The sequence below is a fragment of the Argiope bruennichi genome, chromosome X1 (genome assembly GCF_947563725.1).
Source record: "Argiope bruennichi chromosome X1, qqArgBrue1.1, whole genome shotgun sequence".
NCBI lineage: Eukaryota > Metazoa > Arthropoda > Arachnida > Araneae > Araneidae > Argiope > Argiope bruennichi.
In genome coordinates, this window is record NC_079162.1 from 101642494 (window position 1) to 101786672 (window position 144179).

At 28.7% G+C, this 144179-nt stretch overlaps 2 protein-coding genes and 1 long non-coding RNA gene across 3 annotated transcripts; 1 reads left to right on the top strand and 2 right to left on the bottom strand.

The window, feature by feature from the left end:
- The first annotated feature begins 8192 nt into the window (after nucleotides 1-8192).
- LOC129959335 (gonadotropin-releasing hormone receptor-like) lies at nucleotides 8193-68216 on the top strand. The gene is made up of 5 exons (XM_056072152.1): nucleotides 8193-8969; nucleotides 48884-49067; nucleotides 54502-54507; nucleotides 60762-61001; nucleotides 67726-68216. Exons 1-5 carry the CDS (start codon nucleotides 8193-8195, stop codon nucleotides 68214-68216), a joined length of 1698 nt encoding a protein of 565 aa, XP_055928127.1.
- A 1779-nt stretch (nucleotides 68217-69995) lies between these two features.
- On the bottom strand, nucleotides 69996-118853 carry LOC129958523 (ovochymase-1-like). The gene is made up of 18 exons (XM_056071053.1): nucleotides 118741-118853; nucleotides 115191-115242; nucleotides 111675-111793; nucleotides 107159-107292; nucleotides 105489-105714; nucleotides 103496-103623; nucleotides 102183-102307; nucleotides 92842-92889; nucleotides 92672-92754; nucleotides 90953-91053; nucleotides 88529-88788; nucleotides 84998-85134; nucleotides 81535-81751; nucleotides 78427-78506; nucleotides 76240-76331; nucleotides 71848-72116; nucleotides 71026-71159; nucleotides 69996-70209 (listed from the first exon to the last, which is right to left on the bottom strand). The coding sequence occupies exons 1-18, from the start codon at nucleotides 118804-118806 to the stop codon at nucleotides 70036-70038; spliced, it is 2445 nt and encodes an 814-aa protein (XP_055927028.1). The 5' UTR covers nucleotides 118807-118853; the 3' UTR covers nucleotides 69996-70035.
- Nucleotides 118854-127696: 8843 nt separating this feature from the next.
- Nucleotides 127697-136854, bottom strand: LOC129959487 (uncharacterized). The gene is made up of 2 exons (XR_008783444.1): nucleotides 136659-136854; nucleotides 127697-127878 (listed from the first exon to the last, which is right to left on the bottom strand). It is a non-coding gene; the product is annotated as an uncharacterized LOC129959487 (long non-coding RNA).
- Between the last annotated feature and the right edge of the window lie 7325 nt (nucleotides 136855-144179).

Below are 144179 nucleotides of genomic sequence, written 5' to 3' on the forward strand. Positions count from 1 at the left end.
TACTGCGCCTCAGTACCTAAAAAGAGAGTACAAAGTATACGCAAAGCGATTAAAATTTCTCTTTTCAATTATTGTAAAAAAAATTTTTCCTTTCTGGCACATCCTAAAAGATTCCTATGGGTTAATTCTATCCACACAGATTTATTTTAAAATTACTCCACTCTATTGAAGAGTAATTTATTGCTGATTTTGTATAAAATGCACTAAATGAATATATTTTTGTATACAATGTATTAAAATCTCTAGAATAAATTAATTTGAAATAGTATTCGAAGTTCCTTATGAATAAATTTATTTTATTTTCATCCATATGACGTCGGAGTCACGTGCCAAACATAATTGCGCATATCTCTAAACTTCTAACTAAATGCTGTTCCGTATTATGATTCCGCAGGAAAACATGAGAATTAAAATATTCTGAACCATTTTAGCAATAATTTTGGAAGCTTTATAGAAAAATATGTTTCATTTTGTAAACAGTTGGCTGTTATAATTATAAAACTAAAGGTGATTGTCGTAGGAAAATATTTTTCAAGCTCCATCTTTTACATAAGATCTCCCTTGTTATCGAAAACATGTACGAGTTTAAGGAAGATTCGAAAGATTAATTATTGACCAATCATCCAAAGTATAATTTTTTTTTTTTTTACTTTTCATTTTCTGCAAAAATTGAGAAGAGTGCCTAAAATTGTTTAAAAGTGTTCATATAGCTTAACAAAGTTCATATAGCTTATACAATCTGTGCTTAAGAGTATAAAATAGGCATTGCAAAAACATGAACATTGAAGTCGGCTTGAATGCTAAAAGGTAGGCCGCGGTGGCCTGGTGGTAAGGTCTTGGCTTGTGAGCCGTATGGTTTCAGGTTCGAGACCCGATTCCTCCGAAGAACCTTCGTATAAGGGGGTCTGTTGCGAGTTTAATCCGTCATGCCAAACGTCCTCCCGCTGGTGCGGTGTGGTGTGGAGAGGGGGGTGCCAGCTCAGGTGTCGTCCTCGTCATCTGACCGCGGTTCAAAATTACTAGGTCCGTCCCAAAATAGCCCTAGCGTTGCTTTACAACGGGACGTTAATATAATAAACTAATCTTGAATGCTGGAAAACAACAATTCTGTAAATTTTAAAATTGAATGCGCTTTATGAAAGCTAGAATTTCATTTTTATTTTTTAATGAATTATGAATTTGCCAAAATATGTTTTTTTACCGATTTCATTTTAAATATTATTTATAATCTTAATAATATCATGCCCTCTCTTAAACGATTAAAATGTGGGTTTTTTTCCCACGTGCAACATATGGAAAATAATCTTTTGAAATAAATAAATGATTTTGAAATAAATTCATCTCTTGAAATAAATAAATTTGTGAGCTGCAACATGATGCCTACAAATATTATTGCATTTAAATTTATATATGCCTGTAATTATGTACATGTTGTGGCCAAAGAATCCAGTTTTCGATTATAAAGTTTTAGTAGGTGGTGTACATATCAAATTTCTGTCATATACCTAGGATGGTAAATTCTATAATCTTGCTATTCTTCTAGGGAAAAAACTTTATGCTTTAAATAAAAAAAAAAAAAAGAAAGAAAGCTTTCAACTAAAAAAAAAAATTGTTTTTTATTTCAAGCAATCTGTGGAATGAGTTTTCCTCGAATTAAACACATGGTAATGCAAAAACGACAGGTTGTTTAGCTTTTTTCGTTTCAGACATATTAACGACCTGTTTTTAAAACAACACTACAGCTATTTTGGGACAAATCTCTTAATTTTGAACCGCTGTCAGATAACGAAGACAGCACCAGAGTTTTCCCCCTTTCCAAACTCCCACGCCACACCAGCAGGAGGACGTTTGGCCCCTATTGATTTACCGTGCGCCAGACCCGCTTACACAACGGCTCTTCGGTGGAATCGGGTCTCGAACATGAAGCCCTTCGGTTCTGAAGGTCACCCAGGTTCCCAGGCCACCGCGGCCTGTTAGGTTGTCTAGGAATTCCTTACGAATACTCATTTAAAAAGTTTGAGTAGATTATTAAAACTGCTTACAAATTAAAGTCTGACATCTTCCATCAAAATATCTTATTGTTTCTTACAAAAATTTGCATACAAGTGTAAAAGTCATTGTTCTATTATTATAACTTTTATAAACCTCATTTTCAATCGAAAAACTCTACTGGTTACCATGAGTTGAAATTAGAAGTTGTGTTTATGAAGATAATGAAAAAATTTCATTTTAAAATTATGAAATTTCTGGAGGATATTCTACAAAACAAGAATGGAAAAAAATTTATATCTGATATTTTTATGTTAAATTAAAAAATAAAATAATTGGGGAATCATTGGTCCTGCAATTAAATACATGGTAATGCGAAAACAATATGTTGTCTAGGAATTCCTTACAAATTCTTATTTAAAAAGATTGAATAGGTTTTATTAAAGCTGCTTACGAATTAAGGTCTGACATCTTCCTTCCATCAAAATATCTTGTTGGGTGTTACAAAAATTTTGCATACAAGTATAAAAGTCATTGCTCTATTAATGTAACTTTTATAAGCCTGATTTTCATTCGAAAAATACTATTAGTTACCATGTGTTGAAAATAGAATTTGTGTTTTTTGAAGATAATGAAAAAATTTCATTTTAAAATTATGAAATTTCTGGAGGATATTTTACAAAACAAGAATGAAAAAAAAAAAAAACAACAACAACAACATATATATGATATTATTATGTTAAATAAAAAAAAATCCTTTGGGAATTATTGGTCATGGATTTAAACACATGATAATGCAAAAACGATAGGTTGTCTAGGAATTCCTTACGAATACTTATTTAAAAAGTTTGAATAGGTTTTATTAAAGTTGTTTACGAATTAAGGTCTGACATCTTCCACTGAAATTTCTTGTTGGGTCTTACAAATATTTTTCATACTAGTGTAAAAGTCATTGCTCTATTATTGTAACTTTTATAAGCTTCATTTTCATTCGAAAAAGGGTTTGAAACTGGAAGTTATTTTGTAGAATATGGCGAAAACATTTCATTTATAAAGCCATGTTCGCATTTTCCTGTTTTACGTTTTTCTTGGATTGAAAATCGCAAATTTCCACTGATATACCTCAAAATTTCAGGAAGATATTCTGCAAAACCAGAATGAAAAAGTTTATATCTGATATTCTTATTAAAATGATTAAATTAAAAAATAATTATAATTTTCCATTTATGTGAAGAATTCAGAAGATATTAATTTGTTTACTTTCAGCATCAATTATTATCTTTATTTTGAAGAATAAGTAATTCGTTCTCTGTTTATTTTTTGTTGTTATTTGCAGCACTTTATAAGCCAGCTGACAGATCTGTCAGCGATTTAAGCCGGGGGAGCGTCTCTTGTTTTTTCAATAGCGCCAACTAGGACCAAGAGTACGACTTTGCTACTTCACGCGTTACATTTGCTTGCACAACCCGTTTTTACAGTGGGGCTCATTCATACACTTCACAGATAGAACAGAAGAACAAGCATGCCCGAACCGGTACTCGAACCCAGGAGGCCGGAAGATGCGCTACCTCTATGCCAGGAGGCTGTCGGTAGTTAATTGTATTTTCTATCATCCATTTTAAGAAATTATGGAATTTATGTTGATACAGGAATTGCATGGAAAGTTTGAGATTGGGTAAAAGAGGCAGTTTATCGAATCGTATTAATGAATTATTATTTTATTTTTTGTCATGACGGTTTCATTTGATGTTAAAATATAAATGTAACCTCCACAGTATTTATTCGCTTATAAAATTTTGAGTAAGTGTTTTAACAAACATTTAAAATAATGTAGCGCTTTAGCTCTAAGCAAATCATATATTTCAAGTAACACGGGAAACCAAAGGTACAACCAACTTATTTTAATAATGAAATTTGTGATTCTATTATTGAATCTGATAGCTATTATCAAAAGTAAATTATAGTATTCTGCCAGTGTAATTGCCTTTTATGAAGAAAAAATTACCATAATCTTATTTTAGGAATATTATACAGAATGCAAATTATCTTAATTTTGTTTTAGGAGTATTACCATGTATATGAAATCTATATTTTTTAATTACATTGCTGTACTTTTTGTGGCGTATGCAACAGTTCCATCAGCTGCTGTTAATACAAAACCATGGTGGAAAAAAGTTGCAGCGAAACAAGGGTAAACAGAAATATAATATTGGGATAAACAATAATTTGCTCGTTTAACTGAAAAAATAATGTTAATTTTGATTTAGCAAAAAATAGTTGGAACTTTTTTTTTTTTTTTTTACATTTTAGACCAATCGCTACGATTGTATATCCGACACTTCTTTGGGTGGGAACTAACTCTGCAGTTTTTATACATTTTAAAACACAATATGGTCATATCACTAAAATTACATATTATTTGGATTCCAGAGAAAATCTATGAATATAGTGATAAAAAACTTTAAATAAAAACCTACTGAATCAAAAATGTAACAGCAATAAGCACTTTTTAAAAAAAGCTCTAAATAACACATTTATTTTTTATTTAAATGATAATGTCGTTTCCGCGTTACCGCTGAAAAGGGGATGCAGTAGCTTCTGAGAGTGAGGACCCCTGAGCACCCGAGAGCTGAAGACTCACACGCTCGCTTTCACAACCCCTTTATTACAGGGGGGGAGGGGGGCTCTTTCATACACCTCACAGAGTGAATAACAATCATGCCCTAACCGGGACTCAATCGCGGGAAGTCCAGATCACGGGGAAGACGCGCTACTCCTACGCCATGACGCCGGCTCTATTTATTTTTTTTAGTAAATAATTGAAGTATAAAATCATTTCAGATTTTTCTTGATAATAGCTGTTCAGTAAATTCTTTCGATTGATTAGATTTAATTTAATTATAATAAAGATGTTGGGGATGAAATTTGTTCTTTTCAATCCTACGCATATTGCCAAAATCATCATTTTAATTGTAAGCATTAATTTTATTGATGTCTATAAAAATAATGCGCTCGAAAATTAATCGAAAATAAAAAGTGCGCATTTTAAATTATTGTGAAAATAATGAATTAATTTCATACTCTATTAATTTTATTTTTAAGCTGGATGTTTAAAAGAAGAATTTTCCATATTTTTACAGGATGTCTATATTAAAGTTCGTCTATTCAAAACTGATTGAAGCTGAAGTGTTTTGAGAATTAACTTACTTAAATTAATTAATTAATTAAGAATTAAAGACTAATTAATTATTAAGAATTAAATTACTTAACATACTCAAAAATTACCGAGTAAAAATAACTATGTTTTATTAAAGTAATTGTATTAATTAACATCAGAAATCTTATAGTGGAGTAAATAAAAGGAACCCTAAAGTTCTTTTAATGTTGCGCCTCCGCAAATTCCAATTCCAAACAGAAATTAATTCATTAGTAACTCTAAACCAAAGAATTATTTTTGTGTTTATGCTATCGAATAGTTTCTTACATATATTTTGAATGAATATATCTTAAGTAGGTGTAATCTCCAGAAGAAGGATTTAAGTAAATCACTGTATTTATTTGTTTTAATCTTTTCCTTGAAAGTCATACTGATGCTATACTTGTAAAAATTTGTATCTGATAGATTGGTAAAAATATTGTTCTACAAAACCGTTTAGATTCAAATTTCTCACAGAACTAATCTATATGCGCTCTAATTACCAATTTGATAATCTTACTCCCATATTTAATTTTACTTATTTTATATTATACTTTCCTTCCATGATCTTGGCTTCGTGCCTAAGGGTTGTGGATTCGACTCCATGCAAAATCCGCATTATTTACGGGTCTAATGTGTGGTTAATTCAGAGAGTGTCAAACGACCTACCTCTAAAGTAGTAAGAAAGTTTAGATATAGGGAAGCTCAGGTATCGTTCTTTTTACCTAAACATGATTCCGAGTTATAAAGTCCGTTCTAAAATACTTCCGGAGGAACTTCAAAAGGGACCCTTGATATAACTATATAAAACCGTTTAATTCCCTTTTATATGATGTCTATGTTTATTAGCACTGGTTCTCGAAAGAAAAGATAGAGCTCATGTTATAATGGCTTTAAAAAGTAGGATGAACTTCCCATTCTCTTCTAAGAATTCCTGTTCTATAAGGTTCATTTATTTAAAGATTTTATCCAATCATAATTTTAAGTTTAACATTTATTAAATTTATTATTTTAAGCAAATTAAATAGTAACTCTATTAAGTAGAATGGACAAGGGATATTTCTGGAAGCGCATCACAATTATTCAACTCCAGGACTGGAGAAATTAACCCTCTCCACATTGGATACCCGCGTTTTACGTGCAAAAATTTATTTGGAAAAAGGACGCCTACATATTCTACTTGCAACGTTATTTTTAGTATAAATCATATCATAAATTTTAAAAATCAAAGCATTCATTTTTTAAAAAATCTTTATCATTAATCATGTTCTCCCGCTGGTGTGGTTCGGAAGCTTGGAGAGGGGGTGCCTGCTCAGGTCGTTCTCGTCATCTAACCGCGGCTCAGAATTACGAGGTCCGTCCCGAAATAGAATTAGTGTTACTTTAAAACGGAACATTAATATAACTAAACTAAATAAACTAAACTTCACCAACAATCATGTTAGAATAAGTGTGAGAACATCCTCAAGGAATTATTTTTCAAGAACAGTCGGTTTTAATGGGTATACTTAGATTTTAATGCCATTTTTTATCTTCTAACATTTTCAATTTTTTCTACGAAGTGAATTCAGATATTCTATTTAACTTTTCTTTTTTAAATTAAAAATCTTTTTTAAATTCAAATGCACTAAAAGTTTTACATTAGCATAAAAATAAGTCGGCAGCAATTTACTATAACCAAATTATGAAAAAAATCAAAATCAGGTACCTAGATTTTTACTAGATTAAACATCTAAAGTGGATTCAAAGCTCAAATTCTATAACAAATTATCGATATTATTATTAGATTATTTAACATGTTAAATTAATGTTTAAAACATTTTAAATGAAATATTAGAAAAATAGTCTTTTTATTTAGAAGAGAAAAGGCTTTATGATTATATTAAATAATGCTGAACATTCAAAAGAAATAGCACTACTAACCTTCTTAAAAATGGTATGCAAGTAAAAAATACTAAGAGAAAAAAAATTAATACTTTGATAAAATTTATTTAAATTTTTTTAATAATTAATCAATTAAATTAATTTTTTCAAAACCTGTTTATGTTTTCTTTGTTTTCACAAACGTCATACATTATTTATGTCAACAAGAATTATTGATGACATGATATTGGATATTTCATTAAATTAGAAGTGTAAACATCCTTTTCGTAATTCTTTATATTAAGCAAAGAGTATTTACTATTCTCACTGTCCTTTGCAAATAAATAGCAGTTATTTCGGTTTATGGGGCTTCACCGAAAGGGGCTTCTTTTTTTCCAGATGTCGCTGCTAGTCTTTTAAGTGACGGCGCGCTCTGGAACTGAGCACCTGAAATTTTCCCGAAGACACGCGCTTCGGACTTGAGTCCTTTTACCACCGATGGTGCCGAACCAGCGGTTAACAGGCGAATTTGTTATAAATCGGATTTGTGTCCTAAATTGAAAAGATGTGATAAAACTTTACTGACATTCGATATGGAATTAATATCGTAGCTATCAATTGTGTTTCACGTTTGAATTAATCATACGATTAAAATTAGGTGAGAAACTCTCATTGAAAGATAAACTTTGTTATTGGAAGGTAGTTAGTTGAAGCACAGCTGTTGTTAGGAGATAGAAGCAGGATTTTTTCTCTGAACTTTAGAGAAATTTTTGTGTGAAAATACAGAATTGGAAGAACTATAAGTGAATTTTTAAAGCCGCTTATTTATTTAATAACTTGGACTAAAAGTTGCAGTTTATAAATGAAACTATAATTGAATTAAGAATTACTTTTCCATAATTAATCATCCGAAAAAAAATCTCAAAGAAACGGATAAATTTATCTGAAATGAAGCATTACATTTTTGCCAAGAATTAAAGTTTGGACTATTGATATTTCTAAATCTTCGAATCAGACTTTAGAGACTTTGCTTATTTTATGTCAAAATAGATTCTACACCGTTCTGGCTTAGAAAATCGGGAAACTTATAACAAGGCAGAAATAAAATTTTGTTTACTTTGTGAAATTTAACAATACAAGGAAAATGGCGAAAATTCTTTTGTTCATCTTGATTATCATTCTTGCCAACCTATTATCAGGGTTTCCTATCGGAAAAAATAAATCGGAAGAAAATTCTGATAGAAAAAATGTGAAAGAAAATAGCAGTGTATTCATCAAGAAATTTTTTCCCTACATAATATCGCGTTTCCTTTTAACCACCGGTGATATCGCTGAATATCCAGAATTGCCAGCTCCAGACGTATCTATCTTACCTGATATGGACACAAAAAATGGCAGCTCTTTAAAAACAAATGAATCCGACTGTGTTTCCCTTCTTGAGAATACAAGGGCAGGATCGAACCTAAGTTATGTGGCAGGCAATTGCACCCCTCCGCAACATGCTCCGCAGCTTGGAAAGATGGCTCTCATCAAAGGCACTGTACTTTCAGTGATTTCCTTCTTCTCTTTTACCGGCAATGTGATCACACTGGCATCCGTCATCCGCACAAAACAAACTGGAACTATTTACCTGTTGCTTGGTAACTTGGCATTCGCTGATTTATTGGTGACTTTTTTCTGCATCTTTTCTGAAGGAATGTGGTCGTTCTCCGTTGAATGGTACGGGGGTAATGTACTATGTAAAGTACTTAAGTTCATGCAAATGTTCTCACTATATTTGTCAACATTCATTCTGGTGATCATCGGATTTGACCGACTCTGGGCTGTAAGATATCCTATGCGGAGAGTAAATGGAAGAAAAAACGTAAGACGTGCGATCTGTGGAGCCTGGGTATTGAGTTCGCTATTTAGCATGCCGCAGGTAAGTCAATTCGCTTTTATATTAAAATTTAAAAAGTTGCGCAATAACTATGCTTTTTTTAAGTTCATATATAGCTGCTTCCAATAATTTTTTTATAAAGTCAAAGGGATTCGGTTTTTATTCCAATATCCATGCAATAGTTCACAATAGTACTTTAATAAACGAGATATTTAGTAAATATTACTTATATCTGTGTAACAGTTATCAATGATTTATCAGTGGAATTTTCTTGAAACTGTTGCAAAAGAGAATGACATGAATTTTCTTTTCAATGTATATGTGACAATAATTTTCCCTTTTTAATAAGCAAATTTAAAAATAAATGTTACTATTCACATTTTAAATTTTAAAATTATATCAGCTTACAATCGAGTTACGAATAAAATTTCATTGCTTTATATAATACCTGATTGCAGTTTTTCAAAGTAAAGAAGATCAGATAGTTAAGCATATATATGCAGTCGATAAGGTTTAAAGCTGATTCAGTTTATAATATTTTATCCATATTTTTTCCTTGTATTGTATTGCTTCGCCAGATATTTTTTCTTTTCCCATCTCATGCAAATTATCCATAAAAGGACTTCAAAATCAAAACGCTTCAGTTATAAATATAAAACATAAAATCTCTTTATTTGGCTAAAACTCTGTACGGTAACAATTTGTAACTAAACTTAAACTTCCTTTTCCTAAAAGATAAAAAAATTCTAATAAGAGATCCTTTAAGTTATAGTTTAACCAAACTTATTTCACATACATATAAATATGCTTTATTTTTTGCTGTTTTATCATTTTATTTATTATTAATATTATTTTCTTTTAAAATCACTCAAAGAGATATAATCAATCTATATTATGTAAATAGTTCAATCAAATGCCTTGTTATTTTTATTTTAATAATCTTTTCAAAATAAGTATTAAAATACAATCTATAATAATTTTTTATAACTTTGAAATGAAATCCAAACAAATTAAATCCTTCAAATGTTTTAATCAAAAAAGTTAAATTATGTCCGTAGGTTAAATTTTGACAATGATTTCTGTTGAATGAAACTCTAAAGCAAATTTTTCATACACGTTAATTAATTAATTTTTTTTTCACATTCGTAGGGAAAAAAAAACCGTTTCAAACAATACTTCTAAAAAGTGTTTGAATTACTTGCGTTGCTTGTTGTAACTAATTAAATTTTATCTTATATATATATATATCAATTTCTCATTATACCGATTGGTATATTGTAATCCTTTCGATGTCTGTCATTCAGTTAGAAATCATTGAATTATAAGACTTTTCACTTAAAAGTTTTTATTAATTTTTATTATCCATCTAAAATATTTTTTTACCCTTAATATTAAAAAAAAATTAAAAAATTCTTCAAAAGTAAGAAAGGATGAAACAACTTTTTAAAAATCTGTCCATTTCTAAACATTGCTTGTATTTCTTATTATATAATATGACGAACTATATTTTTTTAATTGCTATTTCAATTTTAGTTTCAATTTTTAACTAAGCATAAATAATTTTTTTGTTTTAAATATAAAAAAACCCTTTTAAGTGCCAATTAAATCAATAAAAACGTATAGTACATATATTATTTTATTGCTTTTATAAGAATATCCAATTGAGCCAGCACTAGGTAATAGTATTGGAATTTTGTCTTATTTCTTGACATTTAAACTCGAATTATATGAGAGATTACAGAACTGTAAGTAAATAGCCACAAGAAATAGAAATAGCACATGAATTCTATAGACGTAAAGGTAAGTGGCTATCACAGTCTAAAGCTTCAAATGCCTTGATAAGAAAATTTTGAAAAGCAGCAACAGTATAATCTATTTAATTAACATCAAATACGGCCAACATTCCTGGCTGATAACATTATAAAAAATGGACAGATATTAAGATTTTTTGGTTTCTTTATCTATTATCACTACATTTTTTTCATAGTATCATTAAAGTTTGAATAATTTGCTCAAAACTAAATTATTTCGTTTTAATTAGAAATTCCAGTAATTTCCAAAATTGCAATAAAAATATATGTAGCTTTGCTTCAGAGCCCTAAGTGATATAATTATAGTGATATTTTTCCAAAATTGCAATAAAAATATATGTAGTTTTGCTTCAGAGCCCCAAGTGATATAATTATAGTGAAATTTTGAGGGTGCTAAATTTTCAGTCTGTTTATTTCAAAGTAATAATAATGCTCAAACATTCGATTGTAATAAATATTTATCATAAACCAACTGAATTTTATTGTTATTTATTGAAGTAAAAAATTTACATGGAAACGATAAATTGTATTTCTTTTGAAAAATTTCAGATTAATATTTTTATGAGCATAAATATATTGTATTTTTAGAATATACTTTAAGTAGTTTAACATTTTATGAATCACCTCTTCAAAAAATAGTATTCACTGATTTAGTAATGTATTTTTAGTGTTCAATGTGAATATATTCTTTTTGAGAAAGCCATGTATAACATCTTCAAGGGAATATTTTTTTATTAACAGTAAATTCAATATTTCACTTTTGTAAAATATGTAATTTATTTTTTGAAAGTATTCTCATGTATTTTATTATTTAATGCTAGATAATTTTTATTTCTGTTTATGAAGGATTAAGTAAATTCTAGATAATTTTTCATGAAGGATAAGAAATCCTTCATCCTTGATTTCTGCTTATAAGCCATTAAGTCGTAATGAAATATATTTCTTGAAAGTTATTTTCATGATGCTCATTTTATTAAGATTTATTTTTTGAATTGGACATTTAAATTATATACTACCAAATTTTCTTTTTTTACTGCTTGTTTATGTTTTGTAGATTTATTATTCTCTATGTGTATGCAACTCAGATTAATTCTTTAAAATATTAAAGCAATTAAATTACTTCTTTTCAAAAAGCAATAAATAAAGCCTGGTAGAAATTAAAAAAAAAAAAGGAATTCTCACAAAATGTAGATCAAACTAAATTTCAATAAAATGCAACAAGTAACAAGTTTCAAGTAAGATCCTCGCACAATTAAAGGGAAATTTTAAAATTGTAGCAATAAAAAAAAAAATAGGCAACTGATTTCTTTTATTAAACCCTAACATCGTCATATCTATTAGTTGCTTTTCTGGTGTTCTTCTTATTCCTTCATTTTTTATTACTTCATGTTCATTTTGAGATGTCCTCTATTTTTTTGGCTTGTATTTCAATGAATGCCACCAACAGCTCGTTCCTTTCCGAAAAAGAAACCCGAAAATTTTGTGCTAGATATAATTTATTAAAAAAAAAGAGTTCCTTTTGCGATAATTTCTCAAAAGAGTCTGAGTAAAATATTTTGATCATAAAGATCTCACGGAAATCTACATAAGGATGGCAAAAGAATACATGTAAAAATAATCGGAAATGTCATCATTGTTATATACTAGCCTTTAGAGTTTGATATTATATGGCAGTGACATATGATATTGATAAATGATACGGCACTGCCAGCATGTGTTTCTGTTGTGCCAGAGATTGTTTGTCTCCCATGGTTAGGCTTTTCCTCGCTTTCTGTGGATCAAAAATTCAGATCAGTAATGATACGAGTTTGAATAGCTATTCGTTGATGACTTGTAATTTGAAGAATTGATTTATTATAGCTGATTTGCTGGTTGGTTTTTTTCTATGTATAGATGTTTTAAATAGATTTGTCTTTTTCTTATTCTTTCACATATGGAGATAACGTTACACGTGTGTATACCTTCATACCAATGTGCATCAATTAATGTCATGTAAATATGCTTTTTTCCCATCATGTATTGCTAGAGGCATTTTCAAATTTCTTGGAATTTTGGAAAAAAGATATTTTCATGTTCTTGGAAATGTGTTTCATATACGTTTTTAAAGTTCCTGTTAAAGAATACATCAGCTGCTTGTAAATCTGAAATTCTAGAATTAGAAAGGCATTCGGACTAGAATAATCCATTTACAAATTCCAAATTATTGTTTTCTTGGCGTTTTCTCTTGTGGCTTGAAATTTGGTTACAAAACTGCCTTTTTATTTTTATCACTAGCAATCTTGGGAGAACAACAATATTGCTGGTTTTGCTTCATTTCTAAGTTATAAATAGCATCTCTTAACATATTGACTGATCAGAACGACTCCAAATAAAAGAAAGTTTCAATTTATACAACAAAAATATTTGTCTTTTTTTAATAAAAATTGTTAGAAAATAATTGTGTTAAACCCCCTTTAATAAAATGTGTCAATGTCAAAGCAATGTCTGCATGTTATAATTTATAACATTTTGTTTTTTCAATGTAATATCTTTTTAAAATTTACCCTTTTTACTGCTGACTTAAAAAAACTTCAATTTCTTTCATTCTTTATAAAAAAAAAAAGGGAAAGCGACATAATAATGTCTTTAACAAGTAAAATTAAGTAGTTTTAATAAATCATGAATTCAAAACTTCATATCTTGAAAAAATTATTTTGAATATGAATTACATAAATTTGTATTCTTATTTTAATAGTATTATTGGCTGATTTAACTTAAATATGCTCTAGAATTTTCACAATACGTATGTTATATAACTACAATTAATCATTCAACTTACTATTTCAAAACTCAAAAAGAGACGGAAAAATAATAATTCCGAAATGAGTAAAATATTAATAAAAAATATTATAGAGGGCAAATTTATTTACGGACAAATGATGTAATATATTAAAAATTTTAGAAAAGGTCCTGATCGTGATCAAATGAAAGAAAAATATGCCATTCTATATCATCATTAATATAAACTCAATGAAAAAATAACCAGTACTCAAGTACAACGCAGTGTTTCTGAATATTAAAATTCTTACAAATTATCTTTTATTTCTAAGTACTCTATCAACATTTTTGCATATTATAAAATTTGAAAAGAAATTGAAAAAATTAAAATTAAAATAAAATATGAAAAATTAATATGAAGGGAGTAATGAAAAAAGGATTACATAAAAAAAAACAGTTAAAAGATTGAATAATCACTACTAAAACATCTTTACAATAAAAACAGAAAAATAATAACTTCACAAAAAATTTCTTAAGTCAATTGAATGCATGAATTTTGTGGATTGAATCTGAATTAATCCATTTTGCTTTTATTTCTGAAGATAAATATTTAATGATTAAACAATGGACAATCAACAAACTTCTGATAGCCGCAATTATTTTTCCGTAATGGTATCATTCAGTTCGAGAACAAAAAACAGTTTATTCCAAAATGGCATTCTTAAGATAAGTATTTTTATATATTAGAAGATGACAGTATTTATAGAAATATTAACAAAAATTATGTATGAAGGTGAAAAAGAATGGAGAGCAACAAAAATAAACACTAATTTATAGCCAAACCGAAACTGAAAATGCAAATTAATTGTGAATATCTATTTGTTGTATTGCGATTCATCATAGCTATTATTTAATATTATGATTTCGATATATCGATATTTTTAGGCAACTGGAATCAAAAATCGTTTTTTTTTCTCTAAATTGAAAATCGGCACAGCCCTAGGGACAAGTTGAAATATTAAAAAAACTGAAATATTAATAATAATATTTGGATGTGTCTATATTAAATGTTTGTTACGTTTCGAATTATATATTTCGTTCTACCCTAATTAAACTTTTGAAATCCTATCTGAACTTCATTTTTTCTTTAGATTCATTGCGCTGATAGCCTACTTTCAATTTTCTATTTTTTTGGAGTGTTAAAAATAATATAAAAATGAAATAACAAAAGCACTTTAAAGTCCTGAAATTTCTGTAATTTTGCACTAAAATGTACTTTTCTTTCACAAATAATGATAATTTTTTATCTATAAAAATCCCAAAAGAATAAAGAAAATATGTTAATCTGAAAAGTATTTATTAGCTATAATGGTTATAAATAATAAATGGGACCGTAAAGAAGATTTTACATTAATTTTAGTGTTAGAAACAATAAAAAAATAAATAACAAAAGCTCTGTTAACTTCGGTTTATATTTGAAAATTACAATGTTCTGTTTTATTTTAGTATTAAATAATCTAAGATAAATTTCACATTTTTTTTTCTCCTTTCTTTTCGTCTTGAACAAAAGAGATGGTAAATAAATTTCACTCAGTATATAAAAACTTGCAATTTGAAATGCCTGTAATTTTTGTAGTTTAGAAAGATCATCTCTAAAATAGCACTTTTTTATAAATGATGACAGTTTTTTCATCTATAAAAATCTGAAAAGAACCAAAAAAATATGTTAATCTGAAAAGTATTTACTAGCTATAATGGCTATAAATAATAAAATGGGCCGTTAGGGTGATTTTACATTTTTGTAGTGTTAAAAACAATAAAATATTAAATAAGAAACGCATTGTTTGTTATTTAATATACTTCGGTTTATATTTGAAAATTACAATCTTCTGTTTTATTGTATCATTAAATAATCTGAGAGATATCTCGCAATTTTTTTTCTTTTTCTTTTCGACTTGAACAAAAGAGAAGGTAAATGGATTTCACTCAGTCTATAAAAACTTGCAATTTAATATGCCCGCAATTTTTGTAGTTTAGTACGAACATCTCTGAAATATCCTTTTTAAAAAAATAATGACAGTTTTTTTATCTATAAAAATTCCCCCCGAAAGACCAGAAAATATGTTAATTTGAAAGGTATTTTTTAGCTATAATTGCTATAAATAATGAATTGGGACTTAAGGAAGATTTTACATCTGTATCTCTTACTCAAGAGCCTGAAAAAGGAAGAGATTCTATCCGAGTAGCTGTCCAATATTTATAATATTTGTATATTTGTATTGAATTTTACTGAATGAACTGAAATGTCCCATCTATCATAGAAATGGGAATGAAATACAAAAAATACTGATAAATAATCCAATTTTTCCAATTCAAGAACTTGTAAGGAAAGATTTTGTTACTTTTCTTCTTGTTTATGATATAGACACTCTTAATCAAAGTTAAAAAAAAATAAAATCGACAAATCGCGTTAAAAATAATAAAAAAATTCCCTCCCCTCCCGAAGGAAAATAACTCATATTTGACTATAGTTGTAAAAGTAAGTGTTAAAAAAGAATTTCTATCATTTAATTTACATATTCATATTTTGCATTTCAAATTGAATTTAACACTTTTATGGAATTAAAACATTTGAAGAATAAACTAACTTTTCTTTTGAACTTTAGCAATGTAAAAGACATGTGATAAAAATGTTGATGAAACAAAAACTTAATTAAAATTCTATTAACTTCATTTTAACGATGAAATTTATATAATAATTGTAAATTGAAGAGAAAAATTGTTCTATAGTTACATTCATATCGCTGGCAATATTCTTTTTTGCATTTTAAGATAAATGTAAAAAGGATTTTAGTATAATGTTTCCCGTAGTTATCACCAAGTAATTATAAAACCACTTAAAATATATCAAATCGTCCAATTTTTCCCAATTCAAGAATTAGTAAGGAAAAACACTTTGTTAATTTTTTTCTTGTTTATGATATAGACACTCCGAATTAGAGTTGAAAAAATTAAAATTGACAAATCAAGTTTAAAAAAATAACACAATTTCCCGCTGAAGAAAAATAACTCATATTTGACTACAATTGAAAAAGTCAGTGATAAAAAATAATCAGTATCATTTAATTTGACTAATCATATTTTGCAACTGAAACTGAATTAAACCCTTTTATGGAATTAAAATACTTGAAGAATAAACTAATTTTTCTTCTCAACTTTAACAGTGTAAAAGATATGTGATAAAAATGTTGATAAAGCAAAAAAAAAAAAAAAAAAAATTATGTTTGCTTCATTTTGACGCTGAAATAATTGGTAACAAAAATAGAAAAAAATGTTCTATAGTTCCATTCATATTGCTGGTAGTGTGATATATTTTTTTTAATTCTAAGATGAATGTAAAATTGACTTTAGTGTAATAATTTTTTCAGAAGTTATCGCTAGTTAATTATAATATTACTTAAAATATATCTACAATTGTAGTCAAAATTTCAAAAAAAAAATCTCTGAAGGTACATTCATTCTCTACGATTGTTTGGGCCAAATTTGATAGCACTGTATAAGAAATCAGCAGATAATATTCTCATCTTACGATTTACATTTTATAGTTTGGATGAAAAATATTTTGTTGCACCAAATTATTTTATGGCTTACCTTTCAAATTTCATTAGTTATGAGAGAATTTATAAAAGAGATTTCATTTTCAAATCAGCTAACTGAAGAATAACTGAACATCATAGTTTTATGTTATTTTAGCCTCATACAGAATGCTCTCTAAAGAAAAAATTACTCTATTTTTTTCTATTTGATAACAATAATAAGTTCCAAATATTGCTAAAAAACTGGCGCTTTCTTTCTCTCATTATTACTGACATCTAATTTTGTGGAAATTATTTCAAATATGTTTAATTCTCTTTAAAAAATAATGAAAGCTTCAATATACCAATAAAGCTTCAAATTTCTGCAATTTTTTATGCAATCCCATTGCTTTCAATTTTAATGGGTCTAAATCATTTCCCAGATGATATAAACTAATGGAGCAGTTTTGTTTTAATTTATTTTGAAAGAACTTTTAATTGATTTGAACTGTGAGATATCTTTTTTTTGTTGTTGTTGTTATGATAGGTATTCTTATTTTAAAATACTTCAGAGGTGAAAAAAATAGAAAAAAAATCCTTTTTCTATCGAGTATAGTTATCCGCAAATAAAATTTTATTTTTTAATTCTATTAAATTACTAAGTGCTCTGCTTTTTCCGTTATCTAATTAGATAGAAATGTTCGGTCCTACTGATTCATTTGAGAATTCATAGAATACTTAAGTTGATTATGTGTGACCTTTGTATCGAATTATGGCATTTTAAAATTATTTAATGAATGATTATAAGTTTGAAAAGTGACAATTTGATACTCCTATGACGTACTACCATCATGATTAAAGGGTTAATTAATGACATTTAAAAAACATTTAATACTAAAAAAGCTCAAGATTATTCGATCAGGATTGTTGTAAAGTCTATTCATTGTGTAAGAAAATGAATATAGTAAATGAACTTATTTATTGTAGCAAAAATCATTGAAGAGAAATGTGAAATTATTATTAATAGGCTATTTTTTTCCCATTTTAATCCGATTTTTGACGAATAAGAAAGTTTTAATATTATACACAATTATTGTCATTATGACAGAATCATTCATCATAACTATTGCCATCATATTCTATTCATTCTATTGATCTTATGATTGTCAGTGATGACAAGTGAACTTAAACAGTATGTAACAGAGTTTCAAATCCTCGATTAAGAACAGCGATTTAAGAGCAAATTCCATCAGATATTCATCGCATTTTTATCATTAAGGCAGGTTAAATTTATTGAAGGTCAGATGCCCTCCTGCTGATGTGGTTGAAAATTGAAAAAAAAAAAAAAAAAAAAAAAAAGGAAGGAAAGAAAGTGTTGATTGATGTATAGTTCTCGTCTTCTGACCACAGTTCAAAATTAAAATTTTCGTTCTCAATTTCTCTTATTTAAATGAGAAGCTAATAGATGATTCTAGACATTCAAAAGGAACCTTCGATTCTCTGTGCTAATACTATTTTGCTGATGAATTCCATGTTTCAAAAATCATGAATTCCTGTCATTCACGATTACTTTTCTCTTTAATGGAACAATATTTGAACTACATGCTTTAATGTAATAGTATTCGAACTGCATAATACGCAAAATTAACTTTAATATTAATTTCACAGTGAATTAATTGTATTTCTAGCAAAAGTTTTGCAATATGGGTATCAAAAATTACTGACAAATTTCACTGAACAGATTGCATCCTTTATTGAGGGATTGCTGAAGAATTCAAGCTACAATACGATGAATGTTTTGATGAGCCATTAGAGTTATTCTAATGTTAATTAATTAAAAGTATGATATTTATAGTTAAGAGAGAAATGGTAAAAATTTCAGCAGCTATATAAGAAATCAAGATTTCTGACTACAATTTAATAAAATTGAGGATAAGTACAATTTTCCGAGCGGTATTTAAATAAAAGAAAAAAATCGTTTTAAGCAAAAGTCGAATGCAATCATCCATATTTAATATTTTTTGGAAATCTATTAAGAACTTCAGCGCCAACAAAAACAAAATATTTGAGACCAATCGCTCTGGAGATTTGCCGTAATTGATGAATAACAAAGGATTATGGTAAAAGAGGGCTTTGGAAAGATCATGAATATCATACTTAAGAACAGCTTTGAAAAATTATCCGCCTGCGAAGCATTTAATAAAGTAATTGCATTTTGGAAAATATTAATCACTAAAGAGTAATTTGATTAATATCGCTTTATAGCACTCGTTGAAAATTAACGACTGATGATTCTTTCACAGCAAATATTTTTCTGGTTAATAAAGACTAATTTCAGTTAATCAATGCGCATATTTATGTAAATATCATTTGAAGTGAAATCGATATAAAGTTTTTGTTCTTGCATGCTTCGCAATTAATCAATTCTTTAATTTTAATTCCATGAAAATAAACTAATGCAGCAAGATATTTAAAATAGATTGAATGGCATGTTACTTAAATCTCGTAGCTGCACATAAGTTGGTAAGTAGAGACAATTATTTATAATTATTGAGGCATTTGATTACAATTGGAAATCCATCTCCAAAGAAAAAATGTGTATTTTTTTTAACGGAAATCTATTTCAACCAAAGCAATAGTATTTTGAACTTTTTCATCGTTATCTTAAAAGAAATGTAATTTTTTTTATTACATTTTACTGCATTTTTGTCATTGTTGTAGTCAAAAACATACTAAGATATATTAATAAATCGAACTGTCGTCATCATGATTTAAGATTATGACCTTCTATCTGTAGATATCTGAGCTTTGAAAGATATTTTCTATTTAAAAATCACGAGATACTTTTAATCTCAGCTACTATGCAAAGCTTGTGATTTCTTTTGTAAGCATCTGAATTACCTTTGAGTCAAAACTGCATATATACAGTAGTGATAAAAATAACAGGAATACATTTTATCTCTAAACAAATGAGCAGATAATTGCGAATTACCAAACGAAATATCTCTATTATATGGAGATAACCTAATAAATATAAGAAAGATTTTGATTTAGTTAAGTGAAACGCAATTTTTCTAAGATATGCATTTACTTTTATGGGATGGGCCCCATAATTCTGAATTACGGTCTGATGGTAAGAATTAGACTAATCAGCAAGTTTCCTCTAAGCTTCTAGCTATCATTGCGGCAGAGCATTTAATAGTTGTAGATTTAATGCATACTACTGCTCATTTTCAGATATGAAAACTTTTCTAAGATTTTCGAATGCGCCACTTGGCTTTGATTTCACCAAAACAAGGATGAAAAAAAAATGGAGTTATCTAATAAAGGAAATATAATATCTAATAAAGGAAATATAAGAAACTGTCTTTTTCTGACTGCGTGTCACCCCTCTGAAGAGTAAAATTGTCCGAAACTAGTAGTATAGGTATTCTGAAACGAATAGTTAGCAAGGCATCTAGGTTAGGCTTTAATGATTTCCAATCTCGAAATGGTGATTCAATGGTGACACAGGTGAGACTATATTACAATGACAATTTTCAATGTCTGTAGAGAAATATGTAAAATGATCATGAAAGTTCCATGACAGGTACTGAAATTCTTTTTTTGGAAAGTAATTCCGGCTTCATCTAGAAGGGTATGGTATAATAACATTTTTTTTCTGCAAAAATGATATTCAAGGATTATAGTATAAAAGCAATCAGATACTACGTTTCGAGAAATTTTTCATAAAGATGAAAAATTAATTTTCAACTGTATAATGTTAACATGTGTGTCTGTAAGGTGATAATACTCGTAAATTTAGTAAAATCTCGTAAAATTAGGAGTTTTTTGTGCTAAAAATGTAATTCATTTAAAAATAAATTCATTAAAGATAAAGTGAGAACTTAATGTGAATGACTTAGTTATTTGTCTTCAGTTTTGTTTTTTATTGGTTTATGATTTTCTATGGCGTTTTCCTAACGACTGGCCTGTTTCGAGACAGCCCATCCATTTGGATTTGGCTTGGATTGGGTTTGGATCTTATATATAAATTAAAGTGGTGTAGAATCTTGGAGAGTGAGGCGCTAAATCTGTTATCTTTCTCAACATCTCATACCTTCTCTAGATTGCAAGGTATTTTCCAAATAGCCCTTTAATCCCTTTGTAAGGTGGTAATTTAATTTAACACGACAATTAAAACACGACTGCTACATATTCATAATGTATGTAACTTCCATGTAACCATGTAATTCCATGTATGTTCCGAGACAAAAAAAAAAAAAAATATGGATAAAACTTAGAATTTCATACTGATCAGCTTCACAGAAAAAAAAAACTTTCATAAGATAAACGTAAATTATTATTAATTTTTTTCAATCGTCAAATTTATATTTTCACAGCATCCGACTTATTTTTGAGAAGGATTTATTTCTAATGTCTTGTTCTTGAATATTCATATAATTGTTTTGCATGAGATTGAAATTTTTGGTCATGGATATTGATTTTTGCTCTTTCCTCAATTTTTATATTGTATAGTTATTTGATTGATTTTCTAGAAATATATTAATAGCTCCCATTTTTAATGATATGTGTTTTTTATTATATATTTATAAGTTTTAAAATGAAAAACATTCCATTAGCAATGAGTAGTTTTTTAACCGTAAATTTTAAACTTGTAATCTGAAAATAATTTCAAAAATTGCATCTGTTTAGCATTAGAAATTTTTTATTAAATAACAGAGCTTAGTTTAATTCTTTATAACTGTCTTGTAAAGAAATTTGTTTCTTAATGTGTTTAACATTTCAGTAATTTGTTCTCTTTTTTTGTTTATCATTTTATTCACATTCTAAAATCTTAATTATTACTTGACACTTTGAATTTTGCAATAAGTTTGGTTTATGATTATATAATACTAGTTGCCTCAGGCGACTAGTTGGTACTCCCGGAATATTGATTATATTTATTTGCGGATCAATCCCTTAGATATAACTTTAAGTCCATGATGCCGCCAAAATATTTGACATCAAAGTAGTACTATTTTGATTATCTTACTTACGTTCTATTTATTTTTTACATGAATCTTTCTATAGTCCCATAATGTCATAGTGTTGATAAATACGTAATTGTGCTATTCATCTATCTTTTAAATTTCGCGATATCATGATTTCAATTTCCTATTTGTCTTGTGAACTACGCAGATGTAAAAAAATTTCTCTTCTTTAAATTTCAACAATGGAAAAAAAAAGCATGCGATTAAATATTTGGCAAAACAATGAAAACGATGTTATTTGCAGGGTAACTATGTAATTTATTGTGGAAAATCAGGCAAAAAATATTTTTAAAAAATTGACAGAATGCAGGAAGAATATCCAAAATTATTAAATTAATATCATTAAAAAGATATTTTATTTATATTTTCAAATAATATAAAATATACTTTTAATAATTAATATTTAACTTTAATTTTAACTTTAATTAATTTATACTTTTAATAATGAATTTAAAATTTTCGGAAGTTATCGGCGAAAAACGCCAAAATTCAGCTTAATTTTAATTAAAGTAATGTTTCATTAACTAAATGAAATTAAATAAAATTTCTCCGAGGCGCACATTTCCACCCTCCAAAGAATTCATGTATAAAATTTGATACCTGTTAGTCAAACCATTCTTATTCGCATATTGATACGGGACAGAGCACAAAAGTAAAACCTAAAATAGGAAGAAAACACAGCACTTCCCCAGATCATTCTCGTCTTCGGTTTCAGACCAACTCGCTCTTCACCCTCGCTCTCCTCCCTCACTCTCCGTCAGGAAAACGGGGTTGCTAGAAACGGTGAGGGGGGGGGTCGAAATTAGTGGGTTTTACAATATCATATGTTGTTATTCGAAAATTCTAGGGAGCAATCTTTGCTAACAGAAAAAAATAATTTCGATTTAATTAAAATAATTGATTTTCCTCTTAACACAGATCCAATAAATAAGATAATATTAATTATAATTATTTTAATTCGATTTAATTAAAATAATTGATTTTCCTCTCAACCTTTCTAGGGCCGTGGGAAGTATGCTTCCCATCAAATTTATCAATCTTTGTATGAAATTATTTAGTTTGGCATAAGTTCTGACAAATTTTTTTTTGTAAAACTGAAACTAAGATACTTCAGTTCTTTTTCTCACACAAAATGATGTGCCTTGATTTGTACTTAATTAGTAATTAACCAAATTAATTAATTATTCAAATTAAATTTATCGAATAAGCTAAATGAATCCCTTTTCTTATTCTAATTTCAAGCCTCAAAATATTTTAATTTAATATGACTAGAAAAAAATGGCCCTTTAAAGGGTTAACACAGATCTAATAAATAAGATAATATTTTAATAAGATTTATTTTAACAATTAATGAAATTACTTTTCAGAATTTGCTAGAATTTCGATTGTTGTCTGTTACGAGTAGATATTTGATTGTTATTTGTTAGATGCTTCAGCATTTGAACCCGAAATTATTGATTGCTCTGATGTTATAAAAGATTAAAAAAATACCAAATATTTAATGGAATTTACCTTTTTTGTAAAACTTACATATAAAATAAGTCTAATTATGAATTGTTATTTCCTTTGTAGAATAATCTTTATTTTGCAAATTTAATCAATGTAACTTAGACACAAATAATTTAACACTGAAGTTCTAGAAACTTCAAAATTTTTAATTTCATTTAAAAATAGTTTTTGGAGAGAATACGTTACTTAATGTGATTTGTAATTAAGAAGGCTTTACTTTTATACCTCATTATATCCAGAAATGTCATAGATTAATAAAAATGATTAATCTGGTTAAATAATATGTTGAATATCCTTGAAATATCCTTGAATTTTTCTGAAAAGAATGTGTAATTAAATAAAAAAACCGTTTGATTGTAAACACATGTGCTAATTTGTGGTTGTTTTCACCTTATAAAAATAATATAAAAAAGGCACACTTCCGTCTAATATTAAATTTTTCACCCTCTACAAATAAAAGCATAAAAGAATGATTTAAAATTCACAGTGTGATTTCTTAGAAGTGCCTCGAAAATTTCGGTTAAAAAAGAAAAAAAAAAGTGAAAAATTCAGGTATCACAGTATGCGGTTTAAAAACAAGAATTGCAAGAAAGCACGCGAGCAATTATGCATTTTTATAAGGCATCTCAAAAAAAAAAAAAAAAAAAAAAATCGAATTATTTTATTTTTGTTCTTTTATATATATTTTTTTTGTAATTCTAGAGATAATTTCTTATAATGAAAAACTACATATACTACATAAATAAAAATTATATAAATTTTATGAGAGACAGTAATTTTTTAAACCATTGCAATGCGTAAATAGATTTTTAGATTAAGCATTTAAAAAATTTCGTGTTTTTTTAAAAATTTAATGTTTAATGTGATTATGCGAAAACCTTTTATCTATTTAAATGAAGAAAACATTCATGCATAAAATGCATTCTAATAATAAAAAGGATTTAAAATTATTTAATTTTTCCCATTTAATAATAAAAGGATATAGAAAAATAAACAATATCAATGTTTATATGTCCTTTTTTTTTAAATTTAAAAACAGATTAAGCTAAGAAATCAATAAATCAATATTCCAATAATGGTTACTATTCAAGAAAAAATGTTTTAAGTTTAAACATCTATTCAATATAGTACATCTGTTTTTAAAAGCATAAGTTGAGGAAGGGAAAACATTTCGTATGAAACTCAGTTTAAAGGTACTGTTTGTTCTGTTTTTTTTTTCTTTTTTTTTTTTTCTCTATTGCACAGTATAAAGAAATTATATGTCATTTAAAATAACGTTTAATTTCTCAAAAAAAAAAAAATCTTCTGGTAAAAGATTTGCCGGTATCACCTTTTAGGAATAATTATGGTTGAGATTTACTAAATCTGTTTTACCTATTCCATTATATTTGATGTATCTCAATAAATCCTTCTAGAATAAAATTAATTATCAACTCGAGTTAAAACTTTAATTTATAAAAGTACTAATTGATTTTTTTCCAGTTATTGATACTTTGTAAACTTATAGTTGGTACAGTGTAACATGAAAGATAACGCGTTTCTTTTTAATTGTTGGAGAGTAGCCCATAGTGCGAGCCTTTTTTGCCGGAGTGATTAGTGAAAAATTATCATTAAAAACTGTTATTTTTTACCAATTTTATACATTAATAAGGAAAATGGCGCTCTTAGAGATAAAAACAAATCATCAATTCATTAAATAGACAAGAATTTACGCTTTGATTTATTTTAATTATTTATATAAATCATTTAGAAAACTAGATATTTATTTCCTATTTTATTAATTAACTTTTTTTGCTTCATTTTCATATCCTCACTTAATTGATAAGTATCTACAAAAAATTGACTAGGAAAGATATTTTGTGTTGTTCTTTTATAGAAATCTCATAATCTCATAATCTATTTCGAGAATGAAAGATTTAGAAAAAGAAATAATCAATGTTGAAAAATGATTAAAGGTAAAAAAATAAGAACTTATGTCTGGAAACTTCTGCAAATTCCAAAATATCAAATATATTTGGTCTTAAAACTTTAAAACTTTTATAAAGCTTTATATAACGGTAGAACTTAAGCTTTTATACAAAAAAACTTTACATAAAGGAGCACTTATGATATCTTTAGAAGTTTTCTACCAGAAAGCGCAACTTCTAAATTCTACTTCTTTAAAGTAATCTTTGCTGCTTATCAGTGCAATTTGTCCATTATAAACAAAGGGATTTTGAGCTAAAATACATGATCCACTCACATTAATGTGATCCCTTGTCAAAATCCACTATAAATACCTTTCGCAGAGCGGACAGCTGCGAGAAGCGCAGGAAGAGATCAATTGTTGAGGAGTTGTTTTCTCCATCCCACACATATTTAGTAATCTGAAATCAAATACTACTGAAATAGAGATTTAACAGAATTTCTCCTGGATTATCGTTAAAAGCCGTCTTCTCAGAAATTGAAAAACACAAAACAAAATAACTTGTTCGACTAATCGCATTTCTAAAAAGTTGTTTCGTCATTCCGAGAAAAGTATTAATATTTTTTTTCTAATTGTTTGAAAAAATTTAACTTTAACCTTGCTTAACCTTCAGGTATTTTGGGAATTTCTCAGAACATTATTTTCAATTTTTATTTAATTCTATTAAATCTTTCTCCAATCGATGAAATTCTTTTAATACATATAGAGATAAATGATAGAGATGAATATGTGTGTGTTTGCTCTCTACAGTAATACGAAATTTTTCAAGTGGGAAATAATTTCCCATCAACATATCTTCTGTTTATTGGACTTACCTAGATTTTCATATTTTGATTTTGAAATTAGGAAATGGAGAAATTTTTATCATTTTAGCAATAAACATTGATGTCATTTTATTAAATTAATTAGGGTACCATTTTTTGTAAGTTCCGATTAGTCCCCGTTTTAGTTCAGTTTTAAACTTTATTTAGTGTTACAAATGTTAAATTAAGGTGAACTGCTTATTTTAATTATTTGATTCAATTACGGTGGTGTAGCTTGGGTAGTTATTAAATGTATACTAAATAATACATGCAGCAAAATAAATAAAAATGGGGGAATGCTTCTTTAATATTTTTAAATGACAGAAGATATGGAAATAAGAAAATTACTTAGATATGACTGAATAAAAAATATTACTAGATATACTAAAAAATTTGAAAATACGAAAGATGGAAAAACAATTATCTGGATATTGTCTTTACGTATGCCACTGCTGTAGATGAATAACTTAAACAGAGTATTTATGTATATTTTTAGAGTTCAATTCATTTTCAAAAATCAAATTCTAAAGGGAAAACTGTACAGCAGACATTAAAGTTCTGAATAGAAAAGTTTCATAGCAATCAGTTTGAAATGTTGTTTTTTAGTTTTAATTAAAACACATACACGAGAGTTTTATTCCTCGATTTTTTTATGTACTTCTACAATCTGAGGCTTTTGCTTTTATCTTCGTCTAATTGAGAAAAAAAAAAGTCGAATAGTCGTTTAAGGAAAAACCTTTCCATAGAGCCAGATTAGACCCTCTAAGACAGGGATGGCGAACCAGTGGCACGCATGCCGTCGATAGCATGCGACACAATATTTTGGGCACGCCGCCGATCAAAACGGTTTGCATTTTATAGTTTACAAAACGGCTTGCATATGACTTCATTTGATAAACTGAATTTGTCCCAATTCAATTAAATGGAAATCGATGAATTTCAAATGCAACTGATGATTTCCAGTCTAGTTCAATGTGGATTCAAAAATTTATTGAAACCAGAAAAAAGTTGGAATTGATTGAAACAGGAAGGTTAACAAGCAACATAAGTAAAAATGCCGGTAACGAAATTTCGGAAACATGGAATTCGATTCAAACATTCAACTGTTTGAAGAAGCTGGCTCAATCTATTTTAAGCATATTTTCAACTATGCCTGCGAGTCATTTTCAGAGAGGAATAACATTAAAGACTCGCTTAGAAACCATTTGGCAGATGACTCCCATTCAGCATGCATTCTGAACATCGCACAATCCTAATATAAATTATTTGTTTTTTAATCTGCAACAATAGAAATCGCATTAATGTTACTTTAATTTGAATTATACATATAACTAAAATATTTACTACTCTACAGTGCAAAATGTATTTTTTGTAGTAAATAAAGAGTTTTGAGTTATTAGTATTTAGTTTTGTTATCTTCTCAATAATCACAGGCCAAAATTATTTGATGGCACGTCTATACGTCCTTAGACATTTCTTTAGAAAAAATGGCACGTTGATCCATAAAGGCTCGCCACCCCTGCTCTAAGACATGAAAGATATATTTGACCATGAAAGTTAAATATGTTTTTTTTTTTGCTTAATATCTAAATAAGCAACTTTAAGAAGTAAATTTTGACAGAAGTAACTTATATTAATATCTTAACTTAATGAATTTGTAACAACAAATAAATCCTCGGAATAATTAACGAAATTATTTGTTTAGTAATCTATTTAAATATTCCAAAATATTTCAGTTAAAAAATTTATTAAAAAGTTTACAGGAATATAAATCTTTTATCAAAAACAAATACCGGTTATCATAATCTAATCGATTTATTTAGTTAAAAGATATTAAATGTAATTTTGCATTAATAAATATTTAAGCTGTGTTTTTATATGAAAATTTTTTTAACAGAAACTACTTAGCACTTGTACAGAATTTTTATAGCTTTTATTAGTGGGACATAATTTTGAAAAATTATTTCCATATTTGAAACGTAGTTACTAAATAAATTTTTCGTAACAGATACAAGCCAAAAAATGTAACTTTTTCACTTTTTATGTTTATTTTATTTATTTATTATTTGTTTTTTCTGCACATATAATTTTCAGTTTGTTTAAAATTTAACTTCAGAGTGAAATAAATAAAATAATTCCCACGATATTCTAGCGTCTTTGACTTATTAACCCATTTTCCTGAAACTTACATGGCTAAATAAAACCTGTCAGTTGGAGGGATTGAATATTTAAGTTAACTAGCTGATAAATGTTTTGACTTTTAAACTGTCAAAGATAGTTCACTAGGTTAAATCTGACGCTCCTTTCAAGCGCAAAAAGAAGAAGAAAAAAAAAATCATTCCCTCCATTGCTCCGTTTACCTCAGCTTTCCGAGTTCGGATTAATTTTCTTCCAAAGAGTAGTAAAGAGCGCTTTGAGAAATATTTATTTAAAGACAGCGGAGCGAAATTGAATTTCCTTCTTTACAGAATTCGAATCAAGCGCTGATAAATTTGAGAGGTTTTATTTGCTATTAAAACTATTTCATATTTTAGTAAAGAAGTTGAAAAAAATAAAAACGCTTTTTTATCGTTGAAATTCATTTTTATCTATTAAAAAGCAGTATCATTCATCTCATGCAAATAAAATATTGTTTTTATTTTTAAATAATTCTAGTAGCTTTGTAAAGAAATCTGTGATTAATTCTTCACATTATTATTTACATTGTTTGTATAGTACTCCAAAAAAGTAACCGAACAATGTTCATTACTTATCAACTAATTATTTCATTTTGGAAACAAAATTCATTTCGTTTTAGAAAAAGGTTTCTTAAAAGAGTAGATAATTTTCATTTACGTTGAAAGACAGTTTTAAAGTTAGAGCGCAAATTCAAAGTCTCCACGTTAATTTAACTGGAGTACATATAATTTTTTCCTAAGAAATAGATTATGCATTATGAAGAATTAAAATTTAGGCTCCCAAAGATAAAAGAAAGTTACCATGGTTTCGACGTATCCATAATGATTAATTACAACAATTATAGTTTCATTCAACTCAAATGCATTTTTTCAAATTAAATCATATTTTATATTTTCGATTAATGATTAAATTTATAAATTAAAGCTTGTTTTGAAAACGTGTATTAAAGCTTATTATAAATTACTTATAAAAACGTAGTGGTAAATTGCAGCCATTTTCGCTCAGATATTCCCAAGATAAATAGTAGAATTATAAGTACATTCGTTCTCTTGAAAGAGATCTTCAAAATTCAACATACGGATCAGTTTAGCGAAAAATAAGTTAAATTTACAAAGAAAATAAAGAATAACATACTTTCGTATAAAACTTTATAATAACAGTTTGGTATTTGCATAAAATTTTTCTTTTACATTAATTATAATCTGATTAAAATGCGATCAGCCGATTTACTTTGGGGATTGGGACATTCTGAAATTAAAAAACCGCTGGAATTCCAAAAAATTGTTTTTTACAGAACATATAAAAAGAAATTGGCGGCTGAAAATGATAGCGTAGAAAATGCTGGGAAATTCTCGAATTCTGAACCAAAATAATGTTTTTATCACTAAATTCAGTACAGATGAATAAATCAATGATGAATCTAGTGATCAGTAGATGAATAAATCAGTGCAGGTGAATTTAACTTTCAAGAATAAATAAAAATACGAAAGAATTAAGTAAAATAATAAATCTATAGTTAAATCGAATACTGGTTTTTGAATTTGATACAGCGTTATTTTTTTAAAAAAAGAATTGGAATTTAATTTTCTGAATCTTTGTTTTTAATTTATTATTCTTTAAAGTAAAAATCCAATTTAACAATGAAATTTAAATTGAAATGTTATTCTAAAAATTTTCTGAATTGTTTATCATTTTTGTTTGATTAAAACTTTACGTAGAAAACTGTATTTTACAGAAGAGGAAATCTTCCTGAAATCGTTCAGATAACATTCTTCAACTACTCTAAAAACTGATTCTGATGAAATATTTTCATTTATTATTTTTTCAAAATGTTTTATTAGCTTTTCTAAAAATCTGAATAGTATGCAATAAAAAGATAGGATAAAATGAAAAATTATTGAGTTTTAACAATCTGGTTTTTTCATATCGACATTAACTTTAAAAATTTCAATCAATGAATATCGAAATTTAATTTTTTGATGATGGAACGAATATTAAGAGTTTTAATTAAAATTAATTATTTTTTGTTTTTTTTAATACTCTTTTCAAAATGAATTAAATATTGAATTTATTTTTAATAAATAATTATATATATATATATATATATATATATATATAAATTTTATATGAATAGAAATATTTAATAAATAGAATTTTAAATTAATATGTATATTTTTTCGATCAGTATGAAATTGTTTTTTTTTAATTCTCTTTTCAAAACGAAAATATTGGATTCATTTTTTAACAAATAATTTGGCTTATATGTTTTAGTGCTTATCTATCAAAAACTAGCTAAAAGGTCCACAGTAAAATTATTAAATCAACTTGTAAAAATATTATTTATATTAATATTCATTTTAATTTTTTTTATAAAATTAATTTTTTATATTAATAGAAATATTTAATAAATAGAATTTAAATATTAATATGTATATTTTTTCAATTAATATTAAAATTTGGTTTTTTCTTAATTCTCTTTTCAAAATGAAAATGTTGGATTAATTTTTTAGCAAATAATTTGGATTATATGTTTCGGTGCGCATCTTTTCAAAAATAGCTAAAAAATCAAATCTAAGATTATCAAATCAACTTTTAAAAGTATCATTTATATTAATATTAATTTATATTTTTTTCTGTTGATATTATTTTTATATCAATAGAAATATTTAATAAACAGAATATAAAATTAATATATATATATATATATATATATATATATATATATATAAATTTTTATATTAATAAATATATATATATATATATATATCGAAAGAATATACATATTAATTTAAAATTCTATTTATTAAATATTTCTATTAATATAAAATTTATATATATATATATATATATATATATATATATATATATAAACTTATAATATTTATAATATAACTTATAAACTTATAATATACTTATAAAATATAAAAAGTAAAGGAAAGATTGAATGACATATTTCTTAATGACATATAAGAATGACATATTTCTTACATTTATATAGTATACTGAGAAAACCATTAGAACTTTTTCCATTGTATGTTCCCAGTTACTTTGCAGAAAATTATCGAAAATTTCATTACTCAATATATAGAATCCACTGAGTGATAAAAGATGAATTTTGCTTTTTCAAAATGTAAAGATGATTTAAAATAAATAAAGAGACGGTTCCTTCCACAAATGCTACTTTTATACATTTAAAGGGCATACGTTACAAAAAGTAATGAGATATTTTGCTTGATGTTAACATTAATTCATCTCAAGAAATAAGAAGAGTTCAAATATTTTTTTTTTAAATAGACATAGCAGAAATGCATTTAAACTTTGCATGTTCGTTCCTAAATTGTGCTTAAAGTATGCGACGAATCTATCAACCTGACCTTTATTTTGCTATGTTTATTATTTTTCATATTCATACATGTATATTACTATACTTGTTAGATAATTGGCTATTGTTATACATATAAGATGCTCAATTGTAGCTAAAAAAATAAAACAAACGGAAATCTTAAAATAAGCCACTGATGGAAAATGTGTCCCACAAACAATCCGAAATAAACTTAATACAAAAAGAAATAATATTAATGAAACATTTAGTTATTAAAAAACAAACCCAAAAATAAATTGTGCTCATTTCGAGGTATTAGTATAAATCCTTAAACGAGTATTATGTTTTTCATTCTAGATTCGAAAGCTTTTATTCAAGTTTTATATATATATATGTATATATATATATATATATTGAGAAAATTTGAATTTTGAATTTTATGCCAAAAAATTCTTTTTATTCCACACACACACACCCAATTCAAAGGTTCTTCGGTCATAAGAGGTCAGTTTTGGGATGAGTCAGGCTTCTTACAGATAAAGTCTTTTGTCTGAATTCTGATTGGAGGTTCCCTTAATCAAGTCTTCAGACCGGTTTCATTTTTTTCTTTTTATGTTAACTATTTCGTTAATTGATACTGGTTTCATAGTTTCCCCCAGAGTAAAGAATCTGGAGTTAAAGTCTAATTAAGAAAAAATAATGAATACGAAAACCACAGAGTCCTTTTAATTCCCCTTCCCCGCCTAGAAAATGTTTTTGGGAATTAATTTCCTTCTATAAACTGCTGATTCACTTATTATTTCTTTCTTACATTTATTGCAACATTTTATATGCGCGGCATTTTGTGCATATTATGATGTTTAGAGTATATAATGGATGAATCACATTAGATAATTTTGGAATTTAATTGAAGATTAAAAGTGCTTCATTTGAAAGATTTAAAAAATGTATTTAATAAGAAATATAAAATGAAGAAAGTTAGTTCCATTTTTATTGAATCACTTTTATTATATCTTGTTGTGTGTGCTTGCAATCCAAAATAACTGTGGAAATATATGGAGGGTTTTAAAAATTTTCTAAAAACTTTTATGAAAATACAAAGAACAGTAAAAAAATTTAAACCTGATACATTTTGGGCTATCCAAAGAAACTATGCTTGAATTAAATTTGCAAATTACGTTAGATACTTTTTGAGATTTATTCGATGATTAAAAGTGATTCATTTGAAAAAATTAAAACAATATATTTAATACGAAGTGTAAAATGAAGAAAGTTATTTCCATTTTCATTGAATTACTTTTATTTTATTTTGTTGTGCTTACTCGACATATTCCAAAATAACAGTTGAAACACATGGAAGCTTTTTAAAATTATCTAAAAATTTATATAAAAATACAAAGAAATTTAAAGAAATTTAAATCTAATAAATTTTGGACTTTCCACTGAAAGTATGCTTGAAATAAATTTGCAATCAATTTCTAATTTTTAAGGAAGTAACTATACCATTATCAAATGAATCCAAAGTAATCAAAAAATCATCGACGATTTGTGTAAAACTATTATTCCGATTTTTCCATCATAATTGGTAGATTCCTGGTTAGAAATATCTAATTAGTCTATTCGATGAAATTATCCGGGAACTTAAATATAGATTTCTCAGGATTCCTCTTTCCCAAGAACTTTGACAATCCTAAAAGAGAACTGCGAATTTACTAAACAATCAGAATACCTCTAACCTCCTTCTTCCTGGAAGGGCTCTTAACTTCCTCAGAATAAATAAGTTTTCCATTGTTTGATCACAAAATAGGTATTAAATCCATTCTTTGGAGAATTTCGGAGTAGGATTCTTGAAATAAGCACTTCGCCTGAAGTTTAATTGGTCTTCCAGAGGAAATAAAATATGTAATATTTTGTTGAGAGAATCAATACTAATGCAACATAATTGTTCGTCATTACAAGTAAGCAGTGATACGTGATTTGTTTAATACGCAACTATTTGATAAAGACTACTTTTAATAACATTAAAATTTATTTATTGATTGTAAAAACCGCTAAATGAATAAAGTTTTTTTCAGAATATTGAAACTTATTTATTGAATTGTATTGAATTTTTGTATTTTTTTGATATTCTGAAAAAGTACTTTTGATGTTTATGAAATGTTGTCTAGCCTCGTCTTCTTTTTGGCCTTGCAATTTACGTGATATTTTTTAAAAAACTAGAAGAGGTGCCTGCCTAAATGGGCTATTCTGTTAACAATATCTTGGAATGATTATCACAGATTAATTAATGAACGTCGCAAAAGAGAATCTTTTGAAAATTGGCAGGGTTTAAGAAATAATAAAAATTAATTATTTTAATAAACTTTAGATGTAAATATAGTAACAGTAAAAATTTTACTTCCTTGCAATGGGTTCTTTTTTATCCATACATTTCATGAACATTCAAATCAGAAGTAATTACTAAAATCGGATTGGAACGAATAATGACCACTAACAGAAAAAAAATATAATAAAATAATAAAAAGTACAAATATTTGTTCATTAATCTTTGCTACAATCCAGTTTTAAATATGTAATGTAAAATATGTAAATAGAATATGAAGTTTACGATTTCATAACTAATTTTTATTTATACTTAACTTTATTCGTACATAGATAAATCAGTCAACATAAAAAAATACTTTTTTAATTGCTAAACATCAAAACAGAAATTGGGATTCCGTATCCAATAATGGCGCAGTCCTAAAGATCAGGCATATTTTTAACTCCGTCCAGCATTGCAAAATTTTCAGTTCAATTCAGTTATATCAGCTTCCCGTTTTAAAGCAACACTAGAGATATTTTGGTATGAATCTCGTAATTTTGAACCGCGGTCAAATGACGAGGATGACACCTGAGCTGGCACTACCCCCTCTCCAAACTTCCACACCACACTAGCGGGAATGTTACAGAAGTCTGTCGGCAGTATTATATAATAACTGATTTTTTGAAACTCCATATAAATAAAATACTAGCACTAAAAATGTTTAATTTTATTATCTGCACTTTTTTATTTTGCTTTTTACAAGTGGCCAATTTTTTAGGAGCATCTGATTAAATTTTTAATGATGAATGATTTGAAATTTTATATTTCGTCTAATTCAGCATAACTTTACTTATGCTTTCTTCCACTCATTTGTTAACCTGATATAACTCAGGTTAACTAATCATATTAACCTAATCTTTTAATATTTCGGAGCACAAGTCTTCAATTTCAAATCCGTTAATAAACAAGGCACAGAATCAAAAATTAGATAGATTTTTTCCAATATGGATTATTACCGACGGAAAAAATATATATACAGAAATTTCAAGTAAAAGTGTTTGCATTCATTTCTTTTGAGTAAGATTAGAGATAAGAAATATCTAAAAGCGATGGAAATTCTTAGATTTATAAGGTTTTACATTCATTCCTTAACCGGTATTGCAGAATGATTAACCAATATACATAGATACTTTTACTTCCCTTTTGAAAATGAAACTTCATAACATGTCTTATTCTCTGCATTTACTTAAGATGCAGTTGAATCTTAAAATGAGCAACAGATGTGATTGTTAACATTTTTAGTTTAGATAAATCACGAGATACTCCTTCTGGTAAAAAAAAATTCTCTTTAACATGTAACTTCTCTTTTGAAAATGAAACTTCATAGCATGTCTTATTCTCTGCATTCACTTAAGATGCAGTTGAATCTTAAAATGAGCAACAGATGCGATTGTTAACATTTTTAGTTTAGATAAATCACAAAATGCACGTTCTGATAAAAAAAAATTATTTCGTAGTGTTTGCCTTAAGCCAGGTAAATCCCTAGACAAAAGACTGAACTGTTAATATTAATACAAAAGAAAAAATTAAAAATTTATTACATTTCTTGATATCCTTATCTCATTTCTTAATATCCTTATCTCATTTCTTGATATCCTTATCTCATTTCTTGATATCCTTATTTTTACTAGTACCAAGCATAACAAGCAATTACATGAATGGTAGGTAGGTATTTTGAGATTTAGTGGCGCAAGAGCCAAATATGGCTATACTGCGCCAAACAAATGGTAAAAATTACATGAATGGATTGAAATAATAGAAAATTTCATCTACCATTTTCTGTTAAAGGAGTAACAATGTTTCTTTGAAGTTTTAGATATTCAGTTAAAAACGTAAAATATGATGATTTTTGTTTCGTTCCTTTATGTTTATGTGTTCTGCAATGTTTTTTGTTCCTAAAAAAGGAAACCTTTTAGAGTTCTAGATCCGTTGTTTTGTAGTAAGTTTGTAGCTACTTTGTTTAGGATTTCCAGTACAACCAATGGAATTCAAAACGGCATTTATGGAATGCTGAAAAATATTTCAACTGTTTTACATCTGGAGTTTTTAATGCGTCATTGAAAACCTGTGAAATTTTGGAGAAGCATTAACATCGCCATTTTTTCCTCGAAAATTTCTTTTATGTATCAGGAAAGAATTTTTTTCCAAATCCTTAGATTTAAACTGATAGCAAGATACATTCAAAACATTTTTTAGCAAAATTTATTCTAGTTTTTTTTTTCTCCTGAACAACTAACCTAACTATATAGTTTTGTCCATCTCTTTTTATCGCTTTCTATTAATTTCTAGAGCAATTTATTTTCTTTTTCTCCATAATTCCTCTCACAATTTAACCTTTCTTTCTGAAGTCTTCATTTCTTTTTTCTTCCTTGCACTTTCTCCATTTCTTCGGACTTCTTTTTTTCTTTATATATGAGCTTAGTACTTCTTTCAGTATGCTTTCTCACTTTTGTCCTCCATGTATTCACCAGACCTATTTGTTTTTATCTAGCTTTCTATCCTTCTCTTTCACCATTATGGGCTTCCTAAGTTCGTCTCGCTTACTTTCCTTTCACAAAAGAATGCGTCTCAATTATTAGATGATATTTATTTTATAAGGTGTTCCTAAAATAGACACACAGTTTGAACAACCATTGTATCAAGCATTGATTTGGTACTTCAATTTATTTATAAAATTTTCGAATTTTGAAATTTATCATAAGTCATTAAATTATTGACCTTTATTATATAATGGCTGCTAATAAAACCTAAATACGACATTGAAAATGATGCTATGCATGTCTACAATTTGTTAGCATTTTCATTCAAAAGATTTTATTTTTGTAAGTCTTGATGCATAATTAATAATAAAATGTTTCTATAAACACTCTGTTTCATAAATATCCGTAAAAAGAAATCCATTGGCGCAAGATCTGGTGAATGTGGCTAAAACTAAATGATATTTGTGTTTTTAAATCTGCCAACCTTATTTTTATAATAAAGACCCTCACAATGTGGTAGTAAAGCGGTGATATTCCGCCCTATTGTAAATACTTTATTAGCTTTCAAGCATGTCTTGAATCTGTGAAACATTATTTATTTATTAACTTTAGATAAATATAATGAGTCTCGGCATTGTCAAAAAAAGCCTAAATAGTCCATGAACGGACAATTTAAATTATATAGGAAACTCTGGATAAGTTCACAGGGCATTCTTTTTGTCAAAAAAATTATCCACCATCGAGTATCTGTAGTAATGTTAATTGATAGAAAATTATTATACGGAAAACCAATATTTTAATGTTAAAAATTGAATTAGAGAAAATGAAAAATTATTGCATCAGTTTATTAGAATTATGAAATGCCCAATTCCTGACAAAATTCTATATTAATTATAAAAAATATTAGAAAAACTATTATAAAATTCTATATATTTGCAATTAATATAAGTTAGAAACCCAGATGTGTATTACGAAATATATATGTAAAAGTTTTGGAAATTTGTATACATTTTTGGGATAGAATTGTAGAGATAACTGTAAAGAGTTAAAAAAATACGCATTTGGCTTGTTCGCTTCAAGTAAATTAAGATTCAGAATTTATCAATTATATTTTTCAAATGAAAGTTTCAATGCAGTAGCGAAATATCAACCCGTTCCTTGTTAATATAAATATTTGCCGCTTTCAGAAATCAGTTATTGTTAACGGTATTTATTATGTACTAATAACCTAGAAATTTCTTCTCTAAAAATAAATACAATACAGGCAAATTATTAACATGGCCTATTTTCAATAATAATTTCTATTAATTTCAACTTGGTTAGAATTAAAAAGTATGCTTTATTGATTTGCGATATTGATGGAAAAAATAATTCATTAGATTTCAAAGCCAGAACATACAATTAAACTTTTATTATTGCTTATTACATTTTTTTTGAAGTATTCAGCAAGAAATAATAAAATATATAGGAACTCTGTTATATAACTTTTTGTACCAAACTATTAATGTAAATTAAAAGATAATTAACGAATCTGTACCAACTAATTACTTTACAGGTACATCTGTACGCTTTTGATAATCATTCGGCTCATTGATTTACCATTGGTACACCGAAATCACAAACCGTTTCCGAAATTTTTGCCCGCTTTTATTTGAATGATTGATCATCATAATTTAAATTCATAAAAATCATGAATGTATCTTTTTGATACGCAATGTCGTAATATTGTTACATAGAATTTGATTATTATCATCTTAAAAATCTTTAAGACCATCTTTAATGAACACAGACACACACATTCGACTTTTTATATGCGAGGTCAACGGTTGTAGATATACTGCTGATATTTTAAATGATTGATTTCAGTTTAACTGAAATTTACTGATTTAACTGAAACTTTATTGATTTTCAGTTTAACTGAAAAAAAAAAAGCATTTCCTGAAAACCTCTAACTCTTCTTCAAAAACATTTAATTAATGTAGAGAAGTGGAAAACAACGTCTTTTAATGATTTCTTCTAAATTTCTATTCTTCTTTATTTGAAAACAGATATGACATCGAAATATTAAACCCCTTTTTAAAAGTTATAGTCTAGGAAGTTTTCATAATTATTTGTTTTCAATCTTTCATCACTCTTATATAGAACCTTTTGAAATATTAAACCATAATTTCCACTGATTTGTTCTGTTTTTATGGGAAATTTATTTCTTATTTTGTTTTGAGATTTTCTGAAAAATGAAGCATCCAAACTTTTGGTAATGACTTCTCTTTAATCGCCTATCTTTTTTTATTAAAATAAATAAATAAATATCCTAGAAATGTTAAGTATTTTGTATATATGTGTAATATATATAATCTCGGAATGTTTCTCCTTTTGTATTTGTATTTTTAAAAGACATTTTCTGTAAACTAAAAAACATTTGCTCCAATTCTATTTTTTAAATTAGTTGTATAATTTCCCTTTACTTAAAGTTATTTAAAACGTGCGAAATTTCATATGACCTCTGAAAATATAAAATTATAAATATTCAAATTGTGTTCCCAAGTAAATAGGGCATAAATTTACAAGATCTATACCAACATGTATCGTTAAAATTTATATGGAGAATATCATATATTTTTAAGAGACCATTTTCCTAATTTATATGTCAACATATCAGTGATTTTAAATATAGTTTATATAATTCAATAATTTGAATATACGTATTTGAATCATCAATTAATTTGAATGGTTTATTATTTACAAAAAAATATAAACTCTGCAAAATAAAATTGTTGTAAAGAAGCATTTGCTTTTGACGGATTATGCGTTACTCTCGCTTTTCTGTGAATGAAAATAGAATCACTCCCTCTGGTATAAATGATTTCATTTTTAACAAAATAATTTTAAGTTGTAATTTTAACAAATATTTTATAATTTTTATTTAAAATATTATATGAGCATTTATTTAAGGTATATTTAACTATGACTTTGCAAATTTTACAATTGCTCTATTTTCTTGAGAATGATCCTTAAATTTACAGTACTCTGCATTAAGCCCATATTTGATGGAAACGATGGTTCGCACACAGCTTACAATTGAAAATAGCTTCCAAATACATTCTGCGCGATCTTTTATAACAAGCGTGGGAGTATTATAAGCTAGTAATGTCATTTATCCAAAATATTGATATGGAAAACAATAAAAGCCTTTTTTCCTCCAGATGGAATAAAATATTCCATCGGCGTTTTGTGCTAATGTTTTTTTATACTTCGATAAAGATATTTAGAATAAACTGTTTGAATTTCGTGGATCTCTTTCCATTAATATCCTCTAAGCAATTGGACGGAAACGGTTGCACAAAAGGCTGCCACTTACTTCGCATCGCACAATTGGCCTCACACTAGTTCATTTCTTCCGAATGAATAGAGGTGAAAGATGTGTCATTCCGACTGGCACCGCGCTCCCTCCCTCCGAATGATGCGACCATTATGGATGCGAAATACCCACCCGATTGCGCTGTTCATTAGCTTTGGTGTGGACTTCCTCCTCCGACTTCATTTTCGCTCCTCCAAGTTCTTTCTTGTGGAAGGAAATGAGAGATCATCTGCTCCGCCTCAAATGAAATTTAGCATTTGCTCTTCAGGTAGCAAAATATTTATGTTACGGAAAAACAACAACAGGTGTTTGCATCGTCGGAAGCAGAGTGTATTTTTGAAAGGCGATCAATCTGCGCAAGAATCAGATATGTCTTTCGTTTTCAAAAAAAGTGGTTTTATTATTCTAAAGAAACGATATTTGAATAATGTAAATTTAATTTTTCAACTCTGCACTGCACTCATTTATTTTACCTCTTAATGAATCACTGAATTTTAATTTAAAGATTTTTTTTCCGATGAATTTGAGATAATGCGTCAAAATAATAATGCGTCATTTTATTTTCGAAAAAAAAATCTGTTTTTATTATTATTATTATATTTTACGCGCATGTTTTTCGTTTAACGTCGGCTACACTTCTTTAAAGAAAAAAATATTCGAAAATTATAAATTTGGATTTTTTTTACTCCTTGATGAACTACTTATTTATAACCTCTTCATGAGACATCACATACGATTCTGATTTTTTTTTTATTTCAATAAATTTAAGAGTCTAAAATAGGTCCAGTATTTGTATTAAAGCTATGAATTTTTATATTAACTGTTACGACAGACTTGTTTGTATCGTTAAATATCAAAAACTTTGTAATTTAAATCTTGAATGGAAAAAGTCACTGAAGGTGGAGTGGGAAAGTTTAATTTTTAAATCAAAACCTAAATGGTTATTTTTAAATTCAAAAATTAATAACGGAAATTTAATAATTCACAAAAGAGAAAAGAAGAGATGTTTGTAAAAATGCCTAAAATTGCCTCAAATGAATGAATTTATTTTTACAATTTAGTTAAAAAGTCAGAAATTTTAAAATAATTGTTACGAAAACTCTTTTATTAGATGTACAGATATTAAATACACATAAATATAACTCAAAGATCTTTTCATACAATATAGGATGAAAAATAAATTAAATGCTGTATAAAATTATTTCATTTTATACAGTTTACGCCTTTTGTCTTGCAAGGAGCTTAGTTGTGCATATTTACATTATTAACTAAACTAGAATGAGCAACTTCTTTAATTTGTCCTTCTTTATTTTTATGCACTTAGAAACACAATACGAAATTGTTTTTGAATGTTTTTATCCTCCATTGCTTTCAATAAATGATTCCTAAAATTGAATAATAATTTAAGGGAATGATTGATAACTCATAATTTCACATGAGTAAAATACTGAAATACCATGAGAGCTTTAAAATTAAAATTAATAAAAAAAATTGTAAAATAATTCAATTCTCAGTACATAAAAAAGGATTTTTATCCGTAGAAAATTTTTGCCTCTGCTTCCTGCATTAAATCAAAACGAAAATATATTCAAATATAAATGGAGACTACACAAAACATTGTAAAAAAACGCATTTGTGACGGAAACATTTAAAGCAAATTGTATCCTCTGCTCTACCGTAAAAGTGTTTTTGTGAAAGGAATGAATTTCGAAAATAGCATTTTTTCTCGGAGATTATTTAAATGATGTTTGAAATGCTACTATTTGTGCATCAGCAAAACAATATTGATAAAAGATATAATAGATTAGACGAGTTAAAGTGTTTTCGCAAACACTTTCTCACATATTCTCCATTACATTTTTTATGCCCTTTACTCCGCATAAAATTGTGGTTCTTGGGTAAGTCCGCAAATATCTGCAGGGTAGTGGTGAATGATAATCATGAAATATCGATCTTTGACAAGAATGTAACATTTTTATCGAACACCATAATTTGACATGGAACCTCAGTGGTAATCACAAGATAATGTATGAGATTTCACTGTTTTGAGTCATTGTTTTGATGAGTTATTCTGTTTACATGCATGCGAAAGTACAGACCGACAGATTGTTGAACCTTTGACAGATTTGAATCAAAATTCGAAAAGAATCTGTAATTTAGATACTAAAACTCTGCACCAAATTTTATTCATCTAGCTCTTTTTGTTTTAATCGAATCAGGGAGCTAGCCAAAATTCCCTCTTTACAAATATGAAGCAAAACAAGTTCGAATATATATATAAGGGAATCATAGGGATCTTTTAGAAGAATTTGTTTAAACTAGCAATATTTTATCCTTCACTCGGAGCGTGGGAACCGCTGTCTATAGCATTTTCAGAGACCTTTTGTTGCATTAATTAAAATGGAAAAGTGGAATGGGATCAGGAAATAAGAGAATATTTTAGAATAAAGTTAATATGGGCTAATTTAAGACTAAACTTTGGAAATTAATTAGAATTTTAATTATATATATATATATATATATATATATATATATATATATATATATATATATATATATATATATAAGCATCGTTTCTTAGAGAAAGTAGAAAGTCAAGAAAATTTAAAGAAAATTAAGAATGCACAATAATTTCTAATAATTTGTACTCTGAGAACTAATTTAAATTGTAAATTATTAACTTGCACTTTCATGGTATTTATATATCTGAAAGCCGGCGTCCTGGCACAAGGGTAGCGCGTCTTCCCCGTGATCTAGGAGTCCTTGGTTCGAAACCATGTTTCGGATGGCCGACCTAACAAAAAACAATAAAAAATGCTGTCATACATTTTCTGTTCGTCTTGATACTCTTTATAAAAATTCCATTATACACTAGGCAATTTATAAATAAGAATAATATACATTCAAATGAAAAAGAGTTCCAAGTTGTCCATTCGGTTACTTAACCCGAGTTGTTTATTGTGGATGGAAAATTATATTCTGTCAATATGAAACCACCCAAGAGAAAATATTTCAAGTGAGCAAAAGTGAAACATATTTTTAATCCGTTGATAAATATTCACGATGATAGTTTCAGAGCTTCAAGTTTACTTAATTACATCAGAAGAGAAGATTCAGGATACCATTTAAAGCATGTAATAATATAATTACTTTAGAAGATCTATCAGACATTTTTCCTTTAATCTCAGATTCAGAGCTCCTTTGTTCCTTGAAAAGTATGATGCAAATAAGCAAATATCAGATGAGATAATGCAATTAGTTTTTATTAGGCTTAATTAAGAGAATCTATGATATCCGTGATAAGAAATTATTCCACAGAAAATTCATCTTTAACATTGAAAGATGGAATTAATAAAGTATCGTAAAAATTTTCTAAATAATTAAACTCATTTGACAGCGAGCAATGGGTCATAAAAGAAAAAAAAACATATAATCTTAACAAAGAAAAAAAAAATACAGAAGCAAATCAATTAGCCCCGAAGAAATACCATTACTTGATTTGGAAAATATTTTTAGGATTTATTCTTTGTCAACTCTATAAAGTCGACAGTTAAGTTATTTTAATTAATCAGCTACAGGAGAATAAATCATTGTTTTGTTGCTTTTTCTTCGGATCGTATTATACAATATGCTTTAAAATAATGCATTTATGATTATTTAGTTCTATACTCAGCCATTCGAAAATTGGGAGGAAAAATATTCATTTCACTCATACTAATTATCATTTAGAGACAAATATAAATTGTTCAGAAATCTTAGGTGATACATAAAGATAAAATTCATTTTTGTAATCTACATATGTTGAATAAACCAAATAAATAATTAAATCGGAAAAAAGATGCTAGAAAAAACTGATAAATTTTTGTTCCTTCAAATAGCAACCGAAGTGCAAAAATCAGGCACTCATTTTTAAGTGAGCGTTAATTTAAGGTGGACCCAGTGGAATATTCTTCTTAAAACTTACTCATTACTTACTCTTTCTAAAACTTACTCATTATTCACTTCTAAAAGTTACCTTACTCATCATATCCTCCTAAAACTTACTCGTTAAGTCTTCTTAAAAGTAACTCTTACTCATCATACCCTCCTAAAACTTAACGAGTAAGTCTTCCTAAAACTTACTCATCAGTCACTTCATATTCTTCTATAAATTTACACATATTCTTCTTAAAACTTACTCAAAAACTTACTCACAAGAAAATGAAGTGTTTCCCTCTTCACCACCGAATAAAAATTGTAGAAATTGAGGCAAGGCCATGAATACTTAAAAATGAATACCAAAGGCCATGAATACCAAAATATAAAAATTATATACCTCATGGCATATAGAAGAAAAACTGAATAGACAGTTTGGTTGACTTTTTTTCAATTGATTGAAATTAAATTTTGATTCAGAACTTCAGAACTCCAATTTTAGTAACAGGTTTATATACTAACTTTCATTTGTTCAAGACATTGCGTTTTTGAATTAATCGTGTGCGTGTGTATCTGAATGCACAGAAGAACAGACGATCAAGCAATTGACAGTCTTGATTCGAAATCTGATATGCATCTACACTTCAGATGCTCAAATTCTATATAATTTTTTTTGTCTAATTCTTTGCGTTTTGTAATTGTTGTGTTCACTTACACTTGTATAATAAAACCTCTTCTAAATGATTTTGTAATGCAAAGTTGCAAATTTTGCGTGAAACTCACGTACCAAGTTTCATCTATCTAGCTCAAAGCGTTCATGAGTTCTGTTTTTCACAGGCGGAAAGTTGAAGATTTATCAAAATCTCAAGGTCGGATTTTCCGATGATTACAATGCTTTTCTCTTGGTATATTTCGCCTATGAGAAAGTAAAAGTAATCAAAAATCATATTCATTTTGATGATTTCAAATTTCTGTCTTCCAGTTTCTAATTTTAGTCCAGTGGCTTAGAGACAATAGCGCAAAAAGGGCCAAGTGTCCTGGGCGTCATAATCAAGAGTTTAAAACTGAGTAACAAATTTGTTACATTTTGGAAAAAAATAAATTCTTTTTCCTTAACCATTATTCTCTATATTCTTAAAAATGAAAAAAATATAAATTTTTTTTCACCTTCTAATGTCTTGAAGTATTCACTAAGTTTAGAAATTTCCAAAACTGAAATTACTAATTAAGTTCTCTATGTAAACTGAATCTCTGCCATTGGCAATCGAGTAATGAAAGTTCTAAGATATTTTTTTATTTATAAACAAAGTCAGATATATCACTATAATATAAACGAACATGCGAGTAGTATTTAATAATTTCAAATTTTCTCGATTCTATATCTAGAGTGAGTAAAAAAAATTCAGCATGACATCAAATTTGATATAAATAAAATCAAAGGGATGTATTTTTATTCGCAGAATATTTCCATTAGTCAGTAAAAAAGCAATTCTTGTTTTGAAAAAACTAATGGATTATTCAGAATTTTTATAAACTATAATTTTATAAACTATAATGTAAACTAACTATTTTATAAACTATAAATAAGGAGAATCAAAAATTTCGTTAAGAATAAAAGTAATAAGAGCAGATATTATTGACAATAAAAACATGGTAGGGACGAAAGATGACTCGAATAGAATAATGAAATTTTTATTAACTGGATATTTTGATTGTTTTTGATACTGTTTTGAATTTTTTTTTTTTTTTGAATCACAGAACAACGAAAAAAACAAACAAACTTGTCAGTTTTTTTGTCTTTCATGAAAAACATTAATCTGCTCTAAAAATTAATTATTCGCCGGAGATACAGCTCTCTCGAAATAACAATTTCAGATGGAAAAAGTTATTATAACTAAAAAAATAAATAATACATAGTTTAACGGCTCCGTACCGATTGGTGTTTACAATATATCAAAGCTCAAAGAGCTGAATTTGATTTGGAATAAGTCAGGCACGAGCCAGAAATCTGATATCATTGGAGAAATTAATACTGCATGGCCCTTGAAGAAGTACTAGCATATGCAACATATTTGATGTTGAATTGTTAATCAAACAATTATTTAATTTCCTTGAATTTCAGAAGAGACAAAAAGTATAAATTTCACATAAATTCGATTAGATTCACAGATTTCGATTTACTGAAGTTGTATTTCTATTTTTTTTATACATTTGAAATTGTACTTATATTTTTTTTCCTAAACTCGTTATCTTATATTTAATATAAAATAGCATTTTCCCATTCTTAACGAAATAAATTAAATCTCAGTAAAATTCTTTATTTCTAAGCATAAAATTGAAAAATTTTAATTAGTATTGGATTCTTTTTAAAAACTTTTGATTGCAATATAATATCGTATGTAATTTGATTGTAATATCGATTGCTGAATTATTTTCTTAGAATTAATTCTATGAAAAAAAAGACCCAAATTCTGTATAGCTTCTCAGAAATTCCTGGGAAAATTTAGGCCAGCTAAATCTTCAATTCAAAAATTAATTGAAAAGAATTCAAAATCAACAATCAGTTTAAATTTTATACTTCTAACTGCTGACTCTTATTTTATATTAAAAAAAAAATATTTTAAAAATATCCTCTTCGTGGAATTTCTGTCTTTTTCAATTCCCTGAATTTTCATTTTTAAAATCAAAGATTTATTCATTTATTTTTGTTTTAGTTTTATAAAAGATTTTATAAATTCTAGTTTTGACAGATACCTCTTCCTTTAAAGATACATTTCGGGATTTGAATTAATGCTTTTCTATATTTAAAATTTCTTTAAAAAATAAGTTTTGAATTTATCTTGGCACGAATATTCGGTTTTGCAAGTGATGGCTGTCCTGAATCACCCCATGCTTTTCTGCGTTTAGGATTGTCATGCAAGATCCACTTTTCATCACTCGCAATGATTAAAAAATTATTTCTTTTGTGCCGAGGAAACAAATTTGTGCGCAGATGTTTTGTTTTATTCTTGTCAGTTTATGAGGAATCTGTATTTTTCCAATTATAAACTTCCTTCTATATCTTTCCCATTATAAACTTCCTTCTGTATCTTTCCCATTATAAACTTCCTTCTATATCTTTCCCATTATAAACTTCCTTCTGTATCTTTCCCATTATAAACTTCCTTCTGTATCTTTCCCATTATAAACTTCCTTCTGTATCTTTCCCATTATAAACTTCCTTCTGTATCTTTCCCATTATAAACTTCCTTCTGTATCTTTCCCATTATAAACTTCCTTCTGTATCTTTCCCATTATAAACTTCCTTCTGTATCTTTCCCATTATAAACTTCCTTCTGTATCTTTCCCATTATAAACTTCCTTCTATATCTTTCCCAATATAAACTTCCTTCTGTATCTTTCCCATTATAAACTTCCTTCTGTATCTTTCCCATTATAAACTTCCTTCTGTATCTTTCCCATTATAAACAATCGAAGTGATATTGCTTTTTGAATAACTTCTAATTTTTCTGCTAGTTCCTCTGGAATTTGACATGGATTTTCCTCCAGAAAAACTTGAAATGCTATTTCAAGTTATTTTTTGTGGCACCTGGACATAAATCGGTTTTAAAACTAAAATTTCTATCATGAAATCTTGCAAACCACCTTTTTACTATTAAAATGACTCACGGAATGCTCACCTAAAGTTTAGAAGAGTTTTTCTGAGAAGCAGTTTTTTTTTTTTTTTTCATTTGAAAACAAAATAGAATTCAATGGCATAAATGTTGCTATCGACATTCTTTTCTTATGAAATTGATAAACACGAAATAACAGTTTGTAAATGATTGAGACTTATGTCAAGAAAACAGTAAAGATTTAGCCATACATAAAATGGAGGGCGAAATGGATACGTTGAAGTGTTTTTGAATCCAACCAACTTCAGAGTCCAGTTTCTACTTGCTCACCTATTATATGGCACTTATTATCAGCGCCTATTATCAGCAGAGCAGTAGACCAATGTCAAATTTTAAATTAAGTCGTTAACCCTCAGCGTTTTTAGAATAAAGCAGTATGCACTTAGTGTTTCCTATAGAAAGCACCAAAGGCTTTGCTGGGAAACGAGTTTGAGCCCCCCCCCCCCAGGATGCAAGGGTATGCACAAATCTTCTAATTAGACCGGACAGAGGGAAATTTAAATAAATATATTAGTCTAAGAAGTTATTTAATAAAAGTATGATTGCGCCATTTTCATGTGAAGTGCAACTTTTTCCACTTTTTTAAGGCTATTCAGACCCAAATCTTTGAGACCACCTCTTTATAACCATTGGTACAGTAGAAGGAGATCGAAGCCAGTTACATAAATAGATTGGGCTAGAGGGCAGACTGCTGAATACTATTTAAAAAAACTTCTCAGGTGAAAATCACAAAACTATTGCACAGAATCGTCAGAAATACTGCAATGTATGATTCTCTTCACTGTCTATTTGAAAATCTCTGATCTGATTATCCATAAATCAGATATATTGCACTATACTTTCAATTTTTGTAACCGTAATGGTTATTCAGCAATCCCATATGAATATTTTTAGAAGCCCAAATTCTTGACTTTTGGGTGTTTACTTATCCCTATAAGTAGAACTCCCTTCACCATTCGACTAGATAAGGACAGTCATAAACTACATCCAACTCTGTGAAATATCTACAGAATTATTTACAAATTTACTGATCTAATTCAATAATAATGTCAGTGTCTTTAAACTAATTTTGAGTTAACTGAACTAATTAAACTGATACCAGGGGCCATTTATTTATTTTCTAGAAATATGGGCCAATCATATTATTTTGTTTTACTTTAATTTTAAAGCAAAGGCATTTGTTAACAATTTTGTTCTTGTTTTTTTTCAGGGGTATATCTTCAGTGTTAGAAAAGGACCGTTTATCGAAGAATTCTATCAATGCGTCACTTATGGATTCTACACATCACTTAGGCAAGAACAAGTCTACACTATTTTCACTCTCGTAGTGATGTTTGCCGTACCTTTGATGAGTTTGATTGGAACCTACGCCGAAACCTTCTTCACCATTGCTAGTAAGTAAAAATCTTTACTGAGTTTTTCCGAATTTATTTTCGATTCATAAAGATTTGCCATGAAATGTACTCAATAATAAAAATATATGAAAAACATGCTGTCGCAGATCTTTAGTACACCAGTTTTATTAATTTCTGTAAAGCCTTGCTGTTAATGCATCTGAATTCCGATTTTGATAAGATAAGCGTAGTTGACTTTAAAAGAATTTTTGTGCAATATTTAAATTCAGTAAGCCTTCGTAGAGGAAAGAAAGAAGGCTTTGAATCCGTTTTGAGTCTAACTTTTGTCATTCAAAATTATTACTGAAATTTAGAATATATTCACGTTTGGAAAAGTATTTATAATTACCTGAAGGTCTTATGAATTGAAATAGAACATTCTCGATGAGAATACTATTTTTAAAATAATATCAAAAAGGTTAATTTACACCCAAAAATTTAATGTAGAATACGACAATGACCTCATAATTCATATACCTGACCAGTAAATCCCAATAGAAATTACCAGTTAAGAAATTAAGTGCCATTTAAAGAATGGAAAGTATTAAAAATATAAAAACATCAAGTTTTTCCAGAGCCTAAAAGTCCAGTTTGTCTTACTAATGCATTTACAAAGAAATACTGGCTTAACCAGTCCACGTTTATGATGAAATGAGTTTTGCTTAGAAGGATACTCTGCTCCAGTCTGATGAACCAGATATACCTAAAAAAATCACTTCTGATGAACATGTATGAAGACATGCTGAGAAATTATAAATATATTTGACTTTCTCTGAGCTTTTATAAGTTACTGACACTCAGACTCCAAAAATGGGCTATAAAAGATCTAATGGTTTTCAAGAGTTATTGTATTTGTTTCCTGTAAAATTATTCATATTTTGAGCTGACACATCTACATCAACTGCACAAATTTTTCTATGACTTAAAATTGTATTTTAGTTTTCCTCTTTTACAAATTTTTCATGACCAATTTCCTGAATTTCTTCACATTACTGTCTATTATAATAGGCTCGGATCAGTAATAATTTCTATGAACTCGAATTCATTGATTTTCCTTTATCCACTTTTCTGAATTTCATGCTTAGCATTTGGTATGGGTATACTTCGTTATAGCTATATTTTGGTTTGGAAATTTTTGCATAAATAATATCAGTAAAAGCCATGTTTCGAAATTGCGTTTGCACGGTTGAGGAAGCGTGAAAAATTTTATTTATTTATGAAAAATTTCTTTATACATCGCTATGTCAGATTAACCCACTGTTGTCGCTGCCTGGTTAAAACGAAAATAAACTCTAGAATTAAATTGGTGAAGGTTTCATAAAATAAGATTCTAAATGATTTCAAATATTCCATATCGATATCTGATAGGTAATAAAATGCAAATTCAATCTAAAACACTTATCTCGTAGTAAAAGAAAATCCATCAACTTTAAGTTATTTTCGAAAAGCAGCATTTTTTCACCTAATGCACAGATGAACCATCGCTTGACTGCTATTTTAGGTGTGCAGGAAAATTCATTTTCTTCTTATGACATAACCGCCTTCACACAAGTTTATTAAGGACCGTGGTCGCCTGGTGGTAAGGTTACGGCTTCGGAACCGGAAGGCTTCAGGTTCGCCACCCAATTCCACTGAAGAACCGTCATGTAAGTGGGCCTGGTGTGCAATAAATCGGCCTGGGCTAAACGTCCTCTCACTGGTGTGGTGTGGAAGCTTGGATAGGAGAGGGCCAGCTCAGATGTCGTCCTCGTCATCTGACGGCTGTTCAAAATTAAGTAGGTCCATCCCAAAATAGCCCTAGTGTTGCTTTAAAACACGGGATGTTAATATAACTAAACTGCCATTTAAAAAATTAACTGTGTACAGATTTAATAAAATTTCCAAAATTTCTACTTCCTTGTGTTTCTGTCACAGAGATGGCTGCGCAATTTAAAAGAGCCTTAAACAAAATGACGCGAGAGGTTTTGAAAGAACGCGACAGCTGACTTACTTCTACATTTGCAAAGAACATCAAGAGGAACTGATTTAGATATCGGCTTTCGAGACTACTTCAGCAAACGTTCAACATTAGAACTGACTGGATTGGAATTGACTGATTATTTCCATTTTAAGATAGATTTTTATGAAGCCACTGATCATAACCGAATAGAAACGGAGATTAAAAGACTTCGCTACAAAGACGTAAATTGTTTTCGATTCCATACTAAGCTAAACGAATATTTTTCACAGAAACACACAGATTATTAGGTAGTGAGAGCGGGTCCCACAAATTACGCAGATAAGGGGAACGGATTCATAAATGTTCTTTAAAAATGCGAGGTTCGAGAATTAGACTGATATAATTTGCTTAGTTTAGTTTAGTTATATTAACATCCCATTTGAAAGCAGCACTAGGGCTGTTTTGGGATGGACCTCGTAATCTTCAACCGTGGTCAGATGACGAGGATGACACCTGAGCTGGCACCCCCTCTCCGAAATTCTACACCACACTAGTAGAATGACGGTCGACCCCAACGGATTTAAAATGCACCGGACCCGCTTACACGACGGTTCTTCGGTGGAATCAGGCCTCGAACCTAAAACCCTCCGCTTCCGAAGCCTTCTGTCCCGCAATGGACTCTCCGATTTTTACTGTTACCACAAGATTCAATCAAGAGGGAGGGGTGATATCTCTCGTTTACAGGAAGGAACTTCCTCCCCCCCCCTTTTTTTTGCAATTTGATGACAATAGACAAAAGGAATAAGGAGACACTCATACGTTTTCTTAAATTTGTGTGTTTCGGAGAGCTGCTTACACTTATTACACTTGTTACTTATACTTATTACAAAATTACTTACACTTATCAGACATTAAACACTTATCTTAATTTCAAATGTATTCATTGTCCTCAATTCGATTGGATCTACATTGTTTTGTAGGCAAATAAAGTATATTCTTTGCTTGTTAATTCCCCATTAAAGTTTCAACAGTTTTTAATCTATTAGTATATATAAAAGTTCAGCGTTGTCATTAATGCTGGGCGGAGTTAAAAAATTCCAACTTTTTTTTTTGGCGTTTTGAACTCAAGTAGTGTTGTTTGTGAATGCGAATAAAGCTAAGCATGAATAAAAATTAGTTATGTGATCGTAAATCTTGCGTTTTATTCACATTTTCTTATGTTGGATTGTAGAAAAATCACTGAGATGAGGTTTGCAGTTCATATTGTACTTATTCTCCCATCATGGGACAGTCGGAAGTTATTTCTATTATTTTCCTTCAGCTATTTTCTTGTTTTGTATTTGGAAATATTTTTATTAGTAAATCACAAGGAGTTTTTGTCCATTTTCAAGGATTAGTTCCGATTCAAGTTTTGGTGAAGTTTTTTTAGTTCATAGAATCTTAAGTCTTTGTTTACTTTTGATGTTACTCGATATTTACCTCTAAAGTGCGTTAAAAATTATAACTTTCTTTTATTTCTAAAGCATTCTGCCAATTCACATGAGATTAAGAACTTGTGTAAGTTGATCTGCGACAGTCAGATTTTTTTGCAAGATGACAGCCAATATAACAGCATTTTCTAGTAAACAACAATTAGCTTTTCGTCAGTCAGTTTAATTTCTGGGTCTCAACAAAGTTAAAAGGTAGAAATCTTAAACTTTCAAAATGATTTTTTTTTGAAAAAAAAAAAGGATTCATCTGATGGAAATATGTTCTACGTAAATAAACATATTTCGTATTTTCTTTCATCACTGAATCGATTCGAAAGAATATTCTACATGAAAGAGAAATACAGAATTAAAAATATGTAGAAAACTTTTCTTCCTACATGTCTAATGAAATAAACGAAATGTAGAAATGCATATTTGTTTGAAATCAACAAAAGTAAATATTTTGCGAATAAAACAGGAAAATAAAATTTTTCGCTGAATGCATAGATCAGAATTTGCCTTTCCGGATTAATTCAATATTCGTTATATTGTATACATATTCGGCAGATATAAAGCATATAAAATGAATTTGGCAATTAACTAAATCTGAAATACTGACAACTAGTCACAGAAATGCATAATATGAGTTACTGATTTTGTAAGCATATGCAAAGACTAGCTGATTCTAAAAAGCATATAAAATGAATTTAGGAAAACCATTAATACAATGAACATCTTTTTCTTCCTAAGTGCTTTTTTAAATCCAGAGGATTTACTATTTTTTTTTTTTACAAAAATATTTATTTTATTAATTCTGGGCCCTACTAGAAATACACATTTGTTTGAAATCAACAAAGTTAAACATTTTGCGAAGGAAATATAAAAATAAAAATTTGAGCTGAATGTATGCACCAAAATACCCATTTGCGGATTAATACAAATTCTCTTCGATATAGTGTATGCATATTCGGCAGATATAAAGCTTAAAATGAATTTGGCTATTAAATAAATCTGAAACATCGATAATTAATCACAAAAACGCATAATTTGAATTAGTAACTTTGTAAGTATATGAAAAAACTAACTAATTTTATGAAGCATATAAAATGAATTTTGAAAAATCACTAAGACAACGAACATATTTTTCTTCCTAAGTGCATTTTTAATGCCAGATTATTTACTATTTTTTTACAAAAATATTTATATTATTAATTCTGAGCCCTCATAGAGAGTAGGGCGTTTTTTTTTTTTTTTTTAATTTTATTTAGAGAAAAAAGAAGATTGGTGACAAATTTTGAGCGTAAATTCAATAATGAATTTAATTTAATATTCGTATGATTATGAGGGCAAATACTGCTGTTATATTACTTTAGGAATGTACATTTATATTTTACTTTTCAGAATGTTATAATTTTCTATTACTTAATAAATCTTTTAAATTTAAATCTACAAATAATAATAAAATAGCCACAAAGAGTAAAACATTGCTGCAGATGAACCAGTTCGTTTTTTTACAGACTAAAAATTAAATTATGGTTAGATTTTAATCTAAAATAAAATTATGATTATATTTCTCATCATAAATCGATGAAAATATGATAATCGTAATGCTATATGTTTTTCCAAATTAATATATACTTTCCAATGATATATATACTATCAAATAATAACATTTATTAATTATGTTATATTATTAAATCCTGATATAACATTGAAATCTTGCTTTGTAGAAAATTGAACAGATCTTCTTCTTTGTAGAAAATTGAAATTTGCTTGAATATATTTCATTTAAGATGTATGATCTAATTCTTGCCTCTCGACATAATACTGCTTCATCAGATAAAAAAAAAATGTGTTATAGATATACTCCAAATATGCCTTTTCTATAGAAATAAATATTGTATTTTTTTAATGAAAATATCACATAAATAAAATGTTTATTAATTTAAATTTTGCTATTGATCTTAACGATGTTATTGGTATATAATTTCAATAAGCATCCAATAATTTTTTTTTTCTCTTTCAGAGTCCGGTAAGTTGAAAAATCCACTGAATTTTCTAAAAAGTTGTGCAAAAACTGTAAGTTACATGTTTGATTTTATAAATTGTTCCATATAAATAATTTATTTAAATATAAAACTGATCAAAATTTGGCGTATGGTAGCCAAAAAGTTTCAGAATTTCTCTCCTTCCTTTACGCAAAAGCTTTATATATCCTATACTTTTTAGATAGAGAACTCTGAAATGATGTAAGGAAATCGTGAAAATGAGGTATAAAAAAATTGCCATCACGTACTTGTCTTTGTACCATTAGTTTTATATAAAAAAAAAACTGTGAGTTACATGGATAATTTTATAAAGTGTTATTGTAAAAAGGTGTTATCTCAAAGGGAGTCTTACATTGCATTGGCGCACAAACTTACGAAATATTAATCTGTGGTGTGAATTTAGTATTTTTACTGAATCTATCGTGCGATCCTTGGCGAATTTTTTGGCAATTAATTCCTGACATACGGTTAATAGTATCTGAAAATGGAATTTGTATTTAAGACGTGTTTTCACTTTATCAAAGCAAAAATCTGATACAAAACTACATATATAATCTCAAAATCCCATACCAAATTTGATATATTTTGACCATTTTTTGTTTTGAACCATTGCGTTTACATGCTTCTGAAAGTACAGTCAATCCTTAAATGGATTTGACTCAAAATTCGACAGGCGTTTACACTATAGATATTAAATTTGTGAAGCTAATTTTATCTATCTAACTCTCTTTGTTTTGTGGTTATCGTATTAACATATATTCGGTTTGGTTTGGTTATATTAACGTCCCTTTTGAAGCAACACTAGGGCTATTTTGGGACCTCGTAATTATGAACAGTGGTCAGATGACGATGACGACACCTGAGCTGGCACCCCCCTCTCCACACCACACCAGCGGGAGGACGTTTGGTCATGACAGATTTAACGTGCAACAGACCCCCTTACACGATGGTTCTTCGGTAGAATCGGGTCACAAACCTGAAACCCTCCGCTCCCGAAGCCGAGACTTTACCATCAGGCCACCGCAGCCCCATATATTCGGACAGCAAGAGAAACAGACTTCCTCTAATCAGAATTTTCTCAAAATTTGATAAAAATCACGAAATTTGAGGTGCAGACGGTATACCAAATTTCATCCGTTTAGCTTAAAGCATTTTTGAGTTATCTTTGCCACAGGTGGACTGACAACAGACATTTTTGAAAAATGTGTTTATCGATCTCAGGGAGGAATTAAACATGGGGAATTGTGAAAATCTCGAGTTCGAATTTTTCGACGATTAAAATACTTTCTTTATACTTAGTATAGAGAGAGTATAAAAAAAAAACGAAAATATATTAACAATTGCGATACCTGGACCTCTACCCCAAAATAGCCATTGAAAAGAAGTGTCGTAAAACATATCAAGAGAGCTGAGGCGAATGAAAGAAAGTGGGTGAATGAAAGAAAAAAAAAAGAAAAGAATCCTGTTGACCGAGCGTCAAACAGGAGCAACCGAAAATTCACCTCCAGCTAAGTTCAGGGGCAGAAAGGATTGCTTTTCATCTTCCCCAGGTTCTTCATCATCCTGCGAATTTTCATTCAGTTGTTGTGAGTGGGAGGAATTTAATACTTCCCGAAGCAAACGATGTGCAGTCCATCCTACTGTGATTCGCTGTAATTTCTTCCCCAAATAAAATAACCAGGTTCTGTGAGCGGGTCTTTTTTATGTCAACTAAATTGATTTACCTCTAGGGAAACACATCTATAGATTTGTCGTAAAGATTTCATTACTGTAGCGTGGTCTCTTTGCCTGCTCATAGCATACTACCGCATAAGAAAGCCTTGGAATTATTATTTTTTACGCTGCAGTTATTATTTTTTAATATTTATTTTTATGATTATTTTTTGTAGCTAAACAATTTAATTTTCTTCGCAATCCCTCAAATTTATTTCTATCTAGCATTTTCTCACAGTTTATTATTTCACTTAATAGATTGAATAATGAACTTTCATTTCAGTGCGGCTCCGTATACAAGCTTAATCTAAACGGTGACTATAAAATAACTTTCCTGATTGGCGGCATCTACAACTAAAAACAAATGAACGAAATGAAACCATATTTCATATGCAGACTGTGAAAGGCATGGGAAGATTATTTCCGCAGAAAAAAAAAATTGGCACTAAAAGTTGATGTTGGAGAAATATTGACACTGCTATCACGTACGTTGATATCAAGAAATTTACATATGGAAATTTGCATTGTAAATGGTTTAGATTATGCAAAACCCCTAGTGCGTGCGTGACAGCAGCGGCATGCATTCCTTGTACAAAAGGAAGAGGATCTGTTACCTTAGTTTTAGTTATATTAACGCCTCGTTGTAAAGCAGCACTAGGGCTATTTTGGGACGGACCTAGTAATTTTGAACCGCGGTCAGATGAAGAGGACGAGACCTGAGCTGGCACCCCCCTTTCCACGCCACACCACACCAGCGGGAGGACGTTTGGCATAACATATTTAAAGTGCAACAGACCCTCTTACACGACGATTCTTCGGTGAAATCGGGTCTCGAACCTGAAACCTTACGTCTCACAAGCCGAGACCTTACCACCACACCACCACGGCCCCGAGGACCTGTTAGCAGTTGACTATTGCGGTGTTCTAAATATGGGCCCTACCTTACCTCAGCGTGCTTTACCGGTAAAACTATTCTATACTAGAGAGTGTAATGCAGTGGACACTGTAAGCAAACCTACAATCTTATGTACAGAACATAAGACTGGCTGTTATGAATATCGAAACTGACCATTTACACGCAGCAGTGGAGAACGTACACTGTATGCAACATACACCGTATACAATATTTTGTACACAGGAAAGGTCAGCATATTGAAAATGTTACATGGCGTCCAGGGGACCTTAATATTCATGAATAAAACATTTCCTGTGATTTCATGAATTCATTCATAATTGTACTTCCACAGCGCCAGTATTTACTCTATCGGCAACTTTTGGTATAATTTATTTTTCTGAGAAATTCATCTATGCCTTCCATAGTCTGCATATGAAATGTGGTTTTACTTCGTTCATTCGTTTTAGCTGCAGATGCTGCTAAACAGGGAAAGTTATTTTACTCTCGACGACACACTGCAGCTTGAGAGTGAAGGACTTTTATAGTTTCTGGGAGGCGGGGCTGGAAGCTTCTAGACCAATCAAGCGTAACTCGGTTCCTAATGGACGGATCGACAAAATTCTCGAAGTTTCGAGCATTATCCCTTTTGTCGCCAAAGTCGCCAAATTCGTCGCCAAGCTCTGAGATGACTGGCTTGGCATCCGGCAGTATCCAATACGGATGACTGTAAATCAGTCTTTCTTATGATGACACTATTCTTGCTGGGAAGCAAAATTACACGTTTGTAACAATATCATTTCACTCAAGTGTTCTCCGATGTTCTCACACATTTTCCATTAAATCAGCATTAAGATGAATCATAGTCAAAAATTCTTCTTTTTTTGTAATTTATTTAAAACTTCTCTTTACTACTTATTTTTCGGATAAATATTTCGGACAAAATATAAAAGTTGCATACAAGGGCTAGTGTTTTTATTTTTTTATATACGAATTACAGAGAAAGTATTGTAATAGTGGAAAAATTCGAACTCGAGATTTTGATGAATGCAACAAAAGTAGAATTCAAATATAATTTAATGGATAACATTAGTATGTCTTAATTCACACTACCTTTCTTCTCAAAGTTTTAAATAAATGTTGGTTTGCATAATTTTTTGAAATATGAAATTCCATCCTTTTTTTTAGATCATATAGTTCAAAAGCTCAGAAAAATGAATAAATTGTCATTTTATCAAAAATGAGCTTTGAAAATGTATAGACACTACATATATTTTGACACATTGTTTAATAAAACTCAGTACAACTAAGTTTTCATTTTAACTTAAACTGCTATGTGTAAGATACGATGCATGAATTTGGGAAAAAAATCTTTTAACACATCACTTAACCTAGAAATATCCAGAATTCAGATTTTTCATAAACAAATTCAAAGACGATTTCTAAAATCTGGCATAAAGTGAAATGAATAAAAGATTTGTTTACTATTGTCCTCTAGAGGCGTAGTTATACTACCCAAAAGACAAAAATGGAAGCAAAAGGGTTTTTTCCTCCTCCCTTGGATAAATTTCACATAATACTCAACATTCTCAAAGTAAATGTAGTAAACATTCTTGAAGTGAAATATGTAAAATTTGGTGGCAGAAATGAAATTTTTATGAGAAACAGGAAAATATTGAAAAACCTGGAAAGCAAACACTTCAAACCTCAAAGCAAAAAACATTCAAAATTTTAAAAAAATCATAAATGAATAAAAAGAAAACCTTTATAAAATTAGGAATATATTAAAACGTGTCAAATATTTGGGCACTATTTTCTTAGATAACTATTGTTGTTTATTCCAGGACGTAAATGTAAGCAAAACGGTTAATTTACTCGTTTTGCTAGTTCTGTCACAATAAATACTGACAATGAGTCTTAATAAGTAAGAAGGGCATTTTGTGATTGAGTAAACATAAAGCACATTTCTGTCTTACTGTTAAAGTCTTTAGTAGAAATATTCCGATGAAAGATTTTTGCCAAGACAGAGACTTAGGATTAAATTCTTCAAATATTTTTCTATGACAGTACTCTAGATCACTTGTTAGAATATAATTTCTAAACAAAGTGAGGGTTTTCTGGTTTCCATTTTTTATCTTTTGTTTATAAAGGGTATCCCAAAATTAACGAAAGATTGAAATTTGCCACCATTTGTGCAGTAAAGTGATGGCAATCCTATTAAAAAAACCATTTGACCATTAAAAAAACCATTTGATAGTTTCAAGCATATCTTAAAGAAATAAATTCACCAAACACTTAAACTCAAAATTTTTGAAGATAACAATATTTTCTTTTATATACTTTCCATATGAGGATATAACAGGAACAGCATAAAAAATATAACTTCAAAATATATATAAAAAAATTATCCTTCATTTTACATATCTCAGTGTCAACTGCGTATACTTATACAGGTTGATTATATATATAAAAAACTGTCCTGATATATGAGACAGTAATTATCATACCGTTCATAGGAACGGAATAAAATTTTGGTTCAAGGCATTTTGAAGTATGCGCTCAAGAATCATATGAAAAACAACAGTTAAGCTTTAATAGTTACTATTACAGTGACAAAATTTCAAAATTTTCAAATGGCAACACCAACTTTTTTTATTGGAATGTGTCCTCCACAGTAGAAAACATTAAACAGAGTTGGAATGGTATCTTTTGCATGAAAAGCAACAGCGCTAAACAGAATAAGATGAAAATAGAAAAAACTCTGATGTGTCTAACAGAGACTTGGAATTCAACACATTCATTTCGTCATGGTCCGGGCTTTGGATCTAGGTAGCATCTGCCACGTGTAAAGTGTCATCGTGGTTGAAAACGGTCAAGTAGAAGATTTGTGAAACACAATAAAATGTCCTTTTTCTTTTGCTTCACTGCCGTTATCGGTTATTTTTTCTTTTCTTCTTAGTCTGTCTAGCGCTGGTGATTTTCGTGACTATAGGTACCTTTCCAACGCTATTTATTTATTTTATTTTATTTATTTTGCTTTGGAGGACACATTGTAATTAAAAAAAGTTGGTGATGCCCTTTGAAAATTTCGAAATTGCATCACTGTAACCGTAACTGTTAGATCTTAATTGTTGTTTTTCATATGATTCTTGAGCGCATACCTCAAAATACTTTGAACCAAAATTTGATTCCGTTCATGTGAACGGTATGACAGTTACGATCTCATACATCGGGATAGTTACATTATAATCATCCTATATATTTAAAATATGTTGATACTGAGATGAGTTGTTTTAATGTGTGTAAGTTTGAAGTAATCAATGTCTCCTATATCACGTGGCACAATTTTGTTTATTATAGTTACTTTCTTCTTTTTACTGGTATATGTGTAAATGGACAGTTTCTCTTCAGCCTTATAAGGGCGCGGTAGTAAGAATTACTTTCTCTTCTTAAAATGTAGCTTAACCTCCCTTCAGTCAGGGTCGAACCAATTAGAAAGTTTTCAGTATATTTCATTGCTCCCCGACTTTGCTATAATCATAATTAAAAGCTAAATTTTCATCTGAAATTAGTATTGAAGATGGCATGGATTGTGCATTAGAGTGGAACCTAGAGCGAACTTTTGATTTTTAGTTTGGAATAGCGCGAAAAAGTTGCCTTTTGGTTTAAGAGAGCACACACAAGAAGAGACAGACCAACCAGATCCATCAAATAAACAAGAAGAGATAAAACTACCAGACTCTTCGAAGCTGAACGAAGATAAAGGCACTCAAATGTGTATCAAATTGCCCTCTGTAGCTTCCATTGCTGACCGTATCAGAAAATCAGATAGAGCTGCTGCAGCTATAGCTTGTGCTGCTTTACAGGATTTAGGTGTAATCACAGAAGAAGACAAAACAATGTAATAGACAGGATGGAAATTAGAAGAGCAAGATCAACAAATCGAAGAGTTCTCATTAAAGACAATTATTATAGATAACCGAAAATAGAAGATTGTTTTTTGATGGGAGAAAAGACATAACAATTGTTCAAGAAAAGAGAGGTAGTAAGTTGTATAAAAATGCTATTTCAGAAGTGCACGTTGCACCAATAGAGGAACCAAACTCAAAGGTTTTAGACCATGTAACACCTAAATCTGGCACCTGAAAAGACATAGCAGACAGTATACTGGAATTTCTTAAAGATCGAGAACACAACAAACAACTTTTGAACTTTACTGCTGTTGGGTGTGATGGAACCGTTGTAAACACTGGGTATAATAATGGTGTGATTTCTTTGATGGAAAAGGAAATAGGAAGATCTTTACAATGGTTAATCTGTTTGTTCCATTGCAATGAGTTACCATTTCGACATCTTTTTTGTCATTTAGATGGTAAAACGAAAGGACCCAATGAGTTTAAAGGCGAAATAGGTCAGCAGCTATGGAAAACTGTGCTAGTCTTCCTGTGGTTACCTTCTTGCCAATTGAAAATAACCTTCCTCTTCTGGAAGACAAAAATGATTTAAGTACAGATCAAACATATTAGTTGGATATGTGTATCTCTGTATCAAGTGGAAATCGCTCACTAGATTTATCTTTAAGAAACCCTGGAAAACTTGCTCACTCCATGTGGTTGACATTAGCCAATTGCTTGCTTCGATTGAATGTGGCAACTGAAAATAAAATTAAGTTTTTTGAGGCACCTTAAGATGTTATAGAATTGCAACCAAATTTTTAAAAAATGAACCTAAAAGGCCCCTTTTTCACTCTATTATCAAACTGAAATCGAAAAAAATAAATTTTATACGCCATTTTAAAATTTGTCAGTTTTTTCAATTTTTTTTTCAAATTTCAAGCTCTTTGCGGCATCTCAAGATATTGCAATATTGCAACCATATTTTCATTATTCTTATGAGCCTAAAAGGCAAGTTCTACCCTATTGTACATTCATAACAGAATAATTTTGTTGTATTTTGGACTAAATAAACTGGTTCTCATTGCTAAAATTTCGGTTGTAATTGGTTGAACTCTTTTTTTCTTTATATCTGCTTGCAATGTAATGGATAAAATATCTTTTCTAGACAAAATTTAATTTTTTTTTCGGCTATTTGGTATGGATTGCTTAGTTATTAGAATGCTTTTTTTATGCCGTTTTGCCGTTTATACATATATATATTTGCGTTTACAAAAAATAAATAGCACATCAGTTCTTCGAATACTTTTTATGCATCTCTTTATTTGTGGAACATGATGCAATTCGTACCCAAACATTAACAAAAGTGATTCACATTTTTTAAATATTTTTCAGCTTGAAAAAATTCAATTTAGATACTTATTCCAGAGTAAATAAGTTTTGGAAAATTGGCTGTCAACATAGAGGATAAATGGTATGATTACTCTGGACAATATATGTTTCTTAAAAGTCCATAAAGAAGAAGATATCACTAAAGATCCTAAATTTTTAGTTTTATATTTACCTAACCTAAAAAAATTGAGGTAACTTCATAACTCTATTTATCGCATTTTGTTGCTTTGTTCAATTTTCTTGAAAACGACAAATATAAAAAACGGGGGAATTAGAGATCAATGTAAAAGTAGAAATTTAAAATTTATAACTGAATATAAAAAATAGGGCCTATAATTGTTAAACAATAATATATTCCTTTTTTAAGTAGAACAGTTAGGCAACATTTCCCCCGATTTATAATTTCAGTTACAGCTATAAAAGATTAGTAATTCCATACAGAATTATCATTATCATCATGTTTCGTTGCATAACTGAATATTCTTGATTATAACTTATACAAACATTGTTTTTGAAGTCATAGTATTAATTTGAAATTTATTTTATATGAGAGAAAGATTATTAATGTAAACAGTGTGGGTTATTTATAAAATATTAATCAAACAGCTTTGTAAACTGTAATATTTAATCCTATTAAAGTTTGGATAGTAATTTTCCCTCGATTCTTTCTGAAAAGCAGTGTATTTTTATTCTTGTTAATCTGCAATGGTTAATAAACAAAGCTGCTATTTCGGAAATATAATTTTTTTAAAAAAATTACAATCGTTATTCGTCACTTTTTAGTTTGATTTTATACAAAAATTATTTTTGAAGTTACTTATTAGTTTCATATTGATTATGAGTAAGAAAAAAATCATAAAATTGAATTCGTCTGGATATTTTTTAAACATTAGCAAGCAAATTTATAAATTTATATATTTAATTCTATTAAGGTATTTGTTTCCGCGAATCTGTCCTAAAAGCTGAGTATTTTTATTCTTAACGATATGTTTCTATTCATAAATAAAACTACTATCTAGGAGGAAATATGGATTTAAAAATTCTTTAAAGTCGTTAATCGTTATTTATTATTGTTCAACAGTGGTTATAAAAACTCTTTTCTGATTTTGCTCTTAATCAGAATTATTCAAAAACTGTTAGATAAATAAGTACTTTAGAAATGAAGTTCTCGTTGGGAGCTTGGAGAAAATGATGGTGATTCAGGTATCGTCTTCGTCATCTCACCCCGGATCGAAATTATAAGGTGCATTCAAAAATTTTCCTCGTGTTGCTTCTAAACGGGATGTAAACGTAATTAAACTGAACTACTTTTTTTTGTTGAAACTTCCGCCTACGGGATTTGAGCCCTTTAACTTCTGCTTTACAGATCCGACATTTAGGCAGTAGCAAAGCGCCTTTCTATAAAAAAGAACCTCAAATTTTAAAATTAAAAGGACTCACATTTCAACAAGAACTCGAGAGCTAAGTACTGAACATCGATGCAATGAAGGGGGGGGGAGGATAGTTCCGCAGTTTCTCACCAGGTGGCACTGTATGCAGTTTCGTTCAATCGCGCATGGCTACTTTACTATACCTAGACAGCACTTTATAAAAATATATATCAAAAGCCGTTCCGAGTTAAGAAGGGGAAAGGGACTTTAGTGGGCATATTGTGTGTGTGTGTGTGTGTGTGTGTGTGTGTGTGTGTGTGTGTGTGTGTGTGTGTGTGTGTGTGTGTAACAGAATTATTTTGAATTCACGAGAATTTTTTGCTAAATATTTTCCTTATTCTTGCACTTCTCCGTTATTTAATTACTTTTAGAAACATATTATAAGCTATATCAATTTGGAAAAATTGAAGATTAAACAATTAAAATAAATTAAATTAACTAAAGTTATCTAAATACCGATTACCTAAGTTAAACCAATAAAACTTCTAAAGCTGTGTTATTTCGCTCAGTCTCGCATAATAATTTTTTGCTATACGAAATATCCTGCCAATGGTTTGCAATTAATAGAATCGTTTGTTAGTATTCTCTTTATATCTGCGATTTGCCGTGACTTCATTATGGAAGAAACATGCCACAAGCCACCAAAACGTGAGTAAAGTGAAGATAAAGATTTGAAATTTGGTCTCCGAAATATTTGCACGATTAAAGTTATGACTGAGAAAATCAAATATTGTGTACCCTAGTACTAACAGAAATATTTATTACATAAGAATGCTTAGGAATTGATTTCTTAGAATTATCAAACCAAAATGTAGTCGTATCATTTTCAATTTACGTTAAAGCGCTAATGCTGCATTAGTTTATTTTAATCTATGCATGAATTTAAATAATTGTTCAGAATATCCAAAATCCAATCTTAAAGTTTTTACGGGGCAAATTTTTCTGATCTTTAATGTACAATGTATTTTTTAAATAATCTGAAGTTTGTATTGTATAAAATCATTAAAAAATCGAAGAATCAGAAACCGTAAAACCCTGCTATACATGGACGCATCCATGTAGAGCACGACTTTACTTTCGAACAATTTCCTCTAATACGAACTGCTTTCACTATTGAACGCCGTATGCAATGAACACCTCCTTCCATCCTTTATATTCCTTTTCGATGTGCTGCATGTAGAGGGGGGTGGGGGTGCCAGCTCAGGTGTCGTCCTCGTCATCTGACCAAGGTTCAAAATTACGAGGTCCGTCCTAAAATAGCCCTAGTGTTGCTTCAAACGGGACTTTAATATAACTAAACTAAACTTTCTATGTGCTGCATTAGCTGCAGTCATTCTGACACAATCGCAAGTTAGGTCCACTTTTCATTGGGCAACTCAAATATAATTCATGTCTTTAATCCAAATGTAAGAATCGGTTTATACGTAAACAGTCATACTACCCCTTTTCCCAGCTTTTTGGATTAATTGGACATTTTCTCTCCCTAACATTTAAAAATGCTATAGAAAAAGATTCATTTTGAGTATCTGAGAAATTTCTTTGTCATTTAATAATATTTCACTTGTAAAAAAGGAATACTGACTTCTACTTCAACAATATACTCAGAGTGTCTCAGATACTTTCAATTTTTTTTTGTAATGATGCATTTATTTAATCTACTACTGTCATCCGGAGTCATTTTGAAAAAAATTTCTGGTCTCAAAAAGATTGGTTTGGTTGGATTTTTTAAGGCACAAAAGTCAAGATGTTGACTGTGCTCGCCAAAAAAGGAGATAAAATCATAGGAATGTGACAGTATAAAATTTAGTGAGGCTGGTACTTATTATTATAATTTTTTGTATTTTATGACTTTTAAAATTATAAAAACTATTTTATAGGTCTATACTATAGACAGGAAACTAAAGTCATCAACTGTAATTTTCAAACCAGAACGATCTTTCCCTCCTTGTAGGTTAAATCCCATGTTCTCTTATACGAAATTGTTTTCTTTTTGACAAATTGTTTGCTTGTGGAAACCAAAAACTGTTTCTTTTTTTAAGCGTACACTGTATTTATGAAAACCAAAAACGGTTTCTTTATTTAAGCGTACATTGTACTTGTGAAATGGTATCTCTGAATAACTCTGTGAATTGGACCTGGGATTTCTTAAATGTATTCTATGAGCCTATAACTTTCCTTTATACACTCTGGACATATTTGCAGTAGAAATGCAACATTATCTTATTATAAATTAAAATAGAAACTATAAAAATGAGTTAAAATTCAAATTACTTTTAATTGAAATTTCCGCGATTCCCATGGTGTAAAGTAATCCTGTTTTGCAATAAAAAAATTATACCGCATCAGAAAAAAATCATTACAGCCAATAAACAAATATAATTCGATTCATAAGTAGTAAAATGAAAACTACTTTTTTTTCAAGCTGAAATGTCTTTATTTTCCGAATTGTTCTTTCTCCACCAAAGACAGATTTTTTAATTCTAAAACCATCACTATTAAGCTGACTCAATGCTTTCTTCTTTCTGTTAACTTCCTGAATTATTTTATATTTGTTTAAGCAATAGAGTACTCTCGTCAGTATTGCTAACAAACGAGGAAAAATAATCTTAAAATTCCTACTCATAATTAATGATATCCAATTAAATTTCCAGCATAAATTTTATAATGGTGCAATGGTACTTCCATTAAAGCCGAGTTACGATAAAATTCTTTTTCAATATTTTCCTTGCTTTTTCATTGCTGTTTACTTAGGCATGCATATCATCTGGGTAAATATATTTGCACTGATGACACTCCTGGTAATTTTTTACTTAATATCATAAATTCCGGTAATTTAAATCGAGTTTTGGTAATTTTTTGGAAGGCTTGATGTCTTTTATTTTACACGAGTTTTATTCTATAGTCATAACGTTTCTAAATACACAGCCTATAAATAGATGTGATGTGTCGGGGAGGATGTAAATAACTGCATCTGATTATCAATTGCTTTATTGATTCGATCAGGTGAAATGAGGTTTGTATGTCCTTCAAAATGTAATAATATGGGCCACATAGATGATATTTTAGGATAAGAAGCATTTAAAAAAGTTTTAGCAAAAAATATCTGTGATCAATTACAGGTTTTCTGATGCTCTGTATTGAGTTTTGTCACATAGTACGTCAATACTCGATTTCTCGAACCCTATAATCCATATATGCCTCTAACTGTTTTATTCACAGGCAAAGGGCTGCAGGCAAAGGGCTGCAGGCAAAGGGCTCACAGGCAAAGGGCTCCCTTATAGATTCATAGGCAAAGGGCTCCCTTATAGATTTTTAAAAATTTATACAAATAAATGTAATTACACATAAATTAAATTTATTTACTGTAATCTTTAAAGTAATCTAATAATTTTTTTTATTTTTATTTTAGAATTATCATAATCTGAATTGTTTGAATTGAGTTGTCTCTTGTTGAAAACAGCAAAAGTTCTCTTTCTTCTAAGCCCTTTCTTCTTAAATGCTTTAGGACAATTGGTAATCTGACCGATGCTCTAAATCGAAAGCATATCTAATGTTGCCAGTCGAAGGTTTGAGAGTAGCTAAAAATATAAGAAGGGAAAGGGGGATAATCCTTATACCCACTAAGCATTTCTTACCTACTTATAAATAATAATTTTTTTTCAATATCATTTTCAAAATAAAACCTTTGCCGAATCTAAAACAAAGATTTTTCATGCAAACAAGATACGTGATGGCAAAAACATTGTTTCAATTTTCTTACAGCAACGCATATATTCGCTTATCGTTTCGTGTTGAAATTGCATTTTTTTCGCTTCATATTATAGTTGTTAAAACTTTATTTTTCATAATTTCCTAAATTAAGCATTCTCTTTTTTTTTTCAGACAATCAACATGAGTTATCGGAACGAATTACGAATCCTTCTTTCGAAGATCCCCGGCATAGACTCTTTCTTAAGGCAAAGCAAAAATCTCTTGCAGTCACATTGGTAATTGTTCTAACTTTCGTCGTCTGCTGGGTGCCATATTATGCCATGATGCTAATCGTCATGTTCACGAATCCTAACGATCAAATCAGCGATTCACTTTTTTCAGTGGTATTTTTCTTCGGAAGCTTAACTGCTCTATTTAACCCGATAATTTATGGATCCTTCTACCTGAGAAACAGAAACACTACATCAACCCCCCAGAACACCAGTAATTCCTCCAGGGTAGAGGGAACTATGTTCCTTTCTAGACGAAATAAACGCAGAGATGAAACCACTGGTCTTCAGATGATTGGCAGCCTGTCATTTCCAGGGAGCCATCAGAAAAAAACTCCCCAGGCAAGCAGCCCGTTAGAGGTTATCCCAGAAGAGAAGGAGACACAATTTTAAAGAACATCTGTTGTTGTGAGAAATCATCTTTATGATGCATGCACAATTTTAACATATACACTGTTTACGATATATCTTAAATGCTCAAAAAAACTGAGAGAATGTGACTAGCTCACCCATTTGGAAGAGAAACTTCCACATTTCGTATATATCTCGAATTTTTACAAAAGGAGCTGCTTTCTTAATTTATTGTCGTTTTTTGAAAAGTTGTCCACGATATAATTAATATTTTAAAGCGATTTGCTTCAATTCTATTTGTCCTTGATAATGAATCCTGAGTAGCATTCATGAACATTTGAACGATTACCATCAATGCTCATGGCGTCTTTGCTGTTCTCCTTGTTTCACAGTATTTGTCGCACACAAATTAAATTCTGTTTTTGATAATTACTTTCAGGATTTTTAACTGCTTAAGCAAATGCACTATCATCTTATAGCCTGTGAAGAATTCAATATCATAGCATTTTTCAATTATATACATATATATTAATAAATTAGAATGCTGATTTTATTACTAAACTTTATACATTGCGTGCATGATGCGTTCTCTTTAACATTTATATGTTAAATAACATTTTGCCTTAATTTCTGGATAAGGAGTGTATCTAGTGCTAGCTTCTGTCTAATAATATCATTCAAATTACATTTTAAATTTATTGCTTAATACTAACAATAATTAAGCACTAAAATTACTAGATCATTTGTTGTACAAAAGAGTGCTAAACAAGCCTAAAACTTGTATGAGACCCTTTCATATGAAACTTCAAAATTTAATATGTTTATTCAGACAGGTTAAATTTAAATTATTTCTCTCTGCTTCATTTATGTTAGGAATAGAATACTGGCATATACAGAGAAAATGAAAAAAATCTTACCTAATTTTCCTGAAATTTTTAAGAAACAAATTTGGTGACCCAAAAAATTAACCACTAGTTGTCAAAAATTTCTGATAATGTTTATTTTAAAAAATGTTTTAAATACGAGTAAGAAATACCGAGTTATAAAACTACTGATTAATGTAAATAAGTTTTCTGAAAGCAGATTTGATGCAATTTGCCAAATTAGTTATTTATTGATATCGCATATTAAAGTTTTATTAATTTAATTACTGATATGGGCGATATAAATAATAAGTATTATAAATAACTATTATAATAAAATAAGTATTCAGTAATGGAACAGATATGAGCAGTTTTACATATTGCGCACTCAGATTGCAAATTTTTCCAGTAATATCTTTTTTTTTAATCGGACAGTCAGTTAAATTCGCACTACTGTCTTCTGTATTACAAGAAGAAAAAATGCTGATATTTGAAAATCTACAGATCTCATTATGATTCTTAAAAGTAAAATTTCCGAAGGACTTTTCCAGGAAAAATATCTCTCATTTTTGCTGAATTAAGTAGAATATCAGTAAATATTCGCAGTCAATTTATCAATTCTATGTATGATGTTTCCTAAACTGATTCTTGTTGGTTTTCCTCTGAAAAAGAGCAGCCTGATATTTTGGCTACCATCGGAGCACAACATATTTTCTAATAGATTTTTCATCAGAAATATAATACCTAATCTAATTCAAAAGCTTAAGATTTGTATTTGCTTGAAAACTATCATTATTTTTAAATTTGGAATATTTGAAAAATGAAAATTATTAATCATTGACATTTTGTGGGGCTGATTCAAAAGTCAATTTTCAAACTCAATTTGTTTATAGTTCACTGTTAAAATACTAATATTTTAAATGCAAAAAATGACAACAATTTTAAAATAAATCTGGTAACATTTTATTTAAAATAAACCCATAACAAAACAGAACATTTTAAGCAACATCTAGTCCTGTCATACTAGATATCCATTGCAAGTTTTGATGTATAGCAGAAAATACTCTAGGAGCTCCGATTGCTGCACAACCATCCTTACTGGCCCAGGAAGACACTCCAGCTATATAATATCTTCCGTAGTATATTCTCATGAGAGGGGCACCACTGTCACCCTGAAAGTATATTGAAGTGATAGAAAAAAAACCTAACAGTATGGTAACTTATTTTCGACTTTTTTCAGAGTATTTATTGATCCAATACATAGTTGTTTTTTTGGCACCCTTCATAAGTTTGTATTTTAGGCCAGTTTATTTCACAGAGAAATGCCTTCACGGGAAAATATGATACTTTTGATAGCTATTAATGTAATTGTTGAATAAAGATCCAAAATAGAAAGCTTATAAAAGTCAAAGGGTTTTGAATTGGAAAACGAATATTTTAGTAAAGCTTGGCAGATGAAGAGGATATTGCCATCTTTGCAGATATTACTATTGCCATCTTTGCAGATATTACTATTGCCATGAAGGCAGATTTCATTTTTAGATTTTTGACAAATACTATTATTACAATCTCGGCAAACCCTATTATTGGAATTTTTTATTGTAAAGATGGAATTTTTTAACTAAAGTTTCATTCGTTTTCTAATATGCTAGCTTTTCAAATTATTTGCACATTTATGTTTTTTTGTTTGGCAATAAACTACTTTAATATTTTCAGAACTTTATTATCGTTTAATCAATTAAATTATTTTTTTATAATATAAAAATGGCTTCTGATATTGAATTTGAGAAAATTGATTTCAAAGTCTCCTAATATATATAATAGTGAATTAATTATAAATATTAAAAAGTAAAAATAATTGGAAAAAATATTTCTAATCTTTAAAGCATAATAATGTATTGAAAAACGGATTTTATTAAATTTATTATATTATGAGATAATCTAAATTTTGTTGATCATATAAGATAACAAAATTAATAGTGTCATACTTCGCATGTGTCGGTTCCTTTTTTATACGCACATATCATTTGTTGCGTAAACCAACCGGGATATCTCTGCTCACAGGCCTCTTCAGACCAAACATCTAAGTTAGCTTTTAACAAGACATCGCTGCCAGCACCTCCTAAAAAGTTTAACAAAATAAATTTCAAATTCGAGTTCAAATAAATTCAAATTTAAAAAACAAATAAGTTTCACATTCGAATAACTTATTTGTTATGAGTTGGAAGAAAACTTTTACATTGTTTGACACATTTAATTCTTACAAATCTGAAGTTAAAAATAAATAATTTGAGTAATTAATATCTTTTTACAGTATGAGATTCTTTTTATGAAGACACCAATAAATGAGGTATCATTTTTTTTTAAAAATAATTCTTTTATTCAATCATCAAATATCATTATTAGAAGCAGTTATTTTTTCCAAGGAAAAAAAAATAATGTGGAAAAGATTATAATATTCTTGCAGTTTTCTTATTCTAATTCTTCTGACATGGAAACTTTTGATTAACAATGATGTAATCCTGAGAAATCGGACATTTAAAAAAAAATTTGGATCATATAAATGAATCCATGTAAATCATAGAATCCTACATAACATACATGCTTAGATGATTTTACCATCACCATTTAACAAAATGTGTATAATGGATGATTTAGCTATATGCAAACGAAAACAAATACATTCTACTAAAAATTACAAATTTCGTTTCTAGAAACCATGCAGTAGAAAGTACATTTAACATACAATAAACATGTATATTTAAAAAAAACATCAAAAAATATTCATATTAAGGCGAAAACAAACTTGCTTTTGGACGTTCTTCCCCAACCAGCAGTGGTAAGAGTCATAGAAGAAGGATACCAAGCATCCGATCTCGGTAGACAGATAGGTTTGTATTGGTCTCCTGCTGGTTGTAGTAATTTCAGAAGTGCCAAATCATTGTTGTATGGCGTAGGGTTACCGTAACTTTTATGGTGATAAACAGCTTGAACATCAAACTTTTTGGAAGTTGGTTCTCTTACAGATATTCTGTGTTTGCCAAGGAAGACATCCAAGATTTCAGGATACCATTCCATCCTAGAAATTAGATAAAAGATAGTTACATTTTTATTTATAAATGCTATTTAGAGTAAAAATATGTTTCTTTTTGAAACTTGATTTTATAGAATCAAATAATAACTACTTTCAAATGTTTTCGTGAGAAAATTGTTTAAATTGATTAATGAGATTATTGGTGGATTTAAATCCGCACTATAAGATTTGATTCCGTAAATCTGTACAGTTGTCATGTGACAAAGTTGATACCAAATATAGCACAGATATCCCAAAATTTTGGCGCAGTTCTTAATGAAGATTCGGTTTATTTCCATGTTTGCAAATGCTGTAATCTTTATTACAAACGAGATTCAAACGGAAGTCTCTGATCACAAAATCCATCCACAAAAATGTTGATCAAAAATCTAAAAGATATTAATAATTTATTTTTCAAATTTTTCTAAAAAATCAGATTATTTGTATTTTTTTCACCAGAACATTTTAATAAGATTCTTATCTTTCAATCATGTTTCTTATGAAGGGATAAAAAAGACATTCGATTTAATATTTGAATGGAATATTATACAAAACTTTCATCTTATTTAGCAAAATAATTTAAAAGCATCTTTAATTCCAAAATTAAACCACTCAATGAAATCGTGAAAACAGTTGTTCCAAAATACTGCTGTAAATTACAATGATGATTACTAAATTAATGATTGGTATACCAATCTACCTAATGTAGATAATGGAATTTGACTAAAACCTTTCTTCATTCTAATTTTAAATTTTATTTATAATCATGTGCAAGGTACTTACTCTCCTTCTTCCATTTCTTTTTGCTAAGAGAGAACGCTTCATCCATGTATTATCTGAAGCAGTAATAAGTTATTTTGAGACTAATGAAGAAGCATTTGAATATTCTTTTCAGTTTGAAAATTTATAAACTCTTTGAGTGCTGATGCTGCGAGGCTAAATTGTGGCTATAAAGGTGGTGAAACGAACGTCTATATATTAAAAAACTAATTTATTTCTATGCAGTTTGAAACAATTTATTATAAAGTATGCTTGTTCAAAACAATAATAGTTGTATTTTTTGTTTATATAGATATATAATTATTATTGTTATATTATTCATATCCTTGTCCTTATAAATATAGAGAACACAAGTGATGAAAAGCGAAGAACATCAAATATATTGAAATAAAAATATAGTAATGTAAAAATTATTTTTAAACTATCAGTTTTAATTTCAATTAAGATGATCTCTTACCCTATTAATTTATCATGGGGTTTTTGATCATCTAGGTATATTGTATGAGGATAATGCCAGAAAATAGTATGAAATCCCTGATTAGGGACTTATAGAATTATTTATTTCCACGCTCTTAGTTTATTAAAAGAGGTGTATTAAGAGGTTATATTGATTAATGTTCTAGTCTGATATTAAATGCATATCTTTACCTTTAATGTTAATTTGAATTGCTGAATATAAAAAAACATCTTAATTTACCTTCAAGAATAGTAGAATTGTAGTCGATATCATTGTTTCGCAAAATGGCAAAACAATGACTATATCTCAAGTTGTTTTTTTTTTTTAAATGAAAAATGATTCTGCTTCTCAACAAACAAGAATCATTATTATTTACGAATATTATACTAGCTATTGTAAATGTAGTATATATTCACTCTGTAATATAGATTAATGTTCTAGTCTGATATTAAATGCATATCTTTACCTTTAATGTTAATCTGAACTGCTGAATATAAAAAACATCTTAATTTACCTTCAAGAATAGTAGAATTGTAGTCGATATCATTGTTTCGCAAAATGGCAAAACAATGACTTTATCTCAAGTTTTTTTTTTTTTTTTTTTTTAATGAAAAATGATTCTGCTTCTCAACAAACAAGAATCATTATTATTTACGAATATTATACTCGTTTTTTGTAAATATAGTATATATTCACTCTGTAATATAGATTAATGTTCTAGTCTGATATTAAATGCATATCTTTACCTTTAATAATAATTTGAATTGCTGAATATAAAAAACATCTTAATTTACCTTCAAGAATAGTAGAATTGTAGTCGATATCATTGTTTCGCAAAATGGCAAAACAATGACTTTATCTCAAGTTTTTTTTTAAAAAATGAAAAATGATTCTGCTTCTCAACAAACAAGAATCATTATTATTTACGAATATTATACTCGTTTTTGTAAATATAGTATATATTCACTCTGTAATATAGAATAATGTTCTAGTCTGATATTAAATGCATATCTTTACCTTTAATGTTAATTTGAATTGCTGAATATAAAAAAACATCTTAATTTACCTTCAAGAATAGTAGAATTGTAGTCGATATCATTGTTTCGCAAAATGGCAAAACAATGACTATATCTCAAGTTGTTGTTTTTTTAAAATGAAAAATGATTCTGCTTCTCAACAAACAAGAATCATTATTATTTACGAATATTATACTCGTTTTTGTAAATATAGTATATATTCACTCTGTAATATAGATTAATGTTCTAGTCTGATATTAAATGCATATCTTTACCTTTAATGTTAATTTGAATTGCTGAATATAAAAAACATCTTAATTTACCTTCAAGAATAGTAGAATTGTAGTCGATATCATTGTTTCGCAAAATGGCAAAACAATGACTTTATCTCAAGTTTTTTTTAAAAAAATGAAAAATGATTCTGCTTCTCAACAAACAAGTATCATTATTATTTACGAATATTATACTCGTTTTTGTAAATATAATATATATTCACTCTGTAATATAGATTAATGTTCTAGTCTGATATTAAATGCATATCTTTACCTTTAATGTTAATTTGAATTGCTGAATATATAAAACATCTTAATTTACCTTCAAGAATAGTAGAATTGTAGTCGATATCATTGTTTCGCAAAATGGCAAAACAATGACTTTATCTCAAGTTTTTTTTAAAAAAATGAAAAATGATTCTGCTTCTCAACAAACAAGAATCATTATTATTTACGAATATTCTCCAAGTTATTTTGAATCTAAAATATATTGACTCTGTAATATTGATTAATGTTCTAGTCTGATATTAAATGCATATCTTTACGTTGAATTTTTATATGCATTCATACACAATATGATGAATAGTTTCAACTCATTTAGTACCTTTTTGTATAAATGAACTCCTAAAATAATGGGAGACTAAATAGACAGTATTCTTACTAAAATTTAAATGGCATTTAATCTGGTTATTGTTTTTGATATCGATTATTTTAAGTTTCTGTAAATGAAAAGTAATGTAAACTGATCCTGCGTGTCACTGGAAAAAGAATCGGTGTTATTTATGAATTCGAAATAAATTATATGTATTTTGATTCTGTATTATTGCTTAATTTTCTCTTCTGATATTATATGCATGCAATTTGTCTTAGTTTGCATGCACCTTTTCTATGTCTACAAAATTGATGGAATGTAGTGTTTTAAAAAATAAATGTTTTTATCTCAATGTCTATTCCTTTGTGACCTGTATTTATTGTTTCCAATACTTGTAAATTCTTAAGTAAGATTTAATTGAGATTTTATTCAGGTTTTAGTATTATCACCTAATTACTAGAAAAGGCAAACATTAGAACTCGCCATTAGAACTTTCTTTACACACCGTATATTATTAAGTTTTTTATTTATTGATAATTTCAACTTAAATACTACCTCTCTTGAAATATTGGTGATATTATATTACCTCATTTAAAATGTTGGTAGTACATAAGTGTACACACCTGAGGCGTTCGATGGTCCAAAGTCTTATTTAGTAAACAGTATTCAATAAAACGAGCAGACGAAAGATGTCTTGAAATGAAATTTTTAAGCAGCAAATGTGTTTCATATTTTTACGTCTAATTTTATATGCATTTATATACAATTATAATTTTAACTTATTCAGCATTTTATTGTATAAATTAACTCCCCAAATAATGTGTGAATTAATTTAAAATATACTTACTAAAATTCAAATTAGATTTAATCTGATTATCGTTTTTGATATGAAGCGAAATATCTATTATAAATTATTTTACTGTGACAGAAAGAAGAGATCTTTAAAATAGGAGATTTCTAAGTTGATAGCAGAATCTATACATGGAAATTTATAAATAGAAATTGTTATTACCAGTTATCAAAAATGCTTGCTACTGTCAAGACATAATAAGGACTTATTAATGCTCCAGCTCCGACAACAGTCCTATTATATACAATCATAGCCTGAAAAAAAAGAGACTAATTTTTAATATGGAAGAAATTTTTACAACAATTAAAGAGACTTTATAAATATTTTTGGCAAGAACAAAGTTCTCTGTATTAAAAAAATTTATAAACCGTTAGATGCAACATAGTTTTAAAATATTGATCTAATATTTTGTTAGAAGTCTTGCAACAATTTTTTACGAAGAAAAAATTTTATGAAGAAAGATTACAACAAAAATTAACTTATTTTTTTAGTTCAGAATTTAAAATTTGATATCATTTTTAGAATTAGTTTGCATTTCATAAACTATTTTTCCTCTCAGAAACTTTGTTTACTTTTTTATATATTCTACTAAACGATTATCTTAGCAGCATTTTGTTTAAAATCACAACATTAAGAGGTTTGTATGTAATGAAAGTCTCCTTCAAATAGATATATATCCAATAGATATAGATATAGATTCAATATTTTCCTCCAAACACAAAATCTTCTGCAACTTTTTAAAAATTTCTGCAAATGTACAAAATTGAAGAAATATATCATTTTCGATACGAAATACTTCAAAATAATTGTATAACAACTATGTTTTGCAGTTATTTTAGATTATTCTCTTTTATTTTGATTGAATGATATTAAGCTATATTAATTTTAACTGAAAATTCCAAGCAATTTTCAGAGAATATATAAAATTCATTTAAAATAAGGCGAATCTATCCATCAGAGAAAAAATCTGCTTTTCTGTAAAGAAAAAGAAATTCGTAATAAAAATTGGTTAATCATGATAATATGAACATTGGTTCATTTATTTATAACTGCATAACAACCATTATATGTTTATGTTTTATTTTGATCGAATGATTGTAAGACATATTAATTTTAACTCAAAATTTATGTACTTTCCCGAGAAAATATAAAATTCATTTGAAATGAGGCACATTTATCCATCAGAGAAAAAATCTGCTATTCTCTAATGAAAAAGACATTCGTAATAAAAATTGGTTAATCATGATAATATAAACATTGGTCTATTTATTTATAACTGCATAACAAACATTAGACATTTCTATTTCATTTTGATCGAATGATAGTATGCTGTATTAATTTTAACTGAAAAATTAAAGCAATTTCCAGAGAATATATAAAATTCATTTAAAATAAGGCACATCTAACCATCAGAGAAAAATTATGTATACTGTAATGAAAAAGACATTCGTAATAAAAATTGGTTAATCATGATAATATAAACATTGGTCTATTTATTTATAACTGCATAACAAACATTAGACATTTCTATTTCATTTTGATCGAATGATAGTATGCTGTATTAATTTTAACTGAAAATTTAAAGCAATTTCCAGAGAATATATAAAATTCATTTAAAATAAGGCACATCTAACCATCAGAGAAAAATTATGTATACTGTAATGAAAAAGACATTCGTAATAAAAATTGGTTAATCATGATAATATAAACATTGGTTCATTTATTTATAACTGCATAACAACCATTATATGTTTATGTTTTATTTTGATCGAATGATTGTAAGACATATTAATTTTAACTCAAAATTTATGTACTTTCCAGAGAAAATATAAAATTCATTTGAAATGAGGCACATTTATCCATCAGAGAAAAAATCTGCTATTCTCTAATGAAAAAGACATTCGTAATAAAAATTGGTTAATCATGATAATATAAACATTGGCTCATCTATTTATAACTTTCAATATGTCCTTTTCATTGATCTATTTCAAATAATATCCCTTTAGGGATGATATAAATGATGGTTAAAGGAATATGACTTGGTAATATTACAAATGATGTTATGTAATCTATGATTTAAAAGAAAAAGGAGGAAGAACAAATAAAGAAAAATGAATACGAAACAACTAGGAAGAATAATTATCATTTGTTGCAAATAATAAATAAGAGAAGAAATTAGATTATCAATATAAAGGAAATATTTATACTAAAGAAATTTTTCTGTTCTTGAAGAAAAACTCATCAAAAAATATTTAAATCGGATTTAATTTTTGAGGAAACTTTATTTCTTTAAATTATATTAAATCAAGAAATGTGGAAAAATGGCTTTCTTTTATGATCATTTCTTACCATCCAGGGGAATTCTAGAGGTTCGGTTTCAATACCTCCTGCAATCCTTGCTTCATCTTTATCATTGGGTATTCCACAGTCTATTCAAAATTAAAGTCTTCATTAAAAATATAATGAGTAACACTTAAAAGGATTTTTAAAAAACATGAAACTATATAATAGATATGTGAGTTTATATGATCAAGAAGCTATAGGATCGATAGTCAAATAAATAAATGAATGAATATCTCAAAAGTATGGTATTTTGTTGAAATAGAAAAAAAAATTACAGAATGAACTAAAATACTCAACGGAATGTTATCCGAGTACTGCGGGAATGAAAAAATTGATAACATCTTAACACCACATCACACCTCCATTTCTAAAACACCTGTCGCTCCTATCTAATTTGGTATAAATTTAAGTGGACTTTATTATGAAAAGAGAATTAAGCTGCAAACAATTACAAATGGCAAAAATATGATTAGATAAAAGCAATTCCCAACAATGAATAAAAACTAAAATGGGCAATGTCAAGAGTTAAAAAAAGCTGAATGAACGAACATGGTAATATAAAAAAATTAATGAAAACAATCTCTTTTACAAAGTAAAATACGAAATGCTGTCTTATGTGTCGAATTCAAAGGTAAACGAAAAATTACATAAAAATGAGATACTGAAGAAGGATTAAGGATGTACAATAGGGTGGTACGTAAATGGCTTTTAATTTTTTTAGGTTCAAAAAGAATTAAAAAATTTTTGGTTGCAATACGACATTATCTTGAGGTGCCACGAAGTGTAAAAAAATTGTCGCAAATTTGTAAAATATTGAAAAGAGTAATAAATTTTAAAATGAGCCTTTAATTTTTTTTTTTTTTTTTTTTTTTTTTAGATTTTAATTTGGTAATAGTGGGTAAAAGTTGCATTTTAGGTTCAAAAAGGATTTAAAAAATTTGGTTGTAACACTACAATATCTTAAGGTGCCGCAAAGAGCTTAGAGTTTGTAAAAAAATTGAAAAATTATAAATTTTGAGAAAATATTTTTTAGGAATTTTTTGCACATATGTTAAAAAAGATGATTTTAAATACATATATAAGCATTGCAATTGAAAAAATATTAATTGCGAAATATAATATTAATAAAAGAATATTTTTAATATCATTCTACAATATACATTTAAAAGTAAATTGTACAATAATGAACAAAATGTTTTGAGAGATGTGAATTTTCTTTCATCGGAATAATTTCATTTTATATATCGGCCTTCACTGTGTATTTCTGTAACATTGTTTTTAAAGGCGTATCCATCGATCTCTTACTGAAATGCGTTATACTTTTTGCTACTTTTCTAAATGCATTTGCAAAGCCTATGTACTGTGATTACTTCTATTCTTCTTTAAGTCCTTCTAGTTCGTAAATGATTCATGCCTGATGATGATGTTCTTAAATGATTCTTGCTTGTTAATTGATGTTCTTCCTCCAAAAGTTGAGGAGGCAGGAAAGAAGAACTTTCGTAAATTCATCGATTAAATGTAATATTTCTGAAAATAATCAATCTTTTTAGATAAAAAAAATGGCCAATATCTAGTTAGATATGTGTCATTAAGATCACTTAGTCGATCAAACTTCGTCAGGCTAGAGAAAAATTTTGGTTATAATACTGCGCAATATATTTCTCTTGAACATGTAAAAATTTATAACTTTTACCCAAATATAAAACTATTACTCTAAATTATTCCATTCAGTTGATTGAACAGGAGGGGTTGTCTCCCAATGGCGAAAAAAATCTTGGTTTTCTAGAATAGTGGTCATTAATCGAATATCCAGGGATGTACTAATTGGGGATTAAATAAAAGATTACGTACGCCTTGCTGAATAAGTCTATCAAGTGACTAGAAATTTTATGTTAAAGAGTTAATTTTATCGACTTCTAGGTGTATCGGAATTCAAGAGGTATACAAGCAAATAAACTTCAAAAGTCACATTAATACCAAAACCTTTATCAAATAAATTGTCTTGTACATTATTGCCAATTTGTATAACTTGAAAATATGAGATTCATAAACATTTATCTTTTATAACTATGTAGTCAATGCATTGTTGAAGACCTACTGTAATTATATAAATGCAACCAGAAAAAATTACATTGGTGCAGAACAATCAATATGAGAAAAAAAAAATCTAGGTAAATTAAATTAATTTTAAAAAACTTGTTTCTTATTAGAATTTCCATAGTGATATTTTTTCAAAACAAAATTAAATAAAGTGCAAAAGAATCAGTTTTATATATATATAAAATTGTATTATATACATACATAAATATATATCAGTCTATATATATATATATATATATATATATATATATATATATATATATATATATATATATATATATATATATATATATAATTTAGAAAGAATCTTTATCATAAATAGTCCCACAGGCAAAATTAAAATTTTGAGGACAAAATGTCAAGAAATTGATGTTGAGAAATAATTCAACTGAGAATGGCTTTCACATAAGAGTTTTAACTAAGAATATCTTTACAAGTTTTGTATGGGAAATTAACATGTTTAGAAGCCGGCGCCATGGCATAGGGGTAGCGCGTCTTCCCCGTGATCTGGGCGTACCGGGTTCGAGTACCGGTTTGGGCATGGTTGTTCTCCCACCTCTGTGCTCTATCTGGGAGGTGTGTGAATGTGCCCTCCTGTAAAAAGGGGTTATGCAAGCGAATGAGTGATGCGTGAGTGATTAAGTCGTACTCTTGGCCCTAGTTGGCTCTACGATAAAAACAAGAGGCGCTCCCCCTTAGGCTTAAATCGGCTATCTTAGAACAGCGGGCTTGTTCGTGGCAAGTGCCATAAGAAACAACAACATATTTAGAAACAGATGTCAATTTGTCCTTCATAATTTCTTACATCACAATTGAATGCGGAATTCAAATTAAATACATTCCCTGCCATGACTTGCGCTTGTGCGTCTTGGACCTTCGCTTTAATTAAATGAACTCATGTCTGCTTTTTTTTAACTATATTAGAGAACGGGAAATTCTATTAGATAGTAGATATAAATCGTAGGCTTGAGTAAACTAGTGTCAGATGTAGGGAACGTGTTAAATGGTACTTACTTTCCAAATTAGGTTGAACTGGTGGTGGAATTTCTTCTTTGTCATCTTCGCATGGTGGGGAATCTTTGATTTCGTCTGCTATCCATTCGAGGTATTCTGAAACTCTCGTATAGATACCGGGATAACCTTCCTGACCACAACTCATACCCCAAGAAACAACACCCACAGAATACCACTTGCCCTCATATTTCCCAAAGAGAGGTCCACCAGAATCACCCTATGACATAAATAGTTTTTAAACATTTCATATAGCATGTTTCACATCTGGGAGTATAAAAAGAAAGTATTGCATTCTATGCTAGTAAATAACTTTTTCAACAAAAATAATATATAAATATTACAGGTAATGCAACAAATTTCCTCTCTTTGTTGTTGTTGTTTACTCCGAATTGGAGTTGCAGTCTGAAGTTGAGTTTTAATGGTATAAGAGTCAAATCTGGCCATGCTGGGCTAAACTTATACATTCGATCTGAAATAGCGGATAGCATCTAAGCTTTGAAGAAGGACGTATTGCTTTAAGGCATTATTAAAAAATTAATAACGTATATAAAAAGTAAAAATACTGAAGAATGGTTTAAAAAATAGTTTCATTTCGACAATATTTATCATCATTCATATTAAAAACAAGTTTGAAGCATATGCAGTTGTTTAGATCATCTGTAAAAAAACTATTCTGGAAGATAAGGTACTCAGTGATGATCATACAGGCAAAAAGGGTTGGTGGAAATGTGTCCTCTTTGTAACAATAAAAGTAGAATTACAGGAAGGTGATCATGTTATAAGAATTCCAAAATCAAATGGCATTTTTAAGGATTATCATTTCCTAAAATCAATATGCTCTTAAGCAAGTTGCATAATCGAAGAATTTAAAATTTTTTCAACAAAGATGGAATGCGGGGTAGTTGATGAAAGGGATTCTTTGGAAGAGTTTCTTATGTCTTTTCTGAAAACACCTTCCGTATTTAGCACAGGCCAATTACTGTAAAAATGTGTATGTTTTTTATCAGTAATTTGGTTAAAAAAATTCTTTCTGATATTTACTTCATTTGTAAACTTTTGCCAGCACTGTAGGACAAATTTCAGGATCAGAAATTTCACAGCTGAACACTCATAGAAATTTACAATAAGTAGCTAATTTATATTATAATTATGTCAGTAATCATAGATTATATTTTTAATCAATAGAGCTCTGCTAACAGATGAAAAAATAATATAAATCTTTTTTCACAAATCAAAAATAAAAATTGTCGCTGATTCAAAATTGAGTAGTCAAACACACCTTCTTTCAAATTGACACAGCCTCTGACCTGCCAAATATAATATGGCAAATAAAATAAATACACTATTAAATTCAGAAATTGATGTGTGAGTTAGAATTAGAATGTAGTACACAGCATCACATAATACATATGACAGAAGCTGGTAACTACCTTCAAGTTCAACAGCTGCAAGAAATAAGACAAAAAGTCCAATGTTAAAAACATAACGAATGGAGAATCAAAGATTTCATGCACTTAAAAACATATGAAACCATTTGAAAATAAAAAGTGTAATGTATTTTTTTATAGAAGAAATATATTGTAAAAAACGTTAGCCATGAAAGATTGGCATACGTTTCAAAAAGTTGACTATATTTAAATTAGTTACTGAACATCTTAGAAGACTTTGTCTTTTAAAGTATAGAATGTATGCTAGGAATCTAAAATCCAATAATTTCATAATGATATATGTAATTTTGAATGAGGTTTGTTATTTATAGGAGAGAAAAACAGCTTTTTTAGATGTACAAATGATATAAAACTGTAGCTATCTAAGTCAACATGTTTAGTATAGAGTAAACTTTTATAACACCAATAATAGTTCACGCTTAGTTTTAACGTAATTATTTATGGACTCAAAAAATTTATTTTCAAACTAGCCTTCTCATTCATATCCTAATTTTATTATAAGTCTTTATACGTTTCATATATCTCTTAAAATTTTATAAATTGTAATTTTTTTACTATTTCCTTTTTTTATTGATTTCATTAAGCATTTGAATGAATACTGTTTGCTTTTTGCTTTCTAAAAAAATTATATAAAATATTAAAGGACCATTGCAGCATGGTGTCGCAATTCTTCGCATTAGATTTAATTTGACTAAAAAATTAATTTAATTCTTAATTAACCTGTTTTGATTTGAAAGTGTTGCAAAAGTCCAGTGCTTTTAGACAAAAAACTTTTAAAATTATAAAATTAAAATTTTAGTATTGATCATAAAATGTCACACAATCATATTCATCTCAGCCATTTTTTTTAAATTTAAGGTGAAGTGGACTTTGAAATAAACAAAAATGGACAGAAACATGAAATTTTATTTTTATCGTTTCCTCACCAAATTATGCTTATATTTAACTAAAACGGTGTTATTAGATATATTGTTCAATAAAATGAATATTTCAAAGGACTAGAAAAAAAGTCCATTTTAAATACTTTCATCAAAATGATATCGTAATTAGATTTAAATATCTTTGATACGTTGCAGGTGTCTTAATTTTTGAAGAAATTAAACAGAATTGGCAATAAAGATTTCGGTTAAATATTAAAAGAAAATAAGGTATGCATTTTATATTTCGAATTTTTTCTAGATAGTTAAAAGTCAATTTTATTTCCAAAAAAAAAATTCACATGTTTTCCATGAAAATTCAGCATCTGTGCATAAAAATATTTCTAAAAAATTAGTGTTTAATTGAAATTACAAAATCATACACAACTTTTTTCCAAATAAATTTATATTAGGTAATAATAAAAAAATATTAGAAAAAATTAAAAACTAAGTCGTCTGAAATATTTTAAAACTTTAAAAAATTACATATCCTTTAATTTTTAAAAAATAATATTTCTTAAAAAAAACACTTTTTAAAAGAAATTTGACACATTTATATTTTAATATATATGCATAAAAATGTTATAACTCTAAGTGAATAATTCGCAAAATTGCCCTTACCCACCAAGTCCTTAAAGCTTGTAAATTAATATATTATATTAGATAATACATCAAGTGGTTTTAAAATATAATATCTCTTTTAATTTTTTCAATATTTTTTGTTTTGATTTGCCTCCAGATTTAAAACATTAGCAAATGCATTACTTATTAATTTTTCTTGAAATAAAAAATTAAGAATTTCAGAATTTTTCGATATTATTTTAATGTGATACTATAAAACGCTATGACTCTAATCACGGATCATTTGATTTTATTTTTAATCATGCACAGAACAAAAGTTAAAATTTTACATACCATACAAGAATCTTTTACTATTATGTTTATAATAAATTAGGAGAAATATTGTCGTATGTAACGAACTGGTGTTTTTTCTTTTCTCTCATATAAAATAAACAAGAAAAAAAATCAAGAATTTTGTAAATAGAATAGGAGTCTTTTGCTTTCATGCATATGTTAAATCAAGAAAAACTTGTATACCGAGCAGGAATCTTTTCCTTTCAAACCTCCAGCGCAGAGATTAGTTTCCTGAATAACTCCTCCATATTTCGAGACACAGGTAGGATGAGATACTAGAGGTACTTCTACTTCATGCAACTGCTTTGTGTTTTTACCTTCTGTAAAATAAAGGGATTAAAAACTTAGAATCAAATTTTAATATATATAAGATTACTATATATGCTATATTAAACTTTGTGCACGAGAAAAACTTCGATATGATGTTTGAAACACTTTTCCTACTATCTATATCAAGATAGAAACAGCTTTTGAAAAAATTCTACTTGTGGTGGAGGTGGAGCGAATAAAACGGTTTTTTTTTAAATTTTAGTAATAGAGAATCGCATGATTTCTTACACCATATAGTATCAAAGTCGCATAATTCTTCAAATAATAAATTTCCTAAATTACATAGCAGTAGAAAATTTTACAGAATTATTAAAACTGTTTGAAATTACAATTTTTGAAGAAATTCTTTAGATTCCCTGTCAACTATCCTTCGACAAAAAGTACTAGAATAATTTAATGTGAATTTTAATATACATAAGATTGCAATACATGTAATATTAACTTCATGCATGAGAAAAATTTCAATACTATGTTTGAAACTTTTCCCACTATCTTTATCAAGTTACAAACAGCTTTGAAAAATTTTTTAAGTACGTTGGAGCGAATAATATATATATAATTTTACAAAGTGAGAATCGTATGATTTCTTACACCATATAGTGTCAAATAAAAAAAATAAAATAATAAATGTAAATAGAAGTCGCATAATTCTTCAAATAATAAATTTCTTAAATTACATAACGGTAGAAAATTTTACAGTATTATTAAAACAGTTTGAAATTACAATTTCTCAAGAAATTCTTTAGATTCCCTGTGAACTATCCTTCGACAAAAAATGTACTAGAATAATTTAATATCAATTTTAATATAAATATGATTATAGCATATGCTAGATTAATTTTATGCACGAGAGAAGCTTTGTTACAATGTTTGAAATTTTTTCCAACAATCTTTATCAAGTTAGAAATTGCTTTGAAACATTCTACGTGTGGTGAAACGAAAAAAATGCTTTTTTTAAAATTTTGAAAAGGGGAAATTGCATGATTTCTTACGCCACCTAATGTCAAATAATAAAAACTGTAAAATAATAAATATAAATAAAATTCCCATAATTTTTCAAATAATAAATTTCCTAAAATATATAACTTTAGAAAATTTTAGAATATGATTAAAATAGTTTGAATTTACAATTCTCAAGAAATTCTTTAGAATCCCTTTCAACTATCCTTCACTGAAAATTGATAGAATATTGAAAAATGATTTATCTTATTGATTTATCTAATGATTTATCACATAAAATTATTGAGAAAAAAATAAGAAATTTCATTTCATTCAACATGACTGAACTCAATCCATATATCTTGTTTCGCATCTTAATTCTTTCGATACTTTTTAAAAGAATGTAGGTTAAAAAACAATGAGACATTTGTACCAATTAAACTGGCTAGAACACATAGAAAAACAAGGAGAAAAGGCCATTAAAATGCACCAAAACCTCAAAAGAATCGCTGGCAGCACATGGGGAATCTCTCAGAAACACAAAAGAGTTCTTTACAAGACAGTAGTTGAGAGAATGCTCTCCCATGGTTCATCAGCGTGGTGTCTAAACCCAAAATATAGAATGAAGAGGAAGCTCACCACCATTCAGCGACCATTTCATCTCTACATTTCAGGTGCTTACCGCACAACTCCAACAGCAGCGCTACAAACCATTCTCGGCATTCCACCCCTGCACATGCAATTACAGTTTGAAGCCAGACTAGCGACAATATATCGACTAAGAATCCCTCTTCCGCATAATATAACATATATACAACCAGAAGAGCTTGAGAAGACAGCAACTGGTTGGTCTACTCACCCTTCACAGTATCTCAATCCCAACCAAATCTCATTAGAAGATGAAGGAATAAATTTATCTCAAATAAACAATATCAATATCTTCACAGATGGTTCAAAAACAGAACATGGAGTTGGAGCTGCGTTTTGTGTTCTGTTCAATGATTCCTGGTCCTACCACTGGTCTGCCAAATTGAATGACAACAATACCGTTTTCCAAGCTGAACTCACTGCACTTCATGAAGCAGTAAAATATACATCTCAGTTTTCAAACAACAATACTTTTAAAATACATGTTGACAATAGAGCTAATATCATGGCATCTTCAAATCCAAAAAGCACAAACCAAACAGACAAGAGAAATTTTTGGTGTCCTGCTTTCAAAACCAACAATAACAATTTCATGGGTTAAAGCACATGCGGGCAATATAGGCATTGAAAAAGCAGATCAACTGGCAAAGGACGCAACGCAAAATGGGCAATTTTATATGCAAACAAAGATACAAAAACCACATATAAAAGCCCTCCTCCGGAAAGACATGCTTGAGGAATGGCAAGGATATTGGAGCAATGGTGTCACAGGCAGAAAAAGTTTTAATATCCTGCCTTCAGTCAACCTTAATCCCACTAACTGGAACAGAGAGGAAATTATTTTCTTCTCAGAACACTTCCCTTTTCCTGCCTACCTCAAAAGGTTCAATCTGTCTTGAGAGTGGCCAGTGCAGTTGTGGTGGGATAGGCACCGCACTTCATTATGCTACGGAATGCATCCTTACAATCTCCTGGCATATGAAAAAACCATCACTAAGCCATGAACAGGAATGCCTGAAAAGAGTAGCCGGAAACTTCCTTTCCAGGCAAAAAATCCACAGTATAATCAAATTTATAAGTGAAAACAGAGACCTATTCTTGCCTCCATAGCTGTCAATATCAAGTCTCACACCAAAAAAGACTAAGGGAAAAAACAAGCACAGCAGTCTCCTGTCACACATTTCAATCAAACAGAGATTCTCTTCATTTCCATTCCTCAGTTTATTACTACAAATTATATTTCTAAGTTGAAAAATTATGTAAACGGTCTCATCTCAATATAATTTCTTATACAATTGTAAATTCTGTAAAAAGTTATTTTTGTTTCGTTTTCCTACTGTAAATATTTTGTTAATTAATCAGTGACCAGAATGGTCACGGATACGAGGGTATGAGACGGCGTTCTGTTCTGTGCCTAAGTTTTCGTGTAGTCCAAAGTTTTTCAAAACTATGTATAGAGACTAAAAGTGAAATTACGCAAAAAAGTTGTGGGCTAGATAAAAACATCAAGTGTGTTATTTGTCCTTTTTTTTCAATATATGCAAGTAAAATTTTCTGAGAAAGTCATCTTGACCCAAAACATTCCAATAAAATTTACTTAAGAGAACTTTAAAAATGAATATTTTTATTTATAACAAAACAAGGCTTAATTTTCTTTCTTATTTTCCAATTCGGGGTTTTATAAATGTCTTTTTCTTGTCAAAATATCGCGATTGGAAAGACAAATTTTTTCAGGGAAACATATAACAACAAACAATCTGTACAAAACATCGTGAAAACTATAATAAAAAGACTCACGCTGAAATCTCTGCCATCCCCAGCCTGCAACAACTGCCAAGTCATTTGGAGATGTGAATTTGGGGAAAGTTGGCAGGCATATCACCCGCACTTTGTCTGAAAGAGTAGCAGGATTCAGAAGCTTCACCAGAGCGATGTCATTCAAATACGTTCTGTTGTAATACTTCGGGTGAAAGATGAAATGTGAAATAGGAACCGGCTCAGGACTCGAATCAGTATCATGTGCTCCTAAGGCTATCCGAGTGCCAGATTCTTCTTCTCTATCAAGAATTCATGAAATTGATGTCAGACAAGGCTATCTACCATTTTTCAAATATTCGGCCAGCAGTGCCGCTGTCTCGATCATCATTACTTTGAAGGGAATTAAAAATATCATTTATATCAGTTTAAAATCATTTATAATCCAAACGAAATAGTAGCGTGGAACTCATGTCATGGAAGAAAACTTGGGAAATTGAGTCACTGAAGTCGAATTGACTTGTTGTAAGGAAATGTTACTTATTACTTATTATTAGACAGTGTTACTTAGATTATCATTGGTAGTTAAATTCCTAACATATAGACTACCTATTCTAATTGATGTGACTTCACAGGATATTTTCTACTCAGTCACTTGGATTATGATCCTCGAACCATTTATGGCATCCGGCTCAAGGGGCAGGAAGAGAGGTATTTTTCTTTTTCCATAAATCCTTTCTTCCTTTTGAAGACAGGGGGCTAATTCAAAATAGTCGATTTATCATCTTCATAGAAATAGCTTTTAGATATAATTTTTTGATAGTTACTTTGGTTTAGAATTTAATGGCTAAAAATTATTTTAAATTCCTATATTCGACTGCTTTTTAAACTGAGGACGTTCTGTGAGGTATCTCGTTGGGAAACTCTCACCAGTTTTCTTCTTTCCGATCATCATATCTCCAATCACTATGAGATCTGTGGAAGAAAGGACATAGGGGATTGAAGATATATCATGAACAAAAAAAGAATCTTGCTTCGTCTCATGGTTTGCCGACAGGATTTTTTTTCTTTTTTTATAATTTTCTTTACTATTTTACAGTGTTTCTGTCTTTCAACACAAAAAAAGAAAAGTGCAGAAAAGGCTTCTACAATTGCTGCTTGTTTAAACTGTAAAAAAGAATGTGACTATTGATGATTCGAAATTCAGATATGGTTAAGTAGCACCCAATAATTGTAGAAAGCCTCAGACTATATTGATCATACTTTAGTCTGTATAAACAATACGCAACAATCAAAGTATAAAAATTATATTTCATAAAAGTAAACAGTCCTTACAATGTTTCACGATTGTCAAACAAAAAGGAAGAAATCAATTTTTCTATGATAGCGACAGAGCTACAGATTTTGAGAACATGAGACAATTCAATGAAAGAGATTTTGAGAAAGCGTTCTAAAAATATATAACAACGAATGCAGATATATTAGTGATAGAGTTTATACAACATCTGCAGTCAGTAAATAAAATAGCAGCTTATACTTTGCCATATGGAAATCGCCTACATATTTAAAATAGATATCGCCTGAATAGTTTAAATAGATATAGCCTACATAGTCATAGTAGAGATAACATCAAACCTCTTTCCTTTTTAGTGCCCCGATTCACTTTTTCTTAAATCAAGAAAATGTTAAAAGTACATTTATCCCAAAATAATACTATCCTATTTCAAATACATTTAGAAGAATGCTGTCTTCAGCACTGAATTGACTTAGTTAAATTAGGAAACGACGCTTGAAAATACATCTATTACAAAATTTTGAGCAATTCATATATTTGATAAAATTTTAATTGACTTCTGTAATACTGGTTTACTCAGGGATTTTTCTAGAAAAAAGGGAGCATTTTAATTCATAGCAGAATTTGCATATTTTTCTGTAACTTTTAGTTACATTTTTTTCAAAAACTGTCAACGCGGAATCTGACTTAAAAAGTTGACACCAATCTTTATATGCAGTAAAAACCCTTGTAATCGCTGATTCTCAAAGTAAAATCAGAATTCAACCCTTTCTAGGGCCGTGGGAAGTATGCTTCTCACCAAGTTAATCAATCTTTGTATGAAATTATGTAGTTTGGCATAAGTTCTGACAAATTTTTTTAGTAAAACAAAAACTAAGATACTTCAGTTCTTCATCTTACACACAATGATGTGTCTTGATTTGTTACTTAATTATTACTTAACCAAATAGTTAATTAATCAAATTAAATTTATCTAATAAGCTAAATGAATCCCTTTTCTTATTCTAATTTCAAGCCTAAAAATATTTAAACATAATATGACTAGAAAAAAATGGTTCTTTAAAGGGTTAACGGAACTACGAACATTAGGTGTCTAGTACATATTCAACCTTACTTTCAACCAATTAAAAATTTTATCTTCTTTGTACTTAACAATGAATATAATAATTTACTTTTCTATGCAATGTGCAGCTGTGAGAACATATACGGGGCTGATTAGGGCTCCGCCACAATAATAATCATCTACGCCTTTCTTCTTTTTCACCAGTGCTACCTGAAAAATTTGAATTTCCAAGTCAAAACTCTTATCTCCTGAAACCTATGATTTTTCTTTTGAAATTCCATATTAGGGAATGATTTTAAAGATAAAATAAAAAATACATAGAATAAGTTAACATTTTATAAATACAAAATGAAAAATTCAATGAATTAGAGAAATTATAGCTATCTGTGGCAATCACTATCGAAGCATTTCTAAATTAATTTCTATTTATTAAGTTCTTCTTTTATCTGAATTGCCATAAAATTTATAAAGCAACTGTATAAATTCTGTTCTTCGAAACTTGCCATCTATTCAGATCGATTCCTGGGTCATTTCATATAATATCGCCAGACAAAAATCAAAGGAAAAAGTTCTTTATTTTATTTATTTATTTATCTGAATAATCTTTTTCTGCTCCTTGAGGAAATCTAGTTGGTGAAACCAAATATAATTGTCTGTAATGCTATGAAATAATTGCCACTATAAAGTAGGCAAGTGAATTGGCTGCAATTCACTAATTCACCTGGTCATTCAGACGAACTCTGGACCCAGTTAATGTTCTTTTACCAAAATTTAAGAAATATTCAGCTGCTTAACCCTGTCCTCACCCTTTTCTCTTTTTGAAGTGGTTAAGGAATTTAGTCAACAATACGGAACATAATAGCGATTGCCTGCCAACATTGGTAATATGTAAGCTTTTTACATGTTAGAAATGTTCTTTAGTTTCCTGTGATAATCAAACATTTTTATGCAGTAGACAGTGTAGGAAAAACTACCTATATTTTCTCACAAATTCAAATTTGCTTTCATTTTATTAATCATTTCCTCTATATCTATTCGTTTATAATTTAATTCCATATTATGATTATTTGGATTTTATTTAATTTTGAATAAAGGAAAAATTGACACAAAAATTGAATGTACTTATAAAATGCTTCTCTAAAATCAAGGGCACTTTATGCTAGAATAATTCTAATACTTGAAAGAAGAAAATTCGTATTTTTAAACGTCATGAAGTTTCCCACTAAGACACAGCCAAAATATGGTTATTTCATTTTATAAATCAGATAAATATAAGAATTGTACTGAAGATAATATTGCATCTTCTCACTTATAGAAAATATGTTAAAAATATTTTTTAAACATAACAAAGTAAAAATATAATTCAATACTTAGCAAAAAACAATTTATGAAAAAGTAAAAGCTCAAAATTTCTGCTATATAATGACATTATTCTTTATGAAAGGTCAGTGAATTTTCATATCATAATAATATATATGAAACAAAAGATTTTGTTAGAAACTGAAACTTTGAAAGTCTTCTAAGGGGACAGTTGGCTTTGTTGAAGGAACAAAATTTTAAGCAAACAGGGCGAATATTTCATTGTTGTGAGTTTCCTAAAAAATCAAAAACATATACCCTAATATGTTTTTTTTTCCTGAAATTCTGAAAACTACACTTGATAAATATTCATATTCATCAAAAAATGGCCAAAATCATACATTTTAGCCACTTTTGAAACCAACCATGAAAATTAATACTTTCTCGGCTAACCATTTAAAGAATTCATCAGATTTTTTGATATTCATTTCATATCTTATCTTCTAAGAAATTTGACTGTTCTACATACCACCCATGGATATCGATTTGGAGGCTCCACTTCTTTACCACCCATGATACGTGCCATTTCCTGTACGTTTTCTTCTCCACAAGCTATAGATCGTATAATAATAAAATGTGGTAAATACAGAATTGATACAAAAATTAAAGAAAAAATATATAATTATATATATAACTTACTACATATCTGTGGTTTAGGGTCAGGAGGCAGTGTAGGTGTTATTTCATCTATAAAAAGAAAACAACTAAAGCTTTTCAACATTTCTCAACAACATGATATATGTATTAGATATTTAAATCTTGAAGATATGGAAAGATATGGTATAAAACTTCTAGCAACCGATGGCTTAATGGATAAAAGCATAGACTATGAAAGATAATCAAAGGAAGAAAGCTATGAGTTTTATCCTCTTCTTCCGATATTATTTAAAACTTACAGAACTCAGCAATGATTTTTCGCTGCAGTCGGTTTGGCCGTTAAAGCCTTTTCTCCAAGCAAAATGGAAGTAGGGGTCAATTTCCTTTCAAAATTCATCATGACGGCAACCAATGTCTATACATAAATACATAAAATAGGCCTCTTCTCCAAGCGAAATGGAAGTAGGGGTCAATTTCCTTTGAAAATTCATCATGACGGCAACCAATGTCTATACATAAATACATAAAATAGGCCTCTTCTCCCAGCGAAATGGAAGTAGGGGTAAATTTCCTTTGAAAATTCATCATGACGGCAACCAATGTCTATACATAAATACATAAAATAGGCCTCTTCTCCAAGCGAAATGGAAGTAGGGGTCAATTTCCTTTGAAAATTCATCATGATGGCAACCAATGTCTATACATAAATACATAAAATAAGCCTCTTCTCCCAGCGAAATGGAAGTAGAGGTCAATTTCCTTTTAAAATTCATCATGATGGCAACCAATGTCTATATATAAATACATAAAACAAACCTCTTTTCCAAGCGAAATGGAAGTAGGGGTCAATTTCTTTTCGAAATCCTCCATGATGGCAACCAATGCCTGTATATATATAAAATAATAAGCTTTTTCTACAAGCGAAATGGAAGTAGAGTTTAATTTTCTTTGAAAATTCTCCATGGTAACCAGTGCCTATATATAAATAAATAAAATATCACACTTCAGTTAAATGATCTCTCGGTTATCTATATAGTTTTACTGAATAGAAAATGCCACCCATCTTATTTATAATTACCTCTTGACATGTCAAGATATGCTACATCAAATGGAATTATTTGGGTTACAATTCATTACCAAGACAGCAATCATGTTTCTTAGATTGACTACACATAGGTGAAAAGATGAACTTTACATATTTCATTTTTATTATGTATAATAAATAGTGCATGATAAACAACATAATCAACGACATATTTGGAAGTTTTAGAAACCCCTCTGTAGTTAAATACCATTTAAACATTTTAACTTCTAATTAGAGAAGAAGTTTCATATTGCATTCATTAATATAAAAAAATTAAAATTGCCTGATATTCAAATTTGTCTTATACCTAAAGGATCATATTCAATTTATAACACATCTACAAGTGTTATAAGCTTTATATTTTTTAATGAGGATTATGTTCATTTTTATGATGAGAAAATTGAGCCAGCAGTTTGAGGAAGAAAACAAGCGCCAAAGCAATTTATTTTTTTTCTTTCCTAAAACAAGTCTTATCATATAGAAGCTCAATGTTAGCTCTGAAAAAGAAGCGAAAATGCCTAAGTAAATCATTAATATAAAAATCTCACTAAAACAATAAATAAGAAATGTAGGAAGAGTTTCCTTAATTATTTCCTCTAGAAAAATTTATTGGGTTCGCTTTCTTTTCAAACAGTTGATATATTTGCACTCCATATGAAAGCTTTAGATTTTTTATGATGATCACATGATGAAGATAGAAGGAAGAAATCAGGGATATAAATTAGAAAATCAGGAAGGAGGTCTGGTTTGGTTCTGGTTATATTAACGTCACGTTTGAAGCAACACTGGGGCTATTTTGGGACGGACCGCGTCATTTTGAACTACGGTCAGATGAGGAGGACGACACCTCTCCACACCACACCACACCAACGGGAGGAGGTTTGGTCATGACGGATTTAACGTGCAACAGACCCCTTTATACGAAGGTTCTTCGGTGGAATCGGGTCACGAACCTGAAACCCTCCGGTTCCGAAGCCGAGACCTTACCACCAGGCCACCGCGGCCCCATGAAGGAGGTCTGAGTTTCTGTAAGTTTCACTCAACGGTTGACTTTAAGCTTTAAATTTTGATATTTTCTTATTATTAATTAAAAAGTATACAAAATGTTTAGTAATTTCTACCAGTACGGATATTTTCGCATTTTTACTCTTCTGCTTTTCATGTTTCGATTATGTGTAAATGTGACATTGCGACAGAAGTGGTTTCATATTCAATAGCAAATATGATCGTGGGGGTAACGCGGGTGCAGTAATAGTTTAATCTGTTAAAAATTACTTTCGAATTAAAAGCACTATAAAGAATATCACTCTATTAGTTTCAAAACGTTCGACGTAGTAGTTTTAATGTTAATGCAATTGTTTACATTTCAATTTTGTGATGTGAAAATGCATGCTTTTTAAGAAATAAATGAGAAAAAATAATAGATCCTCTTATTCAAGTATATATCGTAAACTTTTACACCACAAAAATTTATTTATAGCATACTATTAACATTTAAATACGATTACTAAATATCACGGATGCAAATTCAACAAACTCAGTGTTTCTTGCATTGTGAAAAACATTTACAAAATTTGAAAGATGAAGATTTAAGAAAAATTTGAATAAATACATTATAATTCTGTTGATTGAGGTGATTATGTAGAAATTTCTTTAAAATCGTATCATTTGTGATATATTTTGGAAAGAAGAATCAAATCTTTCTATTTAATACACATCCTTAACATTATTGTTTAGTAATAATTACATATCTTTTACTTTAAGAACCTCATGCTGTCCAATCATTGATAATATTTTTAAAAATTGATTAAAAACTATTTTTGAATATTCATTTAAATTCATAAGTGATATGAATTTCTCTAAAAATTGTTCCATAAACATATTTGAATATCTTTACAGAGGCTTCAATTTATCTAATTATTTCTATTTATTTATAAAATTAAGGCTTTTTAGAAATCAAGCAAAATCATTGCATATAAAAGAAAAATATGACTGAGAAGACAAAATATGGTTGATATTTTCATAGTACAAACGTCAGTGAAATAGGTGCAAACGTCAGTGGAGAAAATAGTACAAACTTCGTTGGAGAGATATAAACTTGAATGATATTTAAATATACAGAAAATAGACGACATATACAGTGTCTCACAAAAGTGATGGGACACTTGTGCTTTACAAAAGGAAACTGTAATAAAATAAATTAAAAAAACATGTATAAATTTTTATGGGTGTGTTTCATACTTAAATTTAGTAACAATTATTACATAACATACATTTTGTCAAAATATTAAAATACTAATTTAATAAAAATACAATTGTTTAGAACGGAGCAAAAAATAGCTCACATAAGTGATGGGACACCATTAGATTTACAACAAAAATCGTCTGAAATAAGCAATAAAAATATTGTTGTTGGTTTTATTTTTACTCAAAAGCAATTGTCAATAATTTATAAAATCGTCTGCAGTATTTATCTCCAGTTTGTTTTGGAATTTTTGTGTTTTTTAGCTCTGTGCAGCCATGAATGCTAAACGAAAAGAAACTTCGCCTGAAATTTGAAAATTAGTTATTAATTTGCATATTGAACGTGGAAAATCTATTAGAAAAACTGCTGAAACAGTTAACTTGAGTCATTCAACAATTTTCAATATCATTAAACGATATAAAAAGAATCATATTATTCAGGATAAAAGAAGACCTGGCCGACCATCAAAGCTATCAGATGGAATAAAGCGAATTATCGTTCGAAATATTAAAAAAAATCCAAGAAAGAGTGCTCCTAAAGTTGCTGCTGGCTTACAAGCATTATATGGAATAATTGTTAATCCTGAGACTATTAGAAGGGTAATTCGATCTGCTGGATATCACGGTAAAGTAGCCAGGAAAAAATTCTTCGTAAGTGAAAAGAATAGAAAACTTAGACTAGCTTTCGCAAAATCCAACATAAATAAGAATTCTGATTACTGGAATAAAGTTATATTTGCTGATGAGAGTAAATTTAATATATTTGGTTCTGACGGTAGAATCTTGGTGTGGAGAAAACCCAGGGAAGAATTTCGCAAACAGAACTTGGTGCCAACAGTAAAACATGGTGGAGGAGGAGTTATGGTATGGGGGTGTATGTCGTCCGCTGGAGTTGGTAATCTTGTTTTTATTGACAGTATAGTGGATCAGTACAAGTATATTGACATTTTAAAGCAAAATTTGAAATCTTCAGCACGAAAATTGACCATTCATAACGATTTTAAATTCTACCAGAACAACGACCCCAAGCACATTGCTTTGAATGTTAGACTCTGGCTGCTGTATAACTGTCCTGAAATAATAAAAACACCACCACAATCTCCAGACTTAAATCCCATAGAGAATAGTTGGCAAGAATTGGAATCAAGAATTCGCAAACACACCATTTCTTCAAAACAACAATTAAAATCGGTGCTTCAAGAAAAATAGGGTAAAATCACTCCAGAAATCACAAAAAAATTAGTCGAATCCATCCCAAGAAGATTAAATCATGATGTAAAAGTAAAAGGAAATTAAACAAAATATTAAAACCTTTTAAAAAGTAAAATTTTTGGATAAATATTTAATGGAAAAGTAAGTGTCCCATCACTTATGTGAGTCATTTTTTGCTCCGTTCTAAACAATTGTGTTTTTATTAAATTAATATTTTAATATTTTGACAAAATGTATGTTATGTAATAATTTTTACTAACTTTAAATATGAAACACCCAAAAAATTTTTGTACAGGTTTATTTATTTATTTTATTACAGTTTCCTTTTGTAAAGCACAAGTGTCCCATCACTTTTGTGAGACACTGTAATAGAACTATGAATTTTGTAGGAAAAAAGCTAGAATAACAATCGATTTTAATTTAGAAATTTTTTTAAAAAATATGTATTAGAAGTAGGGATTGCAATATCGGTATACCAGTATACCGAATACCGGTATTTTGAGCCATTTGTATAAGTTTGTGATACCGGTATTCACAGGTTTAAATACCGGTTTTTCGGTATTTACTAGAAATTTCTAAAATTGGCTCCACTATATGTTCAGGGATCGCCAACACAGCAAAATAGTATACGTTTTTGTTTTTATGTCTCCCTAAAGGCGAAATTAATTAGCTAATTATCGGCTTAATTAATTGCTTAAATCTAAATTAGCGAAACATGGATTATCCCTGAAAGAAGATATTCTATCCATAACGACTGATGGAGCAACAGTTATGAAAAAAGTTGGAAAGTTGATTGGTACAAATCAGCAATTGTGCTATGCTCATGGAATTCACTTAGGAGTAATAGATGTATTATACCAAAAAAATAAAGAACAGAACAATCCAAATATTGTGGATATTGAAATTTCGGATTTCAACTTTGAAGAGAGTAAGAGTGTGAGTGATATTGACAATGAAGATAATGACAATGTAATTGTTGAAGAAGATATTGCTAATGAGGATGAAATATTTACCCATCAAGAATTGCTTCCTATAATTTATAAAGTTCGAAAAATTGTTAAGATATTTAAAAGTTAACCTACAAAAAATTCCATATCACAAAAATATATACGACCTGAAAATAAAACAGAATATATGTTAATATTAGATTCTAAAACACATTGGAACAGTTTACTCCTAATGATGGAACGATTTTTGAAACTGGGAAATCCAATCCAAAAAGCAATAATCGACTTAAACCTGTAAATTAATTTTTGAGATAGTGAATTCGACTTAATATCCAGAACTGTATCAGCTATACTTCCAATAAAACTGGCTGTTGAGGCATTATGTCGGAGAGATTCTAATTTATTAACAGCTAATGCGACAATAAAAAAGAACAGCACATATCACTCACTATCTGAAGAATTATATATTACATTAAAAAATCGCACAATCGCAAATTTATAATGATTTTAAAAATAAAAAGCCAATTAATTAAAAGAGACTACAAATTCAAATCTAATCAAGTTTATAGTAAATTTTCTTAAAATTTTTTACCCACAAACCTATCCACATTCAGAAGAATTCGGTTCAGTTATCGAAGATTAAGATGATACTAATGTCGATAGTGAAAAGGAATTGTCTCTTGAACAAAAATTAGAATTAGCGATAAATAGAAAAATGTTCAACGAACCAAAATACAATACAGAAATCAGCTATATCCAAAACCATCCGACGAGAAATCGATTTATTTGAAGATGAGGGATTTAGAGCTAAATACTTGGAAAAAGTATATCGCGCAATGCTAACAATACCACCAACTAGCGTAGTTGCCGAAAGATCGTTTTCGACAGCTGGTAATTTTCGCACAAAATTACTTTTCAGGCTTAATGACAGTACAATGGATGCATTATATTTTTTAAGATCGCATTTCAAAACTTTGTAAATAGTACCACAGACTGAATAGTGATATTTACACTTTTTTGTTATTTAAATAAATTTCCTTTACTTTTTTGTGATTCTTTATATACTGTTATAATTTATAAATTACACATTATTTTTTGTGATATTTACACTCTCTAATAAACTAGCAAATAAAACAAAAAAACAACCTACGTTTTCTTTTTTTTTTCTAAAATTTCTAATACCGGTATTAAAATCGGTATCCCGGTATTAAGATCTAAAAAATACCGAATACCGATATTGAAATTTTGGTCCGATATTGCAATCCCTAATTAGAAGTGCACTAAAGCTGAATGCGTGAATTATAAACAATTTTGCACTAGTGTGGGTATGATTTTATAGACTTTCTGATCAAATAATAAGGAACTCAGCTAAAATTGTGTATTCTTCATAATTTACTAAATTGAATAGTTTTCAATATGCCTTGAAATTGGCCATGGTATAAATAATGGAAAGAAAGTGAATATAGAAAAGTGATTTTGAAATGTATGTTTAAAAACTTTTCTATCTTATCTATCATTTTATTTGACTTCTAGCAAACAAATCCACTTGCTCATGTTTCGTGTTCAAATGGTCACTAGAGGCTACTGGAGCCTCTGCCAAAAATAAACTTAAAAGCTAATGTTGCAGGTACTTATCGACACAAGAACATTCGGTGAATCGGCGTTAAGTTCAGATAAACATATTTGGTTTTAGTAAAATAAAATTCTATCACAAAATTTTATAAAAAATTTCTAAAGAAATCCTATTCTTGTTTTGAACTCTGAAATGATCAAATGAATTTATTCATGCTATTAAAAACACAAAAGATGATGCAGTTGTGGAAAATATTATTTATATTCTTGTTTTGAAATTTTGAACCATCAGATGAAATTATTCTTGTTAGACAATGACACAAAGAATAAGATGGTTCACAAAAACCATTGCTTGTAGTGTGCAATGTTCGTCGCAGGTCAAACATCTCATTCTCTAGAGATTGCCCATATTCAATATTTTTTTTTATAGAATTGAGAAATAAACCAAATATCAGTCTGCTTTACAAAAAAGATTTTAAATTATTCTGAAGGAGAAGTAACGTAAAATAAGAGCACATAATACTATGGTCCATGGCGTCTAGCTTAGATACATCGTCAAAGCTAGCGAATGTCCTGTAAAATAAGAGTTTGTTCAAATTCGAATTTTAAAATACTTCTCTATATCAGATATATTCTATTTTCTATTTTATTCCAAAAGGTTTTTATTTTATTTTTTTGTAAACGTAAATATATATGCATAAAAAAACTAAATACAAGAACGGAAAGGGAAGAAATTATGCAATGTAATGGAAATTGTTCATCAGAAAGGGAAATATCCAAAAGATATTCAAGATGATACTTTTCAATACAATGGGTAATAGATTAACTTTAATACAGGCCGTTATCGCTTCAAAAATAATGATCAGAGATTAGAATAATTTTAGATTAGAGTAGAGAAATATGAGCAAAAATGCATACAATATTAAAATGCAAAGATTGTCACACCTCAGAGAAGCAGCAAAAAAGAAAATATAAATTTCATGTGTGATTGAAACGAGAGAAACTGAATATAGCTTAAAAAAGGGTTTACCTAGCATAGCAGACCAGTTTCACAGGAAATTTTCAACTGCCAAGCACCTTTAAGGGCAGTCAACAGTAAATTTAGAAAAATAGTGAAAATCTTAGTTTGAAATAATGCTGAATAAAATTTAACAGGGTGTCATTTTTCATAAGCTGATCTTTTTAAAATTTATTTTGGTTGGAAGAGATGTTTTTATTGAAGCAAATTGCATCCGTTCGAGATACAATTTGCTTTAATAAAAACACCTATTCCAACCAAAAACATTTATATTTAATAAAAACGTTTATAGTGTATTAAAAAATCCTTTTGTTACAAACCTGTAATTTTCCTTCCCAACATGAATAGTGTCAGCGTAAGAAGGATATTTTTACGATCAGCCGTGTTGCATGCTGAGCGGGTGCCGCGTCATTGACCTCAGAGCTTGGCGACCATTTGGCGACTTGGCGATAAATTTGGTGCCTTTGGCGTCAAAATGGATAATGCTCGAAACTTCGAGAATTTTGTCGATCCGTCCATTAATAACCAAGATACGCCTGATTGGTCTAGAATCTTCTAGTCCTGCCTCCCGGGAGCTAAAAAAGGCCGGCACTCTCAAGCTGTGGTGTGTCGTCGTGGATTGTAGTCGGAGTCGCCGACAAGTAACGAGTCTTCCAGAGGATAGCGAAGAAACAGCGGAGTGCCTGCGTTGTGTGGAGAGAGTGCTGAACTGCTGTGTGCCGAATTCTGTTGTCTACTGTGGAATTGGCGCCATATGTTTTGTGTAATAGCCAGTTGTGCGAAGTAGTAAGTCGGCAGCTAAAGCAAGAAGAGACAGTGAGAAATTCAACCGTTGGAGAGACCGTAGAGCGAAGCTCCGAGGATCCCCTCTCCTGCTGGATTTTGTCTAGCCGTTTTGTGTGCTGTGGACGATTACTACTTGTGGGCTACTTTCTGCTGCTGTGTGCTGTCCTGTGTTCGTCTCGGCTATAAATATTTGTCGTCTTTGTGTACTCGTGTTCTTCGTGTAAATAAGCGTCGTTGTTTTTTACTGAGGCCTACTGATTGTGTTCTCACACCATGTCACTACCGCTATCGAGCGAACCCGACGGTGAAGAAAATCCGTAACATTTCTTTTATTGTAAATATCTATGAAAATGCAATCTAATAATATGATTTTCAAATTCAAGAATTCGATTCTAAATTGATTTTATGCAATACTTTGAAAAATTGTTCTGTAAATATGCTTAAAATTATATTAATAGCATTACTTATTTTTTTCACTGAAAAGTGTAGCTTTTTGCAAATAAATATGTAAATTAAATACCTTCATCTATTAGAGCAAAGGAGGCACTGAAACCTTTTCCTTCAAAACAGCAGTCTGTGCGAAACATAAAAAGCATAGAATTGCCTGAGGATACCATGGTTAGTGGTCTGGTTCCGTGGCAATATCTGTGAGGTAAGGAAATGAAGTTTTAAGATACAAACAATACTTGTTTTGAGCATAATTTATTACATAGTGTAAAATTTGAGTTTTCATTTGCTTAATCTTGGATAATTATTTTTATTTTGGCAATAAAAAATAGATAGCTTTGTTTAACATTTTTCTTCCATTTAACCCTTCTTCATGATAATTCAAAATTAGTTTATCAAAAATATTAGCAGGATGGCAATAGTATTTTGAAGTTAGAGTTTCCATATAATAAAAAGATATTAGTGCCTTATATTTGGAATTCGATGGAAAGTCTTATTTATAGAGAGTAATAAATGTTTCTTACAGACTGTAATGCATATGTTAGAAAAAATAGTGCATTTCAGACATTCAATCCATTTAATCGAGGGGAAATCAGGAGAACTGTTTATAAGATTCAATAGTATAGATTGAGATAAGAATGTTCATTCCATAAGTCAAATCAAAAAGATTCATACGAACACTTATCCCTCTGAAATTTTCACTTTCTATGATTTTAAAGCGCTGACGAGTTGCTTGAAACATTGAGACAGTTCTGCTAAGAGCTAAAACTCAAAAAATAAGACACCAAATTGAGCTGCAATGTACAGCATTTCACTCAGCTGTTGCTACCAGGGGTAATGAAACTGAAATGCCAAAAACTGTTAAACATTGCTTTTGTAGTAGCAGTTTCAGGTAATAGAACAGATTTTTTCTTAGAATTTTGCATAGAATTGTAATACCAACCCCAAAAAGTATATTCTATGTATAATAGTTTATATCAGGCCAAGAATATTTTTTTTTTGAGAAAGCTGAGGCGGGACTTAATAGTTATTGTTACGCGTGATATACAAGGCCATATTTTACAACGCTTGGTACCCGTTTGATCATGTACATCTGAGTACTTTAGTGTTTTAGCGCAATAATTCATTGAGTTAGTGCTCGGATGAGTCATTCATCAAAACATTAGATATTTTTAAAGTACTTTTAAATACAAAAAGGCTTTTATATTTTCACTTGCATATTAAACTCCAAAACTCAGACCATTGGCATTGAGAACTGAATATTTGCTTCTCTCTAGTATCAGACATCGATCCTCTAACAGTAGCATCTTTTGAATGCTCGGTAACTTTATATTTGCTGCAACGGTTATAATGCTGCTACGGTCATAGTTTTAAATATATAGTTACCTTTTGATATGAGTACTAAAATCGCCAGTTAAACTAACTGCCAAATAGTCTTGAACACAAAGAGGCTCGTAAGCACGAATGTCGAAGACTTCATCAAACTTCACTCGAATAACTTTGCCTTCCGGGGCCTAAAAATATGAGAAAAGAAGTTTAATTTCTTTACTACCTGAAAGAAGGTTTTCTTAAGAATTTTTCTTACTTTTTTTTCGTTTCGGAATTTATCTTGACCCCCGAGTATCGACATTATTTTTTCAATTTTCTATAATATTAAACTTTCTGCATATAAATTAAAACTTGCTTTACTCAGAAATTCATTTAGTTTTGTACTTGTTTAATTTAGTTTCTTATTTTGTACACTGAATTGCAAAATACTGCTTTTAGGCATATAAAATCATTTTTCATGAATGAAACACTTAAGACATGGGAAAAAATTAGAGTGTTCAAGTCTTTCAAATCAGTAGATTTCAAGTTAGCTAAAAAAGAATTCTTTAACATGTATTCCTGTATAAATCATTTTATTTGGTTTTTTGTAAATAAAATAATATAAGCAGCATATATTTTGTATGTATGCTTTAGCATATAAGAGTAAGGCTAAAGCATATATATAAATGTAGTGCGACAGTAAATAATATTAGCAACTTTGTAATCAATTAAAGAAATAACCATAGGCAATCTTCAAATAAAGCAAGTTAATTTTATAAACAACTGAAGGGTAATTTTAATTATAATGTTTGGAATCTTAAAATTTCTTTTAAAAGTATAGATAATTAACAAAGCATTTGTCTCTTACTGTAATGAAATATCTTGAAATGAATTATCAAAAACTTATTCATTATACTGTGAATAGTTTTAAATTAATTTTTAACTTATTTTTGACATTGTTAAGGGAATAAAATAAGTAAATAAAGTTAAATGTTGTATAATCATAATTCCAAGACATAGGTTTATGAATTTGAATAATATTACTTTACAATCTGCTCTTTTAGAATAAATGGAAAGGAAAATCTGTTCATGAAAATTTCTAAGCTTATTATAAAATTTTCTAAGCTTCTCAACTCAGATGCGTTTCAACTGTAAAATTATTGTTATTAATTTGTATCATAGATTATGAAATTGAGAATAAGACAGTAATGTTTTTTTCTATGAGGGTTTTATAAAAAAAATTATTAAAGATTTGCTAGTTCATTTTTTGGCTTTACTAAATTCAGGTTACTTTGGGGGAACTTAAATGTAAATATGCTTTCCTGATTTTCATTAGTAAAAATGTAGCGTGAAAAATTTTCTGCTTAATAAGTAATAAGTACATAATAAGTGATTTAATAAGTTTTGTACATAATAAGTGATTTAACTTATTTATACATTATTTTATTGAAAAATTCTTAATGTATATTAAGATTTATTGTGAAATTATCTTTCACCATAAAAAATAAATAATTAATCAATTTCATTAACCACTTGTTCCATTTTCGGCCGTCAATCGAAAAAAAATTTTAGATACAAACATTGTCATGCAAAGTCCAAAAATATTTCAATTTCTTGAGAAATATTCATATATGCAAACCTTAATTTTTTCAAATTAAAAATATTGCAAAGTGAAAAAAATAAAACTGATTCAGGAAAGTTAATTAAGTTTTTTTTCTCCATCAAATTACTGCCAAAATAAAATCAGTAAAGAGCAATTAAATAAAATTGTATTTATGCATTTTAAGTAATATAAAATTTTACAGAAAAATTATTAATCTTAGAAAAAATGATGCAAAAATAATATACGGGGAATACGTAGAAAAACTTCCTTTCCTCCAGTTTTTTCGTTACTGTTTAAAGGTATTCCAGTTAAATTCAGTAAATCTGCCATTTAATGAATCAAGTTCACCAATCAATTTACTCAATACTAAAAAATATTTTATAATTATTAAATATATTATTATGTTTCTACAAGTAACTATATCCTGTAAATATTTAAATGAGATCAAAATATTATTTATTTCAATACCTCAATTTTCCATACGCAAAGATCATCGGCATAGTACCGCCCAGGGTAATTAGGCGAAGAAAATGTTCCAGTGCTGTCACCTTTGAAGTGCTTAGAGCATTGAGTGTTGTACATTTCCACCAAGATACTGTAACCTCTGGATGCAATGGTGGGATTTGTAAAAAATCGAATATACAACTTCTTGCTTTCAGTTAGTATTGTTCGTCCTACCTGAGTACCGCAGTACCTGAAGGTATAAAAGGGGAAAAAGCATAGTTGAATTTATTATCCTCCGTGTGTCATTATGGTTAAATTGAAGAAAGACAGAAGAAGATAAAAAGATAAAATATTGTTCTGCATCAACTTTTGAATGCTACGATTCTTTCGTTACGCATTTGTATCAGCAAATTCAAATTCTGAATGAAAATAAAACTGCGGCAGCTACATTTATAAAATTATTAAATGATATTTAATGATCCACTGATTTTTTTTTGTTTTGTTTTATTCGTCTCAAGCAAGTTAGACATTTAATTTTTTTTAAAAAAATTCCTCAGAAAGATATTTTTCTACATTTTTACTTAATGTGTTTCATATTTTAATGATAAAATTTTGCAATGGACTTTTCACTCACTTTCTGACGTGGTAGAGGTTTTGAATTATCTGCATTGATGTGTTTTCAAGGACACTACAAAATTTTGATATTTTCACAATTTAATTATCAGTTGAAATAATTCAATTTTGATTCCATATCATTAGTGTCACCTGATAAAATAATTGAGAGTTAAATGATGTCGGGATTTAATATTACTTATAATAATAAATTATAACTTAAAAATAATTAAAATAAAATTTGTATTTTAGTACACTAATGAAAGTGTGTTTTTAAAACAATTTTTATCACTCAAGTTAAAGATCCAATGTCTGAGAAGCTACATTTTTGCTCTTGAAGTTTTTTAAATCTGAATCTTAGTCAATGAAATTAATGACCAAGTTACTATTGCCATCTTAAAATATTGTTTAAATCATAAAAAGAATAAAGAAAATTTCGCAAAAAATACATTTTCCATGTTCTTGGCGATTACAGCCAGTGACTAAATTTCTTGATTTGAATGAGATATAATCGCTGCTTTATCAACACATTAATTTATTTTTCTTTATTGTAAAAATATATTTATTAAATAATTTTAAAACTGTCTAGAGAGACAAATGTGGCACTTCAGTCTCCTTAGTTTGTCAATCACAATTCTAAATCATCTTTCATTCTCTAATAGTTTTTATACTAAAAATGTATATCAGAAAATTGTAGAATCTCTTATAACAGAGCACGGAAGATAACAAATTCATTACATTTAATCCAATGCAATAGTTAAATCTAAGAGAGAATTTGATTATTTATAAAATGTAAGGAATGTTTAAGTTAAATTTAAAAGATAAAGTTAAAGATAAGGATTGCTGATAAAGTTGAAAAGTTTAAGAATAGCTTTTTTAAACCTTTCTTCTAAATTTTTTTTTATCATCAAAAGTTATCTTTGAGACTATCTCGACAAAAGGATAAAATTTGTGACATTGTTTTTATATAATCTCTCATATTTTTTGCTTTTATGGAAATTTGAATTTATAAACGTGTTAGATTCTTTAATTATTTTTTTGAAATATTTTCATTCCATTTCTTAATGTACTTTGTTGCTTACACTCTGACTTGTCCTGCTCCATCAGATATTTCCAATCCATCATTGGTGCAAAAATCACTTTCCTCAAGAGCAAACATTTCAAATGTAAGCAATATCCTGTTACTCATCTGCTTGATTTCATCGGGTACTTTCATCTGGAACGTAAAAGTCAAAAAAGTTATGTTACAATTTAGTGTTTTTATGTAGCTATAAAAAGAAAGCAGTCCAGTGTCTCAAAGATACAAATTCAGTAATCTTGAAATTCTATAAGTCTATGGCTTTACAAAATCTCAGAAGTTATTCGATCATAATGCTCTGAAATCAATAATAATTTAAATAATTTCAAGCTGCCATTCAGGAAGAGTGTCTTTGAAGTGGTTTGCATATTTATTTGAAATCTACGAACTCACCATAATGACAACAACAAAAAAAATCACTTTTATTTTTATTGAGAACAGTGAAACTGAATGATTAAGTTCTCCCATGAGTTTCTTTCCTTTCCTTGATACACGGTACTTGTTATTTAAAGTTAATTTATTACGTTAAATACCAACCATTTTCCTCTGTCCCTTTCTTCCATCTTTCAGAAAAACTTATTATTCCTTCTTTGCAGACCAATTGAGGCGTATTTGAAAAATATTTCTCGAAATGCGTTTTTATCGTGCATACGGATTGAAACATTTTATCGTGGGAAGAATTTTTTATTGACAGGAAGAAATAATAGTCGGAAGAAGAAAGATGATCTAGGAAGTACAGCGGATGTGGCAGAACGTCCCATAATATTGTAACAATTCTTTTGCAACTAATATCCCATAATAGATATCACGGAATTTTAGCCAATATAGCTTTAATAAAATTATTATCTGTCGTTATTGGGCGATCTCGGTAGTGTTTACCTTACAAGTCAAAACAGCCAGCTCTAAACCTCTTAAAAAGATTGCAAACGGTTGTAACAGTCATAGTAGCCTCCGCTGTATTTTATAAAACAATGAAACATAACGTACCATAAATACTTCCTTTGACTATCCATAGTGAACAATGTAGAAAAATATCTTGAAAGAGACAATGTCATAAAAGAAATGTACTTTAAAATACCTCTGAGGCGACTGAAATAGATGTCATAGATATCTAATGGATAAGGCTGCATCTTTATACAAGCTTAGCCATTTAAAGTCATTCCTAAAGTGACGAAAAAGAAACTTATGGGCCATCCACGACTGAAATAGATGTCATAGATATCTAATGGATAAGGCTGCATCTTTATACAAGCTTAGCCATTTAAAGTCATTCCTAAAGTGATGAAAAAGAAACTTATGGGCCATCCTTGCATATTATTAGAAAATTGGATCCTGATTATGAAAAATTAACTTGCTGCTCTCTATAGTTATGAAAGAATTTTTTAATCTAGAGCATATGCAAATATCCTCATACTTTTGTTAGCGTATGTGTAACCTTAAGGTATAAATGTGGGGTTTCATCATCTCAAAAACGAGAATTACTGTTAAATATATTTCTCAAGTGAATAAAACTGAGGTAAAAATAACGAAAAAATCTTTAACTCTCAGTAGCCCAGAATTTTTAATTGTAATTATCTGAATTATATTTTAGAAAGTTATCTAAGTTATTGTTTTTTCGGTGAAGTACTTCTAAGAAAAGTTAACTTATTAAGCCAGATGTGTTTTTTGGGGACAACATAAAATCAAATCTTAAAAATGGTGATGAGATAAATGGAAGTAAAATTAAGTCAAGAGAAAGAAGTCAAACCTTGGATGAGACAGAAGGAAAAAGAGAGTGAATTTGTGTTACGGAGTCAAATCAGAGTTATAAAAATTTCTGCCCAGTCTTTGTTAAGTTGAAGGGAAGAAGCCGTCGCTTCAGCAATGCACACATAATGTAACATTTTTTATTACAGTAAAAAAATTTCAATGCTTTTTCAGAGCTATTCGGTTTTTAAACCCGTCTGATGTCTCTTCTAATTTTCGATTTATTTTCTGTCTCTTATTTAGTTATTAATATTACTAATTCTCATTGGACTTCGGCCTTTCAATGTAGATAAGCAGATAAATGATATTCAAAATGAAGTTATAAACTTTAAAAGAATTTCGTATAATGCTGCCAATTTTCAGCTCTGATGTACAAATGCCAATAGATGTGAAAATGTTTTATATCCATGATAGTTACTCATAAGATTTCATTTAATTAAGGTTATATTTTGTATGAAAGTTGCCGGGTTTTCAGAAAATATTCTTCGAACAACACATCACTATCAAGTGCTACCAGTTTTGCCCGTACGTACTTTTAAAATAAATTTTGTTAATATTTCTGAGTCACTCATGAAAGATAGTTTATCTCTTGTAAACTTTTTCAAGTGTATTCTTTACAATAAATATGCTTCTTTAGATGCTTCCTTTATTATAAATATTCAAACTATTGATTATTTTTAACTTCATGAAATTTTTAAGCCATGCTAAAGTTGCTCGGTCAAGAGATCAATGATGCCAGATTATTGTTTCTTCCTTTTTTTTTCAAAAGCCTAAGTAGTACTGATATCACAGCAACGAATTATATTTCAATTTATTTGGTTTGATTAACAGTAAATTGTGAAATAAGGTGAGGTCTATTTTTTGATAGACTTCGTAATTCTGAGCTGTGTTTAGATGACGCGGATGGCACTTGAGCCGACATTCTCTCTTCAATATCAGCAGTCCGGCGAATTTAGAATCATCGGATAGATATGCTGGCAGACCTTTCTTGGAATCCGATCTCGAACTAGCAACCCAAATCTAAGAGAGACTATCTTATACAAATATTTCAATATAATACAACAACATGCCCTCGTTGTCTTGTGTTGGGAATTCCTTCATTTATTGGTATTAGAATACAAAAAAATAATACATAATTTATAAGATTATTTTGTTTTCAAAAACATTTCAGCGCAGTAAGGTATTAATCATTATTGAATCGATCCATCTATTTTATGTTTAGATTTGGTGTTTTCATACACATATACGTTTCTATTAGAATTTTTTTTGTTGAGAAGATATCACTGAAAATTGTGAAACATTAGAGGATACTTTGCTGTCATTTCATTCCTGTATAATTTTTTGTATGATTCAAGAAATAAATAAAACGAATTTATATAAGATGAAAATTTATATGAAGAGCTGAAAGAAATTTACATTTTAAATATCAAATTCTCTCCTTTCAGTAATTCCACATTCAAAGTTTGAAAACTATACATTTAGATCATTTGAAATGGACAAAATCGCATTCAATCAGTTGTTCCAATCAAGTCGGTTTTTCTATTTTTGAAATAATCCAATCTTCCATAGACTAAAGAGTTTTGATATATTTTCAGGTGAATAAAATAAAACTGGTGGTTTTGAATTACGGAATAAACGGAAATGACGGAATAAAAACTTTGTCATTTAAAGCTGGTCTAATATAATATCGTATAGAAAGAAATATAATATCTTATAAGAATCCATTTTATTTACTGCATTTAAAAAATTACTTCAAAGAAATGTTATTTAATTTAAATTCAAGTAACATGCATTTTATTTAAATAATGTTTGATGTATACAGCGTTATTCGGGATTTAAAAATTGTCAAGCCTAATATTTTTAATTAAAAACCACTTTTAATTAAAATATTATATTACTTAAAATCCCTTTATCATCTGAAACGATTTAGTTATAAAGAAAATATTAGTTGAACCGGACTATTTCTTATAAGCGATGATAGCTGATATTCTCCAATGTTATTAATATTTTTTTAATAAATACATAAAATTTTGCTCAAAAAATATTATTAAAAAATAAAACAGGAATACAAAAAAATAAAGTTTCGACGTTGCTTCCCAACAAAGGATTTTTCCATTTCTAAACTCCCTCTGTATCCATTCACTGTATTTATTATATTTCGAAATTAATAAAAAATTAAAAAGAAATTGCGTAGAAATAAAATAAGAGTATGAAAAGGTAAAATTTTGTATTTTCGGCATAAAAATATTTCTTATGGAATATCATTTTAATACGAAAATAATGCAAAAAAGGAAAAAATCATGGTTATTTCTGATTATTTGAATATTTTATTAAACTTTGAGCTCTTAAAATGTTCTTTGTAAGACAACATTCCTACTCTGATGCTGAATAACAATTATGCAAAGTTTAATTGAATTTGGTCGAATTGTTTGAGATGTGTAACATACATACATATAAAGTCAGATTGACTTTTATTTACACTAAGATATTAATGTATCGTTCTGACTCATATTAAAAATTATGAGTGATTACTATAATAAAAGCCTTTATAATAAACGGGTATCAGATATCCTACTGTAATCACAAATTAGGATTGCTTTTTATATAGACAGTATTCAAATATTTTTGAAGGATTTCTTTGTGAATAAGTTTTAAAGGTTTAATTATATTTAAACCTTTTATTTAATTTACTTGGTTAAGACGGCTGGTCACTTTACAACGTTTAAAATCAATGCCAAATTAATAACAGAATTCAATTAGAATTATTCACTCACTTCTATTTCGTAGATTATTTGTATATCAGAAGGATAATCTTCATGGGGAAAGCCTGGACTAGATATGTATTCCCGAGGATGATCATAATCCAGAGTGATTTTATAATCTGGAACAAAACCTAGAGAAGAAATAAATATTTTTTAAAAAATGTCAATTTTCACAATTTAAAATTGAAAGTTTTCTATGATTGAAAACTACAATTCTCTGAAATCTGTAGGAGAAACCAATTTTCCATTTCTGGGTGAATTATCTAGGTGTCTTTAAATACTCGTGGGAAAGAAATTTATCCGTTAAAATATATAAAAAAAATCATAATATAGACATTTCAATGTTTTTTAATAATCAGAATTTATCGCTTACGCAAAGACGATGTCTGGAAAAGACACATTAGATAGTAATTAGCAATACGTAGATCTGAAATCTTAGAATATAGTGATCTAAAACTGAATTAGAAATAAACTTTGAAATGCTATTTCGAGATGAAATATGCCGAAATTCTCTCTGTCTAGCAAATTTTGAAACTAAAAAAATGAAGAAAAGAAAAATGTCTACTTATGTTTGTAGCAGTGACCTACGTATGTTTATAGTAATGACCTGCTTATGTTTATAGTAATGGTCTGCGTAGGTTTATAGTAATGAATCTTGACAAAGGCCATTATGCGTTCTTGATACGAAATCAGAGGACATAGAATTAATCTTGACAAAGGCCATTATGCGTTCTTGATACGAAATCAGAGGACATAGAATTAGTTTTAAATTTTATTCGTCTTTTACATTTCTTGCATACTTTAATAAATTTATTGTTTGTTCGAATAGATTTCATCTAAAGATAACTTTCACATGTAAACAATCTTATGACATTCATCAACACATGTATCAAGATCAGAAAGTGTAAAAGCAATTTCGAACAATGCTTTTGCATAATGCATTTTTTTTCCTTTTAAAATTTCAAATATTTTCAATTTTAGAACAAATTCATCATATGATTTCAAAATCTGACACCTTCTTTTAGGGCTATCAAATGTTATTAAGAAGTTTATTGCTTAGTCCGATAGATTTCATATGATGTAAAAATGTATATGAGATGAAAATATACAGGGTGGTTATAATTAAACTTTCCCTATAAACAGCATCCTACAAAGCAAACGGATAAACGGATTGCAGTGAAATTTGGTATACAGGCTATACACGAGATGCGCTCACGGAATTTCGAAAAAAAAATTCTTGTTCCAAAATGTCCAACAGAGGACGCCTTTTCCGGGAAAACATTAAATTTAACACAATAAACGTCCAAAACGGAATGCAGAAACAATATTAACAATCTAGAACAAGAATTATGACTAATAAAATGTAAAACCGGGAAAAGTTATCAATTCTAGAAAGAAAAAAAAATTGCATGCTTCCGAAGAGGAAGCTTTATGCAAAACAGGTTAGGGTAAGAAACGTTTGCAGTCGTTGTCATGTTTTATGTCGATGTTTCCAGCTGTAATGATGTCGGTATCTTGTTGCAACATTGAATGACTTAAAGAACTTCATAACGCTTCATGTGCGAAGCATCACAACTGATCAGTTACGATCTGTTGTTGAACACACTGTCCATCGATTTGAAATTTTGCAGGTGAATGAGGGTGGTTACATGGAGCACCTTTCCTAACATCATCCTGGACAGGATTAACAACTGCTCCTCTTGTGCAATTTCGTCCTAATCTGTTCTTCTTTCTGCAAACTGAACTTTTTTTTTTCCCTCCTCTTCTCAAACAGCGTACTGTTATTTTTTCCTTACCTTTACTTAATAGGGTTTGATGAGACGGTGATCAGAAACTAGTTAATAAATGTTAATATTGTTTTTGTATTCCGTTTTGATCATTTATTGTATTAAAATTAATATTTTTTCGGAAAAGGCGCCCTCTGGTAGACATTTTGGAACTTTTTATTTTCGCAATTTCTTGAGCGCATCTCGTGTATAGTCTATATACCAAATTTCGTTGCAATCCGTTCACCCGTTTGCGTTGTATGATGCTGTTTATTGGGGAAATTTAATTATAACCACCTTGTATATAAACGAGAAAAAAAATGTCATGTAAAGAAATCTCTTAATCACATCTTTCATCCACATATCAGCATTTACGGAAATTTAAGAATGTAGCAAGTTCAGGGAATGTAAACTGAAATTAATACAATACTTTAGATAAAAGTTTTTTTTTCTTTGTTAACTTTCAGACATTATCTGACAGGTAGATTGAATTGTTATTTTAGTTTAGCAAAATAGCGCGGCAAGCATGAAAGTTCGCGAACATTCCTTGGTTGCTTCAATGTTTTTCATCGTTTTTATCCCTGCTCCTAGTATTTATACGAGATTATATAAATTATTTTTAGAGTAGTTCTATTATGCCAAGCAATGTAAAAAATAAAAGACATTTCCATAAAAAATAAGAAACTCGCATACCTTTTAATTTCAGGGATAAAGCCTGCATTTTCCAGAAGACAAAAAATAACCCGGCTCATTCAAAACGTTTTAGGAAGTTTTGCAGTTTTTAATTAGGCTTAAAATTGTCATTCGTTTTTATCTGTAGCTTTGGAATCCCTTCATGGATTTTTTTGAAAAAATAATTGTATGTTATTTATCCACAGGTTGGTTATAATCAAACTTCCCCTAAAAACAGCATCCTACAGCGCAAACGGGTGAACGGATTTCAACGAAATTTGGTATATAGACTATACGTGAGATCCGTTCACGGAATGTCGAAAAAAAATTTTAGTTCCAAAATGTCCATCAGTGGACACTTTTTCCGGAAAAACATTAAATTTATCACAATAAACGACCAAAACGGAATACAGAAAAAATATTAACAAGCCAGATCAAGAATTATGAGTAATAAAAAGAAAAACCGGGAAACTCCCTAACGCTTTATGGGCGAAGCATCACAACTAATCAGCTACGATCTGCTGTTGAACACATTGTCCATCGACTTGAAATTTTGCAGGTGAATGAGGGTGGTCATATGGAGCACCTTTCTCTACATCGTTCTGGACACGATTAACAACTGCTCCTCTTGTGCAATTTCGTCCTAATTTGTTCTTGTTTCTGCAAACTGAAATGCATTTTTTTTTTTCAAACAGCGTAAAGTTATTTTTTTTCCTTGTTTTTACTTAACAAGGTGATCAGAAACTAGTCAATAAATCTTAATACTGTGTTAAATTTAATGTTTCTCTAGAAAAAACGCCCTCTTATGGACATTTTGGAACTAAAAAAATTTTTTGAAATTCCGTGAGCGCATATCGTGTATAGCCTATATGCCAAATTTCGCTGCAATCCGTTCACCCGTTAGCGTTGTAGGATGCTGTTTATAGGGAAAGTTTAATTATAACCACCCTGTACTTCTTACTCGTCTTTCATTTTGGGTATTTGTAGTTGCTACTTAAGTTATTTTTTGAAATGAACTAGCAAAATAAGTCTTCTTTTTACTGTGAATTCTTTTCAACTACAAAGAAACGGGAAAATATCTCCAACATACTTTTAAAAGTAGGATTTTCTTTTGTTTGCCATTCACTTGTATTCCATGCTCCCTGTAAAATAAATTAATAATGTAGTGAGCATTTAAATAAAAAAAATTAAGTATTATAATTTTTTGCGTGTCTCTAAAACTCTAAAAAGGAATATGTTAAAGTGTTTTCCAAGTGAAACTTTTATCCATCATTTGGAATTGAATCCATTAAAATTTAAATTGCTTCAGTTCGAAAATCTACTGAAATAAACATTTAAAAAAACAAATAAAGTTTTTAAAGTAAAAATTAATTAAAAATTAATAAAATATAAAAAATAGTCATTAAACCATATCGAAAAGAAAAAGCAAATTAAGCCAGATTTTCTAGCAATTATGGGTTGGAAAATTATTTTGATTATAATAACAGAAAATTTCACACAATGAACAGTTCTCTGCAAAAAAAATCTGTTACTGTTTGCAATATAACTAAGCAGTAAATATATGGCTATCACAACATTTTTCATACTGCAAGTCACATGAGATTATCTATTAACATTTCAGCTGGATTGAGATTGTATTTCATCATACTTTCAAAGAAAATGACAGTCATTCACAGCATATTTCAGATTGTATCAAAATCCGACAGCAGCCAATAAGTCTGAAATTGACTAATGGAAAAAAAATATATTTATAAATAGTTTTCATAACTGCTGTTCTTGGAATGTGAAAAAAAAAATGAAATCATAGTCATATTTATTTAGTGAAATGGAATAATATAAATATTTAATAAATCTTTTTAATTATTGTTCAGTACTTTGCTACCAACTCGCCAAGTTGGCAAGCGCCCATTCTAGGGTTGCTCCTTTTTTGTAACTGCGCCGGTCTTGTACCGCCAGAACCTTTTAGAACTCGAAACGCGATGCTTACCGTTGGTAGCGGGGTGACTCCATGCCCCTTCTCAAAGAAATAAACCGCATTTTATAGAAGCATCGTTTAATCACTTATAGCTACACCGCAATTCCTTAGTTTATTTTAATTAGTTACACCGCATTATTTAGTTGATTTCCCAATCTCGATTATGGAGCCATCATCGACCTCCGCAGCAATTATATAAATTTGGAAAACCGGAAAACTTAAGATATATTCTTGCACTTTCATATGTTTAAGATAAAAAAATCATTATTAGCCACTTTTGAACTGCTTTTTAATTAATAGCGACGATGTTTTAATTTTCAAAACCTTCAAATATTCTAACTACCGTTTCTGAAATATCGGATTACAAGTAAATAGTTAGCGACTGTGGCACAACTATTCGTAACCACTTTTGAACTTCTTCTTAATTAATAGCGACGATGTTTTAATTTTCAAAGTCTTCGAATATTCTAACTACCGTTTCTGAAATATCGGATTACAAGTTAATAGTAAGCGACTGTGGCACAACAAAAGAATATCATTCTTTTGCGTATTATTTTGCATAGTGTTAAAATACTCATTACTTATAAAAGCTCATCTTTGATCTTTTGAAACTGGAAGTATTTTCAAGTTGACCAAAGATATTTAAGACTGCATCCTAAAAGCAAATTTTAATGAAGAAACTATGTATGTATATATTGAAATATTGCCTTACTTCCTTGACTTTGTTTTTATCTTATTTTACTTAAATAGAACTTCATACGGGACTTAATGGTTTTCTATCATTTATTGGTATCAGCTTACTGTGTTTTAAATAAATGACAAGCTGGCAGTTTCTCATAAATTTTAGTTCCCTTTATTGATTTTCTACAGGTTCGAAGCCCAACTAAGAAACAGGGTACAAATGCCAAGCTGGTACTCTATGATAAGTTGTTTATTTCCTTACACTGTCACTGATCCTTTCTAACAAAGAACTTGGAAAGGTAACCGTATCGCGATTAAACAACGCCATTAATTTGCAGTCTATCTGAGCCAGAAAATTTTATCACGAATAAATAACACAGAATCGCTCATCGTCCTCTGTTTGTTTGTCTATTAGCGGTGCGTCTCGTTGTTGTTGACAGTTTTGCATATTTTGATGTTAGTCTTTGGCGAACACTCACTGTTGATGTTGATAGATGATTTCTTGTTTAGTTTTCTAATCGTAGTAGAAACATTATTCGTTCTCGCATTGTTGGCCACAGTTCTACTGCTCTGAAAAAAAAACTTGTCTGGTTCGATGTTAGAAGAGGCTAATTTCAAATTACAGCAGCTATAATAATGCCTGATTTTATGTTTAGGACTTTCTGAGAAGAGAAAGTTTCAAAAATCCATCATCACAATACCATCCAAAGAACGATGCACATTGTCACAAATCTATGTGCAAACTGGGGTTTTCAATTTGAAAAATTAAACTAATGCCCTCTTTGAAAAGAAAACTTTCACCGGAGCAGAAAACTTGCTTTATTTTATTTTATTCTAATATCTGCTTTTATTCTAATACTTTAGATCCTTGTATGCTTGGTTAATAAACCAATTTGAATTGAGAGCCATAAAAAACTACTTTCATTTAATTTTACACTATTAATAATTTATGTCTTGTTAAATAAATTTGTATTAGTTATTAATTTATAAACAGATCTAACATCTTTATGTTAAGCTTTGATCAGTCATGGTTTTTAAATTACTTGTCCTAGTAACTCAAAACCCATTGACCATAATTAATTAAATTAAAACTAAAAAAACTTTTAATTAAAACTGAAACCATGATTTTCAATGAAAGAGATGAAAATATAATCATAATTAATGAAAATTATGTATTGTTATTGTAAAAGTCACACATTGTTAATGAAATGATATGATAATTAATTGAAACAAAATTAATAGATTTACTTAAAAAAGTAAACTTACATATTTACAGATATTTTTGAAAAGCATTAAGTGCCTTTTTTATTAGTATTCTTCTTTTGTATGATTGAAATATCCAATTAAAATTGCATGAGTTTAATATTTATAAAAGTTCAATTATTTTTCGATTTTAAGTATTTCGATGAGCTATTGAAGTTAATGAATCTCTTGTAGAATAGGTCTCGGATGAAATTATTTACATAAAATCAAATTTGTGGTCAGAACAGAAAAACATTAAACAACGTTTGTTGATTGCTATAGAGACTAAAACCTTTAACGAGAGTTGTTATGTGATAAACTTTCCATATCAAGATATACGTTTATATATATTGAAAACGCATATCCATATAATACATATACAGGATCTTTAATTTTCTTGAAATACAAAATAGAATATCTATAATTTTTTATTTCAAAATATGCCTTTTAAGAATCATATTTTTTTTTTTTTCAAATCTTTCAAAATTTCTATCTTTTATGAAGATCACTTAGAATGTAAATGAAAAATTTGAGTTAATTATATCTGACCATAAATTTAAAAAAAAACATTTTGAAACATAATATAGTTTTAAGACATTCTAATTCTGAAATATTACACTCATTATAGTGATATATTTTATAAATCAAAAGTAAGAAAAGCTAAATTAGATAGCTCTAAAAACAAGTCATTACTTTCATTAATAGAACCCCATTACAAAAGATTAATGATAACTATACTTACAATATTAAAGAATTTTGAGAGAAATAATAATGTTGAAAAGTAATATACAAATGAAGTAGAATCCATTTTTCAGAAAAGTAAAAGATTAATGCGGAAGTTGAGTTAAATATACATTCTACGAATTTCTGATGATAAATAAATAGGAAATATGGAAAATCGGCTCATTTAAAGCTTACCAGGTTGATATCGCATGTGTTTGAACATCTGTGAGCTGAATGTTCGCGATACATTGTTTTTATAACGTCGCAGCTGCAACGGTTAATTTCTCATCACAATATAATAAATAACTAATTTTGTACCAAACTCTATGAGACAATATTCTTTTGTTTGCTTTATTAAAGCTACTGAATCGGTTCCTAATTTATGAATGTTTTTTCACATTAACACCAGAACGATGGAGACATTTTCAGCAGTTTAACTATTTCAGATAAAAACAACACAAGATAATTTTTGCATATAATCATACGAAAATTTAACTGTTTAAAATCCCTAAACTTGCGTTTCTTTTCCTTCTGGGTTATGAAAATGATATTGGATATAATCAATTTTCCTAAAAAATTGCTTCAAAGGTTCAAAACAAATATTGATCTTTGGCATTAATTAATTACCATTAAAAATAATTATCCTTAAACATATGTTCCTTTTGACTACAGATCCTGACAGCGCAGTATTAATTACTTATTCCGACTGTAATATCCTTCATCTGTTGATTATAAAGTTTTCCATATTTCTTTTTGTTTTTCTCCATGAAAAATAATATTTCTTCTTTTAATAAAATGCTTTCAATAGCGAAAAATTGCTGTCACGATAAAAAGTTATTTTATATTTACGTTAAATTAAAGACAGATTTGGTTGTTTTGATTTTCAAAACTTGTACCATGAATAATAAGAAATAATATTGAGAATAAAATTCAGAAGGCATGTTCTAAAACTGAATTCCAGACAACATAATAAACTGTATTCTAAAAGTAATAGATTCGGGAAGTTCCTTGCATTTGAAAATAAAATTGATACAATATCTTAAATATTTAAAACAATATTTATTCAAATAAATATGTACCATTTTGGTCAATTATCATTTGTTATTTTTTCAGTAAAACCATAACCAGGGCAATTAAGTTTCCGAAAATTTTTAGCAGAAAATTAATTAAGTAATTTTTTCAAGTTTCTATAAAATGGAATTTTGCAATATGAAAAGAATACCAAGACAGCGAAAAAAATGAAAGTCTGAAAATTCTATGACAGGCTTATATTGTAAATGCATTTAGACTTCTAATTCAAGCTCCCTTAGTTTTTAACGGACCGCTAAAGAAGTAGATAAACGACGTCCCTGATATTACTTTGCGGCACTTTTTTTTCAGGTCCTTCAGTCTTATATGTTATTAACAACAAAAATCCAATTCTTTTACATGACGAGATCTCAGCAACTCATGATACGTCCATCTTTTCCATCCTCACCATATGCATGGCATTTCTTGTCAGAAAAGTGTGCTTGACCATGCTCTTTGATCATGGCAACCAGAATTTTCACGGAAAATTGTTAACATATGTGATTTATTTTTCCATCGTCTGTAATACCAGAAATCAAAATAGGATAATTTTTATTGTATATTAATTATAATTGAAATAATGAGATTTGATCCAAACAATTTTTCGTTTTCCTATCATGTGGTATCCTAGCATCTAATAATTCATATGACCAGGTTTCTTCAAATGATTTCTAACTTGCTTAATATTCTTCAATGATGTCATGACAACTTAAATTTTAATTTTTATCTGCTTTCAGCAACATATCATCGAATTTCTTGATACCCAGACCACTAGCGGAAGTAATGGCTCGTGCATTGTTACTATGTGAGGGAAGGGGTACTATAATTACTATAATTCATATATTATATTTTGCCTTTATAATTCATTTTGAATAATCTTTATTACTTTTTAATAAAAATAATAATTACATTTATGATTCGATATATATAAGTATTTACAAAGAATTGCAACTAAGTATATATTGATATTTAATAAAATTTAATTAAAATCTGAAATCAATTTTTCTTTTTTATATTTTTAAAAATATTTACAAAATTAAAATAAATGAACATGTAAATTTTATATTTATAAGAAACAGTACAATGTTTTTTAATTAATTTTTGGCTATCCGAAATTATACGTCATGTTTTATTATTTTTCAAATTTTTAATGGGAAATTCCTGCAGTGAAAAAAAAATTAAAAAAACCTCTTCTAACAACGCTTAAACTGCATTCTGGACAGTTCAATGTACAAAATCGGGCTAATTTTAAAGACGTCATTTGAAGACTTTTTCATCTTTTAAGAAAGGGGGTATATAATTTTTCCCTTAAATTTTCTAAAAAAAGAAAACTCTTAGCCGAAAATCGCGTTTGACTATTGATAAATTTAAAAATAATATGCAAAAATATATAACTGTGATAGCATTTATACACTGATAAAACATAGAGTAATTGCGATTCCATTAAGCCCTTGCACGAGTCACCCTTTTCAAGGTGGTTCTTAAACATCCGATAAATAGCCCTAATGTTGCTTTAAAAAGAGACTTTAATATAACTAAACTAAACCAAATTCATCACGCGATCTTCCGATGTTAAAGGTTCTGACATTAAGATTTAAATTCAGAAGAAATTCAATTAAATCGAATTTTAAGACACAATAATATAACTGAACTTTTCGTTAGATACGTACTATATTATAGCATAAATGAGTGGTGTGGCCCTCACATCATGTGCAACATTGATTGCTTATCATTAAGGAAGCCATTCACTAGATTACTCCAAAAATTGGTTGTTGGTTCTCGCTTCTTTGGTGCGTAAAGCAATGGCATGAGATCGAGTTATCTCCACCATGATGAATGGACCTATGTTAGAGATAGTACCGAGGGTGGTGATGGCCATTAAGACTCAGCCATAATTATCACCTCAGAACTGTCTCGACAATTGAAAATCAGTTCGCCGAGCTTCTGCCGGACAGTGATAGTTTCTTAGTGATTATCATGATCATTAGGAAGCAAGATTCTTTTTTCATTTGGCATCAATTTAATGGAATAACTGTTACAAATTAATGATATTCAAGATTACTATAAACTGTTCGTTCCTTTGCTTCTTCTTAAATTACCGCTCTTTCCCTAGTCATGGAATTTACATAACATAAGTAGCATCTGGTTTTTAGTTTTTGGTTCTTTAAATAAATAACAGTGAACAATCTTTCAAGAAGGTAGTTAATGACAAATCTCACAGTACCATTAAGTAACGAGTAAAAGAGTCATGGCTACAATGCAAGTGTGTTTTTGTGTGTGTGTGTGTGTGTGTGTGTGTGTGCTTACACTGTTTTATCGAAAGTATGTGAAATTCATAAAAAAATACTATATTTTCAATGGGTTTAATATAAATCTAACAAGTATCTTCGAATTATCTCTTCTCTCACACAAATTTATGAATAACGCTAAAAAATCACTGAAATTTCGTCAGTTTATGCAGTCGTTTTCAAATACTAGCTTTTAATAAAATATTTTTATATGCTTTCAAACTCATACAAGACCACAGAGTCTTCTCACCTGAAAATTACTATACGGCATGCAAGAATTTCATCACAATGGATGAAACAAATACACAAAATATGTATGTTAAATATGCCAGAAGCACCAACCTTGCCGACTTTCTTTTCACCCTGCATTGATAGTTTTTAATTATTTTTTGTACTTTCTAACAATTATATCTCCTAAACTACAATTATACATATATACTACAATTATATCTCCTAATCATATATGGATATCACTTTAAAAAACTCTATCACACGGGTTTTTCGTTTTCGATTTAACTAATCAATAATACACAACAATTTTTAAGAATCTTTTGGTATCTATCTATTGGCTGATAAAAATAAGGAACTATCCCATCCATGCCAAAGTAACCGAACTAAACTGAATGAGCGAATCTTTGAGACAAATAGCAACGTTCACAGTGATCGATGCAAAATGGTCTTCATTACAAGCAGCTCATGCACTAACCCTGACACAATGGTACGATCTCTCGTTAAAGTTTGATTCAGAGAGCAACACCAACATTCTTCACCCACCAGGGAAACAAGGACAAACTACTATACCAAAAATTTTTGCACCGTATCTGTAGTGGCCCAGGTGGAAGCCGCTTGATAAATGTGAATTATTATAAAAGAGTTATTTCTTATTTTTAGCAGGTGGTATTCTTTTATTATTCCTTTATTAGCAGATGGTTATTGACTCTTTAAAAAAAAGGCAGAAATCCGCACTGATTAACAAGGAACACTAGAAAACCGTGCAATTTTCAAAAGGGGGCCGCTGTTTGATGATGTTGTGTCTGCGTTATCACGGAAAGGGGGTGCAGTAGCTTCTGAGGGTAAAGACCCCTGAGCACCCGAGGGCAGAAGTCTGACTTCTAGCTCATATGAAGATGAAACTCACACAATCGCTTGCACAACCCCTTTTTACAGGGGGGCACATTCACACACCTCACAGATAGAACACAGATGAATAACAACCATGCCCGAACCCGGAACGCCCAGATCACGAGGAAGATGGAGGCCGCTATTTAGGAACCATAAACGAATTTTCACTCATCTAGTTACAGAAAATTAAGATAGTCACGCAGAGCTTTGATTGAAATTTTATTAATAAAGTTTTCTTTTTTTTTAACTTCTATTAACTGATGTACTTATTTTATCTTACAATTAATTACAAACAGAAGGGCTTTGATGTTATTTTATAGGCTTTCTTTATATTATAAAATTAGTAAAGAGTTCTTTATTCATCAAACACAGAAAAAATTATATCGCCTATAAGCAAAGCTGTATTTAAATTTTGTATGCGCCGGTTTTCAAAGTCTTCATTTTTCCTGAACATGTATTTACATTATCATGTTTTAAATCTCTTTATAAATAATTGTGATTTTTTACTGAAAGGTGAAAAATTGGCCGTTATGCATTTTTAATAAAATTTAAAAATTTATCCACTGGAATATCTCAATTTTAATAAATTTATTTTATCTTTTGTAGATTATGCTTCTATAATTAGGTCAGTAATAGGATGCAGATTTAATACTAATATGAAATTTGAAATTTCTGATTTAGTGATCATACAAAAAAAGTATACCAATTTTTTATTCACAATTTTTCCTGGACCAGTTAACTATATCATAAATGTGAAAAGATTTCGAAATTGCTTTTGGGTAGACGATCAATAAAAAATCATTTTGTGTAGTAAAAAAATTGAAAAATATATTATAGGCATAATTTGAATCAAAGCGTTCATGATTTTAATGATGTTTCTTATTTAATTATTTAAAATTATATAAGAAGGTTTATGCATTATCGCCGTATGGATGCAGTAAATTATTAATAATGCTTTCTGTTTAACTTAAATTACACCATTTTTAAATAATTTTGACTAGTTTAGTAATAAGTTAATAAAAAAATGTTATATTTTTTACTTCATGAAAGTTATTTTTAATAGATAAAATTTTATTGGGTATTAATTATTTATGGTCAATTTTAATTACAAATTTAACTTTAAAATAAATTTTCTACATTTTTTTAAATGCGTTTCTTACCTTCGTTCATGAGGATTTAGACAATTACATCTGAATATTCAAACAACCATAAAGAGAAATTAAAATGTAGACGTAGTCATAAAGATTTCGTTCAAAATTTGATACAGATTCACAATTTTGGTATAAAAATGTCGTAATAAATTTCATCCTCTAGTTGGGTTTGTCTTTTGTAATATCATGCTCATACCATTTTTATATTTAAAATGCATTATAAATGTCACAACAGAATGATGTTGTACAAAGGAAATCCACTAAGTAACCCAGCTTTTACAGTTCTCGAGTAGGAAAAACTCCAAGGTAACCCAACTGCTACTTTAGTTCTAATTTATATTAACATCGGTTTTTTTCTGTGTTTCGTATGAATTGTAAAAAGAGAATGATGTTAGTTAATGGATTTAGATATTAAATACAAAACAAAATAAATGTGCTTAAATTTATACATTGAAAAATGTTTGAGCTGCTGGGATTTCTATACATGAACTGCTGAATGTTATTTTGTGTTATTCTTAATAAATCTGCATCATTTTTATCAATAATACGATTTTTAGAAGTTTCTACCTCTTCCATTTTGAGTTAAAATTTCAAAATCTATCATATTACTTTCTTGTTTCACTCCTTTTTCAACGCCAAATAACTTTTAATGAAATATTCTTACACTTTCATTAAAATTGTTATGTATAATTGTAGATTTCAAAGTGGATTCAAATTTGCTGATGGTCAAGTGTTGACAGATTTATACAAATATAGATACATCTAACAGCAAAAACCGAAGAAATTCCCCTCCCCCGTTCAATTATATTTGTTTTTCTACATTTACTGGATTTAAGGGGTTTCTGCACTCATTTATTCAATACTGGAGTGCTAAGAATAGAACTTCAGTCATAAATTTATTTTAGAAAATGAAAATATTTACAAATATACTGAAATTTAAAATTTTAAAATCAAACTTATTTAAAATTTTGTATTTGCATTCAAATATTTAAATTTTTGAATCAAAAATAGATAATATTACAAATCTAGGTAAGCAGCATTCTTGTTAAAAACTGCAGTTTAACAAGGTTTTGTTAATTGCGGTATAAACTAATTAGTTTCTGAAATATATTAGTTTTCGGGTTTCCCTAGATTCGTAAATTCCTTCTCGAGTTTCTGAAACATATTAGTTTTCGGATTTCACTAGATTCGTAAATTCCTTCTCTTCATAAAATAAATCAGAACATATTCCTAACACTTCAATTTTGAATAAATGAGAGCAAAAATCACTTACATACAAATTTTCTAGTTAATACAGGAAAGAAAATATAAAAGAATGAAGGGAAATTTCTTCGGATTTTGCCTTAGTTGTATAAATACATCAACACTTGTTGCATGAGCAAATCGGAATTCACTTTGAAAATGGATCGGTTTACAAAAACTGATTAGTCTCTGTAGAGAATTTGGACTATTTTCTTTCACCTTAGTGTGTTCTAATTTAAAATCAATTAGTGTATTATTAATTTCTCCGAACTCTTTGTTCAAATTCTCTACATTATATATATATAATGAAGTAAATGTAACTGGATTGTCGGCAATAATTTTGAAAAACTTACATATTAATAAAATTTCCATAAAATTTTGACGACATTTGAAATCTTGTATTACTATTTTTTTAAGTTTCTTGAAATCATGTTTTTGGGCAAAAATTATTTTCTATTTCAAAGATATTTTTTACAATGCCATGATTTTTTATATAATGCCTTACTTTCTGCATATTTATACGCCCTCATAATTAAAGATAAATGTTTTTAATTAATTTTTATGCTATGTTCTTTATTTGAGCATATTTAAACACCGCTATTTAGAAAAATTGCATGAATTCCTAAAAATTTATCAAAAATCAAATAAAAGGTTCTAACTTTAATTATTTAAAACAATTATTCTATTAGTCATTCAATTTAAAATAAGTTTTGTTAATGTTCAAAATTTGTTAAAAATAGAAATGACTCATATTAGGAGGAGACACAGAAATGTGTTCATTTATTCAATCAAATCAAATAAATGTGAGAATTACAATTTATTGAAAATCATTGAACAATCAAGCAGGTTCAAGAATCAATACAAAAGCTCAGTCACAATTTCGCTGGATTAAACAATCAATAGGAATAAACTACCTAAATTTTAGAACACCATTTTAATTTTAGTACTCTAAACTGCTTACAGATTTGTCATTAACAATTTGAATATTCAAAAGAAATTAATTTCAACAATAGAACCTTTATTATATATCAAGCAATATAAAAATAAAAAATAAGTATTATACAAAGAACATAAATAGATAAAATCCAGTTTATAAATAATAAAACATAGTGACAACACAACTGTTATATATATCTAAATATATACATATATATTATTATATATTTGTATGTAAATACTTCAAATGATGGAATTACTTCTAAGTAAACATTTTCGGCTTACCATGGTATTAACATAGTTTATTTCTTATAAAAGCTTGATTATATTTTTACTGGGCTCTTATATAAAGCTTATTTATTGATTAACTCATTAAGGAGCGAAATAATTTGAAAATAATTCAAATTTGAGAATTTGGAAAAAAGGCAAACACAAATTTACTTATATTATAAACTAATTACTTGTATTTAAGTAAATTAAGCAATTCCATAATATTTCCTTGAAAAGAAAAAAAAGAGTCTGGTTTCGAATATTACGAAAACATCTCTATTTACGAATCAAAGGACGGATAAAATATGTTTAAATCCTTTCAACTATAGTCACTTTTTATGTCAGTAATTAAAATACAAATAAAATAAAACCGAAGCATCATAAATGAATGGCCCAAGTTTTTTTTAAAATTGCATTTTGAATTCCAGTATTTCTGACTGGATGACATTAAACATTTCTTAAATCTAACATTTAGCTTCCAATAAATGTCCATTACATTAAATAATACAAAATGCAACATTGTCATAGACAAATTCCCTGAAAGACCTAAAACAATCACACGCAGATTGGCACAGCTTAAAGACAAATCAAACCTTGCCGATTGAGATCTAATGAGAGTCTCTGCGAAATTTACTATCTGCCGAAAGCAAAGAGAAACCTTTTATTATCAAAGAAAATGAATTTGGACTTGAATAACACAAGCTCAGTGGTTTGCAGTTTAGAAAGCATTCCCAGAAGCATTTGTGAAGTTTAGTAGATTCCAATCACTCGTGGGGGAAGAGTATAATCCAGGAATGTTCTGCACCACCGACGAACTCCACTGATGTTTTCGCAACACATTTTGTAAGTGTTGGGATCTTTGGTAACTTTGGTACACTTTTCGCAAGTGTTTCTCCTCTCGGAACCAGGTGCACACAAGAGCAGGAATCTGAATGGATCAGTTGTAGGTTCAGCAGTTGTTGCTGTTTGTAGTGCCTCTTCGATTGTAGTTCCTTCAATTTGAGGAGTCAATGTGCAGATAATCAATGCAACGCACAGCAAAACCCGCAGTGTTTTCGACATCATGTTAATCATGTTAACCTGGAAGAAACGAAAATAGAATGCCAATCAGAGATAAGATCTTAAAAAAAGGCATATGACAAGTTAACAAGAAATACTCCACTTGTTGCCAAATCTTTAAGAAAGATTTTTTAAAAATTGTTTGAATGTTTTATAGAATTTATAGCCAATTTTATGCTTTTGATCATTTTTCCATACCAAATATAAATAGTATTTTTAGTAAAATATGAATTATAAAATAAAACATGATTCATTAAAAGTAAAATATTTATAGCGTTTTTGTCTCATTAGCGCTTTGCAGAAATGATTAACATTTAAATATTTTAAAGTTAGGCCAAGAGAACATAAAAATCATAAGATAAATACATAAAGGAGAATATATTCATTCTGTAAAAAACAACTACTCGAGAGCAAAAATCATTGCCAATGAATGCTCCATACTATGAATCAGTTATATTAACTGAGAATAAATTTGTTCCATCAAAATAGTTAGCTGATGCTAAAGTGACCTGATTTTAGCGTCTACTAAATAAACGGTTCCATCTATGATTAAAAATACTATATCGTATGCTAAATGATATACTAGAAACGAAATGAAACTGTGAAGAACTTTTAAATGCCCTATCTGTATGAGCACTTTTGAGTTTCTGGTACATCCGAATAGCGGTAAATTGATAAATAATAATAAAAACAAATTAAAATGGAAGGAAAAAAGCAAACACAGCATGACACTTTATCGCAGAATTGGTTCCGGCTGTAGAAAATAACCCCTTTAAGTAAACATTTTTTGTATGACTTAGCAAATTTACCAACTGGACAAATTATTTCTTCACAGAGTATTTCTTACTGTGGAGTAAAATAATGTCTATCAAAACAGCGAAGAGAATGCCGTGGAAGGAACAAAAAAAAAACTACATGATTATGTATTATGTCCCTTCGAACTCAAAATGGTCACAGAAAATTTAGATTTAGAGATGGAACTACTTGTTGCTATCACATGTATAACTAGTGATATGCCTAACTCAGAGAAGCTCAGTCGGTTCGTTAATATTTCTAAATGTAGAAATCCAATGAATATATATTTTATTCAGATGGATTTTACAGAAATGCAATTTTTTATTTGCAAAAGCAGTCCAAATAAAATTCTAGTATAACTCCATAATTTCGCTGAATATACTTCGAGTGCAAGCTTTCACAATAGAATCATAAATAAATAGCATGAGAAGCTATGAAAAAATTGGTGTTCATCATAAAATTTTAATTTTTTTTCATTTCTTCAACGAGTTGACGTTTTGTTCTATAAAGGCGGCATTCAAATTGATTAAAATCATTTAACGGCCACTAGAATCCTGAAATCCTATGCCCATGTCAGTTAATGGATAAACTTTATGTGCTGTTTGATGCCAAACCAATGCATCTAATAATAATATCTCAATCTAATAATAATAATACCTAAAATAAATATCCCATTTTTTAGCTAATATAATAGCTTAAAATTTTCATAGGTATTTGAATAAGTTGAAAAAAAAATCTACAAAAGTAAAAAGTTTTCCATTAACAGGAATCGTGATAATAATAAATGATAGAGGAGAAAAACGCCGACAAAAATTTTCAGATTATTTTTGAGCCCGTGTTTGCTAACTGAATCATTTTCTGTCTATGTGTATTTCTAAAGTATGTAAAAAATGCAGATTACTGCAAACTCATTGGTTAAGCTCGACAAGCAATATCAGTTGAATTCCATAAACACTTAAGATCAAGTCCGCTATCAGGTATTAGATGAAACTCTACATTTTTTTGTTTGTTACTGATTCATGATCGTAAATAAAAATGTCTAATCAGTTATTGAGATTTCTACACTTTAACATTAAGAGTTCTTGACTTTTTTTATGGTCTATGCTTCGCGATAAAGAATATCGAGTTCTAGCTTCTACTGAAAAATTCTATTGAAACTACAATAATGCTTGCCTAATAGTAAAAAATTTTATTTCAAAAAATCTGAAGAATTCCATTTTTTTCCCTCCCATTCAGAATATATTTCTAACTTAAAGAATTCACTGAAAGAGTCAATCGAAATTTGTTCGAATAACATTCATCCAAGTTAAAATATTCGATTCAGTCTTAAATTTGAACCGAGTTCAAACCTTTTCAGCAAAGTTTTGGATCTGGCATTTTGCTTTTTCCTTATTTCAAAATATGTGAAATGGCTTCAGGCATTAAATTTGATTAATTAAACTGATCAAGAAAATTTTCAGCTTTACTTCTCAATTTTCTCAAGTTTCTAGTTTTTTTTATTACACTTATTTATTTTTATGGCACTGTAGTAATATTGAATGAGACAGCAAATAATAGATTTTGAGGTTAACAAAGACTACGATAATAGCCTGGTTGTGACAATAACTGAGGTGATGATAGCATGATTTACTGTCATTTTCTTTGATTTGATTTTAAATCACATTGTAAAAGTCATTCATATAGAAAAAATATCATTAATTTATTACAGAGCATTTTAAGCTATAGGTACTGGTTTGAAGTGTAATTGCTTGCATGAGTTTCAAGGTCGTTTAATACTGGCATAGCTACTGCGTTTCTTTAAAGTTGGCCTAAACGTCTTAAGTAAAAATAATCCAGAGCGACATCTTTGTTTAAAGAATATAAAATTTTTAATTGAAATATATTTAACAAAATGTCTCTTTATTTATAATTCGATATCCAAAATTCATCACGTCCGCAGTTCTGGTGCATTTTAGATTAGCTGTTCGCATGGCTTGAGATTTTGAAGCAGAGTGTCTATCGTCTGAAGACGATTCAAATTTAGAAAGTATTTTCAAAAATTCTTAAATAGCTTCAAAAAGGGACATTAGATTAAATAAACTAATTGTTAGTTAATCAATGACTATATCTTTTATTCTTTACATGATTGTGATCGTACAAGAGTTTTTCGCGTATAAATAAGGCCATGAAATATTTTTAAACCCAAAATTTGAAACCAAACAAATTGAAGAAACAACCAAAGAAAAAAACCTTAATTTATAGGGTGAAAACCGTTCACAAAGTTACAAAAACGAGTTTTCATATTGTGTATATGAAGACAAATCACATAACAAATCTATTCCGCATGGAGAACTCACCATGTATCTGAATAGCAAAATTATCAGTTTTGTAGTATCTTTCAGCATAGAACTTAGCTAAGATAATGAGAAAATGATAATGAGTAAAAGTTAACTTAGATGCTTAAGATTTATGTTTTCTTACAAATGTTTACAAAGCTATGAAAATTGCGTCGCTCTTTTACCACAGATATTTCATATCAGATTGCATAATTTATAAGCGTTCGATTTTTATAAACTGGGTAGGCGTAGAAAATAAATCATTAAATTGTAGATTGACACGGTATTTCATTATTGATTAAAGGATGGACTTATCTACCGTTATGAAAAGAATAAGGAAATAAAAAATGCGTGGCAGAACATCTAAAGTAAATTACCGTTTCAACAACTAAATTTATGTCGCATGTTTTATATCAACGACAACGGTGTTTTCGAAATTCAGCTGCTTCTGGATCTACAAAAAGTAGTGACCATGACTTTGTAACATATACATCACGAAGAAGCATTTTTGAAATAAGGTTTCAGTCCATTCTTTCTAATTCGTTACGTCTAAGAAGATAATTTACTAACAGTCAATTTACCATTTTTGAGAAAAAAAAATTCATTCTTTTATTTGAAATAAAATGGTTCATTTGAATGCAGAAGTTATTTCATTCTGATTTTTATAGAAAATTAAAATTAAACTGGGAATCAAAGTAAAGCAAAATCATCAAATGTTGAGAGTTTTTTTTTTTTACTTTAAAATTTGCGAACCATATTATTTATGGATGTATATCGATGATTAGTGATAAACTTTTGCTATTAAATTAGTAATTTTCGAGCTTTAAATCAAGTTGCAATCAATTGTACCAGCAGATACAAAAAAAAAAAAAAAAAAAAAAAAAAAAAAACGTTGAGCAAAGCAAGTTTTTTTTATATGGCAAAAATTCAAATTTGATAATCAAGAATTTTAAATCAGAACAAACAAGCATTCAGAAGTGTGATTCATATCCATGAAGAACAGAAAGTATTTAACTACCATTTTAATACTGAAAGAGGCTTGAACTCTCTTAGAACTACAATGTGAAACTATGCGTTATCAATTAATTCCTTAATGAGGCCATTTAATTACATTAAGGCATTCACTCTGTTTCTAATTAATAGGGCTTCGCATATAATGACTTTACTACATTTCAGTAAAAATTAGTTAGATCTCTCCTAATTTGATAATTTTTTCTCATGTTTTCAAATATTTCTAAGTTTAGAACTTCGAGTTTACGATAACCATCTGACATTTTACAATGCGATTTTTCCCGCTGAGATGTTCGATTCTTAAATTTAATTTGCATCATGTTTAAACTTAATTTTCTCTAAGTATTTTATCAAGGGTTTTTTTTTTTGTGAAAATAAAACTGTTTTATCTGAATTGTTTAATTCACATTCACTTTTTAAAATTTTATATATGAATTAATCCTGAAAATTTAAATCACGAAAATAGAAAACATTGAAAGAAACTTTTCAAGTATAAATAGATTATAAATAATTTCAGAATATAGGTTGATTAGTATTTTCAAAGATAAATTTTGAAAACAATATAAAGAAATAAAGAAAATAGATACACAATAGAAAAAGAAGATACATCTCATATCTCAATAATAATTCAAGATAAACTAAGGCACTGAAATTAAACTGCGGAAAATGTGGAATTATATAATAAGGCTTTACCAGTAAACGAAAAACTTTTATCAGATCTTTACAAACAAAAAGATAATAGACCTAAGATATAAATTAAAGAAATATCGTTAGTATTATAATAATGCTGAAAAGTAGATATAGTTCATCTGCTTCATTTAACGACGGATACAATTCAAATTCTTTTCCAGAAAAAGCAATTTTAAATGTTGAAAATGAACCCATTCCAGGCGTTCAAAAGCATTTCGAAATAACCCATTAACTCATAAAAACTAAGAAAATCAACTTAAATAAAATATCAACAAATTTCTTTTTACATCAATATTTTTTCAACACACAACTCGCAAAGAATACAGAAGAAAGAGAAAAATAAAAAAAAATAAAAATCATAGAGATATTTAATGTCTATCTTATCTTATTTTTATTTCGTACTTAAAATCTGGCATACTGATAAACGACTTTCTGTTTCTATTTTCTCTGAAACCGATGTATTTTTAATCGGAGAAAGAATAAAAAAATAAAAATAGCTCAAGCGATCGAAAAGTTTCGTAAAGCGAAACTGAAATATTTTGCAGGAGTAAATTTAATCTATAATTATAGACTATTTAAAATATTCACAGCTATGAAATTACAAATATAACTGAAAATATTTCTATATTTCATCCATTTATAATAGTTTAAGGCCATTAAGTAAAGAGATGAAAATATCATTCATGATAAATCATTTTCTTGATTTACTTCAAATTACACAAAAGTCATTGCAGTCGTGGGCGCTTTGAGATATTTCATAATGATTTTCAGGAATTTACGTGAAATGCATCGATTATTTTTTATTAATTTAAAATCTTTTTACAATCATTAAAATTTTTGCATCATCATCTTTCTCATTTTCGAACAGTTTGTTCCATTTTATCTTGCCTGATCCCAGGGCACATTGTGACAAAAAGAAATTAATGCTTCTAAATTTATGTCCTTTTATTCTTAATTCAAACATACCATTATACGTTCTCAAACAAATCAATAACATTTTTTAAGCAAACTGCCAAAGACAGTGGTCGAACACAAAATAAAAAAATAACCCGATTTAGTTTGTAACACAAAATAAGCTTTGCGTAGCTAAATCGGCAGTACCTGATTTCATTTGAATAATAAAAAAGCAACATTGTTTTAAGGTATCTACATATTGGTATGCAAGTTTCGGCATTTTTGTTAGCCTAACAGGTTCCTGCTTGCCCCATAATGGTTCAACGACATCCGCTTTCTACGTCCTGATAAAATGTCCATTTTTTATTTTCTATGATCTGAAAGGCCTTCAGAGCATATCAGATGCTTTATATTAACAGTAAATTCTCAGATGGTATTTATTCATTCGTATAATTTTCATGACCGAAACTTTTAGTCGGAAGTTTTTTTACACTAAGTTTATGCAAGAAATAGCTCCACAGACTCTTGCTTAAAGTTTATGAAAAAAACTTTTAATAACTTCACACATAAATTTAATAAAATACTGTAACCTTTAGATCGTTTTCCCATTTTCAAATCCATTAATGAACTTTTACATTAACGAAGTATTTAAATAAAATAAACCAGAAATTTACCATGATATTATATTAATGTTATTTTTGTTGAATATTTTTTCTGTTCTTATTCTTTGTACAGAGAAAATATAATTTTTAAATTACATCTAATCTAATGAAATTCCAATAATAATATAAATTTTAACAAAAACAGAGTTTAAAATTCTGAAATCAATCGAATAAGTAAATTATTCTTAATTTTCAAGAATTTAATTATAATGAGCAACAAATAAAATTCGAAGAGCATTAAAATACTTTCTGCACTAATTGTCTTTTAAATGCTCACATTGAAAAAACAATTTCTACTTCTATAAGCTAACTTTAAAGTGAACACAAATTCATTTTAATGAATATATTGATCGATTTCTAATAAACAGCGAGGATATTCTCGTTAAAATTTCGTCTTCATAAAAAAAAAATAATTATTGTTTTAATTATAATTTTGGCTTAATCGCTCAATTGTGGTAAAATTATTTCTATTAATGTATTAAAATGAGTAAAAGCGACGAATTTTTTTTTAATTATTGGGAATTCTTTGTAAAATATTATAATTTAAAGGAAAAGAATAATAATTGTAATAACTATTATAATTATTATAACTGTTATAATTATTATAATATTATAATTACTATTATATTGGTTACTAACCATAAAATAATAATTATAATTTTAAAGAAAAGAAATATAAGAAAAGTTTTAAAATATTTCCTTAAATGGTTTATCGAAGAATAAAGATTGTATATTTTGACAATCATAATAATTTAACGGTTGTCAAAAATAATGCAGTTTTTTACAAATGCAACACTGCAAACAAACGTATGAAGGAATGAAAAATTCCTTTCCTCAAATTAATCAAATCAATAAAAATGAATTGGCTGGTGTCCTTGCATATTGATAGCGCATCTTCCCCATGATCTGGACGTCCCGGGGTCGAATCCCGGTTCGGGCATGGTTGTTCTTCATCTGTGTTCTATCTGTGAGGTGTGTGAATGTGCCCCCCTGTAAAAAGGGGTAGTGCAAGCGAATGTGTGAGTTTTATCTTCATATGAGCTAGAAGTCAGACTTCTGCCCTCGGGTGCTCAGGGGTCTTTACCCTCAGTAACTACTGCACCCACTTTCCCTGGTAATGCGAACACAACATCATCAATAAAAAAGAATTGCATTTAAAATCCGAATATTTTGACCGCCTATTATATCAACAAAACTACCGTGTTAATAAACGCATGCCTTTAAAAAAAGAATACATACTTTAAGGTTAAAATGGCACTTTTAAAAGCTTCTTAAGAAATTATACTTTTTTAAAAAGAAACTAGCGCGACTCTACAAGTATTTCCAACAACGCGCGTAAATGAATAAAATAAAGCGAATAGTACTCAAATTTATCAAAACGGAAAAGATAGCATGATGACTTAATTTGAGAATCACTATAACGTAATGGTCAACAACAACACCAATATTTCAACTAATGCATGCAAATTAAAATAAAAAAAAATGGCATAAAAATTCTTTTTCAGAAATTTTGGTACTTAAAAAAAAACTAGCGTGACTCTACAAATATATCTAACAACGCGCATAAATAAATAAATGAATAACGCGAAAATTATTTTACTGAAATCTTTCGAAACGGTGGAGATAGCATTATGACTTACTTTGAGAATCACTATCCCATAATAGTCAACACCACCACCAATATTTCAACTAATTCATGGAAATTTATATAAAAATGGCATAAAAATTCTCTTTCACAAATTTATCAAAACGGTGAAAAAAAAAAGCATTTAAAATCAGAACAGTTTGATTAAATGAATAAAAGAATAACGCGAAAATTATTTTGCTCAAATTTACCAAAACGGCGGAGATAGCATGATAACTTAATTTGAGAATCACTATAACGTAATTGTCAACAACAACACCAATATTTCAACTAAAGCATTCAAATTAATATAAAAATGGCATAAAAATTCGTTTTGACAAATTTATCAAAACAGTGAAAAAAGAACATTTGAAATCAGAACGGTTTAAAATTTGACAGCATTCCAAGCGAAACGCCTATATTTATGATGCCCTTAAAAAACGGAATCATAATGTCATTTCTAGCTAAAATAAAATTTGAGTGAATGTTAAGAATATTTCCGTTAATGCGTATAAATGAATATTATAATGAATCGACGTAAAAATTCATTTTCTCAAATTTATCAAATCGGTGAAAAAAGTGCATCAGCCGTTCTGATTTGATTGAAATCAGAACGGCTTGAAATTTAATAGCATCTTAAGCGCCTATGTTAATGATGTCTTAAAAAAAGAAGCATAATGCTATTTGTAGCTAAAAAAAATTTTTAAGTGAATGTTAAAAGTATTTCCAATGTAATGAATGTCAAAATAAATCGTTAAATTCATTAAAATTCGTAAACTTATGTCTGCCTCGAAAAAAGAAAGTACTTACAGTAAGGCTGAAGCAAAATGTCACTTATGGCAAAGTAAATTTCTGTAGTCTCTCTCCTGCACGTCTGCTCGAAGGTAGAGACGAGTGATTTAAAGGATCAACGGCCATCCCGATCTGCCAATTATAGTGCATCCGCACGGCATCCCTCAGGTTTCGAAATTGGTGATAACGTGCGGTAACCTTTGGAATGACTTTTGCTTTCTTTAAGTGCAGACACGTTCTCGCACTTTTTTATTTATTCATTTTTTTATTACGTTGGAGCGGTGAAATAAATTCTTTTTTTATCATCAATCAAAGATCGATAATCCTCATTTCTTCACACCACTCTTAGTCGGTTAATCAAATCTATATCTGTTCAGATTAAAGAAAAGATTATTCGTATTTTCCCTCAGGTTGTTGAGTGTTTTTCTTCCTGATTCTAGGAGCACTCTATCGGGTACAAAAAAAAATTCCTTGAAAGCAACAGATTGTAAACAGAGAACAGTATTTGAAAGAAGCGCCGTATAATAATCAATTATGCCAAAAAGTTGCCAGTTCAAAATAGTTCCAAGAATTTCGTCGGAAGAATTACAAGGAAATTAGAAGTGCAAGGGAAAAAATAAGTTTCACAGTCATATTTTCAGAAGCATCGCTTGTTTCTATGTCTGTTATAGCCGGCTGGAAAAATTTAAAATTCGTATTTCAAAACTGAAGTTGAAAGTTTAGCTGCGCTTAGCTTCATAGCCAAAGGTAAATCAAAGACTTAATACTATCAATGCGATATGATTACTAAATATTTTTTTAATAATAACTTCCAGCCTTTGATATGTATGGCAAAGAAGTTATACTTATCTCAATACTCTGTCGGAAGAAAATTTAATTTATAAAAAATAAAATAGCTTTATTTCTATGCGCATGCATGCGCACAAGGGTAAAACTTATAAAACTAAATAAATAAAATAAATTAATTACTATGTCGTCTGTGTTATTCTTAGATTATTAGTTCCTTTAAAGGTAATAACATCTTGAAACTATAATATTGCATCAAACGAAGTTACACATATGAGTTTTGATTTGTTATTTTCCTGTCTGCATGCTGTAATCTCTAAAGCTATCATAATTGAACTATTAGTAGTTTATAATTTTAAAGCGTTACAGAATTTTGAAATTAATCTAGTACCACATTAACGTGGAATTAATTTTACATATTAGCAACATCGGCATATATTGCAATGAAAATTTATTAAATGTAAAAAAAAAATCATAAATTAACAAATTTTATACAGTGCAAATCAATTCAATCTAGGGGAGGAGAATCTATATTACTGGTTTGAGATATTGAGTGTAAAGTTTAGGTCAGCATGAGGTTTTCACAATTTAATTTTATACTGAGTAAATCAATTCAATCAAAGGGGAAAATCTATATTACTGGTTTGAGATATTGAGTGTAAAGTGTAGATCAGCTTGCAGATTTCACAGTTTAATTTTTAATATAATATGTCCTTGATTTAAACGCTCTTCTATCGAGGAATTAATTAATTATTTGTGTACAAAAAGGGAATAATTCAATTTGAATTATTCTGTTATTTAAATTCACCTTTGCTTATTTTTTATATTACATTATATAATTGATTCCAATACTTCACTTTCAAGAATGTGATATGTGTCAAAAATGTGATTTCATAGAATGCGATATGAAATTGATTGGAAATATACGACAATTTGTCCAAAATTTAAGAAAAGATATGTAAAATACCTATGTATTCTTGCAAAAATAAATATAAATGCAATGTGAAAAATTTGTATCATTACAGTAATTGATTCAAATACTTGATTTTTAATAAATCTATGTGATGATTTCAGAGCTCAAAGAGCTCACTTTTGAAGCTCGTTGTTGTGATGCTAAAGAGCGCTGTTCTAAACAACTTTTGATGTCCATAACTTACATAGTTTAATAGTTTGCATAGTTACTTTCTTAGATTAAGTAAGAAATTACTTCATAAAAAGGATTTTTGCATAACTTGATCAAATATATATATGAAAGGAGAATTGCAGAAAAATGATGAAATCATTATACAATAACACTAGATAGATTTCTGCAAATAAAAATTTCGAAAAATGTAATAAATTTAAGTTTGATAAAAAAATTCGTACTAAATATATTTCTTCATAAGTTGCGGTGTTCAGCCCAGGCAGAGAAGTTGAAAGAATGGATTGATATTGTCTAAAAGTAAAGAATATAGCTATAATCTACAATTTTTAAGCGGTCATAGCTTTTTAGGGTGTGAAAGATGAATATCTTCTTGAAATATTTACAAAAAAAATGGACTCTTTGGAAGGTGTATATTTTCTTGTATGTATAAAATTCGACCATATGTTTTGTGATAGAATATGGTAAAGCTGAACGATTGATAAAGCATTTTAAACGATTTCACCATCGTTTAAAATGTAAAATTTTAACAAATGGAATGAACATGTTTATTATACTATAAACTTCAAGTAATATTACAGTATGGAAACCAGAAGCATTTAAGAAGACAATGAGTGATGTTCTGCTTTCTTCACATTTGCTTCCATATCACTAAATGGAAAACATCATTTTGATTGAATTGTTGTTATAATTCCAACAATGTATCCATCAATTTCCAATAAGTGAGTAGATGATAATCCAAGAGAGTTTCATCATACAAGGCATGTCAGTGCGGTCGAAAAAAAAAATATCATTATAATCTTAATATCTGGTTTAAATTACAAGCAACATAAACACTGAAGCGTTTTATAATTGCTTGCAAAAGAAACTTCTCCATAACTAAGCGTTTAAAATAATCGATTTTTAAAATATTTTTGTGGCTTAAGTACTTAATACATTCCAAAACATTTTTAGAAGGAAAAAATTCAGTTAAAAAATAGTACGTTGCTGCATTGAATTCAGCATTGAAAGTTTAATCATAAAATTGCTTTAGACATAAGAAATTATTTTTTTTAATTTCTTTGGTTATGATTTCTTTGCAACATATTTTTATCTTTTCCCAACAGTAATTTTCTACGTCAGAATTTCATATCTTAGAAGCATTAATTTTTCTCCCCTTAAATTGGAATAATTTGTTTATTTTAATTATTTAATGTATTTCATAAGCCATAATTTTCCGGAAATCGAGAATTTTGCATAAATTAGTTCTTAATACGAAAAAACAATTAAAAAAATTTTTAAGGTATCGTCGCCGTACTTACTTAGTTCTAAATTCTAAATTTTCAAGTTTTTCGAATTCTTTTTTTAATTCTTTTGCTGACAAGCCTTAGAATTGTACCAATATTTATGTTCGGATACCAAATTTCATCACTTGTTTTAAAATTAAGTGAAAGTAAAATTTAAAACTTCAATATTAAAATAAAATTTCGAATTGTTATTGATATTTTGAGAAGTATTGACCTAATTGGATAATTATTGAACTAATCTTTTTATTCTGCTGCTTTGAAATATTTTAATAATTCTTTACTTGCATTTTTGAATTTGAAATAACTGAGAGAATGCAAAATATTTTATCATCTTTGATACTTAAAAACTTTCAGTAGCAACTTTGATAAAAACAGTAATCGTTGTATTAGACTAATTTATAAGTCCATACAAAATGTCAGCTTATTCGTAAGAGTAGATTTGATATTGCATTATTTTTTTTATTTTAGCTGTAAAATGATGACTTAGTGGCATATCCTTATTGTGAAAAGGTAGCACCTCGTTTGATATTATGATGCATAATGGATATTTATAATTATTATCCGGATCATTGTCGTTTGCTGTTGATTATATTTAAAAAAATCATTAAGATTTTCATTTCAATTCAAGTTTGAAAGGATGGAAAGACAAATAACGACAAAGTTTTTATTGATGCAATATATTCTGTAAATAATCTTAATATGCAAATTTGGGTAGTTTTACAGTAAAAATACGTAAATCAAAAATTATAAATGACTACTTATTAAATGATCAGTAAAATGCTGGAAAGAAACCTAAAATGAAAAATAACATTTAAATAATATTGAATATTTAGAATTAATTCGATTAATTTCAAATCTGCCTACATTTTTTTTACAAAATAAGTAGGTTATAAAAAATTTTCAGAAGTAATAATATAATAAATTCGTCCGTGTTTAAGATTTGAATTAAAATAATCAACTATTTCTCTATACTAATGAACCATTTATAATCTATAAATTATCAGACTATAAACGATAAAATTATTTTTACAAAGCATATCAGTACATGCGTAAATCATAGCAGCACAATGTCTTTTAATTTTATCTTTCCCTTATTCTAAAAGAAAAAAAAATTGTTTCATAAATAGTTTAACTTTATTTTTGCACACTTTTTCAAATGCATAGCAATGTAATGATAGTGCGAAAGAATCCACTGTCAAGTTATGACAATCTTGAAAAACAAATTTTAAAAAATTCCGAATCCAGCCCATCAGGAAGTGCGTGAAAAAAAAATCACTATATCCATTGTTAAAAACATGACACGAGTTAAATAAAAGTGCTCAAAAAATGAATAAAAATATAGAACTATAATATTATTACCAATGATTTTAAATGTGTCTGCCAAAAGATTACATGATAAATCTGGAAAAAAAGCTTTAAATTAGCAGTTTTAACGGAAAAAAACATTTTAGTTAATAATTGTATGAATTCCTTTCCACTTTTGAAGTAAGTTTATATGTAACTTTTGAGTACAGCTTTAGAGTACACATTACTTGAAAACAGCAACATTAAAAAAAATAGAGAGAACGTTAAGTAACAATGAATATTTAATTAACGGGCATTTAATATAGTTAATTTTTTATAGGAGCAAGAAGAAGAATTTATACAAGAAGAAAAAGTTCCGAAAAACGAATCGAAATTTCCTTAAATGTTTTATTCAAAACTCCTGAATTCAGATGCTGATCTATTTAAATTCAAGCAGCACAAAAGATTAGAAACATCTGTGAAACTTGATCATAATTAGCTTTTCGGTACATTTGTAATTTTCAGCATATGCGTATTCTCAATATTTCTGCAGGTGGGTGTATTTAGATTATAATAGTTACAGTAGTTGTGAAAGAAAATGTAAATTAATTGGTAGATTAGCTCTGTAAACTAAAGGAAAAGCAATTAAATATTAGTTACATATTTGCGTTATTAAAATTCATCAAATTCAATACTTTATTAATGAACAAAATTATTTTTATGTCAAAATATTAATTAAAATTAAAATTTAACAATAACTTAAACGCACAAATCCATTATTAGGCTTCCTAATGACCCTTCTTAGACTCAAATCTATAAACAAACATCTGCAAAGGATATAATTTTAATATCGTTTGATAATGATTTTTTTGTCTTGTGTGTACAAACGTTATTATTGAGTGAAAAGTTTTTCTTTTTAATCTCAATTTGTTATCATTTATACATCAGGCAGAATTCAGTAGTAAAAACTTTTTCAGTCATTAACTAAATCATTTGAGAATTGTCTGCTTGTGCCATTCCTATTTATTGAATCCGAAAGCAGCTGTAAAATAATTCAGCAAATCAAAACAATTTTCAAAATAAACTGAAGATTTCATCTGCTAACGAGCAGCTGGTATAGATCAATTTTTAGAATTAGCAGCAATTCAGGAGTTTCTTAACCAAACAGATGATCCAAATTACGGGACTTGAGGATTAATGGGGTAAATTAGTTCGTATTAAAATGATTTGATTTTTTAAGAAATCAAATTAGACTATGGTTGGTTGGTTAATTCAAGTTTAATGGCGCAAGAAATTAGACTAATTTTCAGTCAGAATTCTAATTTTTCGCTGAGTAATTATAGCAATGACGATAATGACATGAAAAGCTCTAGAAAACATGATTTGGGTTAATAAAAGAAATTATCGGATATGTTTCATAAGAGTAAGAACGACACGAAATTTTTTCCCTGGAAATCCTACGCAGTACATCATTATATACGGATGACTTAGAATCTTAGCCCAAAAAAAGTTCTCAAAGAAATATTTTTTTATTTGATCATTGCTTCATTCAAATATATTAAACTTTTTCATATTCTTTCTGCAAAATAAATATAATTTATAATTTTTTTAACATTTATGAGTATTCATTCGCCATAAACATTCGTATATCGTACATGAGTGTACATTCGTATACATTAAGAATCGCCGACCTTAATTGGGTAACATTCTGTATTCATGATAGTTAGCCTATTCTTTATAAGTAATAAAATTTTAAATGGAGAGCTAAATTTTGAATATAAGCATATAGTGTCACTAAATATGTATTATAAATTGGTCAAAGGATTGGACTTCAAAGCAGCTTTTTAATAATATTATTAGGCTTATAATTTGGCAAATATCTATAAAAACTTTATTCAATAAATTGAGTTTTGTATCAACTTTATAATACCATCAAACCATTTCAGAATTCTGTGGTGGTCAGGTTTTATTTAAAAATAACAAAGATCCTAAACATTCTTTAAAGGTGTATATAAAAAAAAACGATATTTTTTTCCAAACTGTTAATTCTAAAAATAAATATTTTTTTCTTAACAATTGAGCTAATGACAGTATATTCATCTTTAAAATGTTGTTCATATGTATATAAATGCCTTCCAAATATTCATCTTTAAAATGATGTTCATATGTATATAAATGCCTTCCAAATATTCATCTTTAAAATTTTGTTCATATGTATATAAATGCCTTCCAAATATTCACAAAATTAAAACTATTTTTCATATTATGATTCTAATCTAAAATTATTCCAGTCAGTGTCTTATAAAAATGCAAGTAGGTGGGAAAATGCAATTAGGCTAAGTGAAAAGGCATTGAAATGCGCAGGTTAAGTAACATCACTGATTGCAAGAAATATGAAAAAAGTGCTGATATTTAATAAATTGAATAAAATAATTTTCAAATAGCGGAAATCTGTAAATATTAAAAAAGCATGTTTTAACTGCTTGAAACTGCTTAACTGCAAACTCTCATTTGTATTGCAGTTGATTTTTAATTTTACTTCAGATGTATGACTCACGATTCAAAGATCATTTTGGCGCCATTTGGTTTATCGGCAATAGGAAATACATCTTATCAAAATATTATATGCTTCAACTCCTACAAACACTTCACCCCAGTAATCTACGTCATTTCCAAAGAAATATTAAGCAAAATTCTTTTTGTTCATTTTGCCATGGCATACGTGACGACTGCAAATCGGCGATCTTATCAAAATTTGAACGAAGATTGCACTACAGTACAAGTACTTTATTGCACATTTTATAATGTATATCATAACTAAATGTTTATTTATTTGATAAATTATTTATTATTTTAAAGTGTGGTTTTTTTAAAAGCGAAAGTTATAATCGTTCTAGTTTGGTGAGCAAATCTGATATATTTGATATGAATTATGCAAGTCAGTGTGTGCTTTTATTACATAAGCGAAGATTACATGATAAATAAATAGCAGTTCATCAAAAGATAAATATTAAATTTTTAACTGTCTGCCAACCCTTTTTT

Coding starts and splice junctions, on each gene's coding strand:
- LOC129959335 (XM_056072152.1), top strand. CDS start 8,193: ATGGCGAAAATTCTTTTGTTCATCTTGATTATCATTCTTGCCAACCTA. Junction 8,970..48,883: donor CGCTATTTAGCATGCCGCAG/GTAAGTCAATTC, acceptor GTTTTTTTTCAG/GGGTATATCTTCAGTGTTAG. Junction 61,002..67,725: donor TGCTGCTTTACAGGATTTAG/GTGTAATCACAG, acceptor TTTTTTTTTCAG/ACAATCAACATGAGTTATCG.
- LOC129958523 (XM_056071053.1), bottom strand. CDS start 118,806: ATGGATTCTACTTCATTTGTATATTACTTTTCAACATTATTATTTCTC. Junction 115,243..118,740: donor TCTCAAAATTCTTTAATATT/GTAAGTATAGTT, acceptor TTTATTTTACAG/GGAGCATGGAATACAAGTGA. Junction 72,117..76,239: donor GCAAGCATTTTTGATAACTG/GTAATAACAATT, acceptor TCTAATTTCTAG/GATGGAATGGTATCCTGAAA.